This window comes from Coregonus lavaretus (assembly GCF_964263955.1).
Source record: "Coregonus lavaretus genome assembly, chromosome: 28".
Classification (NCBI taxonomy): domain Eukaryota; kingdom Metazoa; phylum Chordata; class Actinopteri; order Salmoniformes; family Salmonidae; genus Coregonus; species Coregonus lavaretus.
In genome coordinates, this window is record NC_140015.1 from 11215456 (window position 1) to 11359002 (window position 143547).

Consider the following 143547-nt stretch of genomic DNA (forward strand, 5'->3'; position numbering starts at 1 on the left):
TTTTAAATAAGAGCACCGTGAACTGAAAAAAAAACTGTTGCGGTCTTTTATGGGAGATGCAATCACCTTTTCCTTTTTTGGACTCATGGGGATACTGTGTTTGAGGGAACAGACATGTCTACACAAAAGTGCTAATCTGTGCATGTAGCGTATAAGACTTGTTTTCTAGGAGATGATTGGTTAAAGGGTTCTTACCTGGGATAGGATCTTGTACAGAGGCTCCAGCACAAACTCCACAAAGCTACGCTGGGAGTTACTAGTGGGGGCTTTCTTAGTGAATTTGCGCCTGAGGAGAGAAGGCAAAACAGGGTTATCTTTCTGCATTACAGACAAAAAGTCTAAATGACCCTAAATGAAAAGTCTAAATGTTCCTAAATGAAAGCCACTTACGTTTTGGGATTGAAGTAAATGTCTCCCCACAGCCTCTTGGCAAACTCTGTGTAGCTGATGTCACCTGCAACACCAGAGAGAAGGGTTAACAACAGTGTATTTTTTAACAGTTATTCGCAGGGTTCAAACGAGAACCTACCAGGTCTAGTCAAGTCAGAAATGTGTTTACAGTTAGACATATCAAGAGGTGTGGGAGACAGTGACCAGTGTGTGGAACTGTGCTTGTTTTCTGGGGGGAAGGTCGTCTCACCGTAGGTGTCGGAGTAGATCTTGGCGAAGGAGCCCAGGGTGAAGCAGACACAGTACTGAGAGCTGGCGAAACACACGTTCCCCAGGAGAGGAGACACCACCAGGTTCTCATCTGTAGAGTAGGTGCTGAGGGAAAGGGGAGAGAGGAGCCACGGTCAACGACACACACTGGACACTACACTACAACAGGCTACGCTCAATGCTAGTACTTTTGTTTTCACTCTGCAATAGAATCTTCTTTACAAATGCTCTGTGCGCTACATTTACATTTGACATTTTAGTCATTTAGCAGACACTCTTATCCAGAGCGACTTACAGTTAGTGAGTGCATACATTTTCATACTGGCCCCCCGTGGGAAACGAACCCACAACCCTGGCGTTGCAAGCGCCATGCTCTACCAACTGAGCTACAGGGGACTCAGTTGGTAGTAATCTCATCTGAAATCATTCCGATATTTCCTTTCCTCCACACCCCTCAGTGTTAGCCCCTAGCCATGGTTATCAGGCTCTCCCCACGTCAGTACCTGAGCATGGCGTTGACCTCGTCCACTATGTGGCGTAGTTTGTAGTAGGCGTCTGTAGGGGGCAGCTTGAGCTCCACGATGAGGCGGTCCACCTTGTTGATGCAGATGGTGATGGCCAGACGCTCCTGGACTGCGTGCTTGATCAGACGCTCTGTGTTCAACATCACCTAAAGACACACAGCGGGGCAGATGCCTGGGTTATGGGAGGAATGGTACATTTGACTTTTTGGGGCCAAGCCTCAGAGGTGGAAACACAAAAGCCTGAGTCTTTAGGCCAAACACTGAAGCAAAGTATGATAATGGAAGTGCGACACAAGATACAGAGATGCAGAGGTGAATGGGGATTTGAGTTAAAAATAAAAAGTATTAAAAGTAAGAGGACTCACTCCTTCTGCTGCGTCGATGAAAAGTACGATGCCGTCGGAGAGTCGGATGCCTGCTGTCACTTCATCCGAAAAGTTCACGTGGCCTGCAGGGATGTCAAAGGGTATGAGGTTCCGCTCTGCCTTTCTAAAGCAGCCAACCTAACATCACACACAGTGAGGCGGTAAATTATATCAATCAACCGCCCTTGATTACTCTTTTAATTTCCCCTACAATTCCTGCATACCTGGTGTGTCCATGATGTTGAAGAGGAAGGATTTGCCTCTGGAGTCTGGAAGTACCATTGTGACGGGGGTGCTCTTGATACCAACCCCTCTCTGTGGAGGCACCCCATTGGAGTCAACACAATGCACTTATATGGGAGATACACAATTCTGCATTAATTGTCATAGCTCTGAATACAATAACAACAACTTACCTCCTGCTCAGTGAAGAGGATATCTGTGTAACGGAGCTGAAGTACCAAGGAAAAACGCAGTGAATTAATGGCTCATTTACAGTATACACAGAGTATTTCAGATTACAACTGGTTAGAGGATTTCTCCAAATTAGGATGAAAGGTGAGCAGCAAGTTTGGGGCAGTGTAGTCTAGCTGGAGAGTAAACTCACATCCATGTCATCTCTCTTCCTGATCTCTGGGTGTGTCTGTTCAATCAGGCAGTCCACGAAACATGTCTGCAGACAAGAAGCAAATCCATTAAATCACAATAAGGCCAATAGTCTAGCTACTAACAGCTATGATCTAGCCTGGTCTGTTACTAAAGCAGGTGAAATGCTGAGTGTTTGACCTTGCCGTGATGCAGGTGGCCACACAGAGTGACGTTACGGATCAGCTCTGGACTGTCCATCAGGTCAGCCAGGAACCTGCACAGAGGAGGAAAGGTGGGGTTAAACATCAACCATTTGTGAGTATAGACAGAGAGACAGACAGACGCAGGTCTAGTTTACAACAGTGAAACTGGTGAACGTACTCCATGTCATAAACAGTGGAAGGCAGCTCCTGTTCCATCAGAGTGAACTGCTTGTTCCTTACAGGCTTGATGATTGGTTCTGATGGGGATGGAGAGAAAATGGGAATTAGTTTAATACTACCATTTCTGAATGAATGCATCCATGTGCTTGAGTGTGTATTATTGAAACTGTGTGTATGTGTAGTGTCTGACCTGTGAGGGGCTGTGCGTCCTCTTCCTGGACTAAAGTTTCCACCTCCGGCCCATACACTTCCTCTGCTGTAGGATAGTATTTCTTATCCTCGTGCAGAACTACCTCCATCCCTGGGACGTCTTCATCAGCATCAGCCGGCTCATCATCATCATCCTCATCAGCCTTCACAGAGCAGAGAGGGACACAAGCATGTCTTGAATTGACCAGACATTATAAACACCCCTACTTCATTTTGGTTAGGCTGCATTGTAATGTGCATTCATGTCTAGGCTGGCTGTTGATTTCAGTAAACAAACCTCATCCACATCTCTGTTGTCTGCCTCCAGATCATCATCCTCGTCAGAGTCTAGTTCTGGACCAATGTAGTTCCCAAACTCGTCATACAGATCCGTCTCCATTGTGAAAGGGACTGAGTAAGGGGAAACTATAATGGATTAGCATTATAATTGCATCACCCACCCACCCATGATTTTGCTTTCTGCAAAGAGTACCTTCTACAAACCAATGAATGTTGTCTACTCGAATTCTGCAATTAGTTAGCTGTGTTATTTATTCAGATGTTTAAGTAGTCTTGTGTAGCTCAGTTGGTAGAGTATGGCGCTTGCAACGCCAGGGTTGTAGGTTCGATTCCCACGGGGGGCCAGTATGAAATATATGCGCTCACTAACTTTAAGTCGCTCTGGATAAGAGCGTCTGCTAAATGACTTAAATGTAATGTATAACGTTTCAGGTACACACACAGGAACTACACGTTAATGTTAGCTAGATACTGCATGCATTGGCGGGTAAATTGAGAAAAATAAACCCATCAAACTCACACCTCAAAAACGATGGTTCGCTTTGAAAAGGCCGAAAATTTGCAACTTCATAAACAGATAGTACTCTCTTAGCTAGCTAGTTAGTTAGCGGCTAAATGAATAACGAACAGGCTGCGTTTTTGTTGATGTTTCGCTTTTCTACAATAAAGTAGCTAGCTTGTTCTGGAGAGTAGGTCAGCACAAAAACACTTACCTTTATGTGCAAAACGAGCGGTAGTTTCAAATTTGTATCGCTATTTTTCCTAGTTATTTGAACTATTCACAATGTTTTTCTCTCCTGTTTCCAAACCATGCACATGTAGGACCCCTCAATGCAAACGCACGTCGAGCGTAGGTGACACGCAAATGTAGACTATCTTCATATTGCCTGATTGTATATTTTTGTTTACATTTACAATTTTAGTCATTTAGCAGACGCTCTGGATAAGAGCAATTAGGGTTAAGTGCCTTGCTCAAGGGCACATCGACAGATTTTTCACCTAGTCGGCTCGGGGATTAGAACCAGCGACCTTTCGGTTACTGGCACAACGCTCTTAACCACTAAGCTACCTACAAAAACAATGTATCGATGGTTATTTGTTTTAGCAAATAATGTAATATTTACAGTCCAAAAATATTTTATTTGCTAATATATTTGGAAGAAAATTTTCATGCGCGCGAAGTCTCTAGTCTAGACGATTATTTTGTGCAGGCGCATATTTTACATAAGCAACAAGCGAGATTACCCCGGATATTTGTTTTTCTCAATTTAGTTATCTCTTATTTTTGAAATGATAATTTATTTTCTTTTTTTAAATTGTTTTATTAGTTCATTACATATATTTTTCTATATATTTTTTTTTTTAACAACAAATCAATACAAAAGGTACACGGGGGAACACAAGTATATATAAAGAATATACAAAAGGCAGTTGGGCTAGGAGGTACAATATCACATTACACAAATACCTTAAGGGGCATACACACATAATTCTAACAACTTTTTTGTTGGTAGAGTATTTCATTGTCTTAAAATATAGTTCAATTTCTTTTTGTAAGGTAATAAAATGTGGTGTTTTGTTTGTAAATTTACATTTGTGAATATGAAATATTGCCAAAAGAATAATGAAATTAATTACATAAAAATGTTCTACTTATTTCTATTTTAGGTAAAGAATCCAAGCAATACATCTCTCCATAACAGTGTAAAATCTTCATAAATATGTTCAATTATTAATCCACTGATTTCTTGCCACAGATACCTTACATGAATACAATGCCAAAGAAAATGCAACACCGTTTCTGGGTGTTGCATCAGCCCGGAGCCCTGTTCAGGGCCTCCCGAGTGGTGCAGTGGTCTAAGGCACAGTGCTAGCTGTGCCACTAGAGATCCTGGTTCGAATCCAGGCTCTGTCGTAGCGACCGGGAGGCCCATGGGGCGGCGCACAATTGGCCTAGCGTCGTCTAGGGTAGGGGAGGGAATGGCCGGCAGGGATGTAGCTCAGTTGGTAGAGCATGGCGTTTGCAACGGCAGGGTTGTGGGTTTGATTCCCACGGGGGGTATGAAAAAAAATAAAAAATTGTATGCACTGTAAGTCGCTCTGGATAAGAGCGTCTGCTAAATGAGTAAAATGTAATTACAATTACCCAGGATCGATATTTCTGAACTGAAATCCAGTGCATGTGTTAGATGGATTTGTAGGGTTACATTTTAAAGGCCCAGTGCACTCAAAATTAAGTTTTTCCTGTGTTTTGTATCATACTGTACAACAGCTGATGAAACTAACACTGTAAAAAATATTTTATCAGTAGCTAGGTTTCCATCCAATTTTGAAACAGATTTTCATGCAAATGTTTTATAATCTGCATAAAACAATATGAGCATTTTCCCACTAGAGATGTGTTTCCATCAAACATACTTTTTGCGGATACAAGGCTGTGCGTGATGACATAGTGCACATACAAATAACTTTTGCCGTTAAATTCACATGTACCGAATTAAAAATACAAGTTCAATTGGTTTCCATCGCATTTTCATCTCTACTGATGGTTTTGTCACAAAAACGGTTGCGTTATATAGCATTTTACATTTGACATTTTAGTCATTTAGCAGACGCTCTTATTCAGAGCGACTTACAGTTAGTGAGTGTATACATTATTATTATTTTATTTTATTTTTTACACTTGCCAACAGCTCACAGATAAAGTGCGGGTAGGCTACATTTACATTACATTTACGTCATTTAGCAGACGTTCTTATCCAGAGCAACTTACAAATTGGTGCATTCACCTTATAGCCAGTGGGATAACCACTTTACAATATGTTTTTTTTTCTTTCTTTGGGGTGGGGTAAGGGGGGGTAGAAGGATTACTTTATCCTATCCCAGGTATTCCTTAAAGAGGTGGGGTTTCAAGTGTCTCCGGAAGGTGGTGAGTGACTCTGCTGTCCTGGCGTCGTGAGGGAGCTTGTTCCACCATTGGGGTGCCAGAGCAGCGAACAGTTTTGACTGGGCTGAGCGGGAACTGTGCTTCCGCAGAGGTAGGGGGGCCAGCAGGCCAGAGGTGGATGAACGCAATGCCCTCGTTTGGTTGTAGGGACTGATCAGAGCCTGAAGGTACGGAGGTGCCGTTCCCCTCACAGCTCCGTAGGCAAGCACCATGGTCTTGTAGCAGATGCGAGCTTCAACTGGAAGCCAGTGGAGTGTGCGGAGGAGCGGGGTGACGTGAGAGAACACCAGACGGGCTGCGGCATTCTGGATGAGTTGTAGGGGTTTAATGGCACAGGCAGGGAGCCCAGCCAACAGCGAGTTGCAGTAATCCAGACGGGAGATGACAAGTGCCTGGATTAGGACCTGTGCCGCTTCCTGTGTAAGGTAGGGTCGTACTGTCCGAATGTTGTAGAGCATGAACCTACAGGATCGGGTCACCGCCTTGATGTTAGCGGAGAACGACAGGGTGTTGTCCAGGGTCACGCCAAGGCTCTTCGCACTCTGGGAGGAGGACACAACAGAGTTGTCAACCGTGATGGCGAGATCATGGAACGGGCAGTCCTTCCCCGGGAGGAAGAGCAGCTCCGTCTTGCCAAGGTTCAGCTTGAGGTGGTGATCCGTCATCCACACTGATATGTCTGCCAGACATGCAGAGATGCGATTCACCACCTGGTTATCAGAAGGGGGAAAGGAGAAGATTAGTTGTGTGTCGTCTGCGTAGCAATGATAGGAGAGGCCATGTGAGGATATGACAGAGCCAAGTGACTTGGTGTATAGCGAGAATAGGAGAGGGCCTAGAACTGAGCCCTGGGGGACACCAGTGGTGAGAGCACGTGGTGCGGAGACAGATTCTCGCCACGCCACTTGGTAGGAGCGACCGGTCAGGTAGGACGCAATCCAAGAGTGAGCCGCGCCGGAGATGCCCAACTCGGAGAGGGTGGAGAGGAGGATCTGATGGTTCACAGTATCAAAGGCAGCAGACAGGTCTAGAAGGACAAGAGCAGAGGAGAGAGAGTTAGCTTTAGCAGTGCGGAGAGCCTCCGTGACACGGAGAAGAGCAGTCTCAGTTGAATGACCAGTCTTGAAACCTGACTGGTTTGGATCAAGAAGGTAATTCTGAGAGAGATAGCAAGAGAGTTGGCTAAAGACGGCACGCTCAAGAGTTTTGGAGAGAAAAGAAAGAAGGGATACTGGTCTGTAGTTGTTGACATCGGAGGGATCGAGTGTTGGTTTTTTGGGAAGGGGTGCAACTCTCGCTCTCTTGAAGACGGAAGGGACATAGCCAGCGGTCAAGGATGAGTTGATGAGCGAGGTGAGGTAAGGGAGAAGGTCACCGGAGATGGTCTGGAGAAGAGAGGAGGGGATAGGGTCAAGCGGGCAGGTTGTTGGGCGGCCGGCCATCACAAGTCGCAAGATTTCATCTGGAGAGAGAGGGGAGAAAGAAGTCAAAGCATAGGGTAGGGCAGTGTGAGCAGGACCAGCAGTGTCATTTTACTTAACAAACGAGAATCGGATGTCGTCAACCTTCTTTTCAAAATGGTTGACAAAGTCATCCACAGAGAGGGAGGAGGGGGAGGGGGAGGAGGATTCAGCAGGGAGGAGAAGGTGGCAAAGAGCTTCCTAGGGTTAGAGGCAGATGCTTGGAATTTAGAGTGGTAGAAAGTGGCTTTAGCAGCAGAAACAGATGAAGAAAATGTAGAGAGGAGGGAGTGAAAAGATGCCAGGTCCGCAGGGAGTCTAGTTTTCCTGCATTTCCGCTCGGCTGCCCGGAGCCCTGTTCTGTGAGCTCGCAATGAGTCGTCAAGCCACGGAGCAGGAGGGGAGGACCGAGCCGGCCGGGAGGATAGGGGACATAGAGAGTCAAAGGATGCAGAAAGGGAGGAGAGGAGGGTTGAGGAGGCAGAATCAGGAGATTGGAAGGAGAATGATTGAGCAGAGGGAAGAGATGATAGGATGGAAGAGGAGAGAGTAGCGGGAGAGAGAGAGCGAAGGTTGCGATGGTGCATTACCATCTGAGTAGGGGCAGAGTGAGTAGTGTTGGAGGAGAGCAAGAGAGAAAAGGATACAAAGTAGTGGTCGGAGACATGGAGGGGAGTTGCAGTGAGATTAGTAGAAGAACAGCATCTAGTAAAGATGAGGTCAAGCGTATTGCCTGCCTTGTGAGTAGGGGGGGACGGTGAGAGGGTGAGGTCAAAAGAGGAGAGGAGTGGAAAGAAGGAGGCAGAGAGAAATGAGTCAAAGGTAGACGTAGGGAGGTTGAAGTCACCCAGAACTGTGAGGGGTGAGCCATCCTCAGGAAAGGAACTTATCAAGGCGTCAAGCTCATTGATGAACGCTCCAAGGGAACCTGGAGGGCGATAAATGACAAGGATGTTAAGCTTGAATGGGCTAGTGACTGTGACAGCATGGAATTCAATTGAGAAGACAGACAGATGGGTCAGGGGAAAAAGAGAGAATGTCCACTTGGGAGAGATGAGGATTCCTGTGCCACCACCCCGCTGACCAGATGCTCTCGGGGTATGCGAGAACACATGGTCAGACGAGGAGAGAGCAGTAGGAGTAGCAGTGTTTTCAGTGGTAATCCATGTTTCCGTCATCGCCAAGAAGTCGAGGGACTGGAGGGTGAACTCTGCCTTGTTGGCCGCAGAACGATAGTTCCAGAGGCTGCCGGAGACCTGGAACTCCACGTGGGTCGTGCGTGCAGGGACCACCAGGTTAGAGAGGCAGCAGCCACGCGGTGTGAGGCGTTTGTATAGCCTGTGCGGAGAGGAGAGAACAGGGATAGACAGAGGCATAGTTGACAGGCTACAGAAAATGGCTACAATAATGCAAAGGAGATCGGAATGAAATTAACTAAACATCTGGGAAAGCGAGAGAGCGGGGCCTCCCTCACGTTTCACTGAAACACCCAAATATAACTCTCCCAACTTCCACCTCAGAAACTATAATTGTTGTAAACTACAGCGGTTCAATGTTTTCTAGGAATAGACTAACTTAGTTTATTCAGCTAGCTAACTTGGTACAGTATTCTTCCGTGAAAACCGTCCAGGGCACCTAGTCATATGACGCCACAGCCAACTAGCATGCTGGGCTCCAACAACACGGTTTAGCACCAATACTCGGCCACAACAAACTACCAGTGTGTCAACACGCCAAGCAGATCATTATGAGATTATTATTATAAGAGGGATATTATTTGTATTTGTCAAACGGTAGCCCAGCATCGATCATCATGTCACAAGAATAAGACCCTTGATATCTATTGGAAAGGAGCATCAAGCTCATCACCTTGCACGTTCACCACCCTGTGAAGTTAATCATAACTTATTTAATCTGTAGCCTAATAAACTGCATGCTTTCCCGAGTTGTAGTGGGAGGACCACACAACATATCAACGTGTGACTCCAAGTTTACTTCGATATAATGGTTATTATATCAATATTTGCACATAAAGGCATTACCACCGCCATTTCTCACATAATTAATTTTACAGACACAGAAAGATTCCACCATGTCGAACGAACAAATTGTCTGTCTGCATTTTAAAAATAGTACCACATTTAATGTTTCCCTCAGCCCGGTCGTGACTTTTTTCATACATCAGGTAATTCATCCACATGAAATGGTTGGATGGAAACGTGGTTACAGTTAGGCTACTTCCTAATAGTTGCTGGTTGAAAATGGAATCTACACAGGACCATCTAATCAGAAGGTTTTTGCATGGGTGGAGTTTCGGCTTAATTGGTGACATCACCAGGAAGTAAATAAGTTAACAGACCAATAACAGAGAGTTCCAAACTTGTCTACCAATAACAGCTAGTTTTCAGTTTTCCCCTCCCCACTCAGACCACTCCCAGACAACCCTAGCAAAATTATTGCTTGAGAAATAGCTTTTTGCTATAAAGCTATTTTTGTTTCTTTTTCACAATTTTAATGGAAAAATATTACCGTAAGGCAATTAATGGTTACCCAGAAATTATTTGATCTTGATATAAAAACGGCTGCATTGGGCCTTTAAGGTGGAGATGGCAGTCATTTATTTGACAAATACAGATGTATTGCAACCATTATCCCACGATATAAGTTGTTAAACTAGCTTTCTCTAATAGCCTGCTGTTGGTAGACAGTTTAAGTGATTAGAGTAATTGTGAAACAATTAAAGCACTGTTCTTGTTCTAAAATTCTGTATGTCATAGATATCTTTTAGATAGGCTAGTCCTGCTTATAATACATATAATGGATAAATCCTCAGGGACTCAAGCTGTGTTGACACAATTATAATTATTTCAGTGCTTGTTGTGGTAATTGACAATTGTTCATTGATAATTGCATAGTTCTGGGGTGTCAGATGACTGGCATGAGGGACAGTAGGCCTTGTAATATGTTGAAACAAAGTATGCATCTTATGAGTGATTGCACAGAATCAATTCATAATCTCTTTGGTGTTATGGTGAAGAGAGGAAGGGGTGTGGCATTGTGGTGGGAAACGTATCTAAATGGTGTTCAAGCCTATTGTACTGCTGCCTTACTCAAGAAACTGTTTCCAGTGGAACTTATGTGTAGAGAGAAACATAGTGGGGTGCAATTATAGTGTGTTAGGATAGGACATAATTAAAGTACAGACTCAAAAGTTTAGTTCATGGCTTTATTTTCCTGCTGGTAGTGGAACATGTAGGTACAAGTAAATGGTACATATTAAAAACAGACATATATAAATAATAATACATATGTTTTAAAATGACACAATATTTAGTTATATAGCCATGTCATATGGTACAGGACATTTTTAGTTCCATTTCAACTAATTTCCCAAAACGTTAAAACTGGTCCCCAGTTGCAATCTGTAGGTCTGCCAGTAGATGGCGATGTTGTCACATTCAATTTTCCCTAATCAGCCATCAATGTTCTATTTCACAAAGAACACATAAACAACACCATTTATTATTGAAAATATAACAATTACACTGGAATAGCCACCCATTCATTTAGCATCGACAATGCCATTGGGTGGTCTGGAGAGGGCTATAGTCAGAGAACGGGCCACTAATTAACAGGATCTGCTGCGCTACTGACCCAGTTTGATTGTTAATAAACCAATTAAGCTCAGTATCAACAAAGGAATACAGGTAATTTATCAGTCCTAAATGTATCACTGCAGAACGCCCAATTCAGGCAATGATTTAGGTTTGTTCCTCTTCCTTCTCAATCAAGCGTAAGAGGATCAATCCCTCTAAAAGCTTGACTGACAAAATACTGGCCTGATTGGTAGGGTATCAACCAAGGCATAGGTCTCTGTATTGACTAACAGAGTTGATTCTGTTATTGGGTTGGTGTCTCTGATTGACCTTTAGCCCAGTGTGAGAGGAGGTGGGCTGAAAGACTACATTATCTCTAGCTCTATGGCTGAGTCAGAGTAGGACAGATGGACTGACTGGAAGGGTGACATTGTCTGTCGCAGGCAATATATCAAAAGGCCTGTTCAATTGGCATGCTCTATTCTTGAGCGGAGAGTGTTTTTTCATTGATGTGTGTCAGTATGTGGTTTTGTGGGTATTTGATCTGGTAATGTGATTTGCCATTTGTGTATGAGTGTGTCTCTGAATATTTGTGTGTGTGTGTGTGTGAGCAGGCGGTGTACCCCCCCAGCTTCATCATTTCTCCTCTGCGTGCTTCCTGAGTCGCTCCACCACATCATCCCCACTGGCCCAGGGCACAGTGACAGCCTTGAACTCCCCCGGCCTGGCCTCGTGGATCTCAGTGATCAGCCGGTGCATGGGGTAGTCCCGCCGGGCGAACGCCGTGTCCCTGGGGCCCAGGATCAGAGACGGGCAGAAGTCGTTGGCCCCGTCGCCCACGTAGAATACCCTCTGGAACGGCCGCCCGCGCTCCTGCGTCCGTCGCATCACATAGTCCCTCAAGATCACCTGCTTGCACATGTTCTCCGGGCAGCGCAAGCAGCTGTGGGAGTGAAAGGGGCGCAGCACCAGCCGGCCATCCTTGTCGAAGGTGGCAGGGTTGGTGAAGATCTTGACGAAGAGCTGGCGGGCCCCAACGCGGCGGAGCCAGGACTCGATGAAGAAGGTGTTGGCATCAGACACCAGCACCACCTCAAAGTCCTGCGGGGGGCGGTGGCGGAGGAACTGGAACAGGGCCAGCATGCCGGGAGAGGCGGGGATCTTCTCGATGACGGAGCGGATGGCGCTCTCGGTCACGCCCTTCTCTGCCATGTAGGCCAGCACGCGCTGCATGTACTCGTTGTAGTGGCCCGGCCGGTAGGTGTCCTTCAGCCAGGCGGGGAGGTTCTGGCCTGGGGCCGCCTGCACCACCACGTCATCACTGCTTTCATCCACAATGGTCTCGTCAAAGTCGAAGAAGATGAGGAAGCGCCTGTCAGAGGGGGGCGTTGCTGAGTTGGCGGCCATGTTGTTTGCGGAGCGTCTGGAACGTGGGGGGGGAATGTCCTCGCCTGGGGGAGAGCCAAAGCAGTTCATGATTGGCTTTGCCACAACTTCTTACTGAGATGAGTGGCACCAAAATCCCGCTCTTTTGCACCTTTTGGTCTCTCGTTCACGACGACACAGGTCGGAAAACACACAAGGTAGGGGTTCTGGGAAGAATTAGTGTATAATAGGACAGGGAGGAGGAGGAGGAGGAGGATGGAAGCAGAGTAAAAAGTACAGATTGAAGAGGAAAAGACAAACAAAATATAAACATTTAGAGATTTTATTTTTTTATGGACCTGAATTAGAAAGATTATTGGTGGTATGAGAAATAATAATTGTTCCAATATCAGCGTGGGTTGCATTTCTGCTTGCTAGCCACCCAACATATGTACTAAAACATCAAGCACATTTCTACCCCTGAAACTACATTAAGTCCAAGTATGTCCCAAGTCCCTAGTGTTCGAGTCCGAGTCCTTTATAGTTATGAGTCGAGTCACAAGTCGCTTGCAGTGCTAAGCTGCCATCCAACCATTTATTTTATATACTAAATGCTGTTACATTGTTGCACATTGTAAGGATATCTATATCATTTAGCTCTCTAACATTTGCTGTTGTAGCTAGTATGTTAAATTCTGCAACAAAGAGAGATTTTCAAAGTCACTATTGGTCGAGTCCGAGTCCCCAGTGGTCGAGTCCGAGTCCTGGACTAGAGTACTACAACACTGATTTTTACCATTTGAAATGTCATAATTTAAAGTCACATTATTATGTAAGTGATACAGATGTGATGTTCTCTAACTGTGCAGCTGCAGAACATTGAATTGGGAAATGTAATAACACTAAGTAACACACATGAGTCAACAGCATGCAAAATAAACGGATATCTTAAATCAAGACATTTTCAACGCCAAACTACATGTCATGCGATGCGGATCTGTTTGAAGCTGCAAGGAATCAGTTAAAGTGAAAGAACGGAACATACTGTACTGACCTTCAATGTTCCGTGCTGTCAACAGAAGGTTCCTAGAACACTATAAACCAATACGTGGGATCTGTGAGGAGGATAATTCAGGTACAGGAAAACCCTGTAAATAACCCCCAAGATACGGACACTGTTCAATGTTGTAATTATCTACAATGCCAGAAAGTGCAGCGCGCGATGCAGCACTTACAGTATGCTAATTATATAATGTAACCATCATCATACAATATTAGGCTACATACAATGTATATTATGAATAGTACAGTAGCGCATTATATTATGCCATTTCACAGGAATATCAATTACTTATCCTATAACAATTTGTTCCAAAAACCGAGTAGACTGATGAACATCTAATAAATTAGCCTTTATGCAAATGTTTCCTAATCCACGAGTAAACGCGCTGTATTTACTCACTGGAAAACGTCCTCAGGCACTCGCTTTTGAAGGTTAGTTTACTAAATAATTTATCTTATTTGCACAGCAAAGGAACCATAGCAAAAATTTACCAGTAAGAATGTATGTCAACAGTATACCCGATGCCACTGTTGTCCCGCGCGGTATCCCTAAAGTTGGCTATGTTCTTGAATTGGTCACCGGCATGCTGTACTTTGTCCAGTCTTGAACATTACTTGGTTATGTACGAGGATTGTCGAGGAACAGGGTGCTTTCAGCTCGTTTTATTGGCTGTCAAAACCACTGAGCTTGCTACCGTTATGACGTCCTAGGCTACGCAACACCGGCCCATTTCGCGCCCGCCTCCAAGATCCTGTGTTAGTGAACCCATAATCCAGTAGACAGGCTGGAGAGAGAGGTTGGTTGATTCTGGTTTGAATATCACTCAGCACAGCCTCCACAGAGAACATGGAGATTCCGTTTGTTGTGTTCTCTCAATGTATGCGTAACAAAACTGCTTCGCGGTATGTACACAAGATATGCCTGTTATGTGACATCATTTACAGTCTTTTTACTGTGTGAGCAAACCACACATTCCTAATTGACCCAAGGGTGACACCAAGATCACAGAGCACAATGTTCAAATGTATGTAAAAATAAACTATGAATGGTTTACAAGTGGTTTAGAAAAAGGTGAAAGCAAGACATTTGCACCTCTGTATGCTCAGCCACTTCGACCCAGCAGGCTACCCTACCCCAACCACTCCCTCGTGTCTTTATCTCCTCTCAGACACACAGCCTCCCTTCCTCCTGCCTCTCTGCCACAAGAGCCAATAATACCTAGTAGTTGGGAGGTGACTATTTCTGAACGCAGATGGGAGTGCAGACGTATCTGGTGTTGTGTTATCACCTAGCCCTCTTCCACTCACAGAACCTGACCACTCGCTCACATATTCACAAACAGCATCAGTGCTGTGGTGAGTCAGTCACTCATACCTTCCCCTGCCACTCCCAGCAAACACATAACATAAATGAGGACCATGTTTCTTTGAGCTTGGTGAGAGCGTGGTTGTCCTATGGTTATGCACACTAGCTCCATCCTGGTGGTGCAGTGGACTAATTCCATGGATAGAAACAGAAGATTATAGCTTCGAATCTCACAGATGCCGTGTCATAATAAAAATGTAATGTGTTTGCATGATTAAAGCCCAATGAAACACATTTCCATGTGTCCTATCTGTGCTTGGAGTTTTAAAAAAAAGTTCACCCAAAACAAGCTAGCAGTGTTAAAAGTCTTATTGAAACATTCATTGAAACTTTTAAGATGGTGACTAAACCAGCCATGTTGCTTGCAAAATAAATGTACATATACAGTGGGGGGAAAAAGTATTTAGTCAGCCACCAATTGTGCAAGTTCTCCCACTTAAAAAGATGAGAGAGGCCTGTAATTTTCATCATAGGTACACGTCAACTATGACAGACAAATTGAGAAATGTTTTCTCCAGAAAATCACTGTAGGATTTTTAATGAATTTATTTGCAAATTATGGTGGAAAATAAGTATTTGGTCACCTACAAACAAGCAAGATTTCTGGCTCTCACAGACCTGTAACTTCTTCTTTAAGAGGCTCCTCTGTCCTCCACTCGTTACCTGTATTAATGGCACCTGTTTGAACTTGTTATTAGTATAAAATACACCTGTCCACAACCTCAAACAGTCACACTCCACTATGGCCAAGACCAAAGAGCTGTCAAAGGACACCAGAAACAAAATTGTAGACCTGCACCAGGCTGGGAAGACTGAATCTGCAATAGGTAAGCAGCTTGGTTTGAAGAAATCAACTGTGGGAGCAATTATTAGGAAATGGAAGACATACAAGAACACTGATAATCTCCCTCGATCTGGGGCTCCACGCAAGATCTCACCCCGTGGGGTCAAAATGATCACAAGAACGGTGAGCAAAAATCCCAGAACCACACGGGGGGACCTAGTGAATGACCTGCAGAGAGCTGGGACCAAAGTAACAAAGCCTACCATCAGTAACACACTACGCCGCCAGGGACTCAAATCCTGCAGTGCTAGGCGTGTCCCCCTGCTTAAGCCAGTACACGTCCAGGCCCGTCTGAAGTTTGCTAGAGTGCATATGGATGATCCAGAAGAGGATTGGGAGAATGTCATATGGTCAGATGAAACCAAAATAGAACTTTTTGGTAAAAACTCAACTCGTCGTGTTTGGAGGACAAAGAATGCTGAGTTGCATCCAAAGAACACCATACCTACTGTGAAGCATGGGGGCAGAAACATCATGCTTTGGGGCTGTTTTTCTGCAAAGGGACCAGGACGACTGATCCGTGTAAAGGAAAGAATGAATGGGGCCATGTATCGTGAGATTTTGAGTGAAAACCTCCTTCCATCAGCAAGGGCATTGAAGATGAAACGTGGCTGGGTCTTTCAGCATGACAATGATCCCAAACACACCGCCCGGGCAACGAAGGAGTGGCTTCGTAAGAAGCATTTCAAGGTCCTGGAGTGGCCTAGCCAGTCTCCAGATCTCAACCCCATAGAAAATCTTTGGAGGGAGTTGAAAGTCTGTGTTGCCCAGCGACAGCCCCAAAACATCACTGCTCTAGAGGAGATCTGCATGGAGGAATGGGCCAAAATACCAGCAACAGTGTGTGAAAACCTTGTGAAGACTTACAGAAAACATTTGACCTGTGTCATTGCCAACAAAGGGTATATAACAAAGTATTGAGAAACTTTTGTTATTGACCAAATACTTATTTTTCCACCATAATTTGCAAATAAATTCATTGAAAATCCTACAATGTGATTTTCTGGATTATTTGTCTCATTTTCTCTGTCATATAGTTGACGTGTACCTGTGATGAAAATTACAGGCCTCTCTCATCTTTTTAAGTGGGAGAACTTGCACAATTGGTGGCTGACTAAATACTTTTTTCCCCCACTGTACATGTTATTCAATCATTTCATCCAAACTGCTCACGTGCGTCTGCGTAGCCAGGCGCTAAAATAGACCTTGCCTCTAATTTAGACACTTGACGCACCACCTCTCCCATCTACTCATGGGTTTTTAAGAGCATACTAACCCACGTGGGTGATTGAAAGATGAACGCGGTCCACACTCCAGTCCAGTTGGTGGAGGTAACACACCTTAAAGTTGGTTGCCAACCACCATATAAATCCACAGAAGAAAAGAAAAGCTGAATAAGGAGAGAAAACTTACTAAAATCTAACTAGGTTTCCCATTTTATCTTTGGATTAATTGTCAGAGTAGAGAACTCATGATTTTGTATGACTCAAAATGGGTCAAAATTCTACAAAGATCCAGCAAAAAAAAAGGACCATATGCATTTAATCTCCCAGGACAAATTAGCTAGCAACAGCAAGCTAGCTAAATGTGTATGAATGTTTCATTTGTGTTTTGACCTGTCAAATTAATTGGTATTTTAACCTGCGTGTCATGAACGCATCTGGTGGGAATAGACAAAATCAACATGTGCACGATGGCGCACACACGCACGAAGACTGTTTATTCAAGGTGCAAGGAAGATATTCAACAACCTCTAAATAACCTATAATTTCCATTCTCAGAGCATTAATAAAACCTCCCAGAAAAAACGTTGAAGGAACCAGAGTAAAACGCTCCCACAACCTAAACATTTACATTCCCAGAATAGGCTAAATGTTTACTTCCATTCTCAGAACATTTAAAAAACATTCAGTTTGACCGTTTAGGAAACGTATGGCTTTGTTCCCAGAACCAATTGCGAAACCAAAAACACACATTCCCACAACTTCCAAGGAACCAAATGTGCTAGCTGGGCGCTCTAACTCTTTCTCCCTCTCTCTCATCTGCATAGAACACAAACACTGACTCACATCCTCTATTCTAACCCTGTGATGTCAACAAGAAACTGTGATGGGAGATTTTAGTATCAGTAATTCACTTTCTCTCACATCAAGTTCTTGAAAATAAACTTAGTTAGGTCTTGCTCTAATAGTCTGCTCTGGCTACAGGGTCTCTACAGGATTACAAGTAAACATCTGCAAGCACTTGAACACAGACACAAACACTCATGAAGAAACAAACAGACACTAGACACAGACAGCTAGACACACTCACTCTAGGGACTAATGGGTGGGGTGTCCTTTAACCTGGTTGATGTGGCGTGGACCCACCTCTTTGGCACGTGCACTTTTGAATCTTCACTTCCTTTCCTGAATCAGACAGACATTTCAAACTCTCATGAATACATACACACAAACCTTGCAGCCAAACATGCTGCTGTTAGAATACTTACTGTTCCCATTGAGAGCTACTTAAAATAGCTTGATTGTTTCCCAGATCAAGTCTTGTCATATGATTTATGTGGCGTCCTCCATGACAAGGTCAATCTTCACTCCCGCTTCCTTCCTGCCAGGCAAACCCAGTTCTATTAATTAAAACGAGTGCATAATACTATGTCTAGTAATGCACAAGGACTGCTCTAAGTGTTCTTGCAGGGCTTCCAACAAGACTTATTAGCAGTGGTCTTGTGGTGCTTAAAATTAAAGCACATTTTTTGGAAACCGTCAAGCTGTGTTTGTGCAAGCCTTTAATTTATTAATCTCTAGAATGGTTCCTTGAGGAAAATACCCCCGGGCATTGCACTATTATGGCTTCTAATGCTGTGAGGCCAGGTAACAATGGAGTTAGTCAGGTCATCTAAAAAGGTCAGGGGTGTAGAAGACTGGACCTATTTGGATTGGAACACAAGGCCAAAGGGAACACAGTGCTCCAACAATGTTGCCACAGACACAAGGATTTACCACACAGTTCAAATCGTGAGCGATAAAGGAAAGCCTCTGTTTGCTAACGCAGTGATTTCAGCCGTTGGATCAGTATCAGGTTCTTTCTGTTGATACAATCACATCCACTCACAACACTGCAAACAAACACCCACAGAGATCAAGAGTTTAGCTTGTCAAATTACTCTAAAACGTCACCAGACAAACACAAATCTGACTGCAACCACAGAGATGGAACAACAGTCAGAAGGTAATAGAAAAAGGGAAGAAAATGTACAGAGTGAGCCAGCTTGCAAAAGGAGTGAAAGAAAGAGGTCAGAGAGTTGCAGCACCCTGTGTAACAGGAATGACCAGATCTCTGGAATCAGAGCAGTAGACGTCTGGAGGCTGTATCAAAGAACATGACTAAGCAATCAGAATAACACAAACCCTGTTGATTAAATCCATGTAGTAATGAATAATACAGCCAGCTGGGATTAACTCTGGGAAACAGCACTGTTTCATAAAGGCTTGGCGGCAAACACACATTTGGTTCTCAACATGGTGCACAATTTCAACCACAGCTTTCCATCTTGGTGACAGATTTGTTTAGTCCAGGACTGATTGTACAGTTTGTTTTATATTATCAGCCTGTGACTCAAAATGGCTGGTCAAACTATCCATTCAATGGGGGATCTGAATTTAGATTACATTTCAGTTAAAAAAATTATTTTTGTCACGTTCTTAGTGAACATGATGCATTTCCTCAGTTACGACCTGTCTGTATACAAGACTCCTGTGGTATCCGTAGCAACAGACAATGTGATGTAGTGTTGAGACTAGAGCTGCGCGATTTTGACCAAATATTGCGATTATGATTTAACTTGCAATTTTGATCAAAACACTTTGGTGAACTGTTGGAATCATAGAAATAAAAATTGTATTCCGATTCAATGCTTGGTGTAGTTTGGCATGACAACTAAAGAACAAGCAAGGTACAGTACAAGTTGTTGTCACATGGTAGGAACCAGTGTTGGTCAGAGTTTCCCAGGGGACCCTTATTACATTTAAACGTTACATTCATGGCGTTTAAGAATAAATTGCAGCCTCTTGCGATATGCATTTTGCACATGTCAATATTGCAATTTCGATAATAATTTGAATAGTGTGCAGCCCTAGCTGAGACAGCCATTTTATTCCATTAGCTGTGAGAACAGGATACCATTACTGCAAAGATCATTTTCAAATGCACATGAAGCTACCAATACCACATAGGGTCTGACAGAGAACACATGACAGCACACAAATATGTGATAATTATGGCTACTCATTTTTTACTTCTGAAAGTTAGCAGAGTCTGTTAAATGTACATTATCAAAAAAAGGCCCAACATTTACACTTCTCCTCAATCTCCAAAAACAAACATACAAAACAACCCCCCCCCCCCCCCACACCAAAAAAAACCCCAACCCAGGACAGTATAAAGCTGCACAATTTTGTACCAGATACTCACAATAATAAAATATGCAATGCTACTTTAAGTGGTTAAAAATACATGAGGGGAAAAAGTATATAGATTATTATTTTTAAACATCTTTAAAGAATATACATTGTTATTTTTCTTAACTAGCCAGGATTTTAGTCAAAAGTGCATTCTATATAACAAAGATGAAAGGAGGAGAATCATACAGTAAATCGGAAGAGAAAATGTTACACAACAAAGAGGAAACTGGATATGAGGCAGACAAACACCTCAGCTCAATAACATGAATGTATTTCAGATCAGATGAAGCAGGGAGGGGCTAGTGTAAAATCGCCAAAGCAGGAGGAACAACACTACTCCATCACTCTTTGGGAGTCCATATTAGAGCCAAAGTATATTTCCTTACAGGAAAAAATAAACTAAACAAATATATGAACTAAACAAAAAAAGAAATTTCCTTATGCCCTGGTCCCTTCCACACTATCCACCTCCAAATTGATTCTCCTCCTTTTCCTTGCCCAAACAGCCACTCACCAAACCAATCACCACCTCCCTCCCTTCTCCATGCACCCGACACATCACTCACTCCCACAATGCATTGTCAGTCCCTCCCTTCACTGCGCCTCACTCACGCAGCAGTAAAGTGCAGAGGATACACACAAATGAAAAGGCTTTTCAAAACTAATGTAAAAAAAGCCTCGTACTGAAACATCCTGAAAAACAGTAGGTAACTCATGGTTAAGCTGATACAGAGGCCCAACTAATAGACCCACAGTAATGGCAGAACGGTTGTAGCTCTCTAGAGGGTGGGTATCTCTGTCCACTGTTAAATCAAATTCTATGGGCCAAATACCATCAACTCAAGGTGGTACAGGGTCTTGCTAATGGTCTGCTATTGTTCCTCATATACAAAGTAGTCATCTCAGCCTGATCCACTACTATGCTATACCTATTATGTGTTAATCCACAGAAACATGTCAGACATATTCTTGTGTCTACAAATCCCCCCCCAGAACCCCGTTCAACAGATGGAATGGCTTTAGCAGGGTGTGCATAGAGGGAGAGACCCAGAGAGTTTGAACGACAGAAAGAGAATATGGCCAGGGCCAGACTATGTAAAAACAGCTTTTGTTACAACAGCACCAGAGGGGTTCCATTTTTGCCATTACTGAGACAAACACACACCTTAACGTTGCTCCTCAACACTCAGTCTTATCTGATAACAGTACCAGACAGGGTGAATGGGGGCGGACAACATCCTACAACCCACTCCCAACCATCCGACAAGCCAGAATCTCTCTCTGTCATTCATCAATACTAACATCCTGACTGTCAGAATACCATACATTGGGACAGCGGAATATTCACACACACAAAAAAAGGTTACATTTACAAATGTGATTTCTTTGAGTAAATGTATCTATACAAGAAATGTAAATGCATGTTAGAAATATCCTCCAACCTTTCCTATGACTATCACTCAACAGTACGTTTAGAGCGAGATGAGAACAATTCTTCAGTCTGAAACTGAATGTAGCATATTTCCAGAAAATATTACTAGAAAATAACATATTTGATTGCTAAACCGTTAGCCCATATCACTCCATCTAGACAACATTCAACATGTTTTGATTCGTCATTATTTGCCAAAGTGTGTGATAGGGCTTCAACGTTTGTGTAACCTTATACAGTATAAGTAAAACTAAGAGAACAAACCGTTACATTACAAAAAAATTGTCCTGCTCCACACCGAGCTGTGGAATATAGGCTGGTTGGGAAAATACATATTTTTCAGTTAAGAGTTGTGCTGAAAAAGTCTGAAATTCTGAATCTTGTGTTTTAATGACCTTTTACAGGGTGACCCGTATTATCTCAGCAGCAGCAGGAGAGAGAGAGGAGCGAGCAATAGATCGAGAAATAAAGAGAGATAGATAAGAGATAGATAGAGAAAGAGAGAGAGAGAAGAGAGACGCGAGGTGCAGGTTGGGTCGTATGTGATGACCCGTCACAGTGGCATTATTTCACTGTTTTGATGACAGAAGCCAAAAAAACAGCAGAATCCCTTGACAAGCATTTTGTGTGAAGTGAAAGGAAAAAGAGACCAGTGATGACATACTGCTTTTTGAAGTGTGTGTCTGTGTGTATACAGGATGGCACGTTCAGGTTCATCAGGGTTGTTCTGTTGGGAACGTCTGACCTTATCAGCTCTAAGATAAGGCTATAAGTCAGTTAAGAAGACATAACCCAGAACTGCATCACAACAACGCAACCAATCCCACACTGTTAAATTACACTGCCTATGTGTATATAACTGTGTGTAGTACTGCAATGGAAAGCACCAATTAACCAGAATTAGAATCGCTGTTGCAGCAGACTAGTAGTAGCACTAACAGGTGTTTTCTAACCTCCCCACTGTGACCTATGGCAGTGATTCCTGACCTACTGCTGGTAGAACCAGTATGGAATGCCTCAGGAGACAGTGGGAGGCCTAGTTGGAACCAGGATGGTAACCATTCAACAAGACCTTGGTGACCTCATGGTCCAACGGGTCAGCCTTAGGATCAGGACTTACAACTCCCCCGAACTGTGCAACCGTTGTTTAAGTCAGTCGACATGAAGGACTAAGTTGATTAAATGGATCTGTTCTGATCCGCTACCTGGATAATGATCTACTAGTAGAATAATTACATCAGCAGCCGTCAGTGGAGAGGATACAATGTACACAAACGAGGGATAACTCACATACCGGGACACACACAGCCTTCTACCATGGGAGGCAGGTTGTCTAAGAATTCAGGATTTACTAAGAATATTTTCTCAAGAAAATATATTAGCAAGAGGTTGTAAAATCTGTGTCAGTTGACTTGGGGCTCTAGCTAAGTGGGTCACTCACTTATCTAAAGTGTAGACTGAAAGTGTACCTGTCTGTATCCCTCACACTCTGCCACACACTGGTGTGTACTGAGCTCTGAGTGTGTCTTGTTCATATCAGTCTTTGAGGGGCCGCTCTACACCAGGGGCCAGGTACAGGGAGAGTTGGGGTGGGGGTATGGTGGTGTGGCAGGCCTTGAGCCCAGGGCCCACATAGGGTTCAGTGATGCTGGGGGGCCCCGGGGCCCTTGTCCTGCGGTGCCATGTAGCGCAGGTAGCTGCTGTCCTCCTGCCCACAGTGGTTGAGGGGCTCGCTCTTGAAGAGGGCGGGGGGAGGGGAGACAGGGGGCACATGCAGGTGGTGGTGGGGGAGAGGGGGCGCTTGCAGGGGCGTGCCGGGGTGGTGCTGCTGCTGTTGCGACGTGTGGTGGTGAGGGAGATGGTGAGAGGGGGACAGGTGCAGGTGGGAGAAGGTGGCGTGTCCCACGGGGGTGCGTGGGGGAAGAGCCCCCCCTGCCGGGCTGAGGCCCAGAGGGGCGGAGGTGGTGGCAGCTGAGGGGGCGAGGCCCGGGCCGGGGCCAGAGGAGGAGGGGGCGTTGGCAGAGAGGTGGAGAGGTAGGGGGAGGCCGCTGGCCTGCAGGGTCACAGGGCTGGTGACCCGGAAGCACTTCTCCTTGTGGGCCTTCAGCATGTTGGAGAAACGGAAGCGCTGGCTGCACAAATCGCAGGGGTAGGGCTTCTCTCCTGTGTGGGTGCGGCGGTGGCGCTTCATGTTGGGTCGGCTGGTGAAGCTCTTCCCACAGATCTCACAGATGAACGGCTTCTCTCCTGCAAGGGACCAGGGACAGAGAGAAAGGAGAGAGAGAGAGAGGGGATAGATAGGAGATTCAGGGACTAGATCACCCTAATTAGTTTAACTTTCACACGTCACAGAACTTCACGCATGAAAATAATAATATACCACCTGGCAACACTTGTCCTGCGCTAATTAAACCTCTCTGAACTACATGAAGAAGTTAACTTTTCACTCAGACAATGTAGGAGAGTTTTAGGGTTCATTGCTGTCAACCCACCCACTCAGCAGGCAGCGATGCCAGTTCACACATTGGGATAAGAGGAGATGTGAAAATGAACAGCGGATCTCCATTCGAGAGCTGCTCTCATTAACCTTTCATTCAATGTGCCCGTTACCACCCCCGTACACTCGTTCACAGCATACTCAAAGCATCTCTCGGCTTTAATCTGAGCTACATGTTTTCTGAGAGGCTCCGGTAAACCATTTACAGTATGACAGCGAATAATTTAATTGTGACAAATTATACTGGAGCCTTTTGTTAATGTTCTGCAACTTTCGTGAAGTAGGTACGTTCCAGAGGAAAGGATCAACCTTGAGGGGAGGAAGCAGAAGAAGAAGAAGAAGGAGGAAGGAGAAGAAGAAGTGTGTGCCAAGGCATCACTGGGTGTGTCTCCGACCACAGGAGGCTAAATTGGTCAGCGGCGGCCGGGAGAGGAGAGGGGTAAAATAATTACAACTTACAAAAAGAACCACCAGGGCAGAGTGCAGGGAATCCACCCACACTAGGGAGGGAGAAATTAAATAAAAAAGACAGAAAAAGAACAAGGCCTGGTCCCTATGTTTTGCTTTGGAAAGGAGAAAAGTGGCAGGGGAGAAAACGTAAGATGTAATATAGCATGTGTCAGGGTAGTCATTATAAGTAGACATGGCGGAGAGGCACCACTCTGATGCTTTACCACCCTCTCATTATATAGACTGGGCGAGGTCTCGGTACTGCTCGTCTTGGGACGCCCTGTTTCTTTCCTTTTATAGAGCATCTACGGAGAATCACTGGCTGACTAGGGATCAAGACTGAAGGCCATGCACTCTCCAGTAAATGGGATGGCTATGGTCAGGGAGCATTTCCGAATGAAGACGTCTGGCTTCTAACATTATTGGAAGAATAGTTTCTGAATATTTTGGTTTCAAACATTTCTATGACAGGAAAAAGTTAAGGCTTTTATAGGAATAAGTCCTTGAGGATGTGCTTTGTAATTGCACGTTTGTGTCACACTCAAATTCCTCAGTGAGTGTGTGAGTGTAAACAGGTGTGTGTTCACTGTGTGTCTCACCTGTGTGTGTTTTCATGTGCTCGTCAAAGTACTGCTTCATGTTGAAGTCCTTGCCACACCACTGGCACATGAACTGCTTGTGTCCGATGTGGATGCTCATGTGGGAGCGTAGCTGGTACTTATATTGGAACCTCTCAGCACAGTTCTATAGCGAGACAGGGAGGACAGAAAGACATTTAGGGTGTCCTAAACATCACCCTATTCCCTAGTAAGTGCACTACTTTTGACCAGGGACCCTAAGTAGTGCACTTTATATGGAAATAGGGTGCCATTTGGGACGTAGCCATAGCACATACACTATCATCCCTGGAATGGAAATTCATAAGGGCTACTATATAATAACACTATAATAATATACACATAAACAAACATAATATACACCTAACACAGATGCAGTGGCAGAAGGAGCCCACTATGCCAGTACTGGGTCTGCAGTACTATGTAATAACAATGTAATGACATGTTAGTGGAGTTGCTTCATTTAATCACATGGAGCCCCACAGCCCCAACCAACCAACCACATGTTCCCCGACAACCCTCCTCCCTTTATGTGGTTGGTCACACAGAGGCCCCCCTGGGGGGTGGTGGTACCTGCTTCCTACAGAATGTCCTATAGACCAGAATGCAGGGTATGCAGACTAACACCTGAGGTGAGTTCAACAAGGGTTCTGTTTGAGGCGAACATGTTACTGAGTAACAATTTCATTTGAACAATTTGAATGAACATTCCAAAATGTTACTGTGAAGCCGCAAATGGCTCCTTTTTGTAAGGATTACTGTAGCTTTTTAAAGGGCAATATTCAAACTGAAAATGACTTTGCTCTTAATCCTACTACATGTAATTGAATGCCTACATGGCCACTTGATTATTTGTAGTGGCAGTTTAGACCGAAACAGGCACATATGTTCGCTGCACACTACCTTCTCAGACAGTTAGCTAACGATATACAACGGGTGGGTCTAATGCTGATTGGTTAAAACCGCATTCCAGCTGGTGTCTATTCCACAAGTTACCACCAGCTAAATCTATGACGTTAAAAATGCCTATTTACGCCGTTCCATTTGACTGTGCAATCCACTGTCTCACCAGCCTAGCAAGGCAATTTATAAACTTTAAAAAGCATCTAGACATTCTCACATTTCTTTTGGACTAACATTTCGTTTTCAACAGCGGAGATTTGTATAAACCTTGCTGTCTGTCTCTCCGACATTTGCAACATTGTTTCAATATTCAAATTCGATCTCCAGGACTCCCATAGTAATGAACGTGTCGGGAGTCGGGACTAGACAGACAGGCAGGCAGCGTTTCTCAGCCAGTCGAAATCATGAATCAGCTGGCATAATTTCTATGGATATATACAAAGAAATGTCAAGAAAAAAAAAAGAATTGAAAATTGAAAAAAGGTAAAACGAAACAAAATGCAGATAGTTTGCAGTCTTTCCAGCTTCCGTTTGAAGTGATTGTGTTGGCTGTGTTGTTGACTAGCTCCTCTGAACAAGTGTCCAGACGAGAGAACAAATGTTCTATGCCAGGCGAAATCGTGCCTCAATAGCTCATTGTTATGGATGTGTCCAAATAAATGTCACTAGAAAACAGCTTAAACAAATGCACATGCTGTTGTTATTCTGGCTGCACTGTTTGATCTGGCAACCGAACCGATAGAACGAACGCCCAGCCGACTTGTGTAGCAACCCTAGATTTGTGTCGGGAATATATATTGTGGAAGGATGAAATAGTATGAATAAATTCATCAAAATAACGTTTTTAATGAAAAATATGTCAATCATTATTTGAATATGTTGGTAACCCGTTGTATAAAAGTGATAATGCCCTCGAAGCTGTTGTTTGGAGGATATATTGGCACGATTTCCCAATATCCCCCAAACACCGGCTTCTCGGGCATTCTCACTTAATTAGCGAACGTTAGAACTCTGTTATTGGTCTATTAACTTATACCACCTAGTGAAAACACCAGGCAAACCAAAACTCCACCCATGCAAAACCTGAGGGGTATACTACGATTGAAGCTAGATCTACTCAGGGTTTTCTAAGGCTAGCCAGCTTCAGTTAGCTTCACATTCCAGCTCAGGCTTAATCCATACTACGATGGCGGATATTGCTCGTCCGCCTGCCACTAACTCTAGCAGGCTTGTAACTGTGTGTGCATGTCGCACATTGCTAGTCGAACACCAAACTCTTCATTGAGACCATGCTGAAACATCAATCCATGGGCGAGTCAGTACCAGATTTTCATTTGTGCCAAATTCTAAATGAAAGAAAAGTTAGCCTACAAATTCAGCAGGCTATGGTCCGAAATGAGCGTTAGAAGTGCATTCTGTCATTACTAAATGTGTAATGTGATAGGTATTTTAATATTACACTTTTTTTTACGCAAAAAAACATTTGATTAATAAAATATTTAAATCAGTCGTCTTCCTCAAATGAAGGGGATGATGATGCAATCTATGTGAGAGGGAAGGAATCTGATTTTATTGGTCCTCAACTCGTGGCTCAGACACTTCATTCAGTACAAAATGGTGTTACTTGCCCCAGGGCAGGTAGTTATGAAGTGGTCAACTGTAGCTCAATTGGTAGAGCATGGCTTGTAACGCCAGGGTAGTGGGTTCGATCCCTGGGACCACCCATACCTAAAAATGTATGCACACATGACTGTAAGTCGCTTTGGAGAAAAGCGTCTGCTAAATGGCATATTATTATTATGAAGGATTCCTTACCATAGAAATGTACCTGGCTAAAAGGTGAGCCTCGTTGTAGCAGTTATTCAGAGTTGACCAAAGTTACCTCCTAACTCCTCAAACCTAATTCGTAGTATAGGGCTCTGCTGATTAGAAGGTCCTATGTAGATAGTTTTTTTCAACCAGCAACTATCAGGAATTAACACTGATCAAATGTTTTCACACTTTAAGTGTTAGTTTCATCAGCTGTTGTACAACAATATTATACAAAACACAGGAAAAACAGCATTTTGACTGCACTGGTCCTTTAAAAAGTAAACAGTCCAAAAATCCAACTTCACCCGTCTGTATTTTTATTCCAGTTATTCTGTACACCATGTGTATTCATGGTCTACCAAAGGTCTGCTAATGTTGCATCTAGACATGGTTGCTTACACCAGCTAGCCCTTGCGCCAACTGTGTGACCATAGACATTTAGGGATAGTTTATATGTAGTCAAGTGTGCCTTGGTTCAATTGTAATCACCATTTTGGAGCAGTCACAATACAGCAGGCCATATTCCTCTGTTCAAACAACCCATAGTTGTCTGAATCCTGCCCAGTTTGTCTGTGTTAGCCATTCAAACCTCACCAGCTATAAGTCAATATTTAAGGATTCTAATACAAATATGAATACATTAAAAGGAATACTATTCATACTCTGTTAAACACTGTCCCTATAAAACGAATATTCATGAAAATGTGTGTATATACACTCTATAAAGCAGTCTTCTCCAGACTGAATGCAGGTGGATGTTCCATTTAAAAACTCTCCACCCCATCACGCATGAATGAAGAATTGTTATTGAAGGGTTTCTGTAACTAGTGTATTGCCACTTATCGGTGTTCCATACCCCCATCTAGTGGTGTCTCTAGCGCCCTATTACAAAATATTATTATATTATCTCTATTACAATCCTGTGTTATATATTCGGAGGAAATGTTCACATAGTATATGTAAAAGCAATAATTGATTATGTTTCTTTGTTCGCTTTTGTATATAATGTAGATCATGCATTCTATTGTACTAGGTACTGATTCATAGATTTTCTGATGTGTTTTCTTGCTTATCATGTGACATGCAATTATCCTTGAAATAGAAGCCAGATGTGCATGCTGACGTTCTATATCGTGGAGCTCTGCTCCTATTGGTTTACCCCGCTGCCTAGGCAGCGAACAGCCTGAGACAAAATTATGCACACACCTGCAGCCAATAGGAGTACAGGTGTCCCTATAAGAGGGGATGCCTCCCCTCAATCAGCCTCCCTTTATCTTCAGCGACTGGACTAGACTGAAGAGCCTACGAAGAGACGAAGACTCAGGATGAAGATAACGCTGTCGATTTCCAGCTCTCGACGTTGTCCTAAATGAGCACACACGGGAAGTCAGTAGCAATGTCCTCCGCGGCAGCCTCTCTGCGCTCAGACTTTCCTGGGCTCATTGAGAGAGCTGCTAGACGTCTAGAGATAGCGCTGCCCCCCATTCCCCCTGCTTCGGAGGTGGATATGATGGAGGGCGGACCTTATTCTCGTCCTTCACGTTGGGAGCCCAGGCTGTAGCAGCAGCTAACAATATTGCCCTCCTCGCGGCCTCTGTCCCGTCTAACAACGGGTAAGACTGAGCTCACGAGAGAGGAGGTGGAAGAGGCGTCCAGAATTTCTGGCGCTATTCTTCACCTAACTCAAGCGTCGGCCGTCTGTGCGGGGAGGTCCATGGCCACTTCGGTGGTCACGGAGCGACACGTCTGGCTGTGTTTGACGGCCATGAAAGAGGCCGAAAGAGCGTCACTGCTTAACGCCCCCATCTCTGACGACGGTCTCTTTGGAGTCGCTGTCAAAGAGACGACGGAGCAATTTGCTAAGTTGGATGAGAGAGGGAAGCAGCTGGCCAGACACCTGCCACTGGCAGGGAAGTCTAGCCACGCGCCACAGAAGCCGTCCACCTCCACCGCCTCCAGTAGATCGGGTTCTACCACGATTCCGCCGGTGAGAGAGGTGATCAGAGCGCCGACCTGGCAGCACCCTAAGGGTACTCAGAAGAGACGGCGCCAATGACGGGACGAGGGGGAGAGAATGGGAGCTGGCACAGCGCATGGTCCGACTGAGCCCACTATTCCCCCCCACCCTTCTGTTGAGGGTACGGAGGAGACTGTATGTTTCAATGTGTTTAATAAAGAGTTGGCTCCAATTGACTTTGTCACAAGAGAGCCCCTTTTCCATAACACGTTTGAGAACGTTCAGAACACTTCACTCTCTATGTCTCTCCCCCACCACTCTGAGTGTAGCTCAGCCCACCAAGCTGATTGATGACGCAATCACTATGCGAGGACGGCGCTCTGTCCCAGGCTACCGCCTCGGTCAGCGCAGTTACGAGTGTAACCAACGTATCGGCGCCCCCGTTTCTCTCAGAACGCTCTGATGTTCACCATTCTGAGTGTAGCTCAGCACACCAAGGGTGCGTAGCTGAGCACTCACGAGGCGAGTGTGATTAAGGTAAAAAGGCGCCGCCTTGCTTTACCTCATGAAGACCTCACTTTGCAGACTCCTAGGAGTACTAGGAGTGAAGGTCTTACATAGCAGACTGCAGTCACAGCCAGGTAATGGAATGATGACGCAATCGCTCTTCGGGGACGGCGCTCTGTCTCAAGCTAACGCCTCAGTCAGTGCAGTTCAGAACCGTGCTTCGTTCATGGAGGGCCGGAATACTACGGTTACGAGTTTAACCAACGTATTGGCGCCCCCGTTTTTCTCAGAACGCGCTGATAGTTCCTCTCCCTTTCTTGGGAGGCCCACCTTGGGCCGTTCCACCACTTCAGTGTTGGGGAACAGCGGCGGCAAGGGCCATAGAGGAATACAGGTCCTTCCTACTGAAAGTACCACAGCTTCGCGCTCTTCCGCTTTCTCTGCATTGCTGGGAGTGGCGGCAAAGCTGTACTCTCTCCCACTGGCTAGACCAGGTGCTGGAGAAGGGTTATGCCATCCAATTTCATCGTTCAGGGGGGTGGTGGAGACGGTGATGAAAACGCCCGAAAACGTGGCCACTCTGGTTTCAGAGATTACGGAACTTTTGGCGAAGGAGGCGGTCATAGTAGTTCCCCGGGAGCAAAGGAACAAAGGGCTATATTCGCCCTATTTCCTAGTGCCCAAAAAGACGGGGGGGAATGAGGCCGATATTGGATTTACGCATTCTCAACGAGAGAGTAGCCAAACGGCCCTTCCGAATGCTAATGACAAAGCGTCTACTGTAATGTGTCCAGAAGGGAGACTTGTGCGAGCATAGACCTAAAGGACGCGTACTTTCATGTGCCGGTGCAGCCGCGTCACAGAAAGTTTCTGCGATTCGCCTTTCAAAGGGTGGCGTACGAGTTCACGAGGATGCCATTCGGGTACGCCCTGGCACCTCGCACGTTTTCCAAATGTGTGGAGGCGGCATTGGAACCGTTGCGTCGTCAGGGAATAAGGCTACTAGCCTACCTAGACGACCTACTGGTTCTCGCCCCGTCAGCAGAGCTGGCGTTCACTCACACGACACAGACAGTGATTCATCTCACGCATCTGGGGTTCGCTGTGAATTGGATAAAGAGCGCGCCCTGGCCCAGTCCTCAGATTGTCTACCTGGGGATACAGCTAGACACTGTAATGATGAGGGCTTGAATTTCGGACCCTCGAAGGGCAGCCCTGTTGCTAGCCCTGTGAAGGTTTCGTCCGAATCATACGGTAACTGCGCTGTCAGTCACTTTTGGGTCTCATGTCGTCAGCCCATTCCGTGGTCCCGCTGGGACTCCTGCGCATGCGCAGGATGCAGCGATGGTTCGCCCAACTAAGACTAGACCCAGTGCGTCAACGTCATTGATTGGTGGTGGTTCCTCTCTCGCTCAGTGCAGATCTGAACTATTGGAGAGACCCGAGCGTTCTCACGCACGGAGTCCCAATAGGCAAAGTGTCCTCCTACATTCCAGTGTTTACAGATGCCTCTCTGACTGGATGGGGAGGGACACGTCAGACCCAAGCGATAGGAGATGTGTGGCCTCTTTCGAGTCGCCACTTCAACCTCTTGGAGTTGGAAACGGTTCGACTGGTTCTGACCCACTTCGCGTCTACCCTTCGGGGTCGCGATGTGTTGGTCTGGTCAGACAACCGGACCACAGTAGCCTACATAAATCGCCAGGGAGGAGTCAGGTCTCCTGCACTCCACCGGTCGGCGGAGGAATTGTGGCTGTGGGCTCACAAGCACCTTCGCTCGTTGAGAGCAGCACACATTCCGGGCTACTTGAATGTGGGAGCAGACCTCATGTCTCGAGGGGGTCCTCGAGACGACGAGTGGCGTCTGCACCCGGAAATTGTTCTCCAGATTTGGGAACAGTTCGGGAGAGCCCAGGTGGATTTATTCGCGTCACGTGTGAACGCGCATTGTCCTCTATGGTTCTCTGAGGGAACAGGACGAACCGCCACTGGGGAGGGACGCGTTTGCGCACTGACCGTGGCTGAGAGTTCTCCTGTATGCATTCCCACCGCTGTCCTGCATTCTCCCACTGTTAGCCAGGGTGAGATCAGGCGGGCTGTCAATAATATTGGTGGCCCCCGATCGCCCGGGGCTCCATGGTCAGATGTTGATTGCGCCACCTTGGCCAATTCCACAGACGGGACGCGTTGTCTCAGGCGGGAGGCTCGATAGGGCGATTGCCCATAAATCGGCCAACCACTGAAGGCTTGGCTCCTGAGAGGGACAGGCTAGAGCGCCGTGGGTTATCTGATTCAGTAATCAGGACCATACAGGGTTCACGTGCCGGTTCCACTTCCAGGGTGTATGCCAGTAAATGGAACGTGTTTTCACAGTGGTGTGTCACAGAGAATGTAGACCCCATGAACTGTCGGGTTGAGAGTGTACTCTCGTTCCTGCAGTTTATGTTTGATAAGCAGCGATCGCCTGCCACCATTAAGGTGTTTGCAACGGCGATTTCAGCTTGTCACGAGGGGTTTGGCAGAGACACCGTTTTCAGCCACCCTCTAGTGAAACGTTTCTTATTAGGAACGCGGCGGCTTAGGCCAATGCCTAGAGCCACGCTTCCTCAGTGGGATATGGCTTTGGTACTCGAAGCGCCCTGTGAGTCGTCATTCGAGCCATTGAATCAAATACCCCTCAAGATGCTGTCTATGAAGACGGCACTGTTGCTCGCTTTGACTACTGCTAAGCGTGTCAGTGATTTGTGTGCTCTTTCGACGAGACCCGACTGCCTTGCCATTAATGGCGATTTGAGCAGAGCGGTGTTACGTCCTAACCCGGCATTTATGCCGAAGGTTATTAAGAGCTCATATAGATCACAGACCGTGGAGTTGTGGGCTTTTTCTCCCCCTCCTCATGGGGAGAGGAGAGAGGAAAGGCTCCATCGCCTGTGCCCAGTGCGCACTTTGGCGTGTTACGTTGAGCGCACAGCAGCGATTAGGTCATCGCCTCAGCTGTTTGTGTGTCACGGTGCGGCTGCACTAGGTAGACCACTTTCGAAACAGGGTCTGTCTCATTGGCTTTGCGAAGGCATTGAGACAGCTTATGAGGCAGCGGGGCGACAATTGCCTCAGGGTATAAGAGCCCACTCCACTCGTGGAGTAGCGGCTTCTACTGCCCTTTTCAGAGGAACAGGGGTAGAGGATATCTGTGCAGCGGCGTCGTGGTCGTCACTGTCTCCATTTATCAGTTTCTATCTCTTGGATATGTCTTCTAACTCTCTGGCTCAGTCTGTACTCAGCGTGGCTGAGGGGAGGACTTGAGGTAAGAGAGAGGAATGCAGGACCGAGGAGACGGGTCTCTTTCAGGTCCGCTTCTGATGGAGAGACATGTTTTAGCATGACTCCTGATTGATATGTTCAGTACAGTAGAAGGCATGTATGGATCTGCCCACCAGTGAAGAACTGGGTTGCGGCGGAATGAAGAGGGACAATAGTAGTAACCTTGGTTACGGTACTATTGGACCGGTCATGACAATTTTGACGGAATATGACGTCATCTATCTGCTTGTTCAGATTAGTATGAATCATGTTCTGGGATCTGCCCACTAATCTTTGGGGTTCCATAGATTGAGTGGGGCGGGCTACCGTGTACACAATGTAGAGTGACACTTTGTGTCATTCCATTAGTGGTCGGTATTGTTGTAACAGGATATTGAGGTACCATCTATCTGCTAGTACAGATTAGTATGGCCCATATTCTGGTTATCTGCCCACCAGACATTGGTGATGCCATTGGACTAGGTGGGGCGGATTTGAACCGAGGACGCAGTATATTGTGACACAGTGTGTTACAGTACTGCGGGATTTGGTCGCAGCTATTGCTAGGCCCGACCTTTTCATTTCGATGGGAAGTGTTGGGCTCGGCAGGGAGTACATTTTGGAGCATTGCGCTCTGCCTTAAACCAATGGGAGCAGAGCTCCACGATATAGAACGATAGTTACCGGAGTGTAACTCCAGTTCTATGAGTGGAGCGGAGCCCCATAGGACTTAAGGCCCTCTCTAGTCTCGCTGAAGATAATTCTCGGGAGGCTGATTGAGGGGAAGCGTCCCCTCTTACATGGACACCTGTACTCCTATTGGCTGCAGGTGTGTGCATAATTTTTTCTCAGGCTGTTCGCTGCCTAGGCAGCGGGGTAAACCAATAGGAGCAGAGCTCCCCTATGGTGCTCCGCTCCACTCATAGAACTGGAGTACAGGTGTCATAGAATTGGACGAATAATTTTTCTTCAACGAGGCGTTCGCGAAGGATATCCTACAGACACCCTACAAGGCCCAGATCCCCGTCATTCGCGTGAGGAAGAGACGGAGATATCGTGGACGCAGATCCGGGTGCCTTGTAAGGATCCGACGGCGAGCGAGTAAACTGCCTCTCCCATCACTCCTATTAGCCAACGTTCAATCTTTTGAGAATAAAATTGACGATTTAAGATTACGGTTATCCTACCAACGGGACATTAAAAACTGTAATATCTTATGTTTCACGGAGTCGTGGCTGAACGACAACAATGATAACATTCAGCTAGCAGGCTATACGCTACATCGACAGGACAGAACGGCAGACTCCGGTAAGACAAGGGGCGGCGGTCTGTGTATATTTGTAAACAACAGCTGGTGCACAAAATCAAATACTAAGGAAGTCTCTAGGTTTTGCTCGCCTGAGGTAGAGTATCTTATGATAAGCTGTAGACCACACTATTTACCAAGAGAGTTTTCATCTATATTTTTCATAGCTGTCTATTTACCACCACAAACCAATGCTGGCATTAAGATTGCACTGAATGAGTTGTACAAGGCCATTAATCAACAGGAAAACGCTCATCCAGATGCAGCGCTCCTAGTAGCCGGGGACTACAGGACTGTTTTGCTAGCACAGACTGGAACATGTTCCGGGATTCTTCAGACAGCATTGAGGAGTACACCACATCAGTCACTGGCTTCATCAATAAGTGCATCGATGATGTCGTCCCCACAGTGACCGTACGTACATACCCCAACCAGAAGCCATGGATTACAGGAAACATCCGCACTGAGCTAAAGGGTAGAGCTGCCGCTTTCAAGGAACGGGACTCTAACCCGGACGCTTATAAGAAATCCCGCTATGACCTCCGACGAACCATCAAACAGGCAAAGAGTCAATACAGGTCTAAGATTGAATCATACTACACTGGCTCTGACGCTCGTCGGATGTGGCAGGGCTTGAAAACTATTACAGACTACAAAGGGAAGCACAGCCGCGAGCTGCCCAGTGACACAAGCCTACCAGACGAGCTAAACCACTTCTATGCTCGCTTCGAGGCAAGCAACACTGAAGCATGCATGAGAGCACCAGCTGTTCCGGACGACTATGTGATCACGCTCTCCGTAGCCGATGTGAGTAAGACTTTTAAGCAAGTCAACATTCACAAGGCCGCAGGGCCAGACGGATTACCAGGACGTGTACTCCGAGCATGTGCTGACCAACTGGCAAGTGTCTTCACTGACATTTTCAACATGTCCCTGACTGAGTCTGTAATACCAACATGTTTCAAGCAGACCACCATAGTCCCCGTGCCCAAGAACTCTAAGATAACCTGCCTAAATGACTACCGACCCGTAGCACTGACGTCTGTAGCCATGAAGTGCTTTGAAAGACTGGTCATGGCTCACATCAACAGCATAATCCCAGAAACCCTAGACCCACTCCAATTTGCATACCGCCCCAACAGATCCACAGATGATGCAATCTCTATCGCACTCCACACTGCCCTTTCCCACCTGGACAAGAGGAACACCTACGTGAGAATGCTATTCATTGACTACAGCTCAGCATTCAACACCATAGTGCCCTCTAAGCTCATCACTAAGCTAAGGATCCTGGGACTAAACACCTCCCTCTGCAACTGGATCCTGGACTTCCTGACGGGCCGCCCCCAGGTGGTAAGGGTAGGTAACAACACATCTGCCACACTGATCCTCAACACGGGGGCCCCTCAGGGGTGCGTGCTCAGTCCCCTCCTGTACTCTCTGTTCACCCATGACTGCATGGCCAGGCACGACTCCAACACCATCATTAAGTTTGCCGACAACACAACAGTGGTAGGCCTGATCACCGACAACGATGAGACAGCCTATAGGGAGGAGGTCAGAGATCTGGCCGTGTGGTGCCAGGACAACAACCTCTCCCTCAACGTGACCAAGACAAAGGAGATGATTGTGGACTACAGGAAAAAAAAGAGGACTGAGCACGCCCCCATTCTCATCGACGGGGCTGTAGTGGAACAGGTTGAGAGCTTCAAGTTCCTTGGTGTCCACATCACCAACGAACTATCATGGTCCAAACACACCAAGACAGTCGTGAAGAGGGCACGACAAAGCCTATTCCCCCTCAGGAGACTAAAAAGATTTTCCATGGGTCCTCAGATCCTCAAAAAATTCTACAGCTGCACCATCGAGAGCATCCTGACTGGTTGCATCACCGCCTGGTATGGCAACTGCTTGGCCTCTGACCGCAAGGCACTACAGAGGGTAGTGCGTACGGCCCAGTACATCACTGGGGCAAAGCTCCCTGCCATCCAGGACCTCTATACCAGGCGGTGTCAGAGGAAGGCCCTCAAAATTGTCAAAGACTCCAGCCACCCTAGTCATAGACTGTTCTCCCTGCTACCGCACGGCAAGCGGTACCGGAGTGCCAAGTCTAGGTCCAAAAGACTTCTCAACAGCTTCTACCCCCAAGCCAGAAGACTCCTGAACAGCTAATCATGGCTACCCGGACTATTTGCACTGCCCCCCCACCCCATCCTTTTTACGCTGCTGCTACTCTGTTAAGTAAGTATTTATGCATAGTCACTTTAACTCTACCCACATGTACATATTACCTCAACTACCTCAACTAGCCGGTGCCCCCGCACATTGACTCTGCAACGGTACCCCCCTGTATATATAGCCTCCCTACTGTCACTTTATTTTACTGTATATATAGCCTCCCTACTGTCACTTTATTTTACTTCTGCTCTTTTTTTCTCAACACTTTTTTTTGTTGTTGTTTTATTCTTACTTTTTTGTTTAAAATAAATGCACTGTTGGTTAAGGGCTGTAAGTAAGCATTTCACTGTAATGTCTGCACCTGTTGTATTCGGCGCATGTGACCAATAAAATTTGATTTGATTTGATTTGGAGTTACACTCCGGTAACTATCGATTCCCACTGATCCAACACTCTACTCAGCAAATTGGATGTAGTCTATCACAGTGCCATCCGTTTTGTCTCCAAAGCCCCATACACTACCCACCACTGTGACCTGTACGCTCTTGTTGGCTGGTCCTCACTACATGTTCGTCGTCAAACCCACTGGCTCCAGGCCATCTATAAATCACTGCTAGGCAAATCCCCGCCTTATCTTAGCTCATTGGTCACCATAGCAGCACCCACCCGTAGTCTGCGCTCCAGCAGGTATATCTCACTGGTCATTCCCAAAGCCAACACCTCCTTTGGCCGCCATTCCTTCCAGTTCTCTGCTGCCAATGACTGGAACGAATTGCAAAAATCTCTGAAGCTGGAGACTCTTATCTCCCTCACTAACTTTAAGCATCAGTTGTCAGAGCACCTTACCGATCACTGCACCTGTACACGGCCCATCTGAAATTAGCCCACCCAACTACCTCATCCCTATATTGTTATTTATTTTGCTCTTTTGCACCCCAGTATCTCTATTTGCACATAATCTCTTGCACATCTAGCATTCCAGTGTTAATACTATTGTAATTATTTTGCACTATAGCCTATTTATTGCCTTACCTCCATAACTTGCTACATTTGCACACACTGTATATATATTTTCTGTTGTATTTTTGACTTTGTTTTTTTACCCCATATGTAACTCTGTGTTGTTGTTTTTATCGCACTGCTTTGCTTTATCTTGGCCAGGTCGCAGTTGTAAATGAGAACTTGTTCTCAACTGGCTTACCTGGTTAAATAAAGGTGGAGGGGAAAAAAAATTAAAAAAAATAAAAAATAAATAAACTGATGATTGCCTGAGGCCGAAACGTTTGTTTTGTTTTCACCTTTCATGATTTTGAAGGGCACCATGATGTTTTAATAAACATCTTTATTTTGCTTTCAAGCCTCAGTTTTGGATTTCTTCTTCTTCTTTTTTTGACAGTGTGCAGATCTCAATTTCTTCCAATACTCTATAAAGGGAAATACATCTTCTGTTTCAGTCTGTTTGTGTTTGAGTGTGGGATGGACAGTGTGACTACAAGTCTAAACAGCTCACCTCACAGCGGAAGGGCTTCTCCCCAGAGTGCTGCAGCGAGTGCACCTTCAGGGACATGCTGCGCTTGAACGACTTGCCACAGGTCTCACAGGTGAACGGCATGTCCTTAGTGTGGGCTGCAGAGAGAAAGGAACAGGTTAAAGAAGAGCACTTACCAGAGAGGGACGGGGGATAAATATTGGGGCGTTAAAACCGTGTTTCATTGTGCTCAAAAGTGAAGGAGTATTTATGTTCTCTCTCAATAAAAGTGAGAGATCTGAATGTTGCTCCATGAATAAGAACAAGAAAGGTAAGAGGGTGAGTTATTTCCAATTGAGACGGATGTACACAGTCTTGCAAAAGTATTCATACCGCTTGGATTTCTTCACATTTTAATGTTACAAAGTGCGATTAAAATGGATTTAATTATCATTTTTTGTAACAATCTACTCAAAATACTCTAATGTGAAAGTGGAAGAATAATTCCATGTAGATAACTAAAATATAGTCGTTGCCTAAGTATTCAGCCCCTTTGTTCAGGCAAGCCTAAATTAGTTCAGGAGTAAAATTTGGCTTAACAAATCATATAATAAATTACAGACTCTAAAATAATAGGGGTTGACATGATTTTTGAATGACTAACCTTTCCTCTGTCCGCCATACATACAACATCTGTAAGGTCCCTCAGTCAAATATTGAATTTCAAGCACAGATTAAACTACAAAGACCAGGGAGCTTTTCTAAAGCCTCATATAAAGCCTCATAAAGAAGGGCAGTGATTGGTAGATGGGTAACAATAACAAATCAGACATTCAATATATCTTTAAGCGTGGTCGAGTTAATAATTATGCTGTGGATTATGTATTAAGCCACCCAGACACATCAAAGATACAGTCTTCCTTCTGAACTGAGCTGCAGGACAGGAATGAAACCACCCAGGGATGTTACCATGAGGCAATTGGTGATTAAAACAGTTAGAGTGATGGGAGAAAACTGAAGATGGATCAACAACATTGTAGTGACTCCACAATAATGACAGAGTGAAAAGAAGAATACAAATATACAGAATACAAATATTCCAAAACATGCATCAAGGCACTAAAGTAATACTGCAAAAAAACACGGCAAAGGAATACACTTTTTGGCCTAAATGCAAAGCCTTATGTTTGGGGAAAATCCAACACAACACATCACTGAGTAACGGCCTCCTTATTTTCAAGCATGGTGGTGGCTGCATCATGGTATGGGTATGCTTGACATTGGCAAATACTGGTGAGTTTTTCAGGATAAAAAGAAACGGGATGGAGCTAAACACAGGCAAAATCCTAGAGGAAACCCTGCTTCAGGTTTTCACCTTTCAGCAGGACAATCATTTACAACACAAAGCCAAATCTACACTGTAGTTGCTTACCAACAAGACAGTGAATGTTCCTGAGTTGCCAAGCGACAGTTTTGACTTAAATCTGCTTGAAAATCTATGGCAAGACTGTCTGGCCATGATCCCCAACATCTTGACAGAGCTTGAATAATTATGAAAAGAAAAATGGGCTAATATTGCACAATAAAGGTGTGTAAAGCTCTTAGAGACTTGCCCAAGAAAACTCAGAGCTGTAATCGCTGCCAAAAGTGTTATATAACATTGACTCAGGGAGCTGAATACTTATTCAACAACTATATTTAACTTATATAAACGTTTTTTTTTTATCAACATTTTCTTCCACTTTGACAGAGTATTTTATGTAGGTTGTTGACAAAAATGAAAATGAAATCCATTTAAATCCTACTTTGTAACAATAACATGTGAAGAGGTCCAAGGGGTATGAATACTTTTGCAAGGCACTGTATATACTATTAGGGACATTTGGAAGTTACCAGGGAGAGCAGGAACAGACAAACTGGGGTCCACCTACCAACCATGTGCTTGCGGACATGAGCCATTGTGTAGAACTTCTTTTCACAGATCTCACAGGCAAACTTCTTCTCCGCGTAGCCGTGCACAATCTTGATGTGCTCGTGCAGCGACCACAGCTTCTTGAAAGACTTGTTGCAGGAGACGCACTGAGCAGCAGAAAAACACACACAAATAACACATTAAGTAACAGGTGATGATCGTTGTTGTTTTGTGACACTGATTAGCCTGATACACCCTGACAGAATCCAAGAACACGAGGTAGCAGCTGAGCCAATCACAGTGTCTGGCGCTGCAGATGGTGTTTCCCCACACTGCTGTAACAGTATCTGTCTGGCTGGTTCCTAATGCTCCGATTCCCTCTGCTGGACAAAACGTTAATTACATCCATCAAAAGCCCAGAAATCTGGCCCTGATGACAGACTGAGATTTTAGTTTCACTGTGCCTGGTAAGTAACTGTAGCCAATGTACCTAATCAATGGAGTTGTTTTGATTGCTCATGTCAAAAACATCTTGTACATCTATTTAAACAGCCGAGACCAGGGCTGCATCCCAAACGACCCCATATTCCCTACATAGTGTACAATTTTATTGTTGTTGTTGTCATTTAGCAGACGCTCTTATCCAGAGCGACTTACAGGAGCAATTAGGGTTAAGTGCCTTGCTCAAGGGCACATCGACAGATTTTTCACCTAGTCGGCTCGGGGATTAAAACCAGCGACCTTTCGGTTACTGGCACAACGCTCTTAACCACTAAGCTACCTGCCGCCAGGGCTCCCATGGGGCTCTGTTCAAAAGTAGTAGTGTATAGGGAATAGGGGGCCATTTGGGACGCACTCCAGCTCTCCTCCTTACCTGGATGTTCTTTTCACAGTCGGTCTGCTGGTGTAAGGCCAGCTCACTCTCCAGGACAAACTTCTTGCCACACTTGTCACAGATCTGCATGCGTCTGTGTGTGACGTTCATGTGTTTCTCTAGGTACCAGCGGGTGTTGAAGACGCGTGGGCACTTCTCACACGCCAGCGTCTCCCTCTCCTCCCCATCCGCTTTATCCCCTGTGGCAGAGACAGCTGAGGAGGGGGTCCCCTTGCCCTCCCTGGCAGTCCGGCGCGTCCTCTTGGGCGGCTGGGTGGTCTTCTTCCGTCGGCCCCTGGTGGTCATGCCGGTGGTGGTGGTGCTCAGAGCGGTGCACTGGGTCTTCCTCCGGGGCTGGCTGGTAGCGGGGGCCACCCCACGCCGAGCCCTCTTGGCTCTCGTTCTACGGCTCTCTATTTCTTCTTCCTCCTCCTCTTCCTCCTCCTCTTCTTCTTCCTCATCTTCTTCCTCCTCCTCCTCCTCTTCATCATCCTCCTCCTCCTCACTGCAGTGTCTCTCTGAGGCGTCGGTTTGGGGGGCGGACTTGTCCCCCTTTGATACATTAAGGGTTTGATTGTTCAGGTTGACCTCCACGATGATCTGCTCACGCTTGAAGGACTCCTCCTCCTCTTCTTCCTCCTCCTCCTCCTCCGAGTCCTCGGAGGTGCCCCCGTTGCCTGCCTGGGCCCCCTGCACGCCCCCCTCCTGCCCTACTGTCCCCTCTCTGTAGTACTGCTGCTGGGGGGAGGTGACGTGCTGCGGGGGAAGCTGACCGGGGGTCTGGTCACCCATGGGGGTCTTGGCTGCCATCTTGTTGTCCACTAGCACAGAGTAAGGCTTGCCCCCGCCCTCCCGCTTGTACAGCTTGCCCGCTAGGTCCAGGTCGGGAGCGGAGGCGGGGGACTGGTAGTAGGACTGGGCCACCTGCTGCGTTCTGCGGTTCTCCTCCTGGGACATCCCACCTGGGCCGGGGCTGGACACCTCTTCCTTCAGGCTCTGGCAGGATTTCATGTGTGCGGGAGAGGGAGCAGGGAGGGGAAGACTGTAGTAGTGCTAGTTGAAGCACAGCCAGAGGTTTGTTAGCAGTGTTTGTATTCTTAAACTGTGAGAGTACCCTCGCTATGCTGTAAGGAGGGGCAGGGGGAACGGAAGCAATCCCCCACCCCTCCCGCCACTGAGGAGACAGGAAGGAGGAAGGGGTGAAGGGAAGAAAGCTTCACCCAGATTCAAACAGGGCCTCCATGCTCACCACAGGACAAAGACTGAGGACAGACCGGAGTAAGTGACATTCTGCTACAGCTTTGTTCCATAGGCTTCTGTTGAGCTTGACTCTCAAAGCTTCTCTGGAAGTTAGTGTGTCTGCCCTTCAACCTCGATGAGGTTTCGGTCTCTCCGCAGATGAAGCCTCTCAGGTTAGTTTCTTCCGCGAGGCAGTCAACGCTATATTGTCCATCAGGGCTTCAGTCTTTAAGCTTCTGTCTTGAGGGTGAGCTTCACGCCGGACTTGGAGCTGCAGTCAGAACTTCTGTGCCTCGTTTCAGGAGCCATCTACAATCTGCCGCCTGTGAGATGGAGAGTAAAGGGAGAGTAAGAGAAAAGGAGAACAAGAGAGATTAGGCTCAATTGTGTGACTAGCGTGTGGTGCTGCCTCATAGAGCAAGTGTGTCTGATGTGAAACTACAACCTAGGGAAGGCGTTGTGAACTGAGACTAAGCCATGCTTCACCGCAACCGTTTCACTGCCATGTGTGAACATCCAAACCACACGCATCAGAGCTCTTTGAGAGAGGACTTCACCCCAAACACACTCCTGCTCTTCACAATCTATTTATTCTTTCAGGACAATCATCTTTCATCAATCTCACCATCTTGTTAACCAGACATGATATATACCATCATATCATCCAAAAATTATACGGTCACATTTAATCATAAAACCCATCTTCCATCTCAGCTACACAACCGGCTTTCAAAAACACCAGTTTCACATCTCAATACCTCAATCTCAGCTTTCACATTTTAATAGCAGTCACACTTAATACACTGACATATAATAATATTCATAAGCTGGTATGAAATATACAATATAGTTGTATTTATTTAGCCTTTATTTAACCAGGTAAGTCATTGACAACATATTCTCTTTTACAATAACGACCTGACTAATGACAGAGCAATGAATATTGCAATCTTGCAGACCTATCTTTCAAGAAACGTATTGAAAAAGTAAGCAATATGCTTTTCCAGGTATTTTCCTATTTCTATTGGCTTCTTGAACTCATGCTACAGGGGGCCAGTATGAAAAATGTATGCACTCACTAATTGTAAGTCGCTCTGGATAAGAGACTCAAATGTCAATTGGATCACAAAAATATATATATATATTGGGGATGTGCTACTTCAATGCATGTATGATTTGCACTAGTCCTGTAACGCCTATAAATGTCCCCCCCCCCCCCTCCACACACACACCTATTGTGGCAGTTACAGAGCACAAAATAACCACAGTATGGGAGCTGTAAAGCGAGCTCAACCACAGGAAACTGTACATCAGAGTGCGTGAGACTGCAAAGCGCATGTGTGCAAGTGATCAAAGAACAAAAAATATATACTGTGTGTATGAGAGAGTTTGTAAATATAAACGAAGCTCTTGCAATATTCTTGTTACTTGGCTTTTGAGGGGTTGTTTACTGCCTGCCTCTATAGCACTGTCGTGGTAGTGACCCTCAAGGCACAGTGCTTGACGATGACACCAGTATCGAAATTCAAATATTTAAGTCAGACATAGCTACAACTTTAAGCTTTGTGTTATTTCCACGTTTGACCCCAGATGGGCACGGATGCTGACTCAGCACTGGGGTGGGTTTCTTGACTTGCAACGACTTCGAGAGCCACTAGAAAAACATTTCCTCTCTCATAAACAACAAACATCCTCTGCTCAACGGCCCAATATAGGCTAACCGTCACATAACCTACCTCCACCTAACTTGAGCTACTACTGAAGTCTTAGCAAACCACCCTCTAACTCAAAAACATAATATACAGGGAGATTCCACAGCTGCTTTCAAATCAATGCAATAATCAAGACAGATATTGATATTAGAGAACACACCTTTCAAGCGATGACTTCATAACTATTCTGCTACAGACAGTCTACAATAGTGATGGGGAGAAGAAAATCGATAGTTACATATCGCAATATTATTTTGTACGATATTATATTGATACTTTAACTCCAAGTATCGATTTGCTATTAAAAATATATATAATAATAATAATAATAATAATAATACTACTACAAGAAACCTACGCCAAAACTCTGGTATTTTTCATCCTATAGCCTGTTCTCCATCTTCTTTTTAAACAGTGAGCAAACATGTTTTCAGCACTTTTATTTCCATGACTGATCAAAACTAATTTTCTGTCTCTCTGCAGCAGACATATAGTGAGTAACATGTTTGGAACGTCAAATTTCAATAAAATAGCATTATCGAATCGCAATGCATATTGAATCATGAGAACCGCAATACATACAGTGGGGGGGGAAAGTATTTAGTCAGCCACCAATTGTGTGAGTTCTCCCACTTAAAAAGATGAGAGAGGCCTGTAATTTTCATCATAGGTACACGTCAACTATGACAGACAAAATGAGGAAAAAAAATCCAGAAAATCACATTGTAGGATTTTTAATGAATTTATTTGCAAATTATGGTGGAAAATAAGTATTTGGTCAATAACAAACGTTTCTCAATACTTTGTTATATACCCTTTAATGGCAATGACACAGGTCAAACGTTTTCTGTAAGTCTTCACAAGGTTTTCACACACTGTTGCTGGTATTTTGGCCCATTCCTCCATGCAGATCTCCTCTAGAGCAGTGATGTTTTGGGGCTGTCGCTGGGCAACACAGACTTTCAACTCCCTCCAAAGATTTTCTATGGGGTTGAGATCTGGAGACTGGCTAGGCCACTCCAGGACCTTGAAATGCTTCTTACGAAGCCACTCCTTCGTTGCCCGGGCGGTGTGTTTGGGATCATTGTCATGCTGAAAGACCCAGCCACGTTTCATCTTCAATGCCCTTGCTGATGGAAGGAGGTTTTCACTCAAAATCTCACGATACATGGCCCCATTCATTCTTTCCTTTACACGGATCAGTCGTCCTGGTCCCTTTGAAGAAAAACAGCCCCAAAGCATGATGTTTCCACCCCCATGCTTCACAGTAGGTATGGTGTTCTTTGGACGCAACTCAGCATTCTTTGTCCTCCAAACACGACGAGTTGAGTTTTTACCAAAAAGTTCTATTTTGGTTTCATCTGACCATATGACATTCTCCCAATCCTCTTCTGGATCATCCAAATGCACTCTAGCAAACTTCAGACGGGCCTGGACATGTACTGGCTTAAGCAGGGGGACACGTCTGGCACTGCAGGATTTGAGTCCCTGGCGGCGTAGTGTGTTACTGATGGTAGGCTTTGTTACTTTGGTCCCAGCTCTCTGCAGGTAATTCACTAGGTCCCCCCGTGTGGTTCTGGGATTTTTGCTCACCGTTCTTGTGATCATTTTGACCCCACGGGGTGAGATCTTGCGTGGAGCCCCAGATCGAGGGAGATTATCAGTGGTCTTGTATGTCTTCCATTTCCTAATAATTGCTCCCACAGTTGATTTCTTCAAACCAAGCTGCTTACCTATTGCAGATTCAGTCTTCCCAGCCTGGTGCAGGTCTACAATTTTGTTTCTGGTGTCCTTTGACAGCTCTTTGGTCTTGGCCATAGTGGAGTTTGGAGTGTGACTGTTTGAGGTTGTGGACAGGTGTCTTTTATACTGATAACAAGTTCAAACAGGTGCCATTAATACAGGTAACGAGTGGAGGACAGAGGAGCCTCTTAAAGAAGAAGTTACAGGTCTGTGAGAGCCAGAAATCTTGCTTGTTTGTAGGTGACCAAATACTTATTTTCCACCATAATTTGCAAATAAATTCATTAAAAATCCTACAATGTGATTTTCTGGATTTTTTTTCCTCATTTTGTCTGTCATAGTTGACGTGTACCTATGATGAAAATTACAGACCTCTCTCATCTTTTTAAGTGGGAGAACTTGCACAATTGGTGGCTGACTAAATACTTTTTTTCCCCACTGTATTGTATCGGTACCTAAGTATCGTGACAATATCGTATCTTGAGGTCCCTGGCAATTCCCAGATCTAGTCTAAAAGCAGCCTGTTCAGATGTGGAGTGTGATTCTGAAACTTTTCAAGCCAAGGAGGGCCTCTAATAACAGATGAGGCCGCTGGACTGTGTCTGAGGCGGAGATCCACACAGAGACCCAAACTCTCTGGTTCCACCTCCTCCTCTATCCACTACACTCCACTCCACTCAAGTTGCGAGAAGTACAATTCTGGAACAGAGTGACTCAAATACACAAACAAAATGGCTACTGCTATGTGTTGACAAAAAAAGAAAAGAATCAGAGGACAGAAAAAAGCAAAACAATACACACCCACCCACCACCTTTCTTCCTGTGCATGTTGACTGTCTGATACTTTCTGAGAATTGGACCGCACTAAGTGCATTACAACCACAAGAGGAGGGAGTGGAGGGCACTGCGCTCCATAGAGCACCTCGTCTCACCTACTGGAGCATTAAAAACTCCCTCAGATGCTCTCCTGCCCCGTGTGCAGATGTGATGTTAGATCTGCCAGAACCAATCGAATAGGCCCTGTTCTCTCTTAACAGCTGCTTATGATGCACATGTACAGGAACGTAGTAGGGTTAAGAAGACAGGCCTGTACATTGATGAGCCCTCTGAGTGGAGTGCATGTCAAATTAGTCAGTGCTTTCCTGATGTATAGTGCAGACAGATGGACAAAATGGTCACGTGTAGGCCTACCCTTACACCAAGGGGGTCAAACTCATTCGGAGGGCCGAGTGTCTGCAGGTTTTTGTTTTTTCCTTTTAATTAAGACCTAGACAACCAGGTGAGGGGAGGTCCTTACTAATTAGTGACCTTAATTCAATAAAGTACAAGGGTGGAGTGAAAACCCACAGACACTCGGCCCTCCGTGCAATGAGTTTGACACGTGCCTTACACTGAAGACTGAGGGTTCGTTCTGCTCAGTGAAGATTTGCAAAGAAATTACTTGACCAGAACTTATGACAACTTTGCACAAACTTAGTGCTGTTCCAGTCATTAACATGATCAAACAGTGTTCGATTCCCACGGGGGGCCAGTATGAAAAAAAAAAAATGTATGCACTCACTAACTGTAAGCCACTCTGAATAAGAGCATCTGCTAAATGACTAATATGTCAAAGTAAACAGAGAGTGAGATATGGGGTGGCCAAGAGTGCATGTGCAAACATTCCACAACCACACAGGACAGCTGAGGTTATGCAACTCGCATTTAGTAAAATCCTTACTTCGATGAGTCACAGTAGAGTTTCACTCACAATGAGAGAGCAAAGCCCTTTGATGTGGTGAGCAGGAAGAGAGAAGACTTCACAATATCAATGGTAATTGCACGATTACCTTGTCAGATTTCGAGGTTAAATTCAGCGTAACGTTGATCATTTGTGGCTCCGCTTTTTTCAGTTTGGTAGTGCTGAGCAATTCATGCTTTTTGAGGTTGGTCCTGTTTCAGCTCGATTATGAAAAATGTGTTTTCTATTTCGATATATTTTTTAATACATTAAATGCACTATGTATCATGTGGGTTAAATGCTGTAACACAGAATAAAACAATTAATAAAAGTCCCATGATGGTAGTGACTGCCCATTACTGCTGATCACTTATTAACCATCATTTATTCACATTACTTTAATAAAATATTGATGTTGTGTATATTACATTTGTTTTAATTGATGACTATTATTTCATTCTAAGTCATCATCTCATCTCTATAGAGCTGCTGCCTATGTCGTCTAACAAAAATCACTATTTTAGTAGTTCTTCAAAGTAAATATGGCATACTGTTATGACTGCTGAATACCAACTATCAATCACTTAGATAATGTATTTTCAGGTAGAGATACCTCGTGAAGCAACTGCTCTCTATCCCTCTTGATCTCGCATTCTTCTGTCTCTTATGTAGCAGGAGTAAAAGAAACATAGACCTGACAGTTGGCGAGCAAAGGATTACGGTCATTGTAGTTAATTCCCACGTTTTCTGCGTTAAACTTTGTAGAATATTGGCCTGTTGGAAACTACAACTCCATACTACATTGCACAGTTCGGGCTTGATCTGATTTATCTCTAGAGAAACTGTGCAATGTCTGCATTGAGCTCACAGAAAAAAACGGAACAAAATGGAATTCAAATATTTGAACGGACATTGGTCAATTAGTTGTTTAAAAAACGATCGCTCTGCACTACTGTTTGGGCTGATTTCAAATACGAACTTTGCTCCCTCTCGTCGAAAGTGTCTGCAAGATGGGGTTTAAATCCTGTGCAGATGGTAATCGCAACTTCATGTTGGTAAATTGGAAGTAGATAGTGACATGTCAAGGGTGTGCATCACAGTGGGTCAGGTGAATCCTTCCCAGAGGTTTAGTTTCACTCACCACCGTTTCAATGCATTATTCTGCAGCATTGAATTCCACCCTCCCTCTGTGGAATTTATTGAGCTTTCCCTTTGAGGCAAATGTGTGAGGGTTCACATTCCTGATTCCAAACTCATAAGACCTTAACCAGCTCACTGTGTGGCGCACAGTAGGGGAGCCCCATGCTCCTGTAGGTATTTGTGCCTAAGTTTTCTATAGGTATAGATAGATGGGCAGCAGTGGTAGGCGATCAACATGCTTTAAAACCTCCACAGGCCTCTGCGCTCTCCTAATCTCTATCCGAATGCATGGGCTACATTTCTTTCTCTAGCTCTTTCCCTCTCTGTGACAACACAGGAAAGGAAGAGCGGGAAGGAAGGATCGGATGATGAAATGCTACAATGTAGGCCAGGGTTCTTCAATTCCGGTCCTGGAGGGCCGAAACACCTCTGTTTTTCATCCTCTCCTTCTAATCAGTGGCTAATTCAGACCTGGGACACCAGGTGAGTGCAATTAACTACCAGGTAGAAATAAAAAACAGAAGTGTTTCGGCCCTCCAGGACCGGAATTGAATAACCCTGATGTAGGCTAATGAGATGGTCCATGGTGAGTCTCAGTTTTGACAGATGAGAAGTCTGTCAACCTTAAAGTAAAAGCCCTTAAAATACATGTCACAGTTATTAGTGAGAGCTTGCCATTTAGCTACTATTGACAAAAGCATTTATCTATGAAGTTGGGTCTGACAATGTGATATGAAGGAACTGGAAGCGCAATGTCTGAATGTGGTTTTAGAAATTAGGCTATATTCAACACAACGAACGTGTGCAAGGCAAAGGCCACTTCATAAAAGCGTCTGCACAACCGACATTGTGCTCAATAAAAGTTGCCTTTTTGTTCGCAAGATCTGGCAATGCTGCAGCTGGGCCTAAATCACGGCTGACACTGCACTGCAAAGCAATCCTTTGCCCCCTTCTCAAACATAACAGACTAGCTAGTACGAATGCTAACTATGTTTCGCTTGCAATCAATCTGGCCTAGCTAGCTATTTCGCCAGCTGGCTAGCTAGGTTAACTTGCTAGCTACGTCAATTTGGCGCTCTCTTTTCTAAATACTAAACGATTGATACAATTCTGATGGCTATATTAGTTGAATCCTACAAACTCCAAAGCAACGCATATTAACAATAGTTACACGATTGTATGCAGTTTTGTTGGTAACAACCAACTTTTAAAAAATAGTAGCAAAGAAAGGGTTAAACAAAAAGGAAACATTGGTTGGTCAAGACGGTCGGACGGAAGGCCGTTCCGCTAGCCAATTTATTAGCTTACAAACAACTAGCAAGGTAGATTCAATTTACAGTAGCTATCTAAATACAGATGCTTTTATTTTACATTGGTTGGACATCGACATACTAACAAAATACATAATATGAACGTAGCTAATCAAGTTCGCCACACACTGTCCGTTTCACCAAAAATAATACTAGCTAACATAGCTAGCGCAACTGTGAATTACCACCATGGCACACGGCTAACGTTAGCTAGCAAATCCTAGCTAATCACAGACGACTTTCACTTTTTTTTAACCCAAAACCTCCCAGATATAAATCGGATAAACCGAGATTTTACACCAATATACAATCTTGCAGCATCAAATCTTATACAACGTGTACACAAATCAAGGTTAAACATGTCAATATTTGTTAATAAAATGGTTTAACAATCATAGCTACAAGAATCTTTTAAAAAATCCTCTTCCCGAAGAAAAACCTAGCTTGATAGCGCACAGCTCGTTACATACTCAATTCGACCGCTTTTGACGGTTTGTCAGTAGTCTAGCTTGATAATAACCTTGACAAGAAAATCACTAAGAAAATCCTTGCATTGTAGACAAATGTCATGTTTGTAAATACATTTAAAAATATACAATAACTTGTAGATAAATGTTGTTGCCTTACCCTCGGTGAGAGCGCCCTCTTTCTCATTTCGTGCAATCAGAGTTACATGGATTCTGGAGTGCTGCAGACGCACAAAAAGAGCCAGCTACTGTTGGAGTTCCACTGTTTGATAATCCTATTGCATGCTCGATTGCAAATGTATTTCCTAATGCATTTTTAGAATGTATGACACTGATATGTTTGCTTTGGACTCCGTGTTAGGGTAGATCCATTGCTACGTGGCCCAGCAAGTGTCTCGTGCTCATCCCAGGCACTGAGAGGCAGGCGGCTGTCAGGGTTGGGTAGCCGAGCCACAATTTTCTCGTCTCCCCTCCAAACCAGACAGGGCACGATGCGCGCACTCGTGTCTGTCCCCCATCTTTAGCCGGAAAATTATAAGAAAACCAGAGCTAGATTAGACACGGAATCGGTTACTGGAAAAAGCTAACTACTGCATGAAATGTACATCTAAATGGCAATGCCTAGATGTTGAAGGAGATTTCTGTTGAATACAGTATTTCACCTTATACCTTTTTTTTATTGCCCATTTCCTGGACATAAATGATATTAGAAGCCTATATGGATGGATGGATGTCTGTACTAACCAAACACAGGAGACAGACTGCTCCGTTGTTCCCGTCTCTAACCACTCTTCTAAAATGAAATGTGGAATAATGTGCTACTGTATATTTAGAAACTTTCCCCTCTTTTACCTAGGTACTGAAATGTGTAATTGCCATTTGAAGTATGCCAATTAGTCATGCGAATAAGTTAATTATATTTTCATATTTACTGTAGTGCCCACAATTGTGACTGTTGGTAAAACAAACAGGAAATCAGACTTACATCCTGTGTAAGCGAGACAGAATGATGCACTGTTTATAAAACTCCATTCTGCAAATATCTGTGCTAAAATTTCTACAACCTATATCAGGTTGTTGGGCTAGGATGTGAAATGCAATAGAACATAGCAAGCACAAAAGCATCTGATATGAAACATAGCCAGGTTTATATTTAAAACTACCACTACTTTAGTTATCAGTGTATAAACTACATTGTATGTATTTATGCAATGGTAGCCTAACAATGTTTCAGTTCTCTGCCTCAATGTATACCTCATAACAACAGATGCTTAAGGAGTCCTTTCAACCCCTATACAGACTTTACACAATGGCAGACATAAGTTAAATCTGGTCTATGTATGATTTATACCCAAGTACAGGTATTCACAAATCGGACACAAAACTCAAAATATATTTATAGGGCCCTCTTGTGGCTATAAATGAGAACCATAACTTGAACATCCACACGTCACCTTTCACAGAGATTTGGTACACAAAAAGAGCTGTCACTATGCTGTAGAAATAAGACAATTTTATTGTTAAGTTGAAACATATTGAGTGGAATGCAGGGGCTTGCACAGCCTCCCTCTCAAATAAAGACACAGCGACAAACTTTAAAGAATGAGGGAAGGTTGCCACCCTTGACCATCTGTCAGGCACGTTTCATATCACTGGACTAGGAGGGACATGTCACTGAGGACCATAGATGGGGTGGTGTGGACAACGTGCTAGTAAACCAAAGATTATTCTGCAGAGGATCCAACCTTGCAATCAAGTAGGGGGAGTGCAGTGCTGGGACTCTATGGCAATCAAACTGGGTGGATTTTAGGAAAGCCAGCTGTGAGAGGACATTTGACAGGCCATCTCTGCACAATAGACTCAGTCAAAGGGATGGGTTGATTCAGAGTCATATTTAGAATATATGGCTCTGGGTAGATTAGTTCAGATAATTTGTTTGTACGAGGTAATTTAAAAGATATGAGTGGAAAAACAAGGGTGCTTTGGATCCCAAACTACTTTGGTATATAGCAGCAGTCTCTTATTCACCCATGGAAGTTTGTGCTTGGCTAAGATTAATGTAATGCAGTTCATTAAATAGCTTGTCCTCTAAGATCAATAAATGCCCAGGATTGTGATTGCTGTGGTGGTTACAATAGTGCTAAAATGTTCCATCTTTCTCATGACATTCCGAACAGCTCTTTCCCTAAATTAACATAATTACAACTTCTTCATATCACAGGCCCCTCAGTCACTGCTCTGAATTTGCCAGACAAATCCAATATAATTGATTGCAGCACCGATGTTGTATTTTTGACAGAACTTACTATATGTAGTTTACCATAGATCAAGCCTCTGGCTCCCTCTTCCCCACACTTCAGAACCTTTTCATGGACCTTTACACACTCCCAAGCCGCAATTATTTCACCCGTCCATAGTTAGTGAGAGGAGAGTGTTCGAAGGTGGAGGACCCCCATCCCTTCATCCTCTCCTCTACCCACTAGCCACCCCCCCCTCCTCCATGGCCCATGCATTGGCTGGTCACAGGGACGGGTGGTTAGGTCAGGGTGTGTGGGTCTCACTGGGGCAGCTGGAGGAGTGTGCCCTGGCCGGCGGGCAGGTAGGTGACGTTGCGGGAGCGGGACAGCTGGAAGGCGATGTCCTCGGCAGCCTCCAGCTTACGCAGCTCTACCAGGCCGTCTCCAGCCACCTCCAGGGAGTTAGCGATAAGCAGGGCGGCCTGGGAGTCACCCTCCGCTGAGATGATGGCTGCCTGTTTCTGTTGCTCGGCCTGGTGAAGTAGAGAAGAAATACACTGTTGACTCCTATTCATCCTTTATAAGAGGTGTGCAAGGTCAGAATCACTTGGTTGTTAAGGGTCACTTCCAGCTATAAGTGTATTAAATGCATGCCTTGTATTCTTGTCACCTTACAGAATAAATCTCTGTCAATGTCTCAAACTCTTTCTCCTTACCTTCTCCACGACGAACCTGGCCCGCTCGGCCTCCTGCTGAGCCACCTGCTTCATCTCAACAGCCTCTGTGAACTCCTTACCGAACGTCAAGTGTGTCTGTGGAAGAAGGAACATGAGGTCAATTAACACGTACAAGTGATGACCAGGCCCACAGAGTAAAACGCTCGCTTCCTTGCTTATTATAACGATAAAATCAAACATTTGTGCACAAATATGTTCTCACATGTTAGCATTATTCAACATTGTAAATCAAGGGAATTAGTCGTTTTGAGTGTATTATTCCTTCAAACAACAACAGCTTACCAGTGAGACGTCATCTAGGATCAGGCCGAAGGTGTTGGCTCTTTCTGTCAGGTCGTCACTGACCTGCCGAGACACCAGCTCTCTCTGGGTGATGAGCTCACCGGCATCAAACCGGGCCTGTGAGGCACACACACAAACCCACCCATATATACACATAAAGACGCAAGAAAATAACAGGATAGCATAGACTTCACTGCAACCCAATGCCACTCAGACTTTTTTTGGGACAAGGCCTCAGACGTGGAAACGCAAAAGTCTGTTTTTAGGCCAAACACCAGGGTAAAACCTTATAATGGCAATGCAGCATTAGTCTAACACTCACAACCACGGACTTGAGGACCTCTGTGGTGATGGATGGCAGTACCCTCTCGTCGTAGTCCTCTCCGATGCTGGTGAAGATGCGTGGGAGCTGGCTAGTCACCGGCCGGAAGAGGATACGCAGTGTGATGTTTACATTCTGCAGATCTGTGGGGTGGGGAGAGAGAATTAAGACTTTACAAAAACTACAAGAGGACAGTTGAAGAAGTAAAAAAAGGAAAATGCTCTTGGATAGAGCTTGAAATGAAACGACAGAAAGATAGGTAGGTAAAAGCTTTTAGTATACCAGAGAAAGACTAAGTGTGGAGGCTATTGTGCAGGTCCTCGTGACTCATGTTAGTTACCTTTGCTGCCTGTGATGACAGGCACGTTGCGTGGACGAGAACGGCAGTCAAAGATGATAGGCTTCTGTACCCAGGGAATGAGGAAGTGGGTTCCCTCGCCAACTACGGCATCTTGCACTCCCCGGAACCTGTCGAATATAACTGCCCGATGACCTGCATCAACTGAAACGTGAAGAAATTTTAGGCCAATTCAGGTTGGTAGTGTTATGGAATTCACAACATTAAGCCTTAGTTAGATATGTTGTTCAGAATTTCTAGTATTGCATCCAGGTGTTTCCATAGCCTCCACTGAGATCAAGATCAATTGATCCATTTACAGAGGTCAATGTCTCACCATTGAAGAGGGCTGAGTTCACAACACCTCCACCAATAGCGAGTGCCAGCCCCAACTTCCCGATGGATTCAAATAGTTTCGCCATGTCTGCAGCCCTGAAAAAAAAGAATGAAATACTATAACGAGCTATTCATTGATAGATACATTTATTTTCATTTCTATGTGAGTTCACCAGATAAAACTTTAGTTCTTAATTATATAATTGAGTATGTGGTATAATACATCTACATGTAGGTAAGTACATTTACGTCATTTAGCAGACGCTCTTATCCAGAGCTACATACACATTGGTGCATTCACCTTATGATAGCAAGTGGGACAACCACTTTACAATTTATATATACACTTTTTTTTTTGGGGGGGGGGGGGGGGGGGGGGGTAGAAGGATTACTTTTATACTATCCCAGGTATTCCTTAAAGAGGTAGGGTTTCAAGTGTATCCGGAAGGTGGTCAGTGACTCCGCTGTCCTGGCGTCGTGAAGTAGCTACTAAAGCTATCCAAATAAACGTGTTGTTCGTCTTTCCAGAGCTCTGAGTTATTCCCTTCTGACGTGATGGCCTTGGTTTGTCAATGATGCCAAAGCTGCATTAGCCACACTAGCTAGCCAAGCAAGCAGACCTTGCAACAAAAACGATTAAGACTATATTTAACTAACTGTGTGAATTGAAACATAAAACACGCAATGTCACACCTGGACCTGTCATGCCAAGCGATAGCTCTAGATCAGGGTAACAAACACTATCATGACAATCTGTAGTTAAGTTAACGTTACATGCTCACGCAGCGACGTGAACTTGCAAATCGGTCGCTCGTTTCCATGTTACTCATTGCGTACCTTCCCGGTTTACTGAATAATTACCCACATAACTAGTCACACACCATTACAATAGCAATATCTGACTATTAGGGAGTTTTGTTAATTATATATTGATACATGTATATGGTCAGAACTAATTAAATGAGCACTCACCTACTGTTTTGTCAGTTATGTCTATGACCTCCACCGGAGCCGATGTTAGAACGCATGAATTTTCCTTTCTGCAGAGCACGCGCATCAACTTCTAACAAACTCCTCTCTGATTGGATAAATAGTGCTCCGGGACTTGTGTATCCATGCAATCCATTGGCTAGTGAGAATATCGCTGAGCATTCTGGTTGCCGAAGTTCACCAACTATGATAATAGTTAAATTATGATATAATTAAGCAATAAAGCACGAGGGGGTGTGGTATATGGCTGAACTTAAGCACGACGCAACGCGAAGTGCCTGGATACAGCCCGTGGCCGTGGTATATTGGCCATATACCACAAACCCCCGAGGTGCCTTATTAAGCAATAATGCCCGAGGATGTGTGGTATATGGTTACCAATGGTTACGAATGTAATTTGAGAAGAACAAATTAATGTTTTGTCATACCCCATGGTATACTGTCTGATATATCATGGCTGTCAGCATTCAGGGCTCGGACAACCCAGTTTATAATTGCTATTATAAACTGTTACGTTTATAATTGCTATTATAAACTGGTTACCAACCTAATTAGAACAGTAAAAATAAATGTTTTGTATCCATGGTATACTGTCTGATATACCACGGCATTCAGCCAATCAGCATTCAGGGCTCGAATCACCCAGTTTATAATGATAATTAGATATTTCTGTCATTTTAAAATGTATGCACTCACTAACTGTAAGACGCTCTGGATAAGAGCGTCTGCTAAATTACTAAAATGTTAAATGTAAATTTGAACAGGGTTGAATCAGTTTCTAAACCCTGAGACGCAACATCGCGAGACTTCCAGGAACGCTTGCGAAACAGACCATGCAGACCAGGCCGGGGTTTGGGGTTTGAGAAGTCAATGAGAGAAGTGAAAAAATATTCATTAGTTGTTAATTTTCTCAAAATCTAAAGGCACAACCTATATATGAGCCAATGTCTTAATTAGTTGAACATGTTATTACTCCAACCTCCAAACTGACAAACTAACACGTTTTTTTCCGTCAAAAACAACTTTATATCGAATAAGTGACTTTCAGTTCATGGTTTGCACATGCGCAGTTCAGCGAGAGACAACCCGTTTGACCCAATGAAGTGTTTCTGCGCATGAGCTAAGCTAGCCAACGTCGCCATGACATCGCCTACAACTATGATTCTATTGGAGAAGCAGTTTCAGCCTATCTTCATACTGTACTGTCTTTGGTTGAATTAATCCTCTCTTTGGCGAGAATAATGCCTAGGCATATGTTTGACTGTTTCTTCTTAATTTTTCAAATTTTGAGAGGTTAGTGAGACATATTATGAAAATAAAGTTGAACCTACTGTATATCATTTCAGAACGTTCAGTGGCTGGCTTCACACACACACACACACACACACACACGTTTTGTTCACACACACACACACACATACACGTTTTGTTCACACACGCACAGACACACACGTTTTGTTGAAAGACAAATGTATCTCATTATTGGACAATTCTAATCTAGGCCTTGAATTGACCAATGCATTGATTCATTTTTGGACCTGTGAACCAGGCCTTAATTTTATTTATTTTTTATTTCACCTTTATTTAACCAGGTAGGCCAGTTTAGAACTAGTCCTCATTTACAACTGCGACCTGACCAAGATAAAGCAAAGCAGTGTGATAAAAACAACAACAACACAGAGTTACACATGGGATAAACAAAAACATACAGTCAATAACACAATAGAATATATATATATACAGTGTGTGCAAATGTAGTAAGTTATGGAGGTAAGGCAATAAATAGGCCATAGTGCAAAATAATTACAATTTAGTATTAACACTGGAGTGATAGATGTGCAGAAGATGATGTGCAAATAGAGATACTGGGGTGCAAATGAGCAAAATAAATAACAATATGGGAATGAGGTAGTTGGGTGGGCTAATTACAGATGGGCTGTGTACAGGTGCAGTGATCGGTAAACTGCTCTGACAACTGATGCTTAAAGTTAGTGAGGGAGATAAGAGTCTCCAGCTTCAGAGATTTTTGCAGTTCGTTCCAGTCATTAGCAGCAGAGAGCTGGAAATGTGGCGGCCAAAGGAGGTGTTGGCTTTGGGGATGACCAGTGAGATGTACCTGCTGGAACGCATACTAGTGTTGCTATGGTGACCAATGAGCTAAAATAAGGCAGGGATTTGCCTAGCAGTGATTTATAGATGACCTGGAGCCAGTGGGTTTGGCGACGAATATGTAGTGAGGGCCAGCCAACAAGAGCGTACAGGTCACAATGGTGGGTAGTATATGGGGCTTTGGTGACAAAAAGGATGGCACTGTGATAGACTACATCCAATTTGCTGAGTAGAGTGTTCGAGGCTATTTTGTAAATGACATCGCCGAAGTCAAGGATCGGTAGGATAGTCAGTTTTACGAGGGCATGTTTGGCAGCATGAGTGAATGAGGCTTTGTTGCGAAATAGGAAGCCGATTCTAGATTTAACTTTGGATTGGAGATGCTTAATGTGAGTCTGGAAGGAGAGTTTACAGTCTAACCAGACACCTAGGTATTTGTAGTTGTCCACAAATTCTAAGTCAGACCCGCCGAGAGTAGTGATTCTAGTCGGGCGGGCGGGTGCAAGCGGCGTTCGATTGAAGAGCATGCATTTAGTTTTACTAGCGTTTAAGAGCAGTTGGAGGCTACGGAAGGAGTGTTGTATGGCATTGAAGCTCGTTTGGAGGTTTGTTAACACAGTGTCCAATGAAGGGCCAGATGTATACAACATGGTGTCGCAGAGCAACATCATTGATATACACAGAGAATAGAGTCTGCCCGAGAATTGAACCCTGTGGCACCCACATAGAGACTGCCAGAGGTCCAGATAACAGGCCCTCCGATTTGACACATTGAACTCTATCTGAGAAGTAGGTGGTGAACCAGGCGAGGCAGTCATTTGTGAAACCAAGGCTATTTAGTCTGCCAATAAGAATGCGGTGATTGACAGAGTCGAAAGCCTTGGCCAGGTCAATGAAGACGGCTGCACAGTACTGTGGCTGAGGTGCACCCATGACCAGATTGCATAGCGGAGAAGGTACGGTGGGATTCGAAATGGTCGGTGATCTGTTTGTTAACTTGGCTTTCAAATACTTTCGAAAGGCAGGGCAGGATGGATATAGGTCTGTAACAGTTAGGATCTAGAGTGTCACCCCCTTTGAAGAGGGGGATGACCGCGGCAGCTTTCCAATCTCTGGGGATCTCAGATGATAAGAAAGAGAGGTTGAACAGGCTAGTAATAAGGGTTGCTACAATTTCGGCGGCTACTTTTAGAAAGAAAGGGTCCAGATTGTCTAGCCCAGTTGATTTGTAGGCGTCCAGATTTTGCAGCTCTTTCAGAACATCAGCTATCTGAATTTGGGTGAAGGAGAAGCAGGGGGGTGCAGAGCTGGTGGCCGGGGTAGGGGCAGCCAGGTGGAAAGCATGGACAGCCGTAGCAAAATGCTTATTGAAATTCTCGATTATCGTAGATTTATCGTTGGTGACAGTGTTTCCTAGCCTCAGTGCAGTGGGCAGCTGGGAGGAGGTGCTCTTATTCTCCATGGACTTTACAGTGTCCCAAAACCTTTTGGAGTTAGTGCTACAGGATGCAAATTTCTGTTTGAAAAAGCTAGCCTTTGCTTTCCTAACTGATTGTGTAGATTGGTTCCTGACTTCCCTGAAAAGTTGCATATTGCGGGGGCTGTTCGATGCTAATGCAGTACGCCACAGGATGTTTTGTGCTGGTCAAGGGCAGTCAACTCTGGGGTGAACCAGGGGCTGTTCTCAGTTCTGCATTTTTTGAATGGGGCATGCTTATTTAAGATGGAGAGGAAAGCACTTTTAAAGAACAACCAGGCATCCTCTACAGACGGAATGAGGTCAATATCCATCCAGGATACCCGGGCCAGGTCAATTAGAAAGGCCTGCTCGCTGAAGTGTTTTAGGGAGCGTTTGACCGCGGACCCATTATGGACGCATGCAATGAGGCAGTGATCGCTGAGATCCTGGTTGAAGACAGCGGAGGTGTATTTAGAGGGTAAATTAGTCAGGATGATATCTATGAGGGTGCCCATGTTTACGGATTTAGGGTTGTACGGATTTAGGGTTGTACCTGGTAGGTTCCTTGATAATTTGTGTGAGATTGAGGGCATCTAGTTTAGATTGTAGGACGGCCGGGGTGTTAAGCATATCCCAGTTTAGGTCACCAAGCAGTACGAACTCTGAGGATAGATGGGGGGCAATCAATTCACATATGGTGTCCAGGGCACAGCTGGGGGTTGAGGGGGGTCTGTAGCAAGCGGCAACAGTGATATACTTATTTCTGGAAAGGTAGATTTTTAGAAGTAGAAGCTCAAACTGTTTGGGCTCAGACCTGGATAGTATGATAGAGCTCTGCAGCCTATCTCTTACGTTCGCCCCCTGGCGTTTGAAATGAAGAACAACAACAATCTTAAACCTCCAGTTCCTACTCATACAGTTTCACTTTCCATCCATGTTCTGAACAACATACGTCCTCGTCTTTAGTGCGAGACGAGAGAAATGAGAGGCTTCTAAACAGGTGAGGTAAGGATATTTGCGTTGATGTCGTTGTGAAAAAAGGCAATGCCTTTAAGAGATCTACTTTGAGGTCATTTTAGATTGTGTCGTTTGTGCACTTCCTTGAAGTTTAATTTTCTCAGTCTCAGCAGTCTGCACACTTATCCATTCCTTTGATTTTCACAGATTTTGTGATTTGATGGTCAAAGTGATCGTCTCTTTTCTAGAGCAGGGAAGGGAATGGATAACTATGCGCACTAATCTTTCTGAAACAGTGGATTAATGTGATATGAAGCACATCGTGCCAACTGGTCGATTGCTCTTTGTGGACCCCATTTGAACTTCAAGTAGTCAGTGCGCATGTCATGTGAACAGTTAGCACATCTCTCTTTACAGTATACTATCAACATCAACAGTATCTCAAGCTGTTTCCATAGCATTGACCTCCGTTGACACAGCAGTTGAATAAAAAAACGTTTCTGTTGATTATGTTGATGAAGTTTCGTGGCAACGTCCAGCACAGGGTGTAATTTGATCAAATATCCAGATAACCCCCACAAAAAATAGTTATGTTGGCCTATTACATGGCAATAACAAATGTATTGACAATTTATGATCAGTGGTTATGGTTGAAGGGAGACTTGGCTTGGTATACCCACCTATGTATTCCTCCTGTATGTCAGTAGCCCAGTTTTGCCCAGCAGATGGCGGAGCAGTGCAGGACAGTGAGGGTGAGTGGCCTGCCCACTGATATAAAGGAGGACCGGCTGACAGACAAGCTATACATCCACTTCCTGAGGGCCAGGAATGGAGGAGGGGAAATAGCATCTGCCACCATTGTCAAGGCAACACCCGGCTCTGCCCTCATCACCTTTGAGGACATTGGAGGTGTGTGTGTGTGTGGACGTGTTTAACTATTCTTGTGGGGATCAGAAGTCCCCACAACAATAGTTTAAAAAAATGTTTGGGGACCAACTGGGGACATTTTGTTAGTCCCCACAAGGTCAAATGCTAGAATTATGTTAAGGGTTAGGGTTACGAGCTAGGTTTAGGGTTAGGGTTAAGGTTAGGGAAAATAGGATTTTGAATGGGACTGAATTGTGTGTCCCCACAAGGTTAGCTGTACAAGACTGTGTGTGTGTGTGTGTGTGTGTGGCTGTGCATATAATGTGTCTGAGGCTCCTGGGAGGGGTGGGGTGCATAGGGCATGGAATGTGAATGATGAATTGGTAGAGAGAAGAGATCAGGAGACTGGAGACTTGATGGTGATAAATGGACTGTTTCACCATAACATAGAGGCATAAAGTAACAACTACAGTACATCGTTGCCACTGCTAAGTTCCTTATCAATAGATTTCCATCTGGCTCGTTGACCATAGCCACTCTTTTTAAACTTCATTTTGCATCCATTTGCAAATTAACTATGAAATGCAAGGTATAATGCTTCATGGCCTGTCACCATCGATTAACTGTGAGCTCGGGTGTTGGCATACATTTCAATGGAGAGGCCAGGAGCAGGAGTGCTTAGTAAGGGTGTTTCTCTGACTGAGATTGATTTAGCTTTTGTACTCTGGTGACCCCACACAGTGGCAAGGAGCGTGCTTCAACATGGCCGACACATTCTGAAGGTGGACGGGAAGAAGTATGAACTCACCTTGAGTGAACCTCACAAAGACCTGGACCCAAATAAGGTATGTTGTTGACACAATAATGGGAAGTGACACATTTTATTTAGACTTACATGTTCTCCCTCTTTCTCCCCCCCTCCCTCTCCCATTCAGGTCATCTTGAGCATGTCTGTTACAGTGGACTACAGCCAGCTACCTGGAGGAAAGGCAGCAGTGACCAGCCTTGACAGGAGTCATGATGTCCAGATCCACTATAACAACCCAGAGCAGCTCTGCACCCTGCAGGGCCTCTACTCCCAGGTCCAGGCTGCACTGGCCCAAATACTGGGGCTCCCTGGGGCCCTGGCCTCCACAGATACACCCCCACCTGGGGCCAATGGTGTTCTGGGAGTCCCTACTAGAGGCACTAGGGACCAAGCGAAGAGGACTCATACCCAGGAGCCAACAGACCATCACAGGAGAGGTGATGAGCAGAGAGAACGAACAGAGCAGGCCATGGGTCTATTCTCAGGTGATCTAGGCTCAGGCCCACATATGGACTTTACGTCTGGAGGTCAGGGCAGGGAAGGGGAGGGGACAGCCCAGGCAGAGGGGGGTGCTGTGGGTCTGTGTCTGTCTGAGGAACCCCCTATGGTGGAAGAGGACCTCTCCCTGATCATGGATGCAGACATGTTCCTCTACCTGCAGAGGCACTGTGGAGAGGAGTACCAGGAGATCCTCACCCATCATGGGGTAGAGGTGGTGGAGGTGACCGCTGAGGGGGTGACCACCCTGTTCCTACAGAGAGTACCCAGGGCGGGGGACATTGGGCAGGAGCTGGAGCGTCTGAGGGGGGCTCGTGGGGACTTGAGCCGGCTCTATCAGGAGAACGAGGCCAGGCTCCGGCGAGCCCAGCTGCCCAAGAGCGTCCTCTTTCCCAGGGGAGGCCTGTCCAAGGCCATGGAGAGCCTGCGGGTCAGGCTGCCCAAGCTGCTGCTCAGTGAGGATGACAGGAACGTCTACATAGTTGGCAACAGCAGCGATGTGTCCGAAGCCAAACAGTTCCTCCTCCTGGGGGAGAGAGAGGAGGCGGTGGAGGATGTAGCCAGCTTGTTACGATCTCCCTCATCCACATCTGGTTCCTCCAAGCCAGGGGAAGAGGAGAGACTCACACCCACAGCAGGAACACCCCTGGACGCAAGGATAGATAAGCTGCTAAAGCAATATGAGACAGAGAGAAGGACAGAGGGGGCCCGAGGGTATAAGTTTGCCCCCCGCTTCAAGGCATTAGGGCCGGCTGGGCTAGGGACCAGACCTAGGGACACAGTGACGGTAGGGGACCCATCTCCAAGTTTACGACCAGGCCTTGGACCCATGTTAGGCCATGACCTGTTTGGCTTAGACAGAGCAGGGTCAGGTGTTGGGGGACTCCCCAGGCCAGGTACACAGAGTAGTGGAGAGGATATCCTGTTCATGAGAGGTGACCCCCTGTTCACCCCCTCCTCTATGGAGGATGGACTCTTCCTGAGCTCAATACCAAGAGACCTTAGGCAGCAGGGTGAGACAGCCCCATTAATCTCAACTCTGAACACCTTGTCAGGGGGCAGCACCATCCCCACCACCATCTCATCCTCCGGGTCAGGGTCCACCCTAAAGCGGGCCAGTAGTTTCTCGGGGCGGGCCAGGTCCAAGGTCCAGGACCCAGGACAAAGTGAGGCTGAGAAAGCCACAAACAGAGCCAGGCGGTCCAATAGCTTGGACAGGAGAAATGCCTACCGTGCAGAGCTAACCATTTCCATGGTGATATGGAATTACATGAAGGAGGCCTACGCCACTCGTATACAGGACATGACCTCTGACCTGCAGATGAGGGAGAGCCAATCAGACAAAAGCAGTGACATCACTGTCGTCCTTAGTGGAGCAGAGTCATCTGTGGTGAGCACCTGTCAGTTGGAGATGCAGAAGCTGGTTGCCATGTTGAAGACAGACTTCTGTTTGCAGGAGTTGCGTCTGGCTGAGTTAGGCTTGTCCGACCCAGCGGATGAGACTTTAGAAATGTGCTGTGCTGAGGTGAGGCAACGGTTCAAGAAGGTCTCCATCCAGACGATGAGAGATAGTGTATTTCTGATCGGCCCCAAGCAGCTGTGCTCTCAAGTTGGGGCAGCACTGAGGGAGGTATTCCCTGGAGAGACAGGCCAGAGGGGGGGACAAGAGGACTTCTCTGTCCCCTCTACCTCCACTTTGAATCAGTCCAGTCCATCTCAGGTGAATGGGGTCCAGAACTCCACACAGTTTCAGACCAATAGCCTTCAGCGGATGTCTGAGACTCAGAGAGGAGGAGAGGAGGGGCCTGGTGCCAGCAGGGAGGAGAAGAAAAACATCCTAAGGCGTGATTCTTCCAAGAGGACGAGAAACAGCGAATCGGAACACAAGAACACAGTTGTGAGCCAATCACCAGCGAGGAAAGACCCTGTCATAAAGGAGAAAGTGGAGAGGGGAGGGACCATAGAGGCAGACGGGAGCAAGAGTGACACATTTCTCAGCCATTCAGCGATAGGCAACAGAGGAAGGCCGGGAGCAGTGAATGGTGGCGGGTCAATGTTCCCATCAACATCAGCAGCACATACCAATCAAGACATGGTCACGCCCCCAAAAGAAAGCAACCTGAGATCCAGAGTGACCCAGAAGGACAACAGCAGACAGTCTAGTGGAGCAGAGAACCAGGAAAGGTCAGGGTCAGGGGGAGCTCTCACACGCCATGGCCCGGGAAGGTCTAGTCTGTCTGGGGCATGGACACAGATCTGTGTGTGTGGGGAGAGTGGGCCGTCATTGAAGAGGACAGGGTGTGGGGTGACCCTGTGCCCACAGTGCCTTCTCAAAGTCCACGTCCAATGCAGGGTTTGCCCCAAGGCTGAGGTGGCAGTTCCACAGGGCATCCAGGGTAACATGAACTACTCTGAGATGCCCTTCAGCCTGCCAGGCCATGGCAGAGACACCGCCGTTAAAATCACCTACTGCATCCCAGATGGCATTCAAGGGGTAAGGGCAGGACTTCTCTACCACGCTATCTGATGGGACAATTACATTTGACATTTTAAATGTGTCATGTCATTCATGTGTTATTTTTTGTAACTGGCAAAAGCACTCTTGGCGTTATTAAATCAGCTTATATTAAAATGTTAAGTCTAAGTAACCCTTGTCAGTAATTGCTTGCTTTGCATTTCTAATTTCTGTCATGTTTAACTCCTAACACTGTCTGGTGGCTATTACAATCTTGAACACACTCCATTATCTGCCACATTTCCCTCTCCTGTTGTAGGAGGGCCACCCCTCGCCTGGCTCTGCGTTTCGGGGGGGAGTATTTGAGGCCTACCTTCCCCTATGTGAGAGGACCAGGAAACTCCTACCGCGGCTGGAGAAAGCCTTCAGGCTAGGCCTCACCTTCACTGTGACGGGCAGGGAGCCAGCGGCCAGGGTCAGCTGGGACAGCATCCCCCACAAGACCAGCCTGCAGGGGGGCAAGTCTGGGTGAGTACTGGGGTCACAGTACCCATTAGTGGCTCTCGACTGAAATAGCAACAGTAAAGAGCAGAAAGTCAGGGGTCAATGTTATGTGCTGTTCATTTTATTACCTAGTCTGTGTCCCAAATAGCACCCTATTCCTTTATAGTGTACTACTTTTGGGAATATGGTGCCATTTAGGATGTAACCTATGTAAGAAAAGCCCTATAGAGCTCTGGTCAAAAGCAGTGCACTATATAGAGATTAGGGTGCCATTTGAGATATACTCTATAATGTTCTTTTGTGTCCACTCAGGAATGGTTATCCAGACTCCACCTATCTGAGTCGCCTGTCTGAAGTACTGAGGGCTAATGGGATTGAGGAGGCACCTGCCAAGTCTCAAGACACAAACAAAACCTGACAAGGATAGCCTTATCTATGTTTTTATAAAGGTGTTTGTTTCTATCCCGTTTTGTAAGAATTTAATCTGTATGGGAATGTCTTTTGCACTGTGTACGTAGAAATCTTGAACGCTTGTGTGAGTTTGTATAATAATAATAAGCCAATGAGATAAGTAATTTTGGTTCTTAGAGTTTTATAGTTGTACTGTTGTTCATGCTTAATCAGGACCTACTGATTTACACAGACATTTTACGGATGATAGTAACAGGATATACTGAAAAAGTATTTGAGCTACTATTTTTATTGGACCAATATTAGTCCTGGCAGCTATTGTTTATTTCATCTTGCTGGATGCTTTACTGTGTTTTGAATCTCTAGAGATTTCTGACAGTGAACATTCCCATCTTTATCTTACTGTAACCGCGTTCAGTCCATATCTTTTCTGTCCTCCCACAGCTGATAGCATTCACATTCATTATGTAAACACACTCAAAACATGAGCCATAAAATATCAAGTAATTGCAGTTCCATATTGTTTCCTCACAGTAACATCCTAATAACGCATTAACAAAGCCACAGCTCCAGGTCAATTCTTTTTTTCCGTTATGCTTTTTTATTAGTCCTGGAAAACATGTAAGGCATATGGTAACATTACACACTGAAGCATTACAAGCTCTAGAGCCCATACTGTGGACAGCATTGCACCACGTATTCAGTAAACCCAGAGTCAAGCACAGAAGCAGCATCAATTCAAAGGGTTTAAAAAACAAAGTGGAGACAACTTAGTAGAAGAGTGGAAAACAACACTATAGAGAGAAGGAGAGAAGGAATGAAAAGCTAGCAAACAAATCAACCTGTAGGTAGAGTAGTTGTCTCACAGTAAACCATGTGTGGAAACTGAGCTGTCTGGACGGAAAGTGACAATGGACCTGTTTTTCTGAAGCGTTCCTATTGATGGGTTAATGTGCATCTTGTTATGAGGCTGACTTGACAGTGCCAGATGGGGAAGAGCAGGGGGGCTGGGAGTGGGTATGAGTGCAGTGAGGAGAGGCGAGGGGAGGGGGGCTGGAGCAGGTATAGGTGCAGTGATTTGGCTGCTGTTGGCACCATGATGAAGAGGGTGGAAAGGGTAAGGGACTCCCTCTGCACAGAGCCACTACTGAACTATACAGTGGAAGGAATAGTGAACTATACACTCATGCCTTTTTTCCTGGTCACCTACACACAGATTCTAGTGTCCTGTACATATTGTAACAAACCTAGCCAAATGCACCAGACACTCACAGCATTTCTACAAAGTTGTGGAATATGTTGGTAGTTGGCACATAGCAACAGTTTTTAGTGATTGCTAATGAAGAGCCAGAGACAGCCAGAAGCGGTTGGGTTATTTTCTTTTAGGGAAGGGTGTGGGGTGGATGGGTGGGGGCTGAATGGCTCTGGATGTGGCAATAATCTCCAGACTGTCTGGGATTATCTTTCTAACTAGGAATACACTCCACCAAGCACTGAGATTGACATGAGACTGGAAAGGAGAACGGTATAGTGTGTGTGAGGCAGAGAAACAAAAAACAAATGTACTCATGAGGTGGATGCAAAGGTAGTTATTTCTGATCAAGAGTAAAGTAAGCTGTTTGGAATGACCTGTGAGAAACCATATGAAACAGTGATATTAAATTTTTTACATTTTAGTCATTTAGCAGACACTCTTATCCAGAGCGACTTACAGTTACATATTACGACTGCAAATCAAAGGAAACCTGTTTTTTACTCCCAGAAACAATCAGCACGTTACCTAGAACAATATAGCTGGGCGCTGTGATGTTTTCCAATGCACGAAATGCCCTAGTTTCTTGAAGGATCATCTCTGGTTTTAGAGCTCTTGCATAAGAATGTGTGTCTGGCTGGAAAATCAATTCAAGCTGACATACAACGTAGATTCACCAAGCTGGAAAAGCAATCGGGTGCTAGGGGTTGGGAGGAGTGGGTTAGGGCTCAGGCACAGCCAACAACAGATTCATCCTCCCCTCTCTGACACCCAGTTACACCCCTGGCCCTAGCCACTCACAACACCCAGCCACCCGTGTGCTGCAGCTGAGTTCATCTAAGAGACATTTTGGTTCAATCAAACAGGAAGAAAAACATTGTATCAAATGGCATATAATCTCTGCACCACATACCATTGGATGCAAGCAATTTAATTCCAGATGTTAATGTGATGTGTGTGTATGGAGAGGGGAGAGGGCGGGGCTTTGGCTAACTGATAATTGACTAGAATCAAAGAGCTCGAGGTGCAATAGAGGATAGTGGAATGTCTGAGACAAACAGGTCGTATGTGAACTGGGATCGGCTTTAGGGCGGATATATTGCGTCTGGGACAGGCCAGGCCTGAGCTGAGATCAGAGGTAGAGCTGGGTTTCCATCGGTGCAGCTGTGCCGTATGGCCTCGCTATGACATCCCCTACACAGCTATCTGTGTGGACACATCTGCTACCTCACTCTCTCTTTTCCCATACAAACCATTTGGAATCAGGCTAAGAGAAACAAAGAAAATGGAGTATGGTGGTGTTCACAAAGCTAAACTAGAGAGAGGAGGATGAAAGAAATGCTCCATGATTCAATGATTCATCTGGTCATGTATATTTTTGAATGGATCTGTTTTATTTATCTTTTTTTGTTTTTTTTGGTTGCAATTCTAAGAGGATTTTAGTTTGTGTGCTGTGCTGTGCAGCCTAATCGTCCATGCACCTTGTCCATGCACTCTTCACTGGGATGGAGTTATGGAGATTATATGGTATGGTTGTAAACGCATAGGCCTATCGACTGATGTGGGATCAGTTTGTTTTAGTAGATGTCTGAGGCCTGATAATACTCTGTTTTTCACTGATCTGAGATCAGCACAGTGAAGAGTTTGGATATGGAGGGAGGTGCCACTCAACGCGGTAGTGTGTGTGTGTGTGTGTGTGTGTGTGTGTGTGTGTGTTAGGATCGAGGCACGAGAGCAAGACCCCAACCAATCAGAAACAACTAGAACCTTTTGTAAACTGTAGCAAAATTCTATCAGCACCCATAAGCATTTGGAACAGAAATCATACACAGATTAACACATCTTTGTGGTTTTGTTCTTCTACAAGGTCATAGGAAAAGTATCCAGAAATGTTTTTTTCTTCTCTTTTTCATTGAACGCACCGTTGTAGTCAAGGCATTGACAGAGGAGTACATTCAGTTTGGCACAAACAGAAAGGCTCATCACATTGAAAAGGAATGTAGTTAGGCAGGTCCCTGCGTAAAGAGTATGAACTTTGAACTTTAAACCCCTTGGAAAACAAAACAAAAAAACATAGGTAAAACAAACTAAAATAACATATTAAGTAAAACATCCTTTTACTGAAGCATTAGCTTCTCACATGGCATTCTGAAAACAGAAGCACCGTCCACAGGTTCACAGAAGGAGCCCAGCAGATCAGAACAGAACACTAACCAGAGCCTGACAGAACACAGTCACTCCCCACACTGGCATGGCACTCACACTCCATCCCAGCCCCACTGCTGTCCCCGCTACACCGGGTTTTCACTTTCGCAGCCCTGGATGAATTAATGGTTTGATTTGAACTGCCACCCAGGGTAGAGGAGGAGATCTGTGTTTGTGTTTTGCGTGCATGCAAAAGTGTCACTTTTCAGCAGATACAGTATGGTCTCTGAGTGGGGAAGGAGCGGAGTCGATTCAGAGCCAGTGGGACTGGAGTGGGACTGCCATGCCTGGAAGTGCATTACGATCAGCGAGCGGAGTACCAACTGTCCTCTTAACATTGGCCTCATCAGAGAGGGGTAGAGAGAGAGAAAGAGAGAAAGAGAGGATTAGAGCTAGACAGCTGTGAAGCAGATAGAGAGTGCAAGGAAGGGGAGGTTGTAATGGCGGTGAGGAGGGGCAGGTGGGAGTCTTTTTTTAACCTGACAAACGTCCTGAGGACACACACATCTTCACACACAATGACTGACACACAACATGAGGGAGGCCACTCATCCTAACACAACAACTTCTTACAAAGTCACTAGTCACCATCTGAGACTCTTCACCAATGGTCCGACTCACAGACAGACAGGCAGGCAGGCAGACAGGCAGGCAAGTGTGTGAAGAGCATGGATTCTCACATCTTTCCAAAGGGGATAGTAGTGGGGTTTTTTTGAAGTCCGTACTGCAGGACTCCTGCTCATAACAGGTTTAGCTTCTGTCCATGGTTTATTATAGACAATTAATATCTGACGTAAGAAGAAATATCAGATGAATTCAATATAATTTAGAGGAGGTCAAAAACAAAACCCTGCTTAATTGATACAAAGGAGTCCCCTATAATCACCTTCTGAAAACCAGTCTTGCTGTTCTACATTATGTCCACAAGGGGCAGCAGTGCATTCTTATGGGAGAGGCCAATTATTGATTGTGGCCCTTGGTGTGCCACCACCACACAGACTATATGGGATTTAAATGTCCTGATAATATACTGATACAAATATAAATATTTCTGGAGTGTAGTAACTAGGATGTTAACCTGATTTTACTGCTCTGTACTACAGCTTTAATACTAAAGCCTGGGTTTCATTAGACACTTTACAGCTCTATAATACTGCTCACTCACTCACTCCCTCCAGATAGAGAGAGAAATAGACCACAACGCCATCTCTGACGAGCCTGGTGCCTGTTGCTATGCCGACCACAGAGAGAGCGAGAGAAAGAGATGGAGAAAGGAGAGAAAGGAGAAGGGGAGGGACGGGTGAGAATGCACGCCAGCAGGAGTTGTTTTACTCCCCTGTTCCAGATCAGGGCGAACGACAGGCGGTCACTGTGAAAGGAGTGGAATGCCATTGAATGTCAGGGCAGGATCAGGGAGGGACAGGGTCTGATATCAAGGAACTGGGTGGCATTCACTCTATTTTACTCAGTTCAAATGTCTAAGTGTCTCTACACAACACTGCCTCTTTGACCACATCGTCCTGTGTGTGTGTGTTTGTGCGCTTTGTTTGAAGATAAACACATTTCTCTCCTAATTGGCACTGTGCACTGCTTGCCAACAGTTGGTTCATTAGAAACTATAGAGCACCAAAACTAAGCACTGATTTCTCCCTTCCTATTTAATACTGGACCAAATGGCTCATTAATTCTCTGTCTGGAGCTTCATCCTGTCACACACTTTTGTCTGGTCTCTAGTGTGTCACCTCTAGGATTATGGGATATGTAGTGTGGGCTCAGCTGTGAGGTGGGAGCTGTGTGATACTAGAAGTGCCATGGCATTTAAGGGATGTGCCACTACCCTCTCTTTATATACATAAATAAAGAGTGGGTAGTGGCTATTGACTGGGGAGTTCTGTAACCACTGGCCTTGGAGTCAAGCATCACACAGCCATGCAAACATCTCCAGGGGAGCTGACAGCCAATCACAGACAAGCAAACACTGACTGACTCATGCACAGTGACATAACAAAGCACTGGACCGTATGTGAGATGGTGGGTGGGTGTGGTTCTGTCTGTCTGTCTGTCTGTGGGTTTATACCATAGGGAGAGGGGGAGGGTAGGGGGAATTCAGTAGAGGGAGAGGGGAGGTAGGAGAGGTGGCAGGTGGAAGTCAGCGCAGGGCAATCTAGCACAGTGGGAGTCGACATGGAGAGGGGCATGGAGGGAGGAGGGGCACTGTGTGAGTTGGAATGGGTCGAACTATCGTTGTCAAGGCAACAGTGATGCGCCCCAGGCCTGGGCATTATACCCACACCGTCCCTCTGTGTCTCTCTCTCTCTCTCTCTCTGACTCTCTCTCTCTGGGGTCTCAATAGGGAACACCTTTAGACTGTTATGCCATGAGTCAAAGGAGAGCGTATAGTAGTGGTCATTTTCCCATTGTGGCGAGGTGAGGGCGGGAGCTGTTTTGTGAGATCGGCTATCGTTAAGGTGCACTGGGGATGAGGGGGCGTGAGGGATTCAGAAATAAAGTGACCCATGCTTGAGTGGTGGAGGAGAGAGAGAGGGGAGGGGGGGGTATAGGCCCAGGCCTGAGTATTCGCTGTCAGAGTGGACTGGGGAGGGGAGGGGTCTGAGAGATGATGGTAGGGATGACAGATTGACTGCTGTGCAATGAGTCTGTAAAGCCCACCCCCATCCCCCGCTCTACCAACTCCAACCCACACACACCACTCCTCCCTTTCCCTCCCCCACCACATTTCCCCTGCCCTGTCACCCCCTCCCAAACCAAACCCCTGCTCCCAGAACGAGCTCCCCGATGGTCTGTCTGCCTGACTATCTATCCATCCATCAATCCATCCATCCATCCCTCCCTCACTCTCACTTCTCCTCCTTCTTCTCCTCCTTCTTCTCCTCCTTTTTCTCCTCCTCCTCCTTCTTCAGCTCGTCCTTCTTCTTCTCTTCTTTCTTGTCCTCCTTCTTGGAGTCATCCTTCTTCTTCTCCTCTTTCTTCTTGTCCTCCTTTTTCTTGTCCTCCTTCTTCTCCTCTTTCTTAGGCTCCTCCTTCTTCTCCTCCTCTGGCATAGGCTCAGTGATGAGGATCACCTTGCCGATGTTGTTTCTCTCCTGCATTCTCCGCATGGCATCGCCCACCTGGATAGAGAAGCAGAGGCAGAGAGAGAGAGACATGAAAGAATGATGGATAGTGGGAGAGGGGGAGGGAGAGTAGATATCCATCTATCATCATTTGTCCAGGACTGTTGGTTTGTCTTTCACACAAACATGCATACATAGCCACATAAAACACACACACACACACACTCAATTCCTCTCCAAACCCTTAGAAGAAGATGATGCCAGGCACCGCAAGCATAAATTGCCCAGCCTATCACTCCTTAAACATAAACTACAGGCAAGTATCAGCACGTGGGAGAGTGAAGTTTGTAAAAACTTTAGTGGCAGGATGTATTAATAACTGAGAGAAAGGGAGAACGATGGAGAGGGAAAGGTAGTGTGCCTGAGTCAGTGATTGACGGACAGAAAGCAAGAGCCAAAGCTTTATATGGAGAATCATGTAGATTGAGAGAAAGAGAGAAGGAAAACTTGTGGAATTATTAATCAGTATTCTGTGTTTAAACACCATTATGAAAAATGTAAATGCATTGCTAAATTATACATTTATTTTCATTTGAAGGTACTTCAGTTTAAAACGGTCTATGCCATCCCCATATGTTTAATTAAACCACAGGATAGATACCATATAGGGTCTCATTGAGAGCTGGACAATTTATTGATCATGTCACATTACCATTATTGACTGGCTGGTTCCTAGGTGCCTGTCACAGTGTCACGTCAGAGGCCGGTCCCCAGGGTTGTGCCACAGCCAGTGTTGATTGACCCATAGGTTTCTTACTGTCCTGCCTACCTGTCAATCATAGTGACAAAGGGCCAGTCCTAGACAGGCCAGCCCCACCCTATACTGACCTGCCTAATGTCTGCCTATGTCTCTCCATCAGAGGAGGCTGGTGGGAGGAGCTATAGAAGGACGTGTTCATTGTAATGGCTGGAATGGAAAAATGGAATGGAGTCAAACGTGGTTTCATTTTTACATTTTAGTCATATAGCAGACGCTCTTATCCAGAGCGACTTACAGTTAGTGAGTGCATACATTTTTCATACTGGCCCCCCGTGGAAATCAAACCTACAACCCTAGCGTTGCAAACGCCATGCTTTACCAACGGAGCTACACAGGTTTCCATATGTTTAATGTGTTTGATACCGTTTCATTTAATCCATTCCAGCCATTACAACGAGCCCGTCCTCCTCTAGCTCCTCCTACCAGCCTCCTCTGCTCTCCACCTCTCCCTTCTACCCCCCATTCACGCCAGCCCGGCGCAGGCAGGCAGGCAGACCACCTAACGACCAATGCCACGGCAACAGAGGGCCATCTCCTAGCAACCCAAAGACTGAGACACACACACACAGGCATGGGAGAAGGGGAGTCATGTCAGAGTTAAAGAGGGAGAGGAAGAGAGGGAGGGAGCAACTGGTGATATTCAGATGGACAGAACGCTTAAAGATGCAGTTCGGGATCGTAAGCACTTACACATTTTTACATATTGAACGAATTGGAATTCGTAACATATCATACGAATTGCCAAAAAATGCAATATACAGTGGGGAGAACAAGTATTTGATACACTGCCGATTTTGCAGGTTTTCCTACTTACAAAGCATGTAGAGGTCTGTAATCTTTATCATAGGTACACTTAAACTGTGAGAGACGGAATCTAAAACAAAAATCCAGAAAATCACATTGTATGATTTTTAAGTAATTAATTTGCATTTTATTGCATGACATAAGTATTTGATACATCAGAAAAGCAGAACTTAATATTTGGTACAGAAACCTTTGTTTGCAATTACAGAGATCATACGTTTCCTGTAGGTCTTGACCAGGTTTGCACACACTGCAGCAGGGATTTTGGCCCACTCCTCCATACAGACCTTCTCCAGATCCTTCAGGTTTCGGGGCTGTCGCTGGGCAATACGGACTTTCAGCTCCCTCCAAAGATTTTCTATTGGGTTCAGGTCTGGAGACTGGCTAGGCCACTCCAGGACCTTGAGATGCTTCTTACGGAGCCACTCCTTAGTTGCCCTGGCTGTGTGTTTCGGGTCGTTGTCATGCTGGAAGACCCAGCCACGACCCATCTTCAATGCTCTTACTGAGGGAAGGAGGTTGTTGGCCAAGATCTCGCGATACATGGCCCCATCCATCCTCCCCTCAATACGGTGCAGTCGTCCTGTCCCCTTTGCAGAAAAGCATCCCCAAAGAATGATGTTTCCACCTCCATGCTTCACGGTTGGGATGGTGTTCTTGGGGTTGTACTCATCCTTCTTCTTCCTCCAAACACGGCGAGTGGAGTTTAGACCAAAAAGCTCAATTTTTGTCTCATCAGACCACATGACCTTCTCCCATTCCTCCTCTGGATCATCCAGATGGTCATTGGCAAACTTCAGACGGGCCTGGACATGCGCTGGCTTGAGCAGGGGGACCTTGCGTGCGCTGCAGGATTTTAATCCATGACGGCGTAGTGTGTTACTAATGGTTTTCTTTGAGACTGTGGTCCCAGCTCTCTTCAGGTCATTGACCAGGTCCTGCCGTGTAGTTCTGGGCTGATCCCTCACCTTCCTCATGATCATTGATGCCCCACGAGGTGAGATCTTGCATGGAGCCCCAGACCGAGGGTGATTGACCGTCATCTTGAACTTCTTCCATTTTCTAATAATTGCGCCAACAGTTGTTGCCTTCTCACCAAGCTGCTTGCCTATTGTCCTGTAGCCCATCCCAGCCTTGTGCAGGTCTACAATTTTATCCCTGATGTCCTTACACAGCTCTCTGGTCTTGGCCATTGTGGAGAGGTTGGAGTCTGTTTGATTGAGTGTGTGGCCAGGTGTCTTTTATACAGGTAACGAGCTCAAACAGGTGCAGTTAATACAGGTAATGAGTGGAGAACAGGAGGGCTTCTTAAAGAAAAACTAACAGGTCTGTGAGAGCCGGAATTCTTACTGGTTGGTAGGTGATCAAATACTTATGTCATGCAATAAAATGCAAATTAATTACTTAAAAATCATACAATGTGATTTTCTGGATTTTTGTTTTAGATTCCGTCTCTCACAGATGAAGTGTACCTATGATAAAAATTACAGACCTCTACATGCTTTGTAAGTAGGAAAACCTGCAAAATCGGCAGTGTATGAAATACTTGTTCTCCCCACTGTATATATATATATTTTTTGCATGACGTAAAATATAATAAGAAATGGATGATGTACTACACAATTGTGCACAATTTCCAGGGACTCGTTTTGACTCAAGGGTACTACTTTCAAAACAACTGACTGAAATTATACAAAAGCTCTGGAGCATCACTTTAATGAAAAACCAATGAAGGGGAGGAGGAGGAGGAGGAGGAAGAGGAGGAGGAGGAGGAGAGAGGACTGAGACTATGGAGGTGTGATAATTAGGGCCGGGGACGCCAGGGATTTGTAAGTGTAGCTTGTGTGAATGAAACCACAACAAGCCCAATTACTGAAGCAGCACTGTAATTGTTGTACACACTCAAGCACTCACTGCTCTGCTCTCTCTCTGAAAGTCTGCCTCAGCCATCTAACTCTGAGTGTTCTTACAGTGAGTGATTCCCTACCTCCCTGCAGTGTCTGCACTAATAATCACAACTAGAAGCACTGTCTGTCTGTCTGAGAACGGTAAGACCCTCTAGACATCAGAGCTGATATGCTCTTCAATACAAAGCCCTGACGGAGTTGCTCAATATGAGGCACCAGGCTCTTATACATCCTGTGTTAACATATTCATTGATTAACAGTGCAGACATGGAGAGGGACAGGATAGGTCACAGAGGAGGGGGGGGGGGTGATAGATGGAGTCAGGGTGTGGTATCTGGGACCCTTAGGTCACATTCATCGAAATACCATCTTATTAATTCAAGTTTAAGAGCTGTTTAAAAGCGTCTGCTAAATGGCATATTATTATTATTATTATTTTATGCTTATGCTTATGATATGTAATAGTAACAGCTATTACTACATTCCACTTTCCCTAAACTCTATCCACCTCATTTCTCTATCCTTCTCTCATCTCCCCTCTTCAATCCTCCACTCCTTCATCCCATTCTGTCTTTCGCTGTCATACACACGGCCCCTCCCTGAGACAGAAGCACTGGCAGACCAACGGAGGTTACCATGGCAACAGGAGAGAAAAGGAGAAAAATATACACAGAAAGAAAGGGTGGGAGCCGGAGAAAGAGAGAGTACAGAGAGTAAGTGAATAAGCTGTGGATACAGACAGAAAGAGAGAGAGAGAGAGACAGAGAGAGCGAGAGACAGAGAGAGAGAGAGACAGAGAGAGAGAAAGAGAGACAGAGAGCTATACAAATTGATGGAGCATATATATCAACAAATTGGCGAGGGCACTAGAACAGTCTGCAGCACCCGGCCTCACCCTACTAGAATCGGAAGTAAAATGTATACTGTTTGCTGATGATCTGGTGCTTCTGTCCCCAACCAATGAGGGCCTACAGCAGCACCTAGATCTTCTGCACAGATTCTGTCAGACCTGGGCCCTGACAGTACATTTCAGTAAGACAAAAATAATGATGTTCCAAAAAAGGTCAATTTGCCAGGACCACGAATACAAATTCCATCTAGACACCATTGCCCTAGATTACACAAAAAACGATACATACCTCGGCCTAAACATCAGAGCCACAGGTAACTTCCACAAAGCTGTGAACGATCTGAGAGACAAGGCAAGAAGGGCCTTCTATGCCATCAAAAGGAACATAAAATTCGACATATCAATTAGGATCTGGCTAAAAATACTTGAATCAGTTATAGAACCCATTGCCCTTTATGGTTGTGAGGTCTGGGATCCGCTCACCAAATTGAGACTCTGCATGCAGAATTCTGCAAAAATATCCTCAGTGTACAACGTAAAATACCAAATAATGCATGCAGAGCAGAATTAGGCCGATACCCGCTAATTATCAAAATCCAGAAAAGAGCCGTTCAATTCTACAACCACCTAAAAGGAAGTGATTCCCAAACCTTCCATAACCAATGAGGGCCTGACCTGTGGAACGCTGTGGTCGGGAGAGGTTGTGTTTTCTCTAGCAGGAGGTAAGCTTGAGGTAAGCTTGGCTTCTTATATGGTGTTGAGTAAAGCTTAAACCATGCATTTGATCGTAGGTAGGTAGTTGTAGTTAGGTATTGTAGGTAGTTTATTTAGGTAGTTATTGTAGGTTTCCGTAGGTAATTATTGTAGGTAAGTATTGTTTACGGCGGAGCCCGGAGAAAGCACGAGGCTAGCTAGCTAGCGGGTAGCTACTGGTAACGTTTAACAACGGTGGAGAGTTGTTTCCAATGTTAATGTGCTAGCTAGCCAACGTTTAATTTTTGCTGCGTTATGAAAGGAACTAGACACGGACACGAATTATCTGTTTAGTGTGTTAACACACTATTGGTAGTTTGTTGTAACCAAGTATTGGTGCTAAACTGTGTGTTATTGGATGCTAGCATGCTAGTTAGCTATGGCGTCATAGTTAGGCATCGTGGGCTGTTGTGGGTAGTTACTGTAGGTTAGCATTGTTTTCGGCGGTGCCGGGTCTAGCACGAAGCTAGCTAGCTAGCCGTTCTTCAAACAAAGTCAACACAGTGGCCATTGCTAGCTAGCCAACACGACCAGCTAACTGTACTGTAGTAGCTAAATACAATATACTTATGCTAGCTAGCCAACGTTTAATTATTGCTGCGTTATGAAAGGAACTAGACACGGACACGAATGATCTGTTTAGTGTGTTAACACACTATTGGTAGTCTGTTGTAACCAAGTATTGGTGCTAAACTGTGTGTTATTGGATGCTAGCATGCTAGTTAGCTATGGTGTCATAGTTAGGCATCGTGGGCTGTTGTGGGTAGTTACTGTAGGTTGGCATTGTCTTCGGTGTAGCACGAAGCTAGCTAGCTAGCCGTTTTTCGAACAGAGTCAACACAGTAGCCATTGTGTGCTGTACTGTGGCAGCTAAATACAATATATTTGTGCTAAGCTAGCCAACGTTTAATTATTGCTGCGTTATGAAAGGAACTAGACACGGACACGAATTATCTGCTTAGTGTGTTAACACACTATTGGTGGTTTGTTGTGACCAAGTGTTGGTGCTAAACTGTGTGTTATTGGATGCTAGCATGCTAGTTAGCTATGGTGTCATAGTTAGCTAGCTGAATAAAGTGGGTTGAGTCTACTCCTTTAAACATTGAACCGCTGTGGTTCACAACAATTCTGATTTCTAAAGGTGGAAGTTGGGAGAGTTTTTGTTCGGGTGGTTCAGTGAAACAATTATAGTTTCTGAGGTGGAAGTTTTGGTGAGGGAGGCCCTGCTCTCTCTTCTTCCAGATGTTTAGTTCATTTCATTCCGATCTCCTCTGCATTATTGTAGCCATTTGCTACAGCCTGTCAACTATGCCTCTGCCTATCCCTGTTCTCTCCTCTCTGCACAGGCTACACAAACGCCTCACACCGCGTGGCTGCTGCCTCTCTAACCTGGTGGTCCCTGCACGCACCCCACACCTGGAGTTCCAGGTCTCAGGCAGCCTCTGGAACTGCCGTTCTGCTGCCAACAAAGCTGACTTCATCCCAGCCTATGCTAACCTCCAGTCCCTCGACTTCCTGGCGCTGACGGAAACATGGATTACCACTGAAAACACTGCTACTCCTACTGCTCTCTCCTCGTCTGACCATGTGTTCTCGCATACCCCGAGAGCATCTGGTCAGAGGGGTGGTGGCACAGGAATCCTCATCTCTCCCAAGTGGACATTCTCAATTTTTCCCCTAACCCACCTGTCTATCTCCTCATTTGAATTCCATGCTGTCACAGTCACTAGCCCATTTAAGCTTAATATCCTTGTCATCTATCGCCCTCCAGGTTCCCTTGGAGAGTTCATCAATGAGCTTGACGCCTTGATAAGTTCCTTTCCTGAGGATGGCTCACCCCTCACAGTTTTGGGGGATTTCAACCTCCCTATGTCCACATTTGACTAATTTCTCTCTGCCTCCTTCTTTCCACTCCTCTCCTCTTTTGACCTCACCCTCTCACCGTCCCCCCCTACTCACAAGGCAGGCAATACGCTTGACCTCATCTTTACTAGATGCTGCTCTTCTACTAATCTCACTGCAACTCCCCTCCATGTCTCCGACCACTACTTTGTTTCCTTTTCTCTCTCGCTCTCCTCCAACACTACTCACTCTGCCCCTACACAGATGGTAATGCGCCGCCGCAACCTTCGCTCTCTCTCTCCCACTACTCTCTCCTCTTCCATCCTATCATCTCTTCCCTCTGCTCAATCCTTCTCCCTCCAATCTCCTGATTCTGCCTCCTCAACCCTCCTCTCCTCCCTTTCTGCATCCTTTGACTCTCTGTGTCCCCTATCCTCCCGGCCGGCTCGGTCCTCCCCTCCAGCTCCGTGGCTTGATGACTCATTGCGAGCTCACAGAACAGAGCTCCGGGCAGCGGAGCGGAAATGGAAGAAAACTAAACTCCCTGCCGACCTGGCATCTTTTCACTCCCTCCTCTCTACATTTTCTTCATCTGTTTCTGCTGCTAAGGCCACTTTCTACCACTCTAAATTACAAGCATCTGCCTCTAACCCTAGGAAGCTCTTTGCCACATTTTCCTCCCTCCTGAATCCTCCCCCCCCCCCCCCCCCCCCTCCTCTCTCTCTGTGGATGACTTCGTCAACCACTTTGAAAAGAAGGTTGACGACATCCGATCCTCGTTTGTTAAGTCTAATGACACTGCTGGTCCTACTCACACTGCCCTACCCTATGCTTTGACTTCTTTCTCCCCTCTCTCTCCAGATAAAATCCTGCGACTTGTGACTGCAGGCCGCCCAACAACCTGCCCGCTTGACCCCATCCCCTCCTCTCTTCTCCAGACCATCTCCGGTGACCTTCTCCCCTACCTCACCTCGCTGATCAACTCATCCTTGACCGCTGGCCATGTCCCTTCCGTCTTCAAGAGAGCGAGAGTTGCTCCCCTTCTCAAAAAACCAACACTCGATCCCACTGATGTCAACAACTACAGACCAGTATCCCTTCTTTCTTTTCTTTCCAAAACTATTGAGCGTGCCGTCTTTAGCCAACTCTCTTGCTATCTCTCTCAGAATGACCTTCTTGATCCAAACCAGTCAGGTTTCAGGACTGGTCATTCAACTGAGACTGCTCTTCTCTGTGTCACGGAGGCTCTCCGCACTGCTAAAGCTAACTCTCTCTCCTCTGCTCTTGTCCTTCTAGACCTGTCTGCTGCCTTTGATACTGTGAACCATCAGATCCTCCTCTCCACCCTCTCCGAGCTGGGCATCTCCGGCGCGGCTCACTCCTGGATTGCGTCCTACCTGACCGGTCGCTCCTACCAAGTGGCGTGGCGAGAAGCTGTCTCCGCACCACGTGCTCTCACCACTGGCGTCCCCCAGGGCTCAGTTCTAGGCCCTCTCCTTTTCTCCCTATACACCAAGTCACTTGGCTCTGTCATATCCTCACATGGCCTCTCCTATCATTGCTACGCTGACGATACACAACTAATCTTCTCCTTTCCCCCTTCTGATAACCAGGTGGCGAATCGCATCTCTGCATGTCTGGCAGACATATCAGTATGGATGACGGATCACCACCTCAAGCTGAACCCTGGCAAGACGGAGCTGCTCTTCCTCCCGGGGAAGGACTGCCCGTTCCATGATCTCGCCATCACGGTTGACAACTCCGTTGTGTCCTCCTCCCAGAGTGCGAAGAGCCTTGGCGTGACCCTGGACAACACCCTGTCGTTCTCCGCTAACATCAAGGCGGTGACCCGCTCCTACAGGTTCATGCTCTACAACATTCGGAGAGTACGACCCTGCCTTACACAGGAAGCGGCACAGGTCCTAATCCAGGCACTTGTCATCTCCCGTCTGGATTACTGCAACTCGCTGTTGGCTGGCCTCCCTGCCTGTGCCATTAAACCCCTACAACTCATCCAGAACGCCGCAGCCCGTCTGGTGTTCAACCTTCCCAAGTTCTCTCACGTCACCCCCCTCCTCCGCACACTCCACTGGCTTCCAGTTGAAGCTCGCATCCGTTACAAGACCATGGTGCTTGCCTATGGAGCAGTGAGGGGAACGGCACCTCTGTACCTTCGGGCTCTGATCAGTCCCTACACCCAAACGAGGGCATTGCGTTCATCCACCTCTGGCCTGCTGGCTCCCCTTCCTCTGCGGAAGCATAGTTCCCGCTCAGCCCAGTCAAAACTGTTCGCTGCTCTGGCACCCCAATGGTGGAACAAGCTCCCTCACGACGCCAGGACAGCGGAGTCACTGACCACCTTCCGGAGACATTTGAAACCCCACCTCTTTAAGGAATACCTGGGATAGGATAAAGTAATCCTTCTACCCCCCCCCCCCCCCCCCAAAAAAAAAAAATTGTAAAGTGGTTATCCCACTGGCTATAGGGTGAATGCACCAATTTGTGAGTCGCTCTGGATAAGAGCGTCTGCTAAATGACGTAAATGTGCCCTTGAGCAAGGCACTTAACCCTAATTGCTCCTGTAAGTCGCTCTGGATAAGAGCGTCTGCTAAATGACTAAAATGTAAATGTAAAATGTAAATGTAAATAACAAAGCCATCACCTACAGAGAAATTAACCTGGAGAAGAGCCCCCTAAGCAAGCTGGTCCTGGGGCTCTGTTCACAAACACAAACAGATCCCACCAAGCCCCAGGACAACAACAACACAATTAGACCCAACCAAATCATGAGAAAACAAAAATATAATTATTTGACACATTGAAAATAATTTACAAAAAAACAGAGCAAACTAGAATGCTATTTGGTCCTAAACAGAGAGTACACAGTAGCAGAATACCTGACCACTGTGACTGACCCAAAATTAAGGAAATCTTTGACTATGTACAGACTCAGTGAGCATAGCCTTGCTATTGAGAAAGGCCGCCGAAGGCAGACCTGGCTCTCAAGAGAAGACAGGCTATGTGCACACTGCCCACAAAATGAGGTGGAAACTGAGCTACACTTCCTAACTTCCTGCCAAATGTATGACCATATTAGAGACACATATTTCCCTCAGATTACACAGACCCACAAAGAATTCGAAAACAAATCACATTTTGATCAACTCCCATATCTATTGGGTGAAATACCACAGTGTGCCATCACAGCAGCATGATTTGTGACCTGTTGCCACAAGAAAAGGGCAACCAGTGAAGAACAAACATCATTGTAAATATAACCTATATCTATATTTATTTATTTTCTCTTTTGTACTATTTGCACATCATTACACTGTATATAGACATAATATGACATTTGAAATGTCTTTATTCTTTTGTGAGTGTAATGTTTACTATTATTTCACTTTTGTTTATTATCTATTTCACTTGCTTTGGCAATGTTAACATACGTTTCCCATGCCAATAAAGCCCTTAAATTGAATTGAAATTGATAGAGAGAGAGCGAAACACTTCTCTCTGGTCAGTATCACAGGCCTAACCATTGACTGGCCCTGGCATTAACCAACGAACATATCAGCCCCTTCTTTCTTCCCCCTCTCTCCCTTTCTCTCACCTTCCCTCTATCCCTCTCTCTGTCTACAATATCTCTTTCTTACAATCAGATTCTGATGGAGGGAGACTCCTCTTTATTCACAGACACGTGCCTAATCTCATCCGGTCTCATAGAGCCACTCATAGAGCCACGCCCAAGCACAAACACACACAAGCCCCCCCCCCCCCCCCCCCACACACACCTGTTCGAGGTGATAGGTGGAGTCGATGCGTGGTTTGATTTTGCCCTGCCTGTAGAGGTCCAGGATGGTGGTCATGGCCTGCTGGATGACCTCCACCTCTCCGTCCAGGTAGCCCAGGTGGAAGCCACACACTGACTTGTTGTTCTGGATCAGGCTGAGTGTGTGGATGGAGAACTGGTGGTACCAGGTCTTAGCCACCGCCAGAAGGTTCTTCTTCTGACCTGCTAGCATGTTAGCCGCACCTGTAAGGGGAGAAAGCACAAAGGGTTAAAGGGTGTTCATGTGTTAAAACGGGTTGCCTGTAATAGTGTGTGTGTGTGTGTGTGTGTGTGTGTGTGTGTGTGTGTGTGTGTGTGTGTGTGTGTGTGTGTGTGTGTGTGTGTGTGTGTGTGTGTGTGCGCGCGAATGGGGCAGGGGACCTGGGGTCGGTTTTATTCTCAGTGTAGGGTCAGTTTGGGTCTGTGTATAACTGATTCACTGATCAGCCATTGTTCTCCAGTCCACTTCATTTACTGTCTCATTATCTGCCCCAACTCCCTCTTTCTCTCTCTACCTCCCTTGCTCTGGCCTTACCCTCTCTGCCCTCAACCTTTTTCACCGGGTCCCTCTCTTTTATCTCTCTTTTACATTATCTTTTCAGTATGTCCCATTTTCAGTGCCATTTTCTCGAAGGACAGTTCTACTGCCAGACTGAGGTCCTGGCAGGTAACACAATCCTCACCCACCCACTCACTCACCCACTCCTCTCTTCCTCTTTTCTTTCTCCGTTCTTCCTTTATGCTCTCAGTCTCTTTCCCATTCCCTCTATCATCTCTGTCCTGGTTTCGCCCTCCCAGCCACACTTTCCCATTCCCTCTATCATCTCTGTCCTCGTTTCTCCCTCCCAGCCACACTTTCCCATTCCCTTTATCATCGCTGTCCTGTTTGGCCCTCCCAGCCACACTTTCCCATTCCCTATATCATCTCTGTCCTCGTTTCGCCCTCCCAGCCACACTTTCCCATTCCCTCTATCATCTCTGTCCTGGTTTCGCCCTCCCAGCCACACTTTCCCATTCCCTCCATCTTCTCTGTCCTGGTTTCGCCCTCCCAGCCACACTTTCCCATTCCCTCTATCATCTCTGTCCTCGTTTCGCCCTCCCAGCCACACTTTCCCATTCCCTCTATCATCTCTGTCCTCGTTTCGCCCTCCCAGCCACACTTTCCCCACATCCCCTTTCCTCTCTCAATCTCTATTCTCATGACCCTCTCTGCCCTCCTCTTTCTCCCTCTTTCTCTCTTTCTGTCTCATCCTCTCTCTTTCACTATCTCCCTCTCTCTCCTGTGGACGGGGACACAAAGCCTGCTCAGAGAGAGAGGAGAGGGAGCTGGAGAGGTATCCAGTCAGCTACATTCAGACATTCCAGGTTCCGTGCGGATAGAATGGCCATTGTTCCGCCATGCATACTTCTGATAAACTGGAAGAGGAGCAGCAGGGAGGGAGGGGGAGGGTGGGCGGGGGGAGTGTTGGAGTGGGGTGGGGGGGTAGAGAAGGGTTGAGTGGGTGAATGGATCAGGGTGGGGACACCATGCTGGGTAGTCTTTTTTGCAACATGCAGAAGGCAAGGCCCTGTTCTCTAGGCATGCCTCCCCAGCCCACTGTCCCATGCATGCCATGCCATCTGCAAATTGGCATCATCACAGAGAGAGACTACAGAGGCCTTCCCACGGACAACACACACACACACACACACACACACACACACACACACACTGAGACCATGGACCTCTGTAGGGAAGCAGTGCGCCCAGGAAGTGCCTAATAATTCACACCCCATTCTGTATGTTTTGTGCACACTGTGCTATTTGTGTTCTAAACCACTGGTATTGATACGTGTTGAAATAAAGCAAAGTATGATTGAGGTCTTTTGTCCTTCCTGTCTCACCGTAGGTGATGAGCTTGCCCATGGGCTTCAGCAGGTTGTAGGCCTTGTGGGTGTCTGAGCCTCCCAGAGGATCCAACACAATATCCAACCCTGGAGGAGAGAAGGGGAAAGACAGCTCAATGTTGCTTGGTTGGTATCATATTAGGAAAAAATCCTCTTACATCCCAGAATGCAAGTGGTGTAGAGGGAGGAGGGCAGGCCTTACTATGTTTATGTAGAGCAGTCCATACATATGCCAAACGACGGGAGGGGGAGAGAACGCTGGAATTCTACTCATTTGAATGTCACTGATAAGGAATAAACATTCTCCTATCCTTGTCTGTTGGAGTTCCATTCCATTTCCAGGTAGTGATGTCTTGGAGAGAATGAATAACACACTAAAGCTTGAGACCCAGGCTCATCCAGTTTCTCTGCTACATATTAAATATCTTTGCTCATGCTGCCTCACTCTTTCCTAATTATGGTTTTTTTCAGTGAATGTGGGGCTCCTTAAAGTGGCTTAGTCCTCCTCTCCTCGGTCCATTAGCTGATAGGCCTGTTGATTCACAAGGCTCTCAGCAGGACCCTGCCCTAAATGAGCCACAGTCACACAGACTGACAGCCTTCTCATCGATCCCTGCCACTAATTTGACATGTTCTTCTGTCCAAAATGTCAGCTCTCTGTCTGTCTGTCTGTCTGTCTGTCTCACTGCTGCTGCTGGGAGGGGTACTACCAAATTAGGTCCTGGTATAAAATCCTCCACCTTGCTTCTATGAAACCAGAGGTAAGTGAGTAAAGATTGAGGAATTGGAGGACGTTCTGTTTCGGTGATGAGCCACGAATGTAATGTCTCCTAAGGCAGAAAGCGGGACGGATCTTAAGTGCCCTGGCCCTGGGGATATGTTGGGGGATGGGATCCACACTGAGTCACAGGCTTCTCATATACTTTGTCTGAGTGGAAAAGCACTTTTCTGTCTAGTGCTTATTACACTGCTGACCGTCTCAAATGCACCCCAGCTATCAGGGCTGAGAGTCGTGACACAGCGATATGGACATATAAATCCATTTGTTATCTGCAAATGGAAGACAAACACAGCTTTACGAACACAACACTGCAACTACAGAGTATTCCTTAGGACCAACGGTTGCATGACTAAGGGCCCATTAGCCATCTCAGTATACTTATCTCATGGATCATATTGTGGATATTATGGGTCACATCATGCTTGTGTCCCAAATGGCGCCCTATTCCCTATGTAGTGAACTACTTTGACTAGGGCCCATAGGGTGCACTATATGGGTAATAGGGTGCCATTTGAGACGCAGCCCATCTCAGTGCTGTAAGATAGGTCAGATGACCCTTGACCTCGCACCTTTGGGGCTGATCTTGCGGACCTCCTCCACGTAGTCCCGTGTACGGTAGTCAATGCAGTGCGTGACTCCACCCTGGCTGATGGTCTCGTGCTTACTGGCTGACGCCGTCCCGAACACGGTCACATCCTTCACTGTCTGACACAGCTGGGTGGCCGCGATGCCCACACCACCTGGCGAGAGAGAGAGATAGTTTGTTAGGAGAAAACGTACAGACAGTAGATTTTGCTGCAGGTTATCCTGGCCTGTTATAATGTAACAGAGACAATAGCTCCCACCATGTCATACACATACACCCTTGTAGATTACATTTCTCAATTGTTGCTTTTCTTGTGTGTTATTTTCCATGTATAATTGTTTTTGTTGATATATTATTATTGTTGCTCAAACGTATTGTTAATTTACTGTGTGTAATACTTCATATACATTGCTTTGGCAACAGTGGCAACCACCCTTTCATGCCAATAAAGCAGAGAGAGTGGATGGGGAAACAAAGAAGGGTGGTTAAGATGAGTTCAGCTGGAGATTAGACTTCTGTATGTATCCCTTAGTTTTCTACCTAGTTGTTTCTCTAAACAGGGTAACTATGGGGAGAAAGTATAATACCGAATCAATTCTATCCAAGCTTCACAAATTTTTTACCTCAAGAGAGATACTCACTCAGGGAGACACCTCCAACTAAATTCAACTCAGCTGATATAAATATGTCTTGAGGCACCCATAAATCCCATTATATACATCCATTCTATTGCAGGGAAATGTGATTTGTTTTGTTTACTGTGACAGGCCAGGTCAGTCAATAAGAGGCTGGCTGTGTGTGTGGCTCAGGGGTAAGCAAGGAGAGCATTAAACACACATCACATGACCTCCTACCCGCTGCCCTGGGAAAAAAGGAACACCTACAAATAGATGTAGAGCCACACAAACATCCACAAATAGAGAAAGTAGCCATTGTACGTCAGTTGACAATGGTTAACTTTAGCTTCATGCAAGATGACCTGACTAAGAATCTAGGGTAATTTTAGTTGGGGTATTTGTTTTTGCTATGGGAGCAATGTGTGACATGGGGTCAAGAAAATAAGAAAACATAGTTTCGTAACTGTGCCAGTTGAAACAAAACCTTCTCATATGGGAATAAATCTTTGAAACAATGAACAGTGTATTGTCTATGATGACCTTTGTAGACAAAGTGGCAGTTGTGTGAGAGCATTTCTTTCTGTAGGTGTAACTTACATCAGCATGGCTGTTTGATGTAGTATTGGTGTGTGTATGATTCACTGTTTTTGAACATACTGTATGTGTGTGTGTGTGTGTGTCACTGTGTGTGTCTTAAGCCAGGTCTCAATAGGTTACTGTTAAGTAGTGGGGCAGAACAGAGAGAACGGAGGGAGGCTGACTGGATGGAGGATGTGAACTGAACATGGCCCATAAAGGTCACTCATGCCTGACCAAGTAAAGGCCACATCTTATCTGAGGCCAGAGCCAATAGAGCAACGCAAACAGAGCGTTCACAACATGGACATTTACATTCAAACAGACGCCTGTCTCAACACTGGCATATTTCAACTGCTGTGGTTGACTGTGGTTATCATCAGCAATATGTTGTGATGAAGTTGTGGTCCACTGCCTTGGTCACACTCACACTCACACACCATAAGCTTGAGTAGACAGAGACAAAAGTAACCAAGGAGAAGTTATACTTTAATCTATTGCAGTCGCTGGTTGCTAAGTCGTACAGGCAGACCTCCTCTCTCCTTTGACCCTTACAAAGAAAGCTAGAATGAGAACAATTCCCTCCTGGCTCTGCTCTGAAGAGACCTTGAGCCTATGGGAACTCAATAGACATTTCTCACTCACTATATTCAAGCCTGACAAGAAAAAAGAGAGAAGGTCTGCATCCCAAATGACACCCTATTCCCTATGCAGTGCACTAGTTTTGATCAGGGCCAATATGGCTTTGGTCAAAAGTAGTGCACTATGTAGGGAAGAGGGTATCATTTGGAACGCAGCCAAGAACTTGATGAAATAACAAGAGCAACGGTGTTGCTGTTGGATGGCAGTGTCAGTGAGTCAGCCTGCCTCCTAACAGCTAGCACTATCTCTCCCTGTCTTTCTGTCCTCAGTGAGAAACCAAGTTTGCGTTGCCAAGGAAACCCAGGCCAAATTGGCGGCGACGACTGAGCAAAGGAGCCATTTTGTTTCATTGGCTGTTTTTCCTCCAGGCAAAACAGGAGGCATTTGGTGACAATCGGAAAGCTTATCCAGGGGTAATATGTGACAGATCAGCCAGTAACACCCTCCCAATAACCACATAACGACTTACCTAGAGCCAGCTGAGAGTAGATGAGTGTATATGTGGGTGGCGAGATGAGAAATTGCTTACCCTGAAGGATGCCAAAAAAGGAACACCTTTTTATATGCTTCCTCGCCACATGGACTTCTGCTCACAAATATACTTTGATATTGCAAACCAGTAATGTGTATGGTCAATATGAAGTGCTTAGACAGTTGGTGCCTGCCTATATCTCCTGACCACTCTGTTCCACTCCTCTACCTGTGTTAGAGATGGAGGAAGGGGGAACCTGTGTCTGGCTGGATCCCCCTGAGAACCAGAGAGCCAGGGCCAGTCTTCCGGTCTTGTGACTGAACCACCATCACAAGACCCAGGCCAACACTGCCAAGACGCCCCCCCCCCACACACACACACAGAGAGAGAGAGAAGCTGAGGTAGGAGGGCGACTGCAGCCAGGTACAGTCTGGATCGAAAGTCTGTTCACATCTGCTAATCTTCACAAATATGTGTTCAGATTAAACCGTTAACCCATCATTAACCCATTGTTTTGGTTCACATTGCTCTCTTGGTATTTCTCACTTTCTACCTCTCTCCCCTGCCAGTGCCCCCTTTCCATCTCTCTCTCTCATCTGCTGTAAATGTGGGCAATCTGTCTGTCACGTCTCCTCCCGTTGCTACCCTCCGGCGCTCTGATTTGCCGGTCTACTGAGCCTCCTGTCTAAGCGCACCACCTCGGCAACACCGGAATGGAAACCCAACGCACCCTAATCACCTCCAGCGCACCTGCACCTCATCATCTCATCACCACCCCTATTTAGCCCTGGACTGTTCTGGAAGATGTTGTGTGTGATTGTTAAGCGTTGTGTTGTTTACTCTCTCTTTGTTATTCTCTTTCTCATTATTAAGTAAACCTTGACCTTGCTAATTCCTGCATCTGCGTCCTGCCTCTTCGTATCCTCAGTTCTCGTCACACTGTCTCTCTTTCCATTCCTTGTCTTCCTTTTCTTTCTTCCCTTCATTCTCCTGGCAACGTGACGTGGGGTCGTCCCCTGAACACTAACCCGTCGCCTGAACACTAACCCATCCCCTGAACACTAACCCATCCCCTGAACACTAACCCGTCCCCTGAACACTAACCCGTCCCCTGAACACTAACCCGTCCCCTGAACACTAACCCGTCTCCTGAACACTAACCCGCTGCCTGAACACTAACCCGCTGCCTGAACACTAACCCGTTGCCTGAACACTAACCCATTGTCTGTGCAAAGATGGCAACTTAAGCACATTCCCGCGCCTAATTCCATTTGTTCTGCTTGGGATTCAATTGAATTGGTTACACTGAGAAAATGTAGGCCTGTCAAAAGCATTGTTTTCTCTCTCTCTCGTCTATTGACCAGGGTGTGTAGGGAGGAACAGCACACACAGTGGACTCCTATCTCTCTGCATACACACACACACACACACACACAGATTTTGGCACCAAATACACTCTGGTTCTCAATAACACGCTCTTCTAGAGTGAAGAGGAATTTTGTCCAAAACACTGTGGAATTCACTTTACTATTCAGTCCAGTATGATGTGTGTCCACACCCAGAGTTCAACGTGAGGAGAGGGTGGGGACACTAAATGTTGTTGAGATTTCACAAAGGGAAGGAGGACACTCAAACCTCCTACTACTGTACATACTCGTACCATAGTACAGTCAGTGCACACAGGCACTTTCTCACAGTCATCCACACACTGACCACATCTGTGTGAATGGTGCTTAAGAGGTAGGCCACTTCCTCATAGAGAGCTAGTTTCTTAGCATAACTCAAATGGAGAAGCTAACGCACCTCAGACCGTGCTTACTGTAACTTCTAACCTAAAAAGGCTAGGTTGTGGTTATAGGTAAGGGCCTTAAGGTGCTAGCAACGCTAACATTAGCCATGTGCTAATGCTAATCACAGAGAGATGTGTGGCCAATCATGTTATGTCAGGGTTCCATGCTGTCTGCCCCATGTCATTCTCTGTATCTCCACTCTCCAAGCTTACCCTCTCCCACACCCTATCATTAGCCTGTGGTGTCTGTGGCTCACAAAGAATGGAATAAAACCATAAACCCAAGAATCCTTATTTACCAAAGGGACGGTGAACAAGACCAAAAAGTCGGACATGATTTAGCAATGTTTCTTTCTCTGTTATTGTGCAAATCTTACCTGAGGCTTCCATGAGTAAGTGAGCATAAAAAGGCATTGGGGGTGTGTCTGTGTGTCTGCTATAAGGAGAGATGACTCTGTGTTACATAACATAGTGTTTTCCTCTGCTCTCTGTGTAGCTTTGAACTTGATGAGTGTTTTAATATGCTTTCTCGTATGGTAGGTTCCTCTCTGTACCACGTATAAGATGCACAATTTTTGTTACTGGGTGAGTGAATTAAAAACATCCTGTGTGAGAAGGCAGAACCTGCGATTTCCTGAGTGAGAATTCACACAATGCTAACACACACAGAGACACTAACAAACACATACACTCATTGTACACACAAACACAAACAGACATGTTCTCATAAAACCCACTGATAACCATGCACAAACAAACACATTCTTCCTAACACAAACTCACATTGTACAAAAAGAAATACCAACTCAAATGTACAGACTGACACACCTGTGTGTGTGTGTGTGCGTGTGTGTGTGTGTGTGCCTGTGTATGTGTGTTTGTGTGTGTGTGTGTGCTCGTGTGGAGGGGCTTAAGTTCAATGGGGTAATAAGGCAACGGTTGTGAGTGAGAGCGTATTCTGATTGGAGGGTGGTTTGGCGGTTGGAGTGGAGGGGAGGCTGCATGCCCTGGTTTTCCTGTGCTATCAGTGCAGCTGATCTGCGTCTGGGTATGATGCCAGCCAGCCAGCTAGGCCCGGAGAACAAACACAACCAGGTCTCCTCTCCTCTCCAACAATCAGCCCTTATTAGCATTCACTGAACTAGGGTAAGACCTACAGCACAGCATAGTCAGACAGTGCGGAGTCATTGTAGACTGTTAAAGGATATGTTGAAGTAGAGATGTGATTTGACTTAAATTCTAGGATAAATACCAAAGTCATATTCTGTCTGTATCTCATACTGAGCGATATCTTACACTCTTAGAAAAAAGGTGCTATCTAGAACCTAAAACGTTTCGGCTGTCCCCATAGGATAACCCTTTGAATAATCATTTTTGGTTCCAGGTAGAACCCATTTGGTTCCAGGTAGAACCCCTTTGGGTTCCATGTAGAAACCTTTCCACAGAGGGTTCTACATGGAACCAAAAAGGGTTCTACCTGGAACCAAAAAGGGTTATCCTATGGGGACAGCCGAAGAACCCTTTTGAAACCCTTTTTCTAAGAGTGTAGAGTGAGCAGGGAATATCAACATCTCTGTACTTTTCTCTATACTCTGTCACCTCTCTCTCCACTTCCATTATCGTCTTCACTCTTAATCTGTTTTTCATCCACACTCTTCTCTTCTCTTCTCTCTCTAATGTTGATACAGGGTAGTGTTAGTCAGACCACTCAGGCCTAGGCCCAGTCAATTGTGTATGTACAGTGGGGAAAAAAAGTATTTAGTCAGCCACCAATTGTGCAAGTTCTCCCACTTAAAAAGATGAGAGATGCCTGTAATTTTCATCATAGGTACACGTCAACTATGACAGACAAATTGAGAAAAAAAAATCCAGAAAATCACATTGTAGGATTTTTAATGAATTTATTTGCAAATTATGGTGGAAAATAAGTATTTGGTCACCTACAAACAAGCAAGATTTCTGGCTCTCACAGACCTGTAATTTCTTCTTTAAGAGGCTCCTCTGTCCTCCCCTCGTTACCTGTATTAATGGCACCTGTTTGAACTTGTTATCAGTATAAAATACACCTGTCCACAACCTCAAACAGTCACACTCCAAACTCCACTATGGCCAAGACCAAAGAGCTGTCAAAGGACACCAGAAACAAAATTGTAGACCTGCACCAGGCTGGGAAGACTGAATCTGCAATAGGTAAGCAGCTTGGTTTGAAGAAATCAACTGTGGGAGCAATTATTAGGAAATGGAAGACATACAACACCACTGATAATCTCCCTCGATCTGGGGCTCCACGCAAGATCTCACCCCGTGGGGTCAAAATGATCACAAGAACGGTGAGCAAAAATCCCAGAACCACACGGGGGGACCTAGTGAATGACCTGCAGAGAGCTGGGACCAAAGTAACAAAGCCTACCATCAGTAACACACTACGCCGCCAGGGACTCAAATCCTGCTGTGTCCCCCTGCTTAAGCCAGTACATGTCCAGGCCCGTCTGAAGTTTGCTAGAGTGCATTTGGATGATCCAGAAGAGGATTGGGAGAATGTCATATGGTCAGATGAAACCAAAATAGAACTTTTTGGTAAAAACTCAACTCGTCGTGTTTGGAGTACAAAGAATGCTGAGTTGCATCCAAAGAACACCATACCTACTGTGAAGCATGGGTGTGGAAACATCATGCTTTGGGGCTGTTTTTCTGCAAAGGGACCAGGACGACTGATCCGTGTAAAGGAAAGAATGAATGGGGCCATGTATCGTGAGATTTTGAGTGAAAACCTCCTTCCATCAGCAAGGGCATTGAAGATGAAACGTGGCTGGGTCTTTCAGCATGACAATGATCCCAAACACACCGCCCGGGCAACGAAGGAGTGGCTTCGTAAGAAGCATTTCAAGGTCCTGGAGTGGCCTAGCCAGTCTCCAGATCTCAACCCCATAGAAAATCTTTGGAGGGAGTTGAAAATCCGTGTTGCCCAGCGACAGCCCCAAAACATCACTGCTCTAGAGGAGATCTGCATGGAGGAATGGGCCAAAATACCAGCAACAGTGTGTGAAAACCTTGTGAAGACTTACAGAAAACGTTTGACCTGTGTCATTGCCAACAAAGGGTATATAACAAAGTATTGAGAAACTTTTGTTATTGACCAAATACTTATTTTCCACCATAATTTGCAAATAAATTCATAAAAAATCCTACAATGTGATTTTCTGGAATTTCTTTTCTCATTTTGTCTGTCATAGTTGACGTGTACCTATGATGAAAATTACAGGCCTCTCTCATCTTTTTAAGTGGGAGAACTTGCACAATTGGTGGCTGACTAAATACTTTTTTTCCCCACTGTATGTGTGTGCACGCATGTGTGTGTGTTAGTGTGTGTGTGCGTGTGTTAGTGTGTGTGTGTGTGTTAGTGTGTGTGGTGGCATGCAGGGCTGCTGGCCAGACCTAATCCATAAACACAGGGTCCAGTTCAGGGAGAGGTCGCAGGAAAAGGCTCTTGGCCAGGCACAGTGGACGCCCACCCCCCCAAACACATCCAAATGTCACTGCTCTCCTTCCCTTGCCCTGTCCCTCTGGAGAAAACAAAGGGGGAAATGTATGCACGCTCCTCGATGACGAGGTATCAAGCACTGATATGCCATGGTCATGAGGAGCCTCCCCGGTGGGGGTCGTGTGGAGGGGGGAGGAGGGGAGGTGGAGGACGGGAGGATGCAGATGTGTGAGCCCAGCGGACAGAGGGGGCGGGATGGGAGGAGAACAACATGCCATTGTTTGGGGAGAGGGGACGGGAACGGCCGGCCCACAGGCCCACGAGAGAGAGAGGGGCAGTTGGGGTCAGTCAGCGGTTCACGGTTCACACACAGCCATGACACTGACACACCAGGGGAACTCTCTGTATTAAACTCTATGACAGAGGTACCTTTGACTTCGGCCTCCTTAGCTGAGGTCTCTTCACTTGGGTACAAGGACAGAGAAGGCCTATGTAATAAGCTCCAGAGAGCTAAAACAATGACAGTGGCAATTATGCTGGATAGGACATACAGTATGTGTCCTTGTCATGAGGTGGGTGGGGGGTGGTGCTGCTGCTGCTGCTGCTGCTGATGCTGCTGCTGCTGGCAATGAGCTAGACACCTCTCTGCCTGGGTCCTCACAGTGGGAGCCAACAAGTTAGCAGCCTGTTGACAACACGAAGCAGCACCCCCATAGAGCCACATAGAGCCATAGACAGAGCTCTAATAGTCTCTTATTCACCAGCATGGCTCTACGGCACCACAGGTCGATAAGAGGGAAGAAACTGAGTAACATTGATGAAGAGACTGATGACAGCGGAAGCAGAAGATTGCTCATCAAACAATGACCCTATGGTCGCCAAGATAAGAAGCTGGCTGTTGATCTATATATTGATTTATTGCCAATGAAAATGACAGACAATTAAATCATATCTGTCTGGCCATGCCCTGTGATTGGATATGAGAAATGTCTCCTTGTGTCCTCATGCAGTACCATCTGCTGTTTTAATATACAGAGCTGTACAAATGGAGTCACTGAATGTTATTAAAACGCTAACTGGCTTGTCTGTGTCCACTATTAAAGACATGTATCCGTATACACTGAAGTTTTGTACACGCGTGTAAAACTGTAGGTTAGAGATATGATTCAATAGGCGGTTGTGTTTTTAATATCACCTATGCAAGAGCAAGACAGACATCCACTGACACACAACCACCCTAATAAAAAAAGCACCCACGCACATACCATTAGTGGGGATGTGGTTGTGGTTGTGCACACACACACACACACACACACTGTTTGAGCTCTGACACTAATCTAGAGTCTAAATTCAGAGACATGTTCTGACAGACTCTCAGGCTGTAGCAACGTCATTACCCAACACCCTCCACCACCATGTGAGGGGGAGGAGGCCACATGACCCAACCAATCAGAGGTGTTAGCAAGGGACCAAACAAGGGTGGATGTGTACTAATAAGAAGGGCTTCACACTTACTAGACTTTTCGCAAAAATACCGTCGGCTACACATATACTGCAATATAAACTTGTGAACTTCTCACGTCTCGACCGCTACCTCTGGAGGTAGCACACGACACTCGCCCGACAGTTGCCCCCTCCGAGCATGGCAGTGTAAACAGAATTGTCTTGTTAAGCCAACACTCTTACAGTAAACATTTTAATAGCATAGCAATGTTTTTGAAACAGCTGAAATGTACAGACATTTTCCTTATTTTATTTACTTGTTTTATTGAATTTGTACCTGAAATTGTAGTAGTAGCCTGTTACATTCTGATATTGTCACCGTAGCTTTATATCTCAACAGTGTATTTTTGTTTTGTTGCTTGACTGCACTGAGATCCAGGCAAGAAGCTACTCCCCAGGGAATTATCAACGTTTTCAGTCGTAATTTGCTTTTACCTCATAATGACTTCCATGATGTTGATAAAATGAAGCCTGGTTTGTTCTAAGGTTACTTTAATATGGTAGCTAGTGTAAGCCTAAGAGCTCCTGTCATGCTATGGTTCAGCTAATCGTCAGCATATAGCTACAGCCAGCACGTTTATGTGAGGATGCATAAATTATTTTGTTTAACTAGCTAGCTAGCTGTGTAGCCTATATTATAATATGAATGACACTGTATGATAACGTTACTGTCTTTTATATTCGTATGGGAGGGGTAAACATTTATTGAGTTGGCGCCGACTGCGAACTTCAAAACTAGTGTCCGCCCTCAGCCCAAGAGGGAATTTTCTCTTGTGTTGCAATCCAAACACAAAGTAGACAGCCCTCGGCCCTATACCCTCAGCCCTTGAATTACGTGTTACATCCGCACAGCCGAGTGTAACTTAAATGTCCCTTGCCCAAGCAAGGGAGAGTGATGATCGGAGGCAACGTCCTTGTTGGAAATCTTGAAGTTGAGTTTAAAAACAACGAACCTAAAGTTATTAATGTACCTAGTAAGCTAATGTAGCTAGCTAGCACTCCTGTCAGGTAACTAGCTACAGTTACCCATAGATGGCTAACTAGTTTTATAGTATGGTCATTTATTCCAATACATTTATGAATTACCAAAAACATGTTTATGAAGCTAGCTACATTTTACAGGCTCCTTACTACAAGACTAAGCCAATTTGAGCATCATTCCGATTTGCCAATGCTAAAATCAATGTCATCTATATATATATATGTGTGTTAGCAAGCTAGCGTCCTAATTTTGTCTCACATGCCGAAAATGCAGCCATGTTAAATCAATTTGACACTGCGCAGGCACCGGAGTTTGACACATGAATACAGTTTGCATTGAATTGTGGGTCATATCAACCCCACAGGTGATCAAAGTTCTTCACTCGCTCCCTCGAGCTAAATCGAGGGCCTAGAGGGCAATGTTTGTGAATTGGGCCTAGAGGGCAATGTTTGTGAATTGGACCTCCACTTAAGATGGCAATCAAATTGCATCCGGTTTCGACGCAGATTTTCCCGAGGGAAAGTGGCTAGTGCAAGGGCTGAGGGGGTAAAATGAATGTGTTTGGAATGCAGCCTTGGTCTAAGACGTTGGTTGCTCCCATGGGAGACCCGAGCCCATATCCACAAAGCGTCACAGAGTATAAAATTGGTCGTAAGTGCTGAGAATAGAGACATTTTACTCCTACTCTTACGGGTAAAAATAAAAGCTATGCATAAAGCCTCTTTAGTCATAAGAGTCACACCTAGTCGACAGATATTTAGGACACCTCATGAGCTGTCCTAACCCATTAAGAGTTACCAGCAGGTGTCTTGATAATAGAAAAATGCAGCGAGTCAGTGGTTCCTGTGCCACATGCAATTGTTTTGGAGTTATCCAAATAATGTTTTGATAATTCTATATAATCAATCCATAAATAATCTAGATATACATGCAAGTCTCTCTTGGGCCCTTGACAATGATTTCACGAGGCCTATTTCACATGATATGCCTAAATACTTATAACAAAAAGGCTAATAAATAAACATGTTTTTATTTCGATTATTTAATTACCTACATTATGTTATTTAAAGTTATCCCTTTGGAGAGCAATATCACGTTGTTAAAAAAGATGCCTAAATTGGACATGCCTATAAATTGAAGGCATCTAGGGCTTATGTTAACTTTGATTGTGAGGTTCTATTTTCTAATAATTGGATTGAAGTGATGAATAGCTTAGAAGGAATGCATTAATGAGGAGCATAGGTTTGTACTATACTGATATAAATTGTTTCACATAACAGGCTGTGATTCATGTAAGGAACGTTAGGGGGAAGGACAGATAAGACTTGTATTTCTTACAGATACGAACACTCTCTCTTTGTTGTCTGTGAAACCGTCCTTGAACGTAGGTACATGGAGTACAGATTGGGTGCTGACTCTACAGGTTATTATGACAGCAACTTATGCCTGGGAAAGGTGGATCGCCAAGGGGTGGAGCGCCAAGGGGTTGGGACTAACCCGTGCGCCAACGGATTGGCTGAGTAAAGTCTAAACCACACTCAGTCCTTTACTCTGATTGGCCAACAGAAGAGGTGGGAACTATCTGTCAGAGTATTTGAGAAAGAATCTGTAAACAATGGTTTAGTTCTCTGTCTGCCCTGCGTGGTTTTTCAGTGAGCCCGTATACGAACCTTCATACTTATCATACATACATTTTGCATATAATAAATTTAGCTTGGATTGAATATCTCTTGATTATGTTTTCTCTTATTCCAATACCAGATTTGAATTACGCAATTTCTAACAATTGTGTTCGATGAAAATGATAGACCTTTCAAATGTTGTATGTAACGTTGTTTGCAACATTATCGACAAGTGACTAGAGGCCGACTGTGCCAATGCGATTTAGAGTTGTTAAATGGCAGTGACAAGTGTGTTGATATAACGGTGATATTGTATTGCTTTTAACAACCATCAGAATTTGTTTTAAAAAATATATATATATGCATGCCAACATATTAGGCGAAAATTAAGAGAAGCGATCGTGTCAGGCAAAATTATATCAAATGTTTTACCGTTGCAACGTTTGATGTACAGTCAATATTCACCGTGCTTGTCTGGAGTGTGCTATAGAGTTCACAGCTGGCGATGCCTCATTGCGATTGGTTATTCCCGATCATTTGCAACAATGCAATGAGCGTCATCACTATCTTTCCTTTGCGGTACCTCAAACTGTCGTGATTACCAGCTGAGAAACTTTTATGAGTTGATTTTACTCATGGCTCAGAGTTTGTCTGGGCAGTGTCTTAACATCATCCTAAAACACTGAGCTGGGAGTTATTTTTGTCTTAAAAACGGTTTAATCAGGATTCCTAGGATATTTTCTGAGAAGCTTTGTGGATATGGGACCCAGGTTTATATCTCGCCTGTTACAATGGCGGTCTCTCATAGGGGAGGAGGTCAAAGATGGGTGAATGTAGCAGACATGAGTCGGTCATGGTCCCGTGATGAGGTAGCCCCGCCTGCAAACTTCCAAACCAGTGTCTGCCCTCGGTCCAAGAGGGAATTTCCTCTTGGTCTAAAGGTCTAAGACGTGGGAGACCCTGTTCATATCCCTCCTATTACATACTGACGAGAAACTAAACCCTTTCATTGTCTGTACATGCTTGTGGATTGTTGCATTATTCAAGAGTGTAATATGGTTTGGTTGCATCATTCAATATTGTAATATATTTTAGAAGAAAAGTTGCTCGGATTGTTGAATACTTTTTGCTTACTGGCTAGTGGCAACTGTGATATTTCGGTCAATTTGAGCTGCGGACCAATAATTTTGTGTTGCCTGCCACAACGAAAGGTGAGGCAAGGATGTAATGTGAATTGAAAAGTAGAAATCTCGCCACTCTGCTCCTCAAACTCTCCTTCATCTCTCATAGTGGGAATAGCGCCTAAATGTGTGTACTAAAAAAAATAGCATATAAAAGTACCACTGCTGCTGCAGCTAGTGTAACTACTGCTTCTAATGTTACAAACACAATAACTGCATTTGAAACTAAATCTACAATCAGTGAAGAATATATAAATCTATAGATTGTTTCATGACCCTGAGTGGGTGTGTGTAATATCATGAGGGATTTCAAACATAAAGAAAGAGTGAAGAAGAATGATGCTTCAGGCAAAGAGGCTGTTAGGCAAATGTTTCTCTCATGGATTCAGTAATCCTTTGTTCTAATCCTTACGTCCATACAGACAGCTGGAGAGCCAAGGGCTGGCTGGCTGGGAGCCATGAGAAACCAGAGGTCCAGCCCTGCGTAGACTGTGTCCGAAATGGAACATAATTCCCTAAATAGGCTCTGGTCAAAGGTAGTGCACTATGTAGGGATTAGGGTGCCATTTGGGACTACACTACACTCTACCATACCAGGGGGAACACTTAGTGTCGCACGCCCCCTCTTCTATGGAAACCATCCACTTTTACAGTGCACAAAAATCCCAAGCAAACTGAGTTCCACTTCCACATCAAGTCTCCAAGGTCCAAGTTGATGAATGACATCAGCTAAATAATAGTAATGAAAATAAACACCTGTGAATTCCACGGTGACCTTTCACTGAGTGATTAGCCTGACTCATTAGCCTCCGCTAGCTCTAAAACACACTTGTGTATATTACAGTAATAAATTAATCTCATACTCAATCTCGTAATTATTGTGTTCCATGTTAAGGGTAACACACACCTGCACTGACTGTCCCATGGTACTCAGAGTAGAGTGACGTGGTTCCTCTCTAACGTACACAGATGGATAGTTCATCTGTGCTTCTCATAGCCATATCTACCCACATACTGTCCCAAACGCAGTGTAGTGTTGCCGGAGCACGGGGTAAGGAAAGGGGAAAGGGGGATACCTAGTCAGTTGCACAACTCAATGCATTCAACCAAAATGTGTCTTCTGCATTTAACCCAACCCCTCTGAATCAGAGAGGTGCGGGAGCTGCGCACCCTCACATTTTTTCATTTTTATAATACACGGAGCTGGTAAAACGATTTCTGGAAAATGTACTCTGATCAATTTGAAATAAATTATGTTGAAATACCACAAAAATTCCATTAAGAACGCTAGAATGACAAACCAAACACTGTAAACATGTATAGCAGCCTAAGAGATAAACTACATGACCAAAAGTATGTGGACACCTGCTTGTTGAACATCTCATTCCAAAATCATGGGCATTAATATGGAGTGGGTCCCCCTTTTACTGCTATAACAGCCTCCACTCTTCTGGGAAGGCTTTCCACTAGATGTTGTAACATTGCTGCGGGGACTTGCTTCCATTCAGCCACAAGAGCATTAGTGAGGTCGGGCACTGACGTTGGGTGATTAGGCCTGGCTCACAGTCGGCGTTCCAATTCATCCCAAAGGTGTTCGATTGGGGTTGAGGTCAGGGCTCTGTGCAGGCCAGTCAAGTTCTTCCACACAGATCTCAACAAACCATTTCTGTATGACCTCGCTTTGTGCACAGGGGCATTGTCATGCTGAAACAGGAAAGGGCCTTCCCCAAACTGTTGCCAAAAAGTTGGAAGCACAGAATCGTCTAGAATGTCATTGTATGCTGTAGTGTTGAGATTCCCCTTCACTGGAACTAAGGGGCCTAGCCCGAACCATGAAAAACAGCCCCAGACCATTATTCCTCCTCCACCAAACTTTACAGCTGGCACTATGCATTCGGGCAGGTAGCCTTCTCCTAGCATCTGCCAAACTCAGATTCATCCGTCGGACTGCCAGATGGTGAAGCTTGATTCATAACTCCAGAGAACGCGTTTCCATTGCTCCAGAGTCCAACGCTTGGCATTGTGCATGTGATCTTAGGCTTGTGTGCGGCTGCTTGGCCATAGAAACCCATTTCATTAAGCTCCTGACGAACAGTTCTTGTGCTGACATTGCTTCCAGAGGCAGTTTGGAACTCAGTAGTGAGTGTTGCAACCAAGGACAGACAGTCTTTACACGCTACGTGCTTCAGCACTTCGCGGTCCCCTTCTGTGAGCTTGTGTGTCCTACCACTTCGCGGCTGAGCTGTTGTTGCTCCTAGACGTTTCCACTTAACAATAACAGCACTTACAGTTGACCGGGGCAGCTCTAGCAGGGCAGAAATTTGACAAACTGACTTGTTGGGAAGGTGGCATCCTATGACTGTGCCACGTTGAAAGTCACTGAGCTCTTCAGTAAGGCCATTCTACTTCCAATGTTTGTCTATGGAGATTGCATGGCTGTGTGCTTGATTTTATACACCTGCCAACAACGGGTGGGGCTGAAATAGCCTAATCCACTCATTTGAAGGGGTGTCCACATACTTGTGTATATATAGCGTAGATAAATGGTGGTTTCATCCCTGTTTTCACTCTGGCGGTGGCGAGAATGATGAAGAAATGTAGGCTACGTGTGTGCACTGCAGAGGCCTGTCGGAGGCTAAATGTCTCATTCCCTGCAGCTCTGCGGAGTTTAGCCACATGACCTTATCACTCCAGCGAGATGTAGGATCCAAATTCACCCTGTGTCTGCATTGATGTTCAGAAAACTCCACGGACCCCCTCTTGCGCAGTGGAACCCAAAACGATATGCGACCACTTGGTTACGTTAACACCGTTCTTCCAAGGACACCCAAACAAGACTGGCCACCGCAAAGCCCAAGGAGCCTGACACCCTCTGGAAGTTGCTGTAGCCCTGCTTGGGATATTTAGACTATATTGGCTATTGGTTGAGACCGATGCAGCTCTAGCTTGGTTTGTCAGGGTGGGCAATTGTAATTGTGAATTGGGCCAAGTTGGAGGTAATAATGCATTTAGGTTATAGTTTATTGAGATGCATGAAAACACCACACCAAAAGCTTGATTTTAAGGCTGTTTTTAAAAACGAATTTCCTGCAATTCTACATAGTAATGATTTATGTTCACTACTTGGTCAATTGATTTGATAGCATGTTTAATCGGTTTTGGGCCCTCTCCTTTTCTCCCTATACACCAAGTCACTTGGCTCTGTCATATCCTCACATGGCCTTTCCTATCATTGCTACGCTGACGATACACAACTAATCTTCTCCTTTCCCCCTTCTGATCACCAGGTGGCGAATCGCATCTCTGCATGTCTGGCAGACATATCAGTATGGATGACGGATCACCACCTCAAGCTGAACCCTGGCAAGACGGAGCTGCTCTTCCTCCCCGGGAAGGACTGCCCGTTCCATGATCTCGCCATCACGGTAGACAACTCCGCTGTGTCCTCCTCCCAGAGTGCGAAGAGCCTAGGCGTGACCCTGGACAACACCCTGTCGTTCTCCGCCAACATCAAGGCGGTGACCCGCTCCTGCAGGTTCATGCTCTACAACATTCGGAGAGTGCGACCCTGCCTTACACAGGAAGCGGCGCAGGTCCTGGTCCAGGCACTTGTCATCTCCCGTCTGGACTACTGCAACTCGCTGTTGGCTGGGCTCCCTGCCTGTGCCATTAAACCCCTACAACTCATCCAGAATGCCGCAGCCCGTCTGGTGTTCAACCTTCCCAAGTTCTCTCACGTCACCCCCCTCCTCCGCACACTCCACTGGCTTCCAATTGAAGCTCGCATCCGCTACAAGACCATGGTGCTTGCCTTTGGAGCAGTGAGGGGAACGGCACCCCTGTACCTTCAGGCTCTGATCAGTCCCTACACCCAAACGAGGACATTGCGTTCATCCACCTCTGGCCTGCTGGCTCCCCTTCCTCTGCGGAAGCACAGCTCCCCCTCAGCCCAGTCAAAACTGTTCGCTGCTCTGGCACCCCAATGGTGGAACAAGCTCCCTCACGACGCCAGGACAGCGGAGTCACTCACCACCTTCCGGAGACATTTGAAACCCCACCTCTTTAAGGAATACCTGGGATAGGCTAAAGTATTCCTTCTAACCCCCCCCCCCCCCCCCCCCCCCCCCCAAATTGTAAAGTGGTTATCCCACTGGCTATAGGGTGAACGCACCAATTTGTGAGTCGCTCTGGCTAAGAGCGTCTGCTAAATGACGTTAATGTGCCCTTGAGCAAGGCACTTAACCCTAATTGCTCCTGTAAGTCGCTCTGGTTAAGAGCGTCTGCTAAATGACTAAAATGTAAATGTAAATGTTTAATCTGTATAAATAAATTATAAAATTGATAGTTCACCTCTGTTTTCTTTTATCCTGTAATAGGGTATATTGTAACCATGAGTTCAAGCTTATCAAATCAAAGTTTATTTATGATACAGTGTAGTGTAAGCTACACAATACAATGAAATGCCTACTCACAACTAAAGCTCTCCTCGCAAACAGTGCAATGATATTAAGCTATATGTATTTCCATTAGGCTATAGCCTACAAATAGCTATATCACATAGTCGTAGGCCTATCAGGCTATACTGCAAATTATTGTTGTTTGTTCCTCCTTCAGCACCACTGTCACGCCCTGACTTATGGGACTCTAGTATGTTGAGACAGGGTGTGGAGTTCTATGTTGTTATTTCTATGTTCTCATTCTAGGTTGTGTGTTTCTATGTTTGGCCGGGTGTGATTCCCAATCAGAGGCAGCTGTCGCTCGTTGTCTCTGATTGGGGATCAGACATAAGTAGCCTGTTGGCTGTCAGTTGTTGTGGGATCTTGTTCCGTGTAGAGGCTTGTATTGTGTTCAGCCTGAGGACTTCACGTTACGTTGTTTTGTTTGTGTGTTTATTTTGAATAATAAACATGTATGCATTTCACGCTGCGCCTTGGTCTGACCCGTCCTTCAACGAGCGTGACAGAAGATCCCACCAAAAATGGAGCAAGCAGCGTGCCCAGGAGCAGACATCCTGGACATGGGAGGAGATTCAGGCTGGGATGGATCGCCGTCCTTGGGAGGAGACAGTGGAGGCCCGGTTTAGAGAGGAGCAACGGCAACACAGAAGGCGCCGGCCGAGGAGGAAGCCCGAGAGACAGCCCCAATAATTGGGGGGGGGCTAAAAGGGTGGTCGGGGATCGATGGAGAAGAGGAATGCCCACCCGGACCCTACCCACTGCACTCGTGGTGGCTCAGGGAGGAGTCCTCACGGGAGGAGGACTGGGCGCGGAGAGTGAAAGACTGGTACAGTCGGAGATCTCTAACATCAGTTCCCAGTCCGGTACACCTCGTGCCTGTGTCTCGCACCAAGTTAGTGGTGCGTGTGCCCACTCCGGCCCGGCCCGTTCCTGTTCCTCGCACCAAGCCAGTGGTGCGTGTTCCCAGTCCGGTACGGCCCGTGCCTGCTCCCCGCACCAAGCCAGTGGTGCGTGTTCTCAGTCCGGCCCGGCCCGTTCCTGTTCCTCGCACCAGGCCAGTGGTGCGTGTTCCCAGTCCGGTACGGCCCGTGCCTGCTCCACGCACCAAGCCAGTGGTGCGTGTCGCCAGTCCGGACCGGCCCGTGCCTGCTCCTCGCACCAGACCAGTGGTGCGTGTTCCTGGTCCGGCACCGGTCAGCTGCTCCACTCCGGAGCCAGAGCAGTCCGCTCCACCGGCACCTGATCCAGCTCCGGTCAGCTGCTCCACTCCGGAGCCAGAGCAGTCCGCTCCACCGGGATCTAGTCCAGCTCCGGTCAACTGCTCCACTCCGGAGCCAGAGCAGTCCGCTCCACCGGTGCCCAATCCAGCTCCGGTCAGCGGCTCCACTCCGGAGCCAGAGGAGTCCGCTCCACCGGTGCCTAGTCCAGCTCCGGTCAGCGGCTCCAGTCCGGAGCCAGAGTAGTCCGCTCCACCGGTACCCAGTCTAGCTCCGGTCAGCGGCTCTAGTCCAGACCCAGACGTCAGCCCCTCTCCAGGTTCAGGGTCTCCCACACCAGGGTCCAGACAGGGCTTGGTACATCGTGGGAGGAAGGAGAGGGGAAGCAGCGCACCGAGGTCCAGACCAGACCAGGGGCGCAACGGGGAGGCTGAGAGAATGTGGTCGTCACGCCCGGAGCCGGATCCGCCTCCGAGGCGGAATGCCCACCCGGACCCTACCCTGTTATGTCAGGTTTGTGCGGTCGGAGTCCGCACCTTTGGGGGGGGGGGGGTACTGTCACGCCCTGACTTATGGGACTCTAGTATGTTGAGTCAGGGTGTGGAGTTCTATGTTGTTATTTCTATGTTCTCATTCTAGGTTTTGTGTTTCTATGTTTGGCCGGGTGTGATTCCCAATCAGAGGCAGCTGTCGCTCGTTGTCTCTGATTGGGGATCAGACTTAAGTAGCCTGTTGGCTGTCAGTTGTTGTGGGATCTTGTTCCGTGTAAAGGCTTGTATTGTGTTCAGCCTGAGGACTTCACGTTACGTTACGTTGTTTTGTTTGTGTGTTTATTTTGAATAATAAACATGTATGCATTTCACGCTGCGCCTTGGTCTGACCCGTCCTTCAACGAGCTTGACAACCACAAGTTAGTTCAACTTCTTTAACATCATTGCGCAATCCTGTCTCTGTCCTTTCAGCACCAGGAAGGGTGCTCCAATTACTTAAAATAACACTCATCAAGATATGTTGTCTACGCCTAATAGTCCTTGTCATCACTTATTATTATTACAAATAGAAGATTATCGCTTCTCACAATGGTGCTCGTTTAGTAAAGTTAGATCAAAGCTGAATCAATGCCTCACAAGATCATATAATGATTATTTTGCATTTTACAGATGCAGATGCAGTTTGGACGTTTCACCGGTAAAACGTGAAGAATTATCATTCACGATTGATAGCCTATTTTGAAATGAGGTATGCTTAACTTGGTGTTTGTGGGTATTAAAAATAGAACATTGTCTTGAGACAATATGTGTGGGCATAGACAGACGTTGCAATCGGAGGATGCATTTTATCCATAGGCCTATTCTACAATGACATTCAATAGGCTACATCTGTCGGTAGAAACTTTGATTGAGGAAATGATGACGTCATTTAAATATATTTTTTGCGCTCCCTTACCTAAAACCAATTGCATTACACCTCTACCCAAACAGCACATGATACCTCTCTGATTCCCAATGCAACCACACTACATAAGGTGTTGACATACACAGATGCACACCGCAGGCATGCATGTACTGTACACACAGGAAGAATAAAAAAGAAGTGTCTTCCATTTTGACCAGCTGGCCTTGTCCTTGACACACAACCGATACACTCACGCTCTTACGCTCAAAAACACTCAAAACCTCAACACACCCATACCCAGGTGCTTACACCCCCTCACTCCCCCATTCCCTATTCCTCCACCCCCACACAGTGCACTCTGACCCCCAAAGCCAGGTGACAGGTGCTCCTCCAACCCCAACTCTCACCACTTCTCTGCTCTACTCGGTACTGACATACACAGGGTTGGATATTAAGTAGTATCTACAATACTGTACTGGAGTATCTACAATACTCTTACATAGTATCTACAATACTATTCCTTCTCATAATTCACATAGTTACAATACACAATCATAGACACAAGCTATGGAACAATACAGATTGCCAATCAGACTGATGCATTTCCTTGTGTTTATAGTACACAACATGTTTGACCTGGACTGGACAATGGCTTTAGCCCTATACACCATTCAAGACTTATCACTGTGTTTTCCCAATGAATGTATTCATATTCACAATGTATGCATGAATGTTCCTTTGAATGGCAGAGACCCCCCTGCTGGCCTGCGGGTGTATACTAAGAAATGAGTGTGTCATTGGATTAAAATTACAATAGTGCATTCTCTAATTCTATGGGTCATTCATGGGTTATGTCCCTATCCCAGTGATGGTGATTGGCACTTACAAATGTAGATCCTTTAAACACCCCCAAACAGGGAAACAGATCCCAATCAAAGGTGTTATTACGTGCTCCACTAAGGCAGTTATTTATCTTATAACTTGTACTTGTGGTAAACATTATGTGGGTAAAACAAAGCGCGAATTAAAAGCACGAATCTCTGAGCATCGTAGCACCATTAGGTGCAAAAACTCGACATACCCAGTCGCTGCCCACTTTTTGGAAGCGAACCACTCGATTTCGTCCCTATGTTATATCGGCATCGAACACGTCACCCTCCCTAGGAGTGGGGGTGACCTCGACGACTTATTGTTAAAACGAGAGGCTGCCTGGATCTTTAATTTAAAGACCCTTGCTCCCTTCGGTCTCAACGTAGACTTTGATTTGAAGCCATTCTTGTGATTATTGTGATTTTGCTATTCATTGTAAATGTTTGTGGGCCTATGTAGCCAAGTTGTATCTATGATCGTATGCTATCCATGTTTTTTCTATGTTCTGTTTAACTGTGAATTAACCAATGCTATTAGGCCACACCCGGCCATGATTACAGACACCTGCGTGTGTCCTTTGACACTATATAAACTTGTGACCTGCAGTGTTTGTCATTATACCCTGATGAAGACAGCTTGTCTGTCGAAACGTTGGTTATTAGGATATTAAATTATTGCATCTGAGCTCCTAGAGTGTGCGGCTTTCCTTTTCTTTTTCAGGTGATTGGTTCCTACCTACACAGTGTCTATGGTAATTGGTTCCTACCTGCAGCAGAGTGAATGAGGATGCTCTGGTTGGGCCTCAGGTTGCCAAAGTCAAACAGCATCATGTAGGCGGTGATGTAGTTGACGGGGAGGGCGGCTGCCTCCTCAAAGGTCATGCCCTCTGGGATGAGGAACGTGTGGGTAGCGGGCACCACGGCCACCTCCTGCCACAGCCCACAGCGGTTCAGTACCAGCACCTTGTCACCCACCTGCATGGACAGGAAGTGATGACATCACAGAAGGGGGGGGGGGGGGGTAAGTCATGGTTTACTATAAGGTTACAAAATCCCAGTACATTTCTGACAATTCCCAGGTTTTCCAGGAATCCTGGTTGGAAGATTCACGGAATCAGGAGGGAATAAGCAGGAAATCCTGGATCCTCCAAACAGGATTTTGGGAAAACCTGGGAATGTGGGTAAAGTTACTGGAATTTTGCAACCCTAACTACTGTATATCTACTGTAATGTCATTTAGTTCACAAGTTACAAGTGGATATGTTTATGGAAAGCAAGGGATCAGTTGTTTTGTGGTTTGGTGTTGGGCAGAATTTTACAATGCAAAGTTTCACAATGCAAATGACAGTGGCGGTCAGGTCTGTTATTTTCCCATTTGTTGTTCATCTTATAGGTTAAAACATTCACTCTGACCACACACTGTGACAACAGTCAACAACATAACATGATGTGGCATTAGCCTCCACTGCTACTCCTCTCTCTCTGATAATAATCACCTCTCTCTTTATCACCCCAACTCCCCTCCCCTCCTCTCCCCTGCTTGTCGTTTTGGGCGCCTTGTCCCCATTCGGACTTATCAGAGCAGCAGGAACCTCCGACCCTCTCCTGTCTGTCCAGGAGGAAGAGCCCCACTGTAAACCCCCCCCCCCCCCCCCCCCGCAGAGGGACTGGCCAATCAGGGAGGAACACACCAGGGACACAGGAAACAGAGCCCACTACTGCATTCAAACCCTCTTCCTGTTTTCTTCCTCCTCCCTCCTCCACCCCACCTCTACATCCATCTGACTCCTTCCTTCCCTCGCTCCACTCCTCTCCCTTTCCCTCAACCTGTCACTCTTCCTCACTGTCTCTCCCTCTCACTCCTTCAGTATCTCTTCTGATTGTCTCTCTCTCTCGCCATCTCCCTCTGTCTCACTCTATCTGTATTGTACAGTATCTCCTCTACCCCCTCTCTTTTCATCTCCGTCCCTTCTCCCATCTCCCTTTCTCTATCTCCCTCCCTCCCTCTCTCCTCCTCCCTCCATTGGCCCTGTGCGAGGAGTTGCCCGTTTCCCCTCTTCCTCATCAGTGAGACAGGACAATGGGTCCCATCTTCTCCCCTGGCCGCTCTCCACTCATCAGCGGCCCTGCCAAAATTCTTCTCCATGGCTGAGCACAAGAAAAGCTCTCTCCTCCTGGGAACAAACCCACTCCTCCCGCCCCAGCCTCCCCACCATCCTCCCGCCCGCCCGGGCCTCTCTAATGGTCTGGAGGGAGCGATGTGCCTCGCTGTCTGTCTATCCACTCCAATTAGAGAGATCTCCCTCTTCCCTCTCATTCACTCTCCTTCTCTTTATATCGCCGTCTCAAGCTGATGCGTTTTGAGTCCTTCCTCTTTCTCTCTTTCACTCCTTTTTCTATCAGTCTTCATCTTCACTGACTCTTTATTTCCCTCTGCAAATCCTTCTCTCCATCTCACTGTGTCTGTAGTGAAACTCATTGCCCTCAGTCTGTTAATTGGAGCTCCAGTGTGGCAGGTAGGATCAATAGGTGGAGGCGTTAGAGCCGAACAGGAAACACACTGATGACTCAACCATCACATTCAACTACATCGGCAAGTATTGTGTGCCCATGTAAGGCATGTGAGTGGCCGTCACACACACACATGCACACACACACACACACACACACACACACACACACACCAGAAGAACGCACACACATGCACACACGCAAACAGAAGAACAACACACACACAGAACATACTCCCACACTAAAACACACTCTAGGCCAAAGTCCTCCTTGTGACTTGTCTATCACAACACCTGTTACTGTGTGACCCCCTTCCTACTTCTCTCATGTCCTTTCCCCCCTTGACTCTCCAGTCTCCAATGAAGTCACCACACAGTGTATGAGGGGGAGATTCTCAAAGAGCCTTGTGGTCAGCTGCTGTACAGCAATGGCCTTCATCAACTAGTGATTCAGGTTTGGGGTATGTGGGCTACAAGTCAGAGGTTATGTGGTTTGACGATCTCAGCAAATTTCAAATCAAATCAAATCAAATCAAATCAAATTTTATTGGTCACATGCGCCGAATACAACAGGTGCAGACATTACAGTGAAATGCTTACTTACAGCCCTTAACCAACAGTGCATTTATTTTAAACAAAAAAGTAAGAATAAAACAACAACAAAAAAGTGTTGAGAAAAAAAGAGCAGAAGTAAAAAATAAAGTGACAGTAGGGAGGCTATATATACAATAGAATAAAGTGACAGTAGGGAGGCTATATATACAGGGGGGTACCGTTGCATAGTCAATGTGCGGGGGCACCGGCTAGTTGAGGTAATATGTACATGTGGGTAGAGTTAAAGTGACTATGCATAAATACTTAACAGAGTAGCAGCAGCGTAAAAAGGATGGGGTGGGGGGGCAGTGCAAATAGTCCGGGTAGCCAATTTTGCCCCCAATTGGTTAGATCATGGATTCTAGTCTCAACCGGAGGAATAGCTGTGAACTCAATATGGCACCTTAATGTTCTCATGGGGCCTAGATTAGATTAAAGGACAAAGGACAATGTATTCATCCTACTGTGTTGTGTCAGCAGTGTTGTCCTCTAACATTGTTAAGCGTAAATTATAGGCTTCCCATTGTGACATAGCTACACGGCTCTGAGACCACCACCACGGGTGACACTCAGCCCGAACGCGCACTTGCCCACAATTCCCAACGAAGGCATCTCCAGCACGCTTCCTCTATTCATTTGAATATGTTGACACAATTCCCAACGAAGGCATCTCCAGCACGCTTCCTCTATTCATTTGAATGTGTTGACAGTTGGAGAAATTGCTTGAGCTGTGCTGAGAATTCAAAAGTATGAAAGCCAACGGTCCAATATTCTAGAACTGTCACGGATTCAGCCGAGGCTGCCCCTCCTCCTTGCTCGGGCAGGCTTCGGCGTTCGCCGTCACCGGAGTACTAGCTGCTACCGATCCATGTATCTATGTTCGACTTGTTTTGTCTTTATTGGTCACACCTGTTTTCCATTATGTAGTTATGTCTTCCCTATTTAACCCTCTGTCTCACACTGTGTGTTGTGTGTGTTTGTTCATGTTTCGGTTGTCGTTAGTGTGCAGGTTTGTTCCCTCCCTGCGTGGAGGTTGTTGTTCATTCTTTTACCTTCGAGTAAAGTACGCCTTTTTGATTAGCTCTGTGTCCTGCGCCTGACTTCGCCTACTGCATTACACTGACGCCTTGACAGAAACACGCACCATCTACATGGAGTCAGCAGGTACCGCTATGCCAGCCGGATCGATGGAGGAACGCGTCCAACAACAAGCAGCCATGATCCAGGCTCTCGGCACCGCTATGGAACGAGTTGTGAACACTATGGAGCGATGGGAGAGAGGAGGTATCCCTATACCTCCTCCGATTACACCACCACCTACACCGATGTCCATCGGGTGAGCGTCTATTCCACCTCAGACAGGGGAAGAGGAGCGCGCAGGAATTTGCACTGGACTTTCGGACTCTGGCTGCCAGCGCAGGATGGAATGAGAGGGCCCTCATCGACCACTACCATTGCAGCTTGAGGGAGGACGTTCGTCGGGAATTGGCCTGCAGGGACACCAACCTAAACCTGGACCAACGGGTGGATATGTCGATTCGACTGGATAACCTGTTGGCTACCCGCGGACATCCGGATCAGGGGCCGTCCATTCCATCCCCCAGCACCCCTATGGAGCTTGGAGGTGCTGCTATGAGGAAGAACGGTAGAGGGGCCGTCCCCTGCACCAACTGTGGCCGCAGAGGACACACTGCTGGTCGGTGCTGGGGAGGGCCTTCAAGGAGTCGAGGCAGTAGGCAGCGCACTGATGAACCGTTTCAGGTGAGTAGGCCCCCAACTCACCCAGAGCTCCCTGTTGCGCATATGTGTATTAATGTTGTATTTCCCGAGTTTTCTTCTCATTCCCAGCATAAGGCGCTAGTAGATTCAGGCGCAGCTGGGAACTTTATTGATCGTCAGTTTACCCGTACGTTAGGGATTCCTATTGTGCCAGTCGATGTGCCCTTCCCTATCCATGCCCTAGATAGTCGCCCTTTAGGGTCAGGTCTGATTAGGGAGGTCACAGCGCCACTCTGGATGAAGACGCAGGAGGGGCATGAGGAAATAATTAGTCTATATCTGATTGATTCTCCTGCGTTTCCCGTGGTGTTGGGGCTTCCCTGGTTAACTTCTCATGACCCCACTATTTCATGGCAACAGAGGGCTCTCAAGGGATGGTCAAGTCAGTGCTTGGGGAGGTGTGTAGGTGTTTCCGTAGGGGCAACTACGGTGGAAAGTCCAAACCAGGTTCCCACCATGCACATTCCGCCTGAATATGCCGATTTGGCTCTCGCCTTCTGTAAAAAGAAGGTGACTCAATTACCACCCCATCGACAGGGGGATTGTGCGATAAACCTCCAGGTAGGCGCTGCACTTCCCCGGAGTCACGTGTATCCTCTGTCATAGGAAGAGATGGCGGCTATGGAAACATATGTCTCGGAATCTCTGAGACAGGGATACATTCGGCCGTCCACTTCCCCTGTGTCATCGAGTTTCTTTTTTGTGAAGAAGAAGGATGGTCGCTTACGCCCGTGCATTGACTACCGTGGTCTAAATCAGATCACTGTAAAATACAGCTATCCATTACCTCTGATTGCGAGTATGACGGAGTCATTGCACGGGGCGCGCTTCTTCACTAAATTGGATCTCAGGAGCGCGTACAACCTGGTGCGTATCCGGGAGGGAGATGAGTGGAAGACGGCATTTAGTATCACCTCGGGGCACTATGAGTACCTCGTCATGCCATACGGTTTGATGATTGCTCCTTCAGTCTTCCAATCTTTTGTTGATGAAATTTTCAGGGACCTGCATGGACAGGGTGTAGTGGTGTATATTGATGACATTCTCATATACTCCGCTACACGGGCCGAGCATGTGTCCCTGGTGCGTCAGGTGCTTGGTAGACTGTTGGAGCATGACCTGTATGTGAAGGCGGGGAGAAATGTCTGTTCTTCCAAGAGTCCATCTCCTTCCTAGGACACCGCCTGTCCGCGTCAGGTGTGGAGATGGATTGACCGCATTTCGGCCGTGCGTAATTGGCAGACTCCAACCGCTGTGAAGGAGGTGCAGCGATTCTTGGGTTTTGCCAATTACTACCGGAGGTTTATCCGGGGCTTTGGGCAGGTAGCGGCTCCCATTACCTCCTTGCTAAAGGGAGGACCGGTGCGTCTGCATTGGTCAGCTGAGGCGGACAGGGCTTTTGAGCATCTGAAGGACCTGTTTACTTCGGCTCCAGTGCTGGCTCATCCGGATCCTTCCTTGGCATTACAGGTTGAGGTGGATGCGTCCGAGCCTGGGATTGGAGCTGTACTCTCAGCGCTCGGGTATGCCACCAAAACTCCGCCCCTGTGCTGTCTTTTCTAAGAAGCTCAGTCTGGCGGAGCGCAATTATGATGTGGGGGACCGGGAGCTGTTAGTTGTGGTTCAAGCTCTGAAGGTGTGGAGGCATTGGCTTGAGGGGGCTAAACACCCTTTTCTCATTTTGACTAACCATCGTAACCTGGAGTACATCCGGGCGGCGAGGAGGTTGAACCCTCGTCAGGCAAGGTGGGCCATGTTCTTCACTCGTTTTGTGTTTACTCTCACAGACCAGGTTCCCAGAACGCTAAGGCAGATGCCCTGTCCCGACTGTATGACACAGAGGAGAGGTCCATTGAGCCCACTCCCATACTCCCGGCGTCGTGTCTGGTGGCACCGATGGTGTGGGAGGTTGACGCGGACATAGAGCGGGCGTTACGTACCAAGCCCACTCCCCCCCAGTGTCCAGTGGGTCGGATGTACATGCCGCTCGAGGTTCGTGATCGATTGATCTATTGGGCTCACACGTCACCCTCCTCTGGTCATCCTGGCATCGGTTGAACAGTGCACTGTCGTAGTGGGAAGTACTGGTGGCCCACTTTAGCCAAGGACGTGAGAGTTTATGTTTCCTCCTGCTTGGTGTGCGCCCAGTGTAAGGCACCTAGACACCTGTCCAGAGGGAAATTACAACCCCTACCCGTTCCACAACGGCCGTGGTCCCACCTATCAGTGGATTTTGTGAGGGGGGAAGGTCCGTCAAAGGGAACACCGCGATCCTGGTCGTTGTGGATCGGTTTTCGAAGGCCTGCCGTCTCATTCCTATGCCAGGTCTCCCTACAGCCCTACAAACTGCTGAGGCCCTGTTTACACATGTCTTCCGGCACTACGGGGTACCTGAGGATATTGTGTCGGATCGGGGTCCCAAGTTCACCTCGGGTCTGGAGGGCGTTCATGGAACGTCTGGGGGTCTCGATTAGCCTTACCTCAGGTTTTCACCCCGAGAGTAATGGGCAGGTGGAGAGAGTTAACCAGGATGTGGGTAGGTTTCTGAGGTCCTATTGCCAGGACCAGCAGGGGGAGTGGTCGGGTTATATCCCCTGGGCAGAGATAGCCCAAAACTCACTCTGCCACTCCTCTACTAACCTTACGCCTTTCCAGTGTGTGTTAGGTTATCAGCCGGTCCTGGCACCTTGGCATCAGAGCCAGATCGAGGCTCCTGCGGTGGATGAGTGGTTTCGGCGCTCGGAAGAGACCTGGAACGCTGCTCATGTACACCTGCAGCAGGCAATCAAGCGACAAAAGGCGAGCGCCGATCGCCACCGCAGTGAGGCCCCGGTGTTTGCACCGGGGGACCGGGTCTGGCTCTCGACCCGAAACCTGCGCCTTCGCCTGCCCTGCCGGAAGCTGGGTCGGCGGTTTGTGGGGCCATTTAAAGTCCTGAGGAGATTGAACAAGGTTTGTTATAGGTTACAACTTCCTATTAATTACCGCATTAACCCCTCGTTCCATGTGTCTCTCCTCAGGCCGGTAGTAGCTGGTCCACTCCAGGAGTCTGAGGTACGGGAGGTTTCTCCGCCCCCACTGGACATCGAGGGGGCTCCGGCGTACTCGGTCCGTTCCATCTTGGATTCGAGGCGTCGGGTGGGGGGCCTGCAGTATCTCGTGGAGTGGGAGGGGTACGGTCCGGAGGAACAGTGCTGGGTCCCTAGGAGGAACATCCTCGATCCCTCCATGTTGAGGGATTTCCACCAGAGTCATCTGACCCGCCCTGCTCCGCGTCCTCCTTGCCATCCCCGAGGCCGGGGTCGGCGCACGGCTGGGGCCGCGCGTCAAGGAGGGGGGGTACTGTCACGGATTCAGCCGAGGCTGCCCCTCCTCCTTGCTCGGGCAGGCTTCGGCGTTCGTCGTTACCGGAGTACTAGCTGCTACCGATCCATGTATCTATGTTCGACTTGTTTTGTCGTTATTGGTCACACCTGTTTTTCCATTATGTAGTTATGTCTTCCCTATTTAACCCTCTGTCTCACACTGTGTGTTGTGCGTGTTTGTTCATGTTTCGGTTGTCGTTAGTGTGCGGGTTTGTTCCCTCCCTGCGTGGAGGTTGTTGTTCATTCTTTTACCTACGAGTAAAGTACGCCTTTTTGATTAGCTCTGTGTCCTGCGCCTGACTTCGCCTACTGCATTATACTGACGCCTTGACAAGAACACTACTGTGCATACGCGTACATGTTTTGGACAATTATAAACCCTTTAGTCTGCTAACGTGTAAACTGTGTGAGACTGAGACGGTCATACATGGAGCATTATATGTGTCAGGATCACGGCCCCGCCCTGTTCAAGGATGGAACCTACCTAGAGTTGTACCTATAATCTGTGCTTTCAACCTGCTCTTTCTACCATTGAAGCTGTTACCATGACTACGGTACTACAATAGCGGATCCTGTTACTGATAGGCTACAACTGTTCACAGTAACATAATAGTTGTTATAACACTGATGAAAGCACACACTCAAAAAACCTCAACAGAACCGAGAGGAACCAAGAACGACAACTCAGAAACATGATGTCTGTTTGTCTCCAAGTTTCCAGGCGTCTGATTTTCTCCTCTCTTCGTTGTTTATGGCCGAATATCAAGACAGACTGTGCAAAACGCATGCTACGAGTGTGCTTCCCATCTGTAGCGAAAAGGAGGACAAGAGGGACGGATCGGAGCGAGGTAGGAGGGACGGAGGAAATACCAGACTGACAATGTGGGCCAGAGGGAGATAATTGAGAACATATGGGTCAGATCCTACCAGAGCTCAGCTAAAGCCTATACTCTCAAAAAAGGAAAGGATTTAGTGAAGAAAGTTCTGATGTTGATTGTCAGTCATGGGTACTTGAGTGTAATTTGGGATATTTCCCTATTTTTGTCACTTACTCACTCTTCCCCTTTCCCTGCACTGTTCGTGCGGTTATTCGGGGTGATGTCACTGTAGTATTAACCCACATCCAGTCACTGTGTCACTGCAGACTCAGTGACAGTGTGTGTGTATGTGTGCATGTGTCTGTGAGAGAGTGTGAGAGAGAGAGAGAGAGAGAGAGAGAGTAGAAGCTTCCCAAAAACAGTGACTACAACTAAGGTCAGCACATTCCGTGTGAGCTCCCTCCTGCCAAAACACAGAGATCTCTATCCATTAGGAAGATTGGCTCTTAATTTAGGGAGTTGGAGTTGGGGGAAGGTAGGGGTAGTATTGGGACTGCAGTGTGTGTGTGTGTGTGTGTGTGTGACCTTCTAATCCAATCTGCATGACTAACAAAGTGCAGTGAGGCCAGAGAAGTATCTAATAGGACATGGGTCATATCATATATTATGCTGTCTAGTACCATTGTGCTGTCAAAGACCAACACAGAACTAATAACTCTGGTATATAGATGCTTCTATATGCTCATCTCATCCCTACGGATCTTCAGGTCCAGTGGATGTCAGGGACATGACCACTCCCTGCTGAGACAGAGGTGCACTGCTCTTATTAGTGTGCGTCCAAAATGACACCCTATTCTCTATATAGTGCACTACTTTTGCCCAGAGGCCTATGGGCACTGGTCCAAAGTAGTGCACTACATAGGGAATACGGTGCCATTGGGACGCAGCCTTAGACTGATCTGGCACCTTCTCTTTTGTGCTTTAATGGCTCTTGCTGACATGGTCCAAATGTAACATCAGCACAACTGCAGAGTATTCTTATTTTAATTAGTCTACACCTGGGTCAATTTGTTTTCATGTCAATGAGTTTTGTAATGTAAGGTTAATCAATTGTTTAAGAGCAATAAAGGTTTATAACAGGGTTATAACATCAGAACATATGATTGGTGTTGTAAAAATGGCAATGAATATACATCAAGTCTTTGTGCTTAGCGAACATTGTGGTTTTCTCATAGTTTTATCTGTGATGGTTTTCGGTCTCAGGTTCAAATAATATAACAAAAATATCTCTAGGCTACTATATGTCTAAATTGCAATATTATTAAAAATGTAACACATTTAAAGGGATGTTAGGCACAATATGTTGCTATTAGCTCCATTGAAAGGATGTGGTTGGTGTTGCCATGCCGTCAGTAATGTAACTGTCAGTCAAACATGACTCATCACACTATTCAAACAAGGAGAGGTAGCCTGGAATGATCAATGCATAGGCAATGTTATTATCATACAAGTAATGCTGATTATATGACAACGGATTTATGTGAAGATATAAGATAGATAAGCAGATAAGCAAAATAATACAGTTATTTCAAAATATTCATAGTATGGAAATACACTGAGTGTACAAAAAATAAAAGAACACCTGCTCTTTCCATGACATAGACTGACCAGGTGAATCCAGGTGAAAGCTATGATCCCTTATTGATGTCACATGTTAAATCCACTTCAATCAGTGTAGATGAAAGGGAGGAGACAGGTTAAAGAATGATTTGTAAGCCTTGAGACAATTGAGACATGGATTGTGTATGTATGTGTGCCATTCGGAGGGTGAATAGGCAAGACAAATTATTTAAGTGCCTATGAATGGGGTATGGTAGTATGTACCAGGCGCCAAGAACTGCAATGCTGCTGGGTTTTTCACGCTCAACAGTTTCCTGTGTGTATCAAAAATGGTCCACCACCCCAAGCACATCCAGCCACCTTGACATAACTGTGGAAAGCATTGGAGTCAACCAGCATCCCTGTGGAACGCTTTCAACACCTTGTGGAGTCCATGCCCCAACGAATTGATGCTGTTCTGAGAAAAAGGGGTGCAGCTCAATATTAGGAAGGTGTTCCTAATGTTTGGTATACTCAGTATACCCTAAAAGAGATGCTGATTAATGGGCGGTGTATGCAAAATATAACAATATTAATTTCAAATAGATAAAAAAAATCACAAGATTGAATGGTTGGTGATTTGTGACTTTCCCAAAGACATGTCTGTTGACAAAGAGCGCGAGTAATCATTTACATTTTCGTCTTCTCATGGTCTTGCGCCTCGCCCTTTCCCTTTCACTTAGTGCGTGCGCCACTGTCGCTCTCCGTAACAAAGGCAACGGTGTCACTACGGCGTGGCGTCATCCTCCTCCTCCACCTCCTCCACCTCCTCCCCTTAAACCCCCCTCCCTCCCTCCCTCCCATTCCCTCACGGCGCTCTAACTTGCTAAGTGCTGAATGTTTTTTAAAAGGTTGAATTATCTCGATGTTTCTATCCCCTAGACGTAGAGATAACATTGCAATCTCTCCAAATCCACAGTACAGAGTGCTACCCCTTTCAGCAGGTTAGCTGTCTAGCCGCTGGCGCGACTCCCAATTTGGAGCTGTCAATCTCCCGCGCGCAAACCAACGCATTTTGATTATAAGTAGACGAGGGGCGCTGGCTTCATTGAACTCACTGCCAATTAGACAATTGGATCCTTACCTGGAAGCATGAAAAAAAACAAATGCACTGCTCGGCTTGTAACTTTCCACTCAGAAGACTGAGTGAGTACTCTGCTGCTATGCTCTCCATTTACGCACCAGTGACAAGGCTGGCAAAACCCCTCCAACGCAGTCAGCAGGGGAATTAGGCTACATTATTCGTGTGGGCTGTCATTGTTCCAACTCTCTGGTCATTTTGTGACTGTGGACAAATAGCCTGCCTTATTTTGAAATCAGATAACAGTCAAATTCAAATGTATTGGTCTAGGCTTTTAGTGTTGAATGTGGTGATGATGATGGTGATGCTGGTAATAGATTACTAACATGAACACATGAGACGGGATTGTCAGCTCAAATCAATAGCAAAGACTGACACGCCCTAAATCAAACAGCAGCCTGATATAAACCCAAATACCTCAAGAAATTAGTTAACCAAATGTGCTTTCTTTGGAAAAAACTAGGCGACAACATATTCTTGGTCATGGAAATTGTCAAATGGTTTACTAGGCAATCATAAGAGTAGGCTAAATAATTTCTAAAACAGGCTTCAGAAGCAGGTGAAGTGAGAGAGCTGGAGAGGAGAGAGCGGAGAGAATGCGGCGCGCTTACTTTTCTATCGGTCACCTCTTCTCCCACAGCCTCGATCTCCCCGGAGCACTCCATCCCCGGCGTGACAGGCGGGGACGGCAGCCGGTCGTACAGACCCTGCCGGGCCAGCAGGTCGGCAAAGTTCAGCCCACATGCCTTGACCCGCACCATGACTTCTCCGGCCTTGAGTGCCGGCTTCCCCTTCTTCACCTGCAGTTTCACCTTATCATAGCCCCCGTAGCCGGAAAGTACCAGGGAGCGGTAGGTGAACTGCTCTTCCTCGGGGACCTTCTCGGTCGCCGCCGGTGTGGCTGCCGCCTCGGTGGCACTGGCTGGTGGTGACTCCGGCTTGGACTCAGCTTTCGGCTCCTCGCTGGGTTTATTCTCTTGCTTTGTTTCCTCAGCGTTTTGCTGCTGAGCAGGTGCATCATCGCCAGACATTGTGAAGAATATTAGTAGACAGTGACAAGACTTGAAATTAAACGTTCACTTATTTTTTTATCAGTCTTGTCTTTAGGCGCTTTGCTGTAATGACGCGTTGATGAGTCGGTTCTGAGTTAGTCAGGATCAAAGAGAGAAGTAAACACCTGATTCTCAGAGCTTCTTCAGCAGCCTTGCATTAGGACACAGACCCGAGTCAATGAGAGCTTCAGCTGAGAAAAGAGCAGGCTGCCTCGCAACAGCTACAGTGGCCAGAGGTTGTCAATTCCGCGCTCTAACAGTGTGTGTGAGTGGGATGAGAAGGAGGCGAGCTACAAAACCCGGAGAGAGGAGTTACTGAGGAGGAGGAACGACAAGTGGATTTTATAGACAAAACTGACTGGGTCCGCCTATACATTTCGGCATAGCCAGGGGCGGACTGGGACAAAAATTCAGCACTGGCATTTCACACCAGCCCACATCCCCGTGACTTATACACACAGGCAGTAATGCTAATGACAAATAACATAGGCAACTATAGTACAGTGTTTCTCAATCTTTACTATACTGTCTGTCTGTCTGTCTGTCTGTCTGTCTGTCTGTCTGTCTGTCTGTCTGTCTGTCTGTCTGTCTGTCTGTCTGTCTGTCTGTCTGTCTGTCTGTCTGTCTGTCTGTCTGTCTGTCTGTCTGTCTGTCACTGCTAAGCGTTAATTGCTATTTTATATAGAGCCAACATATTAAGGAACTGGCATTACATCTGTGTCTCTCTGTTTTCTTCCTTCCTCCACTGCACTCACTTCTGAGCTGTCTCTGCTAAGCCTAGCATCCTTTCCCACAGCACTGGTACCAGAAGACCATGGGACCACACAGCATGTGCTGGGCCCAGCAACATCCTAGTTGTGAACGAATAAACACATGTATTAGATAAAGAAGAAATATTACTGAATACATGCCTAATAGATATAATACCTTGTGAAAGCCTTACGACTTATATTGCAAATACAAGTGCCTGGCTGTCATACATGTTCCCCCCTATCCTAATGGTTAATTACTATTACATACAGTGCCTTTCGAAAGTATTCAGACCCTTTGACTTTTTCCATATTTTGTTATGTTACAGCCTTATTCTAAAATGGATTTAATTAAATGTTGCATAATGAATCTACACACAATGCCCCATAATGACAACGTGAAAACAGGTTTTTAGAAATGTCTGCAAATTTATTAAAAATAAAAAACAGAAATACGTTATTTACATAAGTATTCAGACCCTTTGCTATGAGACTCGAAATTGAGCTCAGGGCATCCTGTTTCCATTGATCATCCTTGAGATGTTTCTACAACTTGATTGGAGCACCTGTGGTAAATTCAATTGATTGGACATGATTTGGAAAGGCACACACCTGTCTATATAAGGTCCCACAGTTGACAGTGCATGTCAGAGCAAAAACCAAGCCGTGAGGTCGAAGGAAGCTCAGAGACAGGATTGTGTCGAGCCACAGATCTGGGGAAGGGTACCAAAAAATGTCTGCCTCATTGAAGGTCCCCAAGAACACAGTGGCCTCCATCATTCTTAAATGGAAGAAGTTTGGAACCACCAAGACTCTTCCTAGAGCTGGCCGCCAGGCCAAACTAAGCAATTGGGGAGAAGGGCCTTGGTCAGGGAGGTGACCAAGAACCCAATGGTCACTCTGACAGAGCTCTAGAGTTCCCCTGTGGTGATGGGAGAACTTTTCAGAAGGACAACCACCTCTGCAGCATTCCACCAATCAGGCCTTTATGGTAGAGTGGCCAGACGGAAGCCACTCCTCAGTAAAAGGCACATGACAGCTTGCTTGGAGTTTGCCAAAAGGCACCTAAAGGACTCTCAGACCATGAGAAACAAGATTATCTGGTCTGATGAAACCAAGATTGAACTCTTTGGCCTGAATGCCAAGCGTCACGTCTGGAGGAAACCTGGCACCATCCCTACGGTGAAGCATGGTGGTGGCAGCATCATGCTGTGGGGATGTTTTTCTGCAGCAGGGACTGGGAGACTAGTCAGGATCGAGGAAAAGATGAACGGAGCAAAGTACAGGGAGATCCTTGATGAAAACTTGCTCCAAAGCGCTCAGGACCTCAAACTGCGGTGAAGGTTCACCTTCCAACAGGACAATGACCCTAAGCACACACCCAAGACAACGCAGGAGTGGCTTCAGGACAAGTCTCTGAATGTCCTTGAGTGGCCCAGCCAGAGCCCGGACTTGAACCCGATCGAACATCTCTGGAGAGACCTGAAAATAGCTGTGCAGCGACGCTCCCCATCCAACCTGACAGAGCTTGGGAGGATCTGCAGAGAAAAATGGGGAAACTCCCCAAATACAGGCGTGCCAAGCTTGTAGTGCCATACCCAAGAAGACTCGAGGCTGTAATTGCTGCCAAAGGTGCTTTAACAAAGTACTGAGTAAAGGGTCTGAATACTTACGTAAATGTCATATTTCAGTTTGAAAACGTTTCTAAAAACCTGTTTTTGCTTTGTCGTTATGGTATATTGTGTGTAGATTGATGAGGGAAAAAAACAATTTCATCCATGTTAGAATAAGCATGTGACGTAACAAAATGTAGAAAAAGTCAAGGGGTCTGAATACTTTCCGAATGCACTGTATATAATACAGAGCCAAAATATCAATAAACTTCCAGTCTCTCTCTCTCTGTCTCTCTCTCTCTGTTTTCTCCATATGTCCACTACACTTGACTGCAGCAGCAGCTGAGCTGTCTGTTCTGTGCTGGGTAACACTTTATTTAAAGAGTCCATAATAAATAATGTATAAGTCATTAACAACATTTGTTTATTAATCATTACTCCCCCATTTGTAAATATTAGTAAGCTAGTTATTCACACATGTATATATATTTCCTTAGACATCCTGTGTTGTGTGCTCGTTATTTTACCAGGTACTGCAGGGACTGCAAAAATATATTTTTTTACTAATGATTAGTAAATGTTTTATTATTGTGGGAGTAATGATTAATAAATGGTGAACACACAATTTATGAATGCCTTATAAATGGTTTATTATGGACCCTTAAAATAAAGTGTTACCCATCCTAGTTGTGAATGAATAAACAAAGAAGAAAATCACAGAATAACTGCCTTATAGATGACCATTGGCTTGTATATTACCTTATAACAGCCTAACTACATATTTCAAATTAGTGCATGTCAAGTGTTCCCCCCTACCCATTTAGCTAAGTGTTTAAATATTAGGCGACATATAATTCAGTAGAAGAAAATGGAGAGAGACAAAGAGAGAGAGAGAGAGAGACTGCCAGTTCCTTCATGTTTTGGCTATATAATACAGCCAAAGACTACATTAAGGAACGGGCAGTCTCTTTCTCTCCCTCTCTCTCTGTTTTCTTCTATTGAAGTCAATATTCAACCTTCTCTGTTTGTCAAAGAACGACGCCGGGACTAGTTTATGTGGATGCGGATAGATCTCCAGCGTTGGGCTTCGTTTGACAGTGTCGTGTACATATGCATATATTTCTGCCAAGAAGTGACAGGCCTTTCAGCGAATGAAATAAGGGGGATATAGGTGGGACTTTCCAGCCTTCAGTGGTGGTGGCTATGTAATGTAATCCGACACTAGAGTCACTAGTTACTACAGCTCATAAACCCACTAGCTGGGCTGAAGAGACTGAGATTCAGAAGTGAATAAACATCGATAAAACAATTAAAATACACAGACCCCGAATTGACCTTTATGGTAATACATGATGACTTGTGTTTAGTAAAATGCACTGTATACAGTATATGTCTAGTAGATGCTATTGCCTTACCTATGTGTTATAAAAGCCAATCTAACAACTTGTTAGTCTATATCCTAAGTAGCCTAGTGTCTAAACGTTCCCCCGAATCCCCCTTACCTAATTAGCCTACTATAGTAGGTATGAAATATATTCCATACAATATACAGCCAAAAATATTAGGCCTAACTGGCAGCAGTTTGCTACATGAGCTGTGTCAGTGTGCATGAGTGTGTCTTTCTCTGTTTTCTTCTTACCTCGACTGCACCACAGCAGCTGATCTGTCATTTTTCAGACACAGACACAGCACTCGGACCAGCAGAACCAGAACTTTTAGCAAATAAGTTGGTTAATTTCACACATTTAATTTTATTGGTCACATACACATATTTAGCAGATGTTATTGCGGGTGTAGCAAAATGCTTGTAAATTTAGCAGCATCGGCCTCAAGAGCCCTTTTTTTGGTCTCAAACTTTTTGGGCACCACCTTTCCATTTTAATTTTTTGACTGAGTGACTGACAGAGTCAGAGTGGGTCTCAAAAAAGGGCTATTGAGGCCATCTTGGTAGGCGGGCCGGCCGTTGCCCGCTGGTCAGCCAAATGCTCAACATAGATGATTATGACAACAGAGAAATAACGCAAAAGTCATGAAAAAACAGGCCCATGGGCTGCCGGCCGTGTCCATAATTGTTTTGTTTATATATATATATTATTTGTGTGAATTTCGTCCAGCCCACCCCAATAAAAGATGGCATTTGCCAAAATTGCCAGACGGCCAATCACGTGTGTTGCGAAGCAGAGTTCACTGGTTCGAGCCCAGTGTGGAGCAGTCGGACAGTGGAGGAAGCTAAGCTGTTTGCTGCACACTGACCCCCATTACATTGGCAAAGAGCAATTTCTCTAGCTAGGACAGATTGGGAGTGGTCTGAGTGGGGAGGGGAAAACTGAAAACTAGCTGTTTTCGGTTTGGAACTCTCTTTCTTATTGGTCTATTACCTAATTTACTGCCTGGTGATGGCGGTAAAAACTACATCCCACCAAAACGAGGCTGTATTTTCAGGCCGTCTTTTCAAACAGCTCTAACTCTAAAAGGGCATTATCATAATTTTCACAATTTCACAGTATTATTCCAACCTTTTAGTGTGGAAATATACAGTATATATAACACTGGAAAGTCTAGATTTTTACTCCACTGGGCCTTTAACAAATTGTGTGCTTTTCTCAATTCAGGTCAACAGCACAGACAATGACATCTCAATTAAATTCTGGGATTGGAGATTACATTGATAAATGTCCACAGTTAGAAGTGTTATGATGGTAAGAGTGGTTCGTTGTTGCCTCTACCTCCCTGCATGTCCCTCTGATTAAACATGCTCTGTTTATACCTGAGGTGCTAAATCAATTAGGGAAATATTATTTTAATTACACTCAATTAGATTTACTTAGTTTTATGAAGCAATCAATAATCCCACAGCTCAGTGACTCTGTCACACACACACACACACACACACACACACACACACACAGGTCTGAATGTCGGAGGAAACACAGCAATTAATGTATCCTTTCTTCTCACCCCGGTTATCCAATCAAATCCTTTTCCTCCGCTACTCTCCCTCACTACCTCTGCTCTCCTCATCTGTCCTCTTTACTCGCCTGCTATCCTCTTTCCTCCTCCCCTTTCTTCATCTCATCTGCATTTCTCCTCTGGGTTCACCACTAATGCCTTAGCCTGTAGAACAGAGAGAGTAGTGGAACACGAGGAGTTCAGAGGAAATGTCTGTTTATGCCGCCCATTCTATTGTGTGATTGGCCGGAACCCACAGGATGCTCAGGACTCAATGTTGCTTCTTCCCAGTAAAGTACAGGCGCCTCATAATAACAAACTGCTTGTCTTTCGATCCTGTCACCCCTCCATCGTGTGGATATGTTGACTGACATGATGAAATTGGCTCACCTGCCAGACCTAATAATCAGGAAAACCATGTTCTGCCCCTGTGCTGTCGCAGGCTTAGAAAGGTTTGTATCCATACTGGTGGTCAATAAGGCCTGTGTCCTGGAGAGACGTAATGGGTTAGGTTATTGATCTGCCAAAGTGCTACCTGGCACTGACCCCAGTGGATGTTGAGCTGGATGCGGAAGTGAAACAAGCTGAACGGACGGCAGAGCCAAAGGTACTTCTGTCTGTGAGAGACATAGATGTTTAACGGGATGCGAGGACGTCTCCGTCAGTGTCACGATCGTTCATGAACGAGAAGGACCAAGGCGCAGCGTGATATGCATTCATATTTATTTCACGAATAAACGCACAACCAAAACTACAAACGAACGTGACGTCCAAGGTAGACAAATAACATACCTCACACGGAACAAGATCCCACAACTAACTCGTGCCAAAAGGCTGCCTAAGTATGGTCCCCAATCAGAGACGAGCTACAGCTGCCTCTGATTGGGAACCACCCCGGCCAACATAGATCTACACATCATAGAATCTATAACAATAAACAAACACAACACGGAATATACACCTCCTGACTCAACAAATAAACGTCCCTTGAGTCAGGGCGTGACAGTACCCCCCCCAAAGGTGCGGACTCCGACCGCGCCACATAAACATAACAGGGTAGGGGCCGGGTGGGCATTCCGCCTCGGCGGTGGATCCGGCTCCGGGTGTGACCACCACTTACTCTCCACCTCCCCGTTGCGCCCCTGGTCTGGTCTGGACCTCGGCGCGCTGCTTCCCCTCGCCTTCCTCCCACGAAGTACCAAGCCCTGTCTGGACCCTGGTGTGGGAGACCCCGAACCTGGAGAGGGGCTGACGTCTGGGTCTGGACCGCTGACTGGAGCTGGACCCGACGACGGTGGATCGAACTGCTCTGGCTCCGGGGTGGAGCCGCTGACCGGAACTGGATCAGGCACCGGTGGAGCGGACTGCTCTGGCTCCGGAGTGGAGCCGCTGACCGGAGCTGAACTGGACCCCGGTGGAGCGGATTGCTCTGGCTCCGGAGTGGAGCAGCTGACCGGTGCCGGACCAGGCACTGGTGGAACAGGCACGGACCGTGCCGGACTGGGAACACGCACCACTGGCTTGGTGCGGGGAGCAGGAACGGGCCGGACCGGGCTGGCAACGTGCACCACTGGCTTGGTGCGAGGGGCAGGAACAGGCCGGGCCGGCGACGCGCACCACTGGCTTGGTGCGAGGGGCAGGAGCAGGCCGGGCCGGGCTGGCGACGCGCACCACCAGTTTGGTGCGAGGGACAGGAACAGGCCGGACCGGGCTGGCAACGCGCACCACCGGCTTGATGCGAGGAACAGGAACGGGCCGAACCGTACTGGGAACACGTACCACTGGCTTAGTGCGGGGAGCAGGAACGGGCCGGACCGGACTGGCGACACGCACCACTTGATTGGTATAGATGTTTAACGGGATGCGAGGACGTCTCCGTCAGTGTCACGATCGTTCACGATCGTTCAGGGAGAGCCACTGCTCAACTGGATGCTCCTCAACTGGACGGATTCCATAGTGATAACCATTTTGCCTGTACATTTCATAATAAATGTTTTGTTCTAACAGGCTAATTTGTTGTTTTGGACTGTTGTTTAAGACATTCGCTAAGATTAAACTCAGCTATTATTTTTGCAAACACAATTATTCTGGATGTAGCAGTTGGGCTAGCTAGCATGCTAGTTAACCATCATAATGGGTTTGGGCCTCCTGTAGCTCAGTTGGTAGAGCATGGCGCTTGCAACGCCAGGGTTGTGGGTTCGATTCCCACGGGGGGCCAATATGGAAAAATAATGTATGCACTCACTAACTGTAAGTTGCTCTGGATAAGATTGTCTGCTAAATGACTAAAATGTAAATGGTTAGCTAGCTAGTGTCGTCAGCCAGATTAGCATCTGAATTCAAATTATTTTGAGTGTAATGCATTAGATTGGTGACAATGGTATGAACAAATATTCAGCATTATATTAATGCAAGCATTACAATAGGATTATAACCCAAAAGTAATGTGGAATGGCAAATATATTTAAACTTCGGCTGGGCTTGTTAATTGCTAACGTTAGCCAGCTAACTAACAGGCTTAGGCAAAGAATTGTATCCTGGGAGGGGAAATGCAGTCTGGTAGTCGTAGTATAACCGGTTATATTATAAAGTGGTGGAATTTTTGTAAATATATTTTTAACACTTGACCTCAGAATGCAATTAGCTGCTCTTGTATGATATAAACTCACTGGTGGTATTGTATTTGGTAGGCTTGTGTTCCACACACTATCAAAACTAGTTCAGTTTAATTTACAAAGACTATGAGTGGGGCTTTTTTATTGCTAATTCGTAGGCTACTGATTCAATATTTATTTCAAAATGCTCACACTAATGATACATTTCTTCAGTGTGATGTTTAGAGTATTCATTAATATGTATAGCCTATTGAAGGCAATTAGCTATGCTTGTATGATTTGTTGATGCAGATGCAACAAAGTGTAAATTGACTGGTCTGGCTAGGTTCACCAAATGTCCAGTAGAGGGCGCAGCTACTCCAGGAATTCACTGAGGCAAAGCCTCCTGGCTTCACAACTCAAGAAGCCGATACAGTAAAATACACTAATCTGATGGTGCTTTCCTGTCAATTAATTTCAGGTCTGTATCAGCAAGTATCCCCCACAAATGACATGTAAACGAAGACATAAACATGTGAAGGCTAGCTAGCTAAAGGACATTCAGACTGGTAGCTCACTAGCTGTTGTGACAGTAGACCTTTCGTTTTTAGCCTGTATTAAATGTCTACAGTTAAGAGGCTTATTGATAACCTTTTAGTTATATAATGAACTTGTTATGAATTTCATGTCTAAATGTAGCTTCATATGTATGTGCTGTTTTGGAGTTTGTAGCTACATTTAGCTAATCGTTTTGCTAGCTAGCCACTAACTCATTCATAGACGCTAACTGCTTTACCGCCTATTGACGATAGTATCTTCTGGCCGGGGGAGTTTTGATAAGATCCCCGACGCTCGCTCTGATCATTAAAATGCATTGCTTGCTGTATGGTTTTGGAAACGTAATATATTTCATATCAGCGATAAATCAATTTCAAAAACCAAAAGGTTAAATTACTACACACCTTTATAGGTTCAGGGTTAGTGTTCCAACACTGCCTTATCTCCATGATACATCACTTGTTTACGGAAGACAGACGGAAGACATAGGTGGCCACCTGTGCTAATTAGCTATCTAATGCGCTCCGCACACCTGTGTGTAAGCGTAACTGGGGGGAAGTGTAGTTCGTCAACTGGAGGCACATACAGCTTATGGATCTGTGCAAAACTGCTACAGTAAGTATTTTTTTGTTGTTGAAAGATTATTTCTCGCTGATATGAAAGATAAGGGGCACATTAGCATATGTTTTTAAAAACGTTCTGCAAGTGATTATTATTTACGTTTCTAAACGTTAAAACAGCGTCGCAATTGTAGTTCACACACAGCCAACCGTGGGTGAAGCTAACCGCTGAAAATCCCATGGATAATAAGAAGGGTTTTTGAGAGCTAGCTAGCCACCATAGTAACTGAAGTTGTTTATCTTTATGGCTAGCTAGCCTAGTTATCTGTATTACAGTCTGTCTATGTAGCCAGTTGGCTCTTTGCTATGTTAAATGTGTTATTTGTTCTAATGAATGTCTCCAATTCATTCATGTTGAATGTCAAAAATTAATCTGATAAACCACTGACGGGGCAGTTACCCACTCAATTCAACATGCATTTTTTTCCAATATTAGGGTACGATATAACTTTACAATGATCACAACTGTAGTTACCATGTTGATACTTTAGCATTGATCTGTTACCAACTTTTAAAGTAAGCCGACATCTTTTGTTTTATCTGGACAACATTGCAAAACATGTTGATGCTCTCAGTATCACTAAAGGTCTTAAAAGTTTTTTTTCCTTTGCATGGGTGAGCTGGTGGATGCCACACACCACTAACTCAAGCTGACCTGGAAGAGGTGGCTGCAGCTATTGGTCCATGTTGTGTCTACAACCGTCTCCACACTGACAGGAAAATACATGCACTGCTGTGAAGGATCCTGCCAACCCAAATGCTTCAAATGGCACAATTACATAAGAGGCTGTCTGTTTGACAGGAGTTTATCAAACATTATCCTTCACAAGACAGACTAAAAACAGTGAATAAAGTGATTGATTGAACCTATTTTATCATAAACTAATGATTGATTATGTGTTGACTACATCTTTTATGTTACCCTTTCCTGATATGATTTGATACATCCCATCCTGACTGCAACCTCTAGGTTAGTCTTGTCTTGCACAATCACTTGTTAGCTGAATGCATTGCTAATACCCCCCCCCCCCCCACAAAAAAAATAACAAATGCCATTCCCATGCTGTTTTGATCTGTGTATCTCATTAATCATTTACATAAACATCTGTGTGTGCTACATTGTGCCCCCCCCCTTGTGTTGACAGTTGCAATGGTCAAAATAACAAGCATTACAAGTATATTTATATTTTATTTATTTGATATTGGTCTAGGTGCCAGTTCCCACATCAATGCCAAATACACAGGAGTCTCTTACCAAGACAACATTGAATGTTCCTGAGTGGCCTAGTTACAGTTTTGACTTAAATCGGCTTGAAAATCTATGGCAAGACTTGAAAATGGTTGTCTAGTAATGATCAACAACAAACTTGACAGAGCTTGAAGAATTTAAAAAAGAATAATGTACAAATATTGTACAATCCAGGTGTGCAAAGCTCTTAGAGACTTACATAGAAAGACACAGAAAGCTGTAATTGCTGCCAAAGGTGATTCAAAGATGTATTGACTCAGGGGTATGAATACTTTTGTAAATTTGATATTTCCGTTCATCATTTTAAAAAAATGGCTAATATTTATCTTTGTCATTATTGTGTATAGATGGGTGAGAAATATATCTTAATCCATTTTGAATTCAGGCTGTAACACAACAAAATGTAGAATAAGTCAAGGGTTATGAATATTTTCTGAAGGCACTGTATATACAGTTGAAGTCGGAAGTTTACATACACTTACGTTGGAGTCATTAAAACTCATTTTTCAACCACTCCACACATTTCTTGTTAACAAACTACAGTGGGGAAAAAAAGTATTTAGTCAGCCACCAATTGTGCAAGTTCTCCCACTTAAAAAGATGAGAGAGGCCTGTAATTTTCTTCATAGGTACACGTCAACTATGACAAACAAAATGAGAAAAAAAATTCCAGAAATTCACATTGTAGGATTTTTAATGAATGTATTTGCAAATTATGGTGGAAAATAAGTATTTGGTCAATAACAAAAGTTTCTCAATACTTTGTTATATACCCTTTGTTGGCAATGACACAGGTCAAACGTTTTCTGTAAGTCTTCACAAGGTTTTCACACACTGTTGCTGGTATTTTGGCCCATTCCTCCATGCAGATCTCCTCTAGAGCAGTGATGTTTTGGGGCTGTCGCTGGGCAACACAGACTTTCAACTCCCTCCAAAGATTTTCTATGGGGTTGAGATCTGGAGACTGGCTAGGCCACTCCAGGACCTTGAAATGCTTCTTACGAAGCCACTCCTTCGTTGCCCGGGCGGTGTGTTTGGGATCATTGTCATGCTGAAAGACCCAGCCACGTTTCATCTTCAATGCCCTTGCTGATGGAAGGAGGTTTTCACTCAAAATCTCACGATACATGGCCCCATTCATTCTTTCCTTTACACGGATCAGTCGTCCTGGTCCCTTTGCAGAAAAACAGCCCCAAAGCATGATGTTTCCACCCCCATGCTTCACAGTAGGTATGGTGTTCTTTGGATGCAACTCAGCATTCTTTGTCCTCCAAACACGACGAGTTGAGTTTTTACCAAAAAGTTCTATTTTGGTTTCATCTGACCATATGACATTCTCCCAATCCTCTTCTGGATCATCCAAATGCACTCTAGCAAACTTCAGACGGGCCTGGACATGTACTGGCTTAAGCAGGGGGACACGTCTGGCACTGCAGGATTTGAGTCCCTGGCGGCGTAGTGTGTTACTGATGGTAGGCTTTGTTACTTTGGTCCCAGCTCTCTGCAGGTCATTCACTAGGTCCCCCCGTGTGGTTCTGGGATTTTTGCTCACCGTTCTTGTGATCATTTTGACCCCACGGAGTGAGATCTTGCGTGGAGACCCAGATCGAGGGAGATTATCAGTGGTCTTGTATGTCTTCCATTTCCTAATAATTGCTCCCACAGTTGATTTCTTCAAACCAAGCTGCTTACCTATTGCAGATTCAGTCTTCCCAGCCTGGTGCAGTTTGGAGTGTGACTGTTTGAGGTTGTGGACAGGTGTCTTTTATACTGATAACAAGTTCAAACAGGTGCCATTAATACAGGTAACGAGTGGAGGACAGAGGAGCCTCTTAAAGAAGTTGTTACAGGTCTGTGAGAGCCAGAAATCTTGCTTGTTTGTAGGTGACCAAATACTTATTTTCCACCATAATTTGCAAATAAATTCATTAAAAATCCTACAATGTGATTTTCTGGAGAAACAAATTCTCATTTTGTCTGTCATAGTTGACGTGTACCTATGATGACAATTACAGGCCTCTCTCATCTTTTTAAGTGGGAGAACTTGCACAATTGGTGGCTGACTACATACTTTTTTTCCCCCACTGTATAGTTTTGGCAAGTCGGTTAGGACATCTACTTTGTGCATGACACAAGTAATTTTTCCAACAATTGTTTACAGATAGATTATTTCACTTATAATTCACTGTATCACAATTCCAGTGGGTCAGAAGTTTACATACACTAAGTTGACTGTGCCTTTAAACAGCTTGGAAAATTCCAGAAAATTATGTCATGACTTTAGAAGCTTCTGATAGGCTAATTGACATCATTTGAGTCAATTGGAGGTGTACCTGTGGATGTATTTCAAGGCCTACCTTAAAACACAGTGCCTCTTTGCTTGACATCATGGGAAAATCAAAAGAAATCAGCCAAGGCCTCCAAAATAAAATTGTAGACCTCCGCAAGTCTGGTTCATCCTTGGGAGCAATTTCCAAACGCCTGAAGGTACCATGTTCATCTGTACAAACAATAGTGCGCAAGTATAAACACCATGGGACCATGCAGCCGTCATACCGCTCAGGAAGGAGACTCATTCTCTCTCCTAGAGATGAACGTACTTTGGTGCGAAATGTGCAAATCAATCCCAGAACAACAGCAAAGGACCTTGTCAAGATGCAGGAGGAAACAGGTACAAAAGTATCTATATTCACAGTAAAACAAGTCCTATATCGACATAACCTGAAAGGCTGCTCAGCAAGGAAGAAACCACTGCTCCAAAACCGCCATAATAAAGCCAGACTACGGTTTGCAAATGCACATGCGGACAAAGATCGTACTTTTTGGAGAAATGTCCTCTGGTCTGATGAAACAAAAATAGAACTGTTTGGCCATAATGACCATCGTTATGTTTGGAGGAAAAAGGGGGTTACTTGCAAGCCGAAGAAGACCATCCCAACCGTGAAGCACGGGCGTGGCAGCATCATGCTGTGGGGGTGCTTTGCTGCAGGAGGGACTGGTGCACTTCACAAAATAGATGGCATCATGAGGAATGAAAATTATGTGGATATATTGAAGCAACATCTCAAGACATCAGTCAGGAAGTACGTAAAGCTTGGTCACAAATGGGTCTTCCAAATGGACAATGACCCCAAGCATACTTCCAAAGTTGTGGCAAAATGGCTTAAGGACAACAAAGTCAAGGTATTGGAGTGGCCATCACAAAGCCCTGACCTCAATCCTATAGAACATTTGTGGGCAGAACTGAAAAAGCGTGTGCGAGCAAGGAGGCCTACAAACCTGACTCAGTTACACCAGCTCTGTCAGGAAGAATGGGCCAAAATTCACCCAACTTATTGTGGAAGGTTACCCGAAATGTTTGACCCAAGTTAAACAATTTAAAGGCAATGCTAACAAATACTAATTGAGTGTATGTAAACTTCTGACCCACTGGGAATGTGATGAAAGAAATAAAATCTGAAATAAATCATTCTCTGTACTATTATTCTGACATTTCACATTCTTAAAATAAAGTGGTGATCCTAACTGACCTAAGACAGGGAATTATGAAAAACGGAGTTTAAATGTATTTGGCTAAGGTGTATGTAAACTTCCGACTTCAACTGTATACAGTGTTCTTCGGCTTGCAAGCAACCCCCTTTTTCCTCCAAACATAATGATGGTCATTATGGCCAAACAGTTCTATTTTTGTTTCATCAGACAACAGGACATTTCTCCAACAAGTACGATCTTTGTCCCCATGTGCAGTTGCAAACCGTAGTCTGGCTTTTTTATGGCTGTTTTGGAGCAGTGGCTTCTTCCTTGCTGAGTGGCCTTTCAGGTTATGTCGATATAGGATTCGTTTTACTGTGGATATAGATAATTTTGTACCTGTTTCCTCCAGCATCTTCAAGGTCCTTTGCTGTTGTTCTGGGATTGATTTGCACTTTTCGCACCAAAGTACGTTCATCTCTAGGAGACAGAACGCATCTCCTTCCTGAGCGGTATGACGGATGCATGGTCCCATGGTGTTTATACATGCGTACTATTGTTTGTACAGATGAACGTGGTACCTTCAGGCATTTGGAAATTGCTCTCAAGGATGAACCAGACTTGTGGAGGTCTACAATTTCTTTTCTGAGGTCTTGGCTGATTTATTTTGATTTTCCCATTATGTCAAGCAAAGAGGCACTGAGTTTGAAGGTAGGCCTTGAAATACATCCACAGGTACACCTCCAATTGACTCAAATTATGTCAATTAGCCTATCAGAAGCTTCTAAAGCCATGACATAATTTTCTGGAATTTTCCAAGCTGTTTAAAGGCACAGTCAACTTGGTGGAAGTAAACCTCTGACCCACTGGAACTGTGATACAGTGTATAAGTGAAATAATCTGTCTGTCAACAATTGTTGGAAAAATTACTTGTGTCATGCACAAAGTAGATGTCCTAACCGACTTGCCAAAACTATAGTTTGTTAACAAGACATTTGTGGAGTGGTTGAAAAACGAGTTTTAATGACTCCAACCTAAGTGTACAGTGAGGGAAAAAAGTATTTGATCCCCTGCTGATTTTGTATGTTTGCCCACTGACAAAGAAATGATCAGTCTATAATTTTAATGGTAGGTTTATTTGAACAGTGAGAGACAGAATAACAACAAACAAATCCAGAAAAACGCATGTCAAAAATGTTATAAATTGATTTGCATTTTAATGAGGGAAATAAGTATTTGACCCCCTCTCAATCAGAAAGATTTCTGGCTCCCAGGTGTCTTTTATACAGGTAACGAGCTGAGATTAGGAGCACACTCTTAAAGGGAGTGCTCCTAATCTCAGCTTGTTACCTGTATAAAAGACACCTGTCCACAGAAGCAATCAATCAATCAGATTCCAAACTCTCCACCATGGCCAAGACCAAAGAGCTCTCCAAGGATGTCAGGGACAAGATTGTAGACCTACACAAGGCTGGACTGGGCTACAAGACCATCGCCAAGCAGCTTGGTGAGAAGGTGACAACAGTTGGTGCGATTATTCGCAAATGGAAGAAACACAAAATAACTGTCAATCTCCCTCGGCCTGGGGCTCCATGCAAGATCTCACCTCATGGAGTTGCAATGATCATGAGAACGGTGAGGAATCAGCCCAGAACTACACGGGAGGATCTTGTCAATGATCTCAAGGCAGCTGGGACCATAGTCACCAAGAAAACAATTGGTAACACACTACGCCGTGAAGGACTGAAATCCTGCAGCACCCGCAAGGTCCCCCTGCTCAAGAAAGCACATATACAGGCCCGTCTGAAGTTTGCCAATGAACATCTGAATGATTCAGAGGAGAACTGGGTGAAAGTGTTGTGGTCAGATGAGACCAAAATCGAGCTCTTTGGCATCAACTCAACTCGCCGTGTTTCGAGGAGGAGGAATGCTGCCTATGACCCCAAGAACACCATCCCCACCGTCAAACATGGAGGTGGAAACATTATGCTTTCGGGGTGTTTTTCTGCCAAGGGGACAGGACAACTTCACCGCATAAAAGGGACGATGGACGGGGCCATGTACTGTCAAATCTTGGGTGAGAAACTCCTTCCCTCAGCCAGGGCATTGAAAATGGGTCGTGAATGGGTATTCCAGCATGACAATGACCCAAAACACACAGCCAAGGCAACAAAGGAGTGGCTCAAGAATAAGCACATTAAGGTCCTGGAGTGGCCTAGCCAGTCTCCAGACCTTAATCCCATATAAAATCTGTGGAGGGAGCTGAAGGTTCGAGTTGCCAAACGTCAGCCTCGAAAACCTTAATGACTTGGAGAAGATCTGCAAAGAGGAGTGGGACAAAATCCCTCCTGAGATGTGTGCAAACCTGGTGGCCAACTACAAGAAACGTCTGATCTCTGTGATTGCCAACAAGGGTTTTGCCACCAAGTACTAAGTCATGTTTTGCAGAGGGGTCAAATACTTATTTCCCTCATTAAAATGCAAATCAATTTATAACATTTTTGACATGCGTTTTTCTGGATTTTTTGTTTTGTTTTTCTGTCTCTCACTGTTCAAATAAACCTACCATTAAAATTATAGACTGATCATGTCTTTGTCAGTGGGCAAACGTACTAAATCAGCAGGGGATCAAATACTTTTTTCCCTCACTGTATGTAAACTTACGACTTCAACTGTATATACTACCAGTCAAGTTTGGACCCATACAAGGGTTTCTCTTTATTTTTACAATTTTTTACATTGCAAAATAATAGTGAAGACATCAACACTGTGCAATAACACATATGGAATCATGTAGTAACCAAAAAAGGTGTTAAACAAATCAAAACATATTTTATATTTGAGATTCTTCAAATAGCCACCCTTTGCCTTGATGATAGCTTTGCACACTCTTGGCATTCTCTCAACCAGCTTCATGAGGTAGTCACCTGGAATTCATTTCAATTAACAGGTGTGCCTTCTTAAAAGTTAATTTGTGGAATTTATTTCCTTCTTAATGCGTTTGAGCCAATCAGTTGTGTTGTGACAAGGTAGATGTATACAGAAGATGGCCCTATTTGGTAGAAGACCAAGTCCATATAATGGCAAGAACAGCTCAAATAAGCAAAGAGAAACGACAGTCCATCATTACTTTAATACATGATGGTCAGTCAATCTGGAAAATGTCAAGAACTTTTAAAGTTTCTTCAAGTGCAGTAGCAAAAACCATCCAGCACTATGATGAAACTGGCTCTGATGAGGACCGCCACAGGAATGGAAGACCCAGAGTTAACTCTGCTGCAGAGGATAAGGTCATTAGAGTTACCAGCCTCAGAAATTGCAGCCCAAATAAATGCTTCACAGTGTTCAAGTCACAGACGCTTAGTGGGACTATCATTTGTTTTTCAACAGGACAATGACCCAACACACCTCCAGGCTGTGTAAGGGCTATTTTACCAAGAAGGAGAGTGATGGAGTGCTGCATCAGATGACCTGGCCTCCACAATCCCCCGACCTCAACCCAATTGAGATGGTTTGGGATGAGTCGGACTGCAGAGTGAAGGAAAAGCAGCCAACAAGTGCTCAGCATATGTGGGAACTCCCTCAAGACTGTTGGAAAAGCATTCTAGGTGAAGCTGGTTGAGAGAATGCCAAGAGTGTGCAAAGCTGTCATCAAGGCATCAAGGGTGGCTATTTGAAAATATATTTTGATTTGAACACTTTTTGGGTTACTACATGATTCCATATGTGTTTTTTCATAGTTTTTATGTCTTCACTATTATTCTACAATGTAAAAAATAGTAAAAATAAAGAAAAACCCTTGAATGAGTAGGTGTGTCCAAACTTTTGACTGGTACTGTATATTGTCGTGGAAATTCTACACCATGTCGTAGAAATTACCACTAGGGACACTCAAAGTCAATCTTAAATTAATCATTGTTTATTGTCAGCGAGCTGGAGAGGTTCCAACCAACTCAATGTACCATATGTACACATGTCGACAAGGAGCTCTGCTGGGGCAGTCCCAGCAGTTGTCTTATATACGGCTATACACAGACAAGTTATAGTCGCATGATTTAGCATAATTAATTCATCATTACCGTTTTGTTCATTAATGTGACCAACCAATACTGGTTCAAAACATGTGACAGACCAATACCTCACGAGGCTTCTTCTCTCTAAGCTAAGAACTTGGAACTGAGATATCTTTCGTTCTCAAAACAAAGGTCTGGGCGTACTGCCAAATTGCAGATACTGATAAGTGAGGATTTGTCAGTCACTTGCATGAACACAGAAATTGGTTATTAGAACAGCACATGAATAGAACACAGAAATTAGTTATTAGAAAAGCACAAACATTACAAATTTCCATCACATTATATATATTTACACAGTGCATTCGGAAAGTATTCAGACCCCTTGACTTTTTCCACATTTTGTTACGTTACAGCCTTATTCTAAAATAGATTAAACATTTTTTCCCCCTCATCAATCAACACACAGTACCCCACAATGACAAAGTTAAAACAGGTTTTTAGAAATTTTTGTAAATGTGTATTAAAAATAAAACACTGAAATACCTTTTTTTCATGAAAATGGACCACATACTATATTAAACCAAATTGATTGAAAAAACTAACTTCCAAGGCTATGTAAAGTCCAGACAATTGCTTGTTGATTCCCCACTGGGCCATGTGTGAATGCTCTGGGGACCTAAAGGTGTCCACATGCTTTCCATCCGAAACAGTTCAGAACAGTTCGTGCATGTAGTATTATGACAACATTTTGTGACGTTTTTTTGTTCAATTTGGTCTTCTGCAAGGGTTTTGTTGGTTGTTCATGAACACAAAACATTTTTCCGAGGCAAGCCGAAGTCGGTAGCCGAAGTCGGTAGTCGGTAGCCGAAGTCGGTAGCCGAAGTCGGTAGCCGAAGTCGGTAGCCGACGGTAACCGAAGTCTACGCCCCTTCGCCGGTGATTGGTCAACAATAGGGATTTGTCAATTAAATGTTTGTTGTCATTCAACGACAGACTAATCGTTTCATTTTTTCACTTGAGAAATGCTTAGTTAGATGTAAAATTGCGTGACTATGATATTCTATGCAAAAACGTCCAAATTAATGACAGAGTTATCTTAGATTAATTCAGTTTTGTTTTTTTACTTGACTTGTCAACTGTGTCTGAAGATGGACAAACAGTACTATTTCCACATTTTTCTCATTTTTCAAGCGGTCTTTGAAGGGAGTATGCAAGCACACTCGTTCGGTTCGCATAGCCAAGTTCGGTTAGGTGCCAGCCGAACCGAATCATGCTGAAGGCTTAAGCCTCCCCTTAACCAGTTTGAATACAATGAGGACACCATCAACTATCAGCAGTCTCTCTCTCTCTCTCGCTCTCTCTCTCTTTCTCTCTCTCTCTCTCTCTCTCTCTCTCTCTCTATCTCTTATGCTGTGCTTACATCTTCAGGATAAAACTCCTATGAGGCCAATTGGCTTTTATGGAATCATCAATCAGAATGAATTGTTTTCAGTATGCTTCAGTCAGGTAGTGTGCATTGCATTATTAATGTCTTTGCAACGCACCATTAAGGCCCAAAGTTGCAGAACAAATGTTTATAAGTGTTGTCACTGCTGCAGCACTGTATGCGCTCCTGAACAACTAGGTGCACTGACAGTTCTTCTTCTGTTTTGTCTAAGTAGGTTATTACTGAATGTGTAATGCTGTAAAGCAGAACTGTAATGTGGCCTGGATAAGGCAGGGAGCTGAGGGTTCAGAGGTTTGGAAGCAGAGGAGTCATGTTAAATCAATTACAAAACGTAATTTTTAAGACCACGTTTTATCATAAAAATGTATAAAAAGATCTGACAACTGTATTTTTAGCCACCAGAGAGAACAAATGTCATTCCTGTTAATTTGTTCTGTTGTATAGTTATCACATGTTAAGGTTGAACATTGACATTTTTGTAGCTTCAATGAGGCTTACAGAAATTTAAGCTTTCCCTAACAGCCTAGTAAAATCCCATTGTTAGGATACATACCAGCTTATTATAATATGTAATAAATAATCCTAATATTCTAGAAGAATGCATAAAACGCAAACATTTTAAGGAACACTTTTGTTTACAGTATGTCAACTTTACATGATGAACAGGAATGACATTTGCTCTCAAGGGTGGCCAATAAGATCGATCTGAATGCCACACCTCCTGAACATTTTAATCATTTAGCAGACACTCTGACTTACAGTGGTGAGTGCATACATTTTTATACTTGTCCCCAGTTGAAATCGAACCCACAACCCTGGCATTGCAAGCACCATGCTCTACCAACTGAGCCACACGGGAGGACTGTACATGAATAATAATTCACATAATATTTATATTTCCTGTTGCTCCAGGATTCTTTTCCTGCTGTAGCAAAATGGCTCAAATTAAGATCCTACATCTGTATGTTCTTCTGTTCTCTATCCAAGGAATTAGTGCACTGAGCCACCAGGATGGAGCTAGCATGCCATGTTTTTTTAAACTTATACAAAGCTTTTCGTTTTAGTCTATTCAAACAGACCCCATTTCAAAGGAAACAAGCACTCATTAAGATCAGGTGTGGCCAATTAGTGGGCGTGGCCAACACACCTGAGGCGAGTTCAACAAACCTTCTGTTTGCAGCGAACATGTTGCCAGAGTAACAATTTCAGTTGAACAATTTGAATGAACATTCCAAAATGTTAAGGTGAAACATCAAACAGCTACTTTTTGCAAGGATTACTGTGGTTTTTTAGCAACAATATTCAAACTGAAAACGATTGAGCTATTTCTTCTAAATATAGTAGAAAGTTTACATGGCCACTTGATTATTTTTAATGGCAGTTTAGACCCAAAACAGACACACGTTCGCCGCGCACTATCTTCTCAGACTGTTAGCTAACGTTAGCGAACGGTCGCGGCTAACACAAAACAAATGGAATATGTTAGCTAACGTTAGCAAACTAGTTCCCTTGTTGAATGCACCTCTGAACATACTTAACAAGATAGAGGATAGAGAGTTTTGTTGACGCTGAGAACAGAATGTATATGTTTTTAAATAACATTCTTAGAACATTCTAATGTTTTTGTTGTTGTAGTTTTTAAGGAACGTTTTCTTAATGTTCTAAGAACATGACTTCAAATAGAACCATGAGGAAACCTGTAGGAAATGTTATGCTGAAGTATTGAAATTCCCACAGAAGACCGTTGTTTCTTAACATTCTCAGAACTATTTGAAAACATTCCCAAATGTCAAACCAGTTGGAGAATGTTCCTAAAACATTACCAAAAATTTAACTAAATGTGACCATGTTTGAACTTTTAGGAAATGTTCTGTTAAAGTAATGAAATACCAAAAAGATAACGTTATTTTGTCAAGCTCCTAAAATGTGCTGAGAATGTTCCAAAGCCAAGCAACTATCCTGCACCATTCCCAGAATGTTGTGGGAAGATTGTATGCAAAATTGCCTTATGACAACCACGCTCTCACCAAGCTCTAAGAAACATGGTTCTCAGAACATTATGTGTTAGCTGGGTAGCTTGTCTAACTATCCTAGCTGGCATGCCTGCTGGCAGGGTTGATAGACTTTAGAAAATACAAAAATTGCTTTAATTACTGGGTTATGATACTACAGTATAGCTATACCAATGTGGCAGTTGTACTAAACTCCTAAGCCATAAAAGTTCTTAAAGAATCAATGTGCATAATTAATTAAAATGACAACTGAACAGGTAAAGAAATATGCTTAAATAACTTATGCAGAAAAATAGATATTTTTTATTACATAGAATTAGACACAATGATTATTTCTCTAGGTTGCAGGAAAAAGCTGTTTCAGGTGTTTGAAAAAAGCTAAATTCTCAGACTTGCAAGCCTGCCTCTGGACCATCCCCCTCCATCATCGCGCAAGAAAAAGCAATTACCGGTAAGTTTGCAAACATTTCTTGATATGGAAATAGTGACCTAATTATCAAAACGTGCAAAAGTCATGACCAGAAAGAGTAGGCCTAAATAACGGAACAACAAACAAAAGGTTTGCGCGCCAAACCTACTGTAATTGAATTGCCGGCATCCGACTAGCTCTCGAGAACCCACATTGGACATCTATCAATTGTCCTGAGGACCTGGGAAATGCCCTCAAAACCGCCCACTAAGGATAGCGCTATTACCATCAAGTAGGCTTGGGTTTTGCTAAGGTGGATGGATGTAATCCCATAACTTTGGATCAGAAGGTTACAGTTGTGGACACTGGTTTTAATTTTTTTTATCCCAAACCTTAACCCTTTCCAAAACCATTTGGAATGAGTGCCTAAACGTAATGTTTTAACCATATCCCTAACCTTAACCCTTACCTTAACCTATCGGAATGAGTGCTTAAACTTAACCCTTAACTTCGAAATTTTATGTTTTGAGAAATGGAAAGATACAAAGCAGCAGGAACAACAAAAACACATTGAAATTTAACGTTTGGAGAAACTTCGAAATGATACATTTTAAGTTTGGAGAACGTGGATGAACGTCTACTTCTGCAGTGAGACTGTTGGGCAATACAGCCATAAAGTTCTCATTTGAACAATTGACCAAGGCAGGGCCAATGTGTAGGCCTAGAGCTGTCCTGACGCTTGTCTAACGTTAATGATCACTGCATGCAATACGGATTTGGAAACCTCAGAAACTCTATTTTCGTATCTACCAAAATCATTTTACAAATAGAAAAGATACACTTATTGTGGGCCGTTTTAACACAGATTCTCACAGAGGCCTTTTATGTTACACTTCCAGAGATAATGGAAACTCAGGAGGGAACAAAAAAAAAAACGTAGGCTCGAAGCTGTGTTACACAAAAAATCTCTGTGGAAATCTGTAGTGAAACAGCTAACAGTACCTGTATCTTTATTTTTGTAAAGTTATTTTTGTATGATTATTAAAGGGATAGAGCAAGATTTAGGCAATTAAGCCCTTTTTCTACTAACCCAGAGTCAGATGAACTCATGTGTTTCTTTGTGGTTTAGGCTACATGGGACCTAACTGTCCAAAAAAAGCGAATATTCTGTCAACCTAAAGGCCCACCCAAATAATGTTGTTGACTCGTCCTTTACTTGTATTCGTGGTCAAATCATAAATTAGAGAAATAACATTGGGTAATAGGCCTCCCCATCCATAAACTTCTCTGAAACAGACGGTTTCAAAAATGCTTTCCATTTCCTATGAGGTGACCTCACATGCTTTGGCCGAGACGTCTCCTTGGCTCAGTGGCTGAGCTGGAAAATAAACTGTTTACTTGTCATGGATATTTATAATGATTGGTAGGCTGCAGTGCCTTCAGAAAGTAGTCATTCCCCTTGACTTATTTCAAATGTTGTGTTACTGCCTGAATTCAAAATGGATAAAATATATTTTTTTTGTATCACCGATCTACACACAATACCCCATAATGACAAAGTGAAAACATGTTCTTCGATTTTCTTTGCAAAGGTATTGAAAATTAAATACAGAAATATCTAATTTACATAAGTATTCACACCCC

General features: G+C 45.2%; 6 protein-coding genes across 18 annotated transcripts in view; 1 reads left to right on the forward strand and 5 right to left on the reverse strand.

Annotated features, from left to right (window-relative positions):
* LOC311104508 (116 kDa U5 small nuclear ribonucleoprotein component-like) overlaps nucleotides 1-3848 on the reverse strand; it is a 13449-nt gene extending 9601 nt beyond the window's left edge. Inside the window, exons 1-13 of one of the 2 annotated variants that reach the window (XM_084146366.1) lie at nucleotides 3723-3848; nucleotides 3008-3120; nucleotides 2711-2873; nucleotides 2519-2597; nucleotides 2336-2411; nucleotides 2157-2222; nucleotides 1966-2001; nucleotides 1774-1864; nucleotides 1550-1632; nucleotides 1164-1330; nucleotides 641-765; nucleotides 391-454; nucleotides 196-286 (exon numbers count right to left, since the gene is read on the reverse strand). In XM_084146366.1, coding sequence (XP_084002492.1) covers nucleotides 196-286; nucleotides 391-454; nucleotides 641-765; nucleotides 1164-1330; nucleotides 1550-1632; nucleotides 1774-1864; nucleotides 1966-2001; nucleotides 2157-2222; nucleotides 2336-2411; nucleotides 2519-2597; nucleotides 2711-2873; nucleotides 3008-3109 — 1143 coding nt within the window. In that variant the 5' untranslated portion in view covers nucleotides 3110-3120; nucleotides 3723-3848. Of the gene's footprint in view, nucleotides 1-195; nucleotides 287-390; nucleotides 455-640; nucleotides 766-1163; nucleotides 1331-1549; nucleotides 1633-1773; nucleotides 1865-1965; nucleotides 2002-2156; nucleotides 2223-2335; nucleotides 2412-2518; nucleotides 2598-2710; nucleotides 2874-3007; nucleotides 3136-3722 lie in introns of both variants that reach the window. The other variant, XM_084146367.1, reaches the window with a different exon arrangement.
* A 6780-nt stretch (nucleotides 3849-10628) lies between these two features.
* Nucleotides 10629-14076, reverse strand: LOC311103932 (putative phosphatase phospho1). Of its 8 annotated transcripts, none has more exons than XM_084145554.1 (4): nucleotides 13932-14066; nucleotides 13432-13492; nucleotides 12550-12604; nucleotides 10629-12463 (listed from the first exon to the last, which is right to left on the reverse strand). In XM_084145554.1, exon 4 carries the CDS (start codon nucleotides 12417-12419, stop codon nucleotides 11649-11651), a length of 771 nt encoding a protein of 256 aa, XP_084001680.1. In that variant the 5' UTR covers nucleotides 12420-12463; nucleotides 12550-12604; nucleotides 13432-13492; nucleotides 13932-14066; the 3' UTR covers nucleotides 10629-11648. The 8 variants fall into 8 exon arrangements, with proteins under 8 accessions (XP_084001680.1, XP_084001678.1, XP_084001682.1 ...); XM_084145552.1 differs by having other exon boundaries at nucleotides 13432-13525; XM_084145556.1 differs by lacking the exon at nucleotides 13432-13492 and having other exon boundaries at nucleotides 13932-14076.
* A 9012-nt stretch (nucleotides 14077-23088) lies between these two features.
* LOC311104266 (zinc finger protein 652-like) lies at nucleotides 23089-50894 on the reverse strand. The gene is made up of 6 exons (XM_084146053.1): nucleotides 50814-50894; nucleotides 41323-42884; nucleotides 40468-40615; nucleotides 38579-38694; nucleotides 25088-25232; nucleotides 23089-23788 (listed from the first exon to the last, which is right to left on the reverse strand). The coding sequence occupies exons 2-6, from the start codon at nucleotides 42331-42333 to the stop codon at nucleotides 23181-23183; spliced, it is 2028 nt and encodes a 675-aa protein (XP_084002179.1). The 5' UTR covers nucleotides 42334-42884; nucleotides 50814-50894; the 3' UTR covers nucleotides 23089-23180.
* Nucleotides 50895-52151: 1257 nt separating this feature from the next.
* On the reverse strand, nucleotides 52152-55962 carry LOC311104269 (prohibitin 1). Of its 2 annotated transcripts, none has more exons than XM_084146057.1 (7): nucleotides 55881-55962; nucleotides 54906-55000; nucleotides 54572-54733; nucleotides 54232-54374; nucleotides 53910-54026; nucleotides 53607-53702; nucleotides 52152-53423 (listed from the first exon to the last, which is right to left on the reverse strand). In XM_084146057.1, exons 2-7 carry the CDS (start codon nucleotides 54988-54990, stop codon nucleotides 53211-53213), a joined length of 816 nt encoding a protein of 271 aa, XP_084002183.1. In that variant the 5' UTR covers nucleotides 54991-55000; nucleotides 55881-55962; the 3' UTR covers nucleotides 52152-53210. The 2 variants fall into 2 exon arrangements, with proteins under 2 accessions (XP_084002183.1, XP_084002182.1); XM_084146056.1 differs by having other exon boundaries at nucleotides 55877-55962.
* A 4413-nt stretch (nucleotides 55963-60375) lies between these two features.
* Nucleotides 60376-66474, forward strand: LOC311104264 (uncharacterized protein). Of its 4 annotated transcripts, none has more exons than XM_084146048.1 (6): nucleotides 60376-60462; nucleotides 61124-61328; nucleotides 62028-62131; nucleotides 62222-65086; nucleotides 65367-65575; nucleotides 65864-66474. In XM_084146048.1, exons 2-6 carry the CDS (start codon nucleotides 61145-61147, stop codon nucleotides 65967-65969), a joined length of 3468 nt encoding a protein of 1155 aa, XP_084002174.1. In that variant the 5' UTR covers nucleotides 60376-60462; nucleotides 61124-61144; the 3' UTR covers nucleotides 65970-66474. The 4 variants fall into 4 exon arrangements, with proteins under 4 accessions (XP_084002174.1, XP_084002172.1, XP_084002173.1 ...); XM_084146046.1 differs by having other exon boundaries at nucleotides 60386-60462; nucleotides 61127-61328; XM_084146047.1 differs by having other exon boundaries at nucleotides 60415-60467.
* Nucleotides 66475-72240: 5766 nt separating this feature from the next.
* LOC311104267 (synaptic vesicle membrane protein VAT-1 homolog) lies at nucleotides 72241-120444 on the reverse strand. Its single transcript, XM_084146054.1, has 6 exons — nucleotides 119776-120444; nucleotides 108126-108333; nucleotides 86539-86709; nucleotides 85186-85275; nucleotides 83264-83505; nucleotides 72241-72550 (listed from the first exon to the last, which is right to left on the reverse strand). The coding sequence occupies exons 1-6, from the start codon at nucleotides 120193-120195 to the stop codon at nucleotides 72278-72280; spliced, it is 1404 nt and encodes a 467-aa protein (XP_084002180.1). The 5' UTR covers nucleotides 120196-120444; the 3' UTR covers nucleotides 72241-72277.
* Nucleotides 120445-143547: the final 23103 nt, after the last annotated feature.

Coding starts and splice junctions, on each gene's coding strand:
- LOC311104264 (XM_084146048.1), top strand. CDS start 61,145: ATGGCGGAGCAGTGCAGGACAGTGAGGGTGAGTGGCCTGCCCACTGAT. Junction 61,329..62,027: donor CACCTTTGAGGACATTGGAG/GTGTGTGTGTGT, acceptor GACCCCACACAG/TGGCAAGGAGCGTGCTTCAA. Junction 65,576..65,863: donor CTGCAGGGGGGCAAGTCTGG/GTGAGTACTGGG, acceptor GTGTCCACTCAG/GAATGGTTATCCAGACTCCA.
- LOC311104269 (XM_084146057.1), bottom strand. CDS start 54,990: ATGGCGAAACTATTTGAATCCATCGGGAAGTTGGGGCTGGCACTCGCT. Junction 54,027..54,231: donor AGGTCCTCAAGTCCGTGGTT/GTGAGTGTTAGA, acceptor TGTGCCTCACAG/GCCCGGTTTGATGCCGGTGA. Junction 53,424..53,606: donor CCAGGTTCGTCGTGGAGAAG/GTAAGGAGAAAG, acceptor CTACTTCACCAG/GCCGAGCAACAGAAACAGGC.
- LOC311104267 (XM_084146054.1), bottom strand. CDS start 120,195: ATGTCTGGCGATGATGCACCTGCTCAGCAGCAAAACGCTGAGGAAACA. Junction 86,710..108,125: donor CCTCATTCACTCTGCTGCAG/GTAGGAACCAAT, acceptor CTCTCTCGCCAG/GTGGTGTGGGCATCGCGGCC. Junction 72,551..83,263: donor CCACCTATCACCTCGAACAG/GTGTGTGTGGGG, acceptor TTCTCTATCCAG/GTGGGCGATGCCATGCGGAG.
- LOC311103932 (XM_084145550.1), bottom strand. CDS start 12,802: ATGCAACCCACGCTGATATTGGAACAATTATTATTTCTCATACCACCA. Junction 12,464..12,549: donor CGTGAACGAGAGACCAAAAG/GTGCAAAAGAGC, acceptor GCTCTCCCCCAG/GCGAGGACATTCCCCCCCCA.
- LOC311104266 (XM_084146053.1), bottom strand. CDS start 42,333: ATGAAATCCTGCCAGAGCCTGAAGGAAGAGGTGTCCAGCCCCGGCCCA. Junction 40,616..41,322: donor ACTGTGAAAAGAACATCCAG/GTAAGGAGGAGA, acceptor TCTGCTGCTCAG/TGCGTCTCCTGCAACAAGTC. Junction 23,789..25,087: donor GCACATGAAAACACACACAG/GTGAGACACACA, acceptor GGTCCCTTGCAG/GAGAGAAGCCGTTCATCTGT.